The 144,179-nt window shown below is 35.1% G+C and overlaps 4 protein-coding genes, 2 long non-coding RNA genes and 1 other non-coding gene across 15 annotated transcripts in view; 3 read left to right on the top strand and 4 right to left on the bottom strand.

Annotated features, from left to right (window-relative positions):
- LOC146136292 (kinesin-like protein KIF13A) overlaps window positions 1-24,473 on the bottom strand; it is a 36,192-nt gene extending 11,719 nt beyond the window's left edge. The window contains exons 1-29 of the mRNA XM_083395940.1: window positions 24,224-24,473; window positions 20,440-20,530; window positions 20,079-20,091; window positions 19,716-19,869; window positions 18,739-18,919; window positions 17,391-17,616; window positions 16,535-16,647; window positions 16,308-16,419; window positions 16,138-16,226; window positions 15,065-15,188; window positions 14,776-14,886; window positions 12,851-12,985; window positions 12,425-12,564; window positions 11,827-12,020; window positions 11,611-11,682; window positions 11,268-11,410; window positions 9,589-9,767; window positions 8,655-8,817; window positions 8,238-8,402; window positions 5,238-5,390; window positions 4,694-5,055; window positions 4,479-4,616; window positions 3,967-4,263; window positions 3,350-3,482; window positions 2,794-2,921; window positions 1,814-1,932; window positions 1,220-1,346; window positions 1,053-1,108; window positions 648-766 (exon numbers count right to left, since the gene is read on the bottom strand). Coding sequence (XP_083252066.1) covers window positions 648-766; window positions 1,053-1,108; window positions 1,220-1,346; window positions 1,814-1,932; window positions 2,794-2,921; window positions 3,350-3,482; window positions 3,967-4,263; window positions 4,479-4,616; window positions 4,694-5,055; window positions 5,238-5,390; window positions 8,238-8,402; window positions 8,655-8,817; window positions 9,589-9,767; window positions 11,268-11,410; window positions 11,611-11,682; window positions 11,827-12,020; window positions 12,425-12,564; window positions 12,851-12,985; window positions 14,776-14,886; window positions 15,065-15,188; window positions 16,138-16,226; window positions 16,308-16,419; window positions 16,535-16,647; window positions 17,391-17,616; window positions 18,739-18,919; window positions 19,716-19,869; window positions 20,079-20,091; window positions 20,440-20,530; window positions 24,224-24,299 — 4,113 coding nt within the window. The 5' untranslated portion in view covers window positions 24,300-24,473. The remainder of the gene's footprint in view (window positions 1-647; window positions 767-1,052; window positions 1,109-1,219; window positions 1,347-1,813; window positions 1,933-2,793; window positions 2,922-3,349; window positions 3,483-3,966; window positions 4,264-4,478; window positions 4,617-4,693; window positions 5,056-5,237; window positions 5,391-8,237; window positions 8,403-8,654; window positions 8,818-9,588; window positions 9,768-11,267; window positions 11,411-11,610; window positions 11,683-11,826; window positions 12,021-12,424; window positions 12,565-12,850; window positions 12,986-14,775; window positions 14,887-15,064; window positions 15,189-16,137; window positions 16,227-16,307; window positions 16,420-16,534; window positions 16,648-17,390; window positions 17,617-18,738; window positions 18,920-19,715; window positions 19,870-20,078; window positions 20,092-20,439; window positions 20,531-24,223) is intronic.
- Window positions 24,474-43,317: 18,844 nt separating this feature from the next.
- LOC146136291 (uncharacterized) lies at window positions 43,318-44,134 on the top strand. The gene is made up of 2 exons (XR_014501592.1): window positions 43,318-43,468; window positions 43,681-44,134. It is a non-coding gene; the product is annotated as an uncharacterized LOC146136291 (long non-coding RNA).
- A 12,568-nt stretch (window positions 44,135-56,702) lies between these two features.
- Window positions 56,703-75,531, top strand: LOC146136289 (26S proteasome regulatory subunit 6A-B). The gene is made up of 12 exons (XM_083396029.1): window positions 56,703-56,843; window positions 57,706-57,786; window positions 58,089-58,214; window positions 64,302-64,409; window positions 65,073-65,135; window positions 65,624-65,761; window positions 66,940-67,083; window positions 67,169-67,317; window positions 72,151-72,247; window positions 74,849-74,994; window positions 75,109-75,190; window positions 75,252-75,531. Exons 1-12 carry the CDS (start codon window positions 56,772-56,774, stop codon window positions 75,360-75,362), a joined length of 1,317 nt encoding a protein of 438 aa, XP_083252155.1. The 5' UTR covers window positions 56,703-56,771; the 3' UTR covers window positions 75,363-75,531.
- Window positions 68,274-70,386, bottom strand: LOC146136290 (uncharacterized). Its single transcript, XR_014501585.1, has 3 exons — window positions 69,676-70,386; window positions 69,157-69,219; window positions 68,274-68,449 (listed from the first exon to the last, which is right to left on the bottom strand). It is a non-coding gene; the product is annotated as an uncharacterized LOC146136290 (long non-coding RNA).
- A 1,944-nt stretch (window positions 75,532-77,475) lies between the features above and the next one.
- On the bottom strand, window positions 77,476-77,550 carry Trnaa-ggc (transfer RNA alanine (anticodon GGC)). Its single transcript has one exon. It is a non-coding gene; the product is annotated as a tRNA-Ala (tRNA).
- A 4,837-nt stretch (window positions 77,551-82,387) lies between these two features.
- LOC146136287 (cleavage stimulation factor subunit 3-like) lies at window positions 82,388-99,162 on the top strand. Its single transcript, XM_083394949.1, has 19 exons — window positions 82,388-82,576; window positions 84,031-84,102; window positions 84,163-84,258; window positions 86,814-86,909; window positions 93,286-93,416; window positions 93,565-93,666; window positions 93,775-93,901; window positions 94,514-94,672; window positions 94,744-94,825; window positions 94,901-95,010; window positions 95,068-95,259; window positions 95,973-96,116; window positions 96,197-96,299; window positions 96,420-96,489; window positions 96,554-96,688; window positions 96,971-97,031; window positions 97,739-97,928; window positions 98,561-98,716; window positions 98,787-99,162. Exons 2-19 carry the CDS (start codon window positions 84,079-84,081, stop codon window positions 98,981-98,983), a joined length of 2,175 nt encoding a protein of 724 aa, XP_083251075.1. The 5' UTR covers window positions 82,388-82,576; window positions 84,031-84,078; the 3' UTR covers window positions 98,984-99,162.
- A 12,214-nt stretch (window positions 99,163-111,376) lies between these two features.
- LOC146136286 (sodium/potassium-transporting ATPase subunit beta-1-interacting protein 3-like) lies at window positions 111,377-124,066 on the bottom strand. Of its 9 annotated transcripts, none has more exons than XM_083395238.1 (8): window positions 123,819-124,066; window positions 120,857-120,966; window positions 119,459-119,596; window positions 119,318-119,398; window positions 116,408-116,584; window positions 115,894-115,951; window positions 112,464-112,554; window positions 111,377-112,271 (listed from the first exon to the last, which is right to left on the bottom strand). In XM_083395238.1, the coding sequence occupies exons 2-8, from the start codon at window positions 120,911-120,913 to the stop codon at window positions 112,226-112,228; spliced, it is 648 nt and encodes a 215-aa protein (XP_083251364.1). In that variant the 5' UTR covers window positions 120,914-120,966; window positions 123,819-124,066; the 3' UTR covers window positions 111,377-112,225. The 9 variants fall into 9 exon arrangements, with proteins under 9 accessions (XP_083251364.1, XP_083251366.1, XP_083251365.1 ...); XM_083395240.1 differs by lacking the exon at window positions 123,819-124,066 and adding an exon at window positions 122,719-123,811; XM_083395239.1 differs by lacking the exon at window positions 123,819-124,066 and adding an exon at window positions 121,426-122,708.
- Window positions 124,067-144,179: the final 20,113 nt, after the last annotated feature.

Here is a 144,179-nt window from a genome sequence, read left to right as displayed (position 1 = left end):
TTACCATTTCAGACACAATAAGCCGAAAAAAGTCAAGGGGCGACAAGCACCTTTGTTTTTTTTTAAATAAGCTACATGCGTTTCGTTTAACGCGAATACAAAAAAAATATGTAATATGAAATTTGATATTTACCAAACGTGTAGCGCCACGTGGTGCAACGTTTAGATTTATGCTAATTCACACAATATTTTCACATTATTTAGCCCTCTGACGAAGATGTTAGGCTACCGTAGCATTACTTTTGGTTACATGTTAGGCAACAATCATTTTAATAATAATCGCCGATAACACGAGGCTAGCAATTTTATACTGATTTGTTACAGAGTAATGTACAATGGAATGGTGAAGAAGAGACTACAGCATACTAGATTCTAACATAAGTAGATTTTGAACTTATCGAAATTATTGAATTGCTAATTTCTAAATATTACCGGTACAACGCCGGCAAACTTTTTACCGATAAAATAAAGCTAGTAAATACTCTTCTTAACCGGGACAACGTCGGGTACTTAACCTAGTAAAATATACAATACATACAATGATATTTAGCATCATGGATTAGGTAGGAAATCGATTTCATAGCGTTTGCGTGTTTGGAATTAGCAAGGTATTCTTTCAGCATTTTCTCTTAGATAAAAAATCTTACATCCAACTCCGAAGGTCGAACAAAGGGAAGTTGTACAAATGTCCCTGGCAATTCTTGGGGAAGTTCGCTATCCAAACCAGCTGGTGCTCGAATTACATCCTCGCATTCCACAGGTTCAGCTGTTCAGAACATATTATTGATTTATGTTTCTTACCAAGTATTCAATTCTATGAAATTATTTGTTATAAATTCAAACTATACAGGTATTGTTCCGACTGTACTGTACGTTGGCCAGAGTCAAATCTCTGAACTATTATGTGTGGTCAATAAAGCTGTAAGGATGACCACCATCTTCATATTTAAAGATATATTGCCGTGCATTAAACAAAAGCATTTTTTTAATCTGCAGGATATTTTTAATGGCTTCATTGGTCGGAAAATGGTGAACAACAAATTTCCACTTACAATTGATGTCTAAAAAGATGACGGGAACGTGCATCTCTAAAGATGGTGGAGGGACCCTAAAATGGAAAAATACTTTAAAACAAACAAAAAAATGCAACGAAAAACATATGCTAAAAAGTTAGGTAAAATGAAGTTATTTTTTGGCAAAAGTATTAAAAAAATATTACCAAGCTGCAGGAGCTCCAGGAACGCCACTGTTGGGTGTTGGGGCGAGAACGGCATTTCTCTCCTCAGTGACAGTGACCCACTGATCAAAAAGCTGGTTTTCCCGTTCCCGCTCTAGTTCGGTGCGGTCTTGATTTTTAAACATAAAAACAACTGGGTAATTAAGCTTAAAGAAGCCACTAATACAATGTTTCTAAACCTTTACAGTGCTCTCGTAACCTTTAAGCTTTCATGAAATTTTCTTGTATCCACTGTCTACAATAGCCGACGGAAGTAAATAAAATTGTATTAATAGGAAGTAAACTCAGTGTATCTCTAACTTACGTGCTGAATTCGTGTATTAAAGACAGTCTTGTAGGTTCAACAATGTTCACAACACACAAACTATCAGTCAATTTACTAATGGCTTTTTGTTGTTGAATTTCGTAAATTACGCAATCTTCACAAATATGCCTAAATAGCGCATAATTTCACACTGCATGTCGTACCCCCTGCTTTGGTGCTTCGTACCACTAACGGGTACACGTACCCCTGGTAAAGAACCCCTGCACTAACAATATAATTCTAGTGTCAACCTTAATATGGATGCGACGTACCTTCCTTGCTTGTTAGGGCTTTTATTTGCTTGTCAAGGTAATTTTTCCGTCTATCCAGCGCTCTGAGCCATTCGTCTCTTAGATGGGACAGGTCGTTATCTTGGTAGCTGTCCAAACCCCTGCCATAAAATGTCATGCAATGAACTTCGATTGTTAAGCTCTAATCGTAGAAAGTGTTCAGTTCTGACATATTTTCGTTTAGGCTTCATTGATGACAAATTTATTTCTGGCATTTAAGTTTCTCAAGCAAATGATAGCTTGAAAGCATCTTGTTCAGATTCTTAACATAAAAAAAAAACAATATGCGAATGGATGGTAAGGCTAGAAACTATGAAAAGTTACACGTCGTGCACCACAATCGAAGCGATCCTCGCAATGCAAGGACTGGAGTGTGTTTGGCATTAATCCCAACATTTAAAAACAACCTAATAACGATGTTTATTAAAGAATTAGCTTGAAAAAAACAGATATTTCACCAGCTGTGTATGGTTACTCCAAACCTGTCAACCGAAGTCTGCTTATGTTGAAAGAAGTTTTTTCGAAATTTTTCGTTGGACAAACTTCTAGCCAAAACAGGAACTTTCATGGCAAAAATGTAATACACATTATTATGTTAGATTTCAGGTTCTTGGTCAAAGCGATGTTTATTGTGGGGTTAGTTACGTGCGTAATGCTTATATAGCCTTCAGAGCCAAAAATAAGGATTTGAATGGATTCTTCAACACAACAGACGATGATTTGATCTAATTTCAGTTAAAATCATAATAAATTAAATCCAATGCCTTGGCTTAGAACTGTTACAAAAGAATAAGCGTCGCTTGAGGCCGGCCTAAAAATAATGGTAAAATAGATACCAACTTTAAATTAAAAAATAAAAATTATAAAAAATCAATGTAGAAAATCAGCTACCAACCAAAATTTTTTTTTTTTTTAATTACAATTTAAGATAAACTGAACACTTATAGTAAACAAACCTTTACCTGTCACGATTGGTTGTTCTACAGCAGATACTCCCCGCATATATTGACGCAATATCTTCGCAAATAAGAGGAAGCGTCCCGGAATGTTCTTCTGGTCTAACAGTCACTTGGATACGACGAGATTGTCCCTACGTAAAATATCGATATGATTTAGAATCATAGGCACCGAACGTAACATGCACACACATATGTGTGTGTTTACTGTTATCTAGCCCTTCTGAAGCTGTCTTTTGACCAAGATTACGGCTTACGTATCATTAGCACACCGAAAGCCATCGCAGACTCACCGAATCTGTCGATTAATCATGCAAGCAAGGCAGGCTAGAAAATCTAGAAGTGAGGTTCGAACTCACAACCGCCGGCCATACCGGGGCCGTCGCTCTACCAACTGAGGTAAAGCGGCTAAGAAGGAAGCGAGTCGAGAAACAACCATGCGCCAATGCTAACGTAAGCCTCAATCGTTGGTCAAAAAGCAGCCTCAGAAGGGCTTGATCACAATTGTTGAACATATATTTATGTGTATTTTTCTTGAAATATATTCATTTGTCATATTTACCTGTTTAATTTGAAACGTTCCCACACATGGAACTTCGGGCTTGTGCAAGATCTCGACATTCTCATAACTTCCACTGTCTCCTAATTCCTGCACAGTGACATCAACACGCAACCGTTTCACCACCTCGCTCCATCTAGGCAAATTTGTACACTTAAGTAAAACTTATAGTTAAAAACATGAGTAAAAACATGATCAGACGTTTTGTTAAAAAGGAAAATATATTTCGCCAAATGGCATCATCAGTTCCTTAATTCAATTGAACCGGAAACTGATGATGCCACTTGGCGAAATATATTTTCCTTTTAAACAAAACGCCTGATCCTGGATTTACTCATGTTTTTAACTATGAGTTTTACTTGTTAATATACGCATCAGCGGAGCAGTTATCGACTGGCTAAAACTTGCCGCCGATGGTTTTGGATTCTATAAAGATACACCCTAATGTTGTACACAGAAGGTAATGTATTGTTTTATTTAAAAGTGTTTTACCTCTACAAAGATAACACATTCTTATGTTGGAATAAACAGAATTAGGTAGGTTTCATAGAATGTAAAGAAAATATTTCTACAATCAACCTTTAACAGAAATATTCGCAAGTCCTAAAAAGTATTAGAACCTTTCTTTTAAGGACTTGCTCTTTTCCGAGAGCAAACTCGCTGCTCTTAGCCTACTTCCCCCGCTCCTTCTCTTCGATCTTATCCTCCCGTGTGTGCTAGGGGGAGGTGACGAAGAGGAAGCTGAAGAAGCGTAGGATTGAACAGAAGAACTGCGCGCTAAGTTGTTATGGTAACGATCCCGGTGACCCCACACTTCAATAGCGAGGGAAGTCCCGGATGTCAGACTGTCGACCAGCTCGTCCGTGACATCGAGGTCAAAGTTCGAGGAATGGTTAAACTTTATGTTCATGGAAGTTCTATAAAACCATAATTGGCAGAGCAAATAAGGAAAGCATATGCGAATCAATTTATCAATAATGTGGCCAGGCTTAGAATTTAGCAAGACGAAAAACTACATTAAAAAGTAATCTTAAACGCGAGAAAGTGACAATTTCCCTGTAACCAAGAAGTATAACACTATCACCGGAAAAAACTAATCAAAGTACAATAAATGCAGTTAAAGTTAACCCACCTCCGCTTGGGTGACACTTCGTCCGGGCTTAACACTGGAGGTACTAGGATCATATTAGGAGTGTTAAGAAATGTGTATTGACACTGAACAAAGTGGGATAGAGTAGAAGCCAATCCCTGTGCCTCAATAATCGTCACTCTAGATATTAAACAAATTGGTGATTATAAACGACAGTCAATGTCGATTTTTTTCTCAGAAAAGTATATTCAACCGACCTGCATTTTATTTTGGGCACCACTTTATGCTTTCTTTTTGGCTTTCTAATTTCTGGAACAGACATTGGAGTGGTTGCCATTGACGACGTGGAGAGGGAAGAATTCGAAGCATCCAAAATATTGGAGGATGAAGATGCCTTTACTTCTAAATGAGGATCGGTACTTAAACTAGACCCAACTCCACTACTTGAGCTTGACTCCGACACTCCTCCACTCAAGTCTGACGAAACATCCACGAAAGTATTCGACTCCTCATGGTCATCTTCCGAGGAGGATTCCTCCTCTGGTGGTTCTCCCAGCAGTAGATGTTCTGGTATACTTCCTTCCAGGCGTTCGACATTGACGTGCAATTTTCCTGCCACCTATGGGGGTAATTACTTTAATAAACAAGCATATCTACAAATGTGCTGTGGTAATATTTATTTTATTAAAATATTGCTGACCAAAGGCGGTTACCAACACCTTCTTTTATCAACCACCGCTTACTGTTAAAATATTTATAAAAGTAGTTAATAACAACGAAGATAACCGAGACAAGCCTAACCTGGCCTTGCTGATTGATGATCGGAACTCCGTAGTCGAGTTTGGCGTCTTGCAATAAACATTCCATAAAAACGTTGGAAACGCCGATTAATATCTGACTTCTCTCACTTTCGTTAAACGGGTCGTTCATCGTGCCCTCCGTGAATGATTGGTCCTAAAATTAAAAATGAAAAATGTAAATCCAACGCGTTAAAATCAAAACAACCTCCACGAACAAAACTCATCGTATTTTTTCTAAACAATGTAATGGAAAATTATTTGTTCTAAACAATGGAATAGAAAATTCATTTTTATCATGTTGGTATATATCAGGGGTGCACAACCTACGGCCGTGCACATGTACGAGAAACACACAAGTTTTGGCGGCCGTACGGTAATACAACCTTTTTGTCCACCTTATGCGGTAATAAGGATTTGAGTCTTAAAGTAAACGGGGCTCTTGTGATAGGAAAGGCAGACATGTGCCTCCAGTTGCCGGTTTCCCGGTTGGCTAAAATCAGTGTGGAGAAGTGATGCAAAAAGCTTTACGACCTAATGTACATGACAAAGAAGCTCTAGGCAAGCCTTGGTTTGGATAAGAAGGCAGCTTACAGACGAATAGCAAAGCTGTCTTATCTAGGTTTCCAAAATAAAACAGGTGTATAAAAAAACAACGGCAATAAACAGCTTTGTGATAAGAAACGGATAGATCTGTCGGGCCTGTGGATGAGAACTATTTTAAATTCCGATTTAAAAGAATAGGCTATAAAATGTAAAAAAACAACGTACCAAATTCAAAGAGCCCAATCACGAGACGGAGAAGTACCAACTGATTGGTTAAAACGACGTATTGTAATTGTTTTTAGTAAATTTAACAAAATGTATGAAATTTTGTTACACTTAGGTATGAGCAAATGTACGGATTTTAACATAATTTATTTTAATAAAAAATAAAACAATATATATATTAAAAAGGTTTAACTTACAGGCGGTTTTACAGATGTGCGATACTATGTTATAATATACCGCGATCTGATCTGATACCAAATTACGCCAATTACAGGGGCGGATCCATGAGGTTAATCCCCCCCAAACAGTGGCGTATCCAGGGGTGGGGGGGGGGGGGGTTATGGTGTCCGGACCCCCCTTTTTGTAAATGAGAATATGTTTTTGTTGGTTTTTGTCGAGGTTTAACTTAATGCCCGAAGCGGCAATGTTTTTAATGTCATTAGTTCACGCGTCTTAAGCTAATGCGAAACCAAAATCAAACGCAAAACGCCGTTTTTCGTTTTTGTTTGGTCGACAGTAAACGTAAGATCTTTTTTCTCTATTGTTATTCGTTCAGGTTGGTCTATTAACAACTATGTATTCGACAATTAAAAACGCTAAGTCAAGCCTTTTTTCTTTTTTTCGATAAAAACTTTTATTAGGCGCATTTAATGTTCCTCGCTGTTCGTATATCTGATGTTCGTGTAACAACGGCACTTTTTACCTGAAGTTTTATGTAAAGATAGTTACTGCAAAATTATTTCAAATAAGCATATTCTAAGACCACGTGTTTAGTGTTCAATTGACACAACTTTTTTACTCTAAACCGGACTTGTATTTTAGCTGACTTGACACACTGGCGCTGATGTTACGCTTATCGTGGCATAACTAATAACAACCGGGAAAAACGATTTTCGTTTAGTATTGCATGTGCTTGTAACTTAGCGCTATTAGTCCCGTACAAGGAACTTCATGATTCTACCAAAATCAATCACACCTATTTCACGGTCTTGGTTTGTTTTTTCGCCTGAAGTTAACGATTGCACACGAAGCGGCTTCGCAGCTGGAGCCTGGCAGGAGTGTCGACGACGCACGTGTTTGCTTTGCGTCTAAGGATCGCTTTTGCTAGACGTTCATTGGCTATTTCTATTTAGTTTTTTCCTATTGATGACGTCATTACAAATCACTATTATATGACGTCATAACCGTCGCTATTTTATGACGTCATGAGTTATTAACGTCAGATACAAAATAGGGGAATTAGTTAAAAATTTGAAAGCCCCCCTTTTTGGATTTCTGGATACGTCCATGCCCAAGCTATACTTAACTCAACTATCTATGTAAAGATTTTTTTTTCGATTTTGTAATATGTTTTTACCTATTTTAAGTGTTTTACTTTTTTTATGTGTGCATCCATAATAATCCCTACAAAATGCAAATTCAGCCAAAATATCTAGTTAACGCAATGTTTGCTATGCGTAAAAACATATAACGTCATCGCCATGCGGTCATTATATTACGAGTAACACCTATCCAAAGTCTAAAACAAGAAACACGATTACACGACGTATGGCTTTTACGACATGTTCGAACTTTTACGTGATTTCGGTGCAGCCATGTAGAATTGCAGTCAATATCGTTAATATTTTTTGTGCATAATGTCGAATCGTCTAAAAATCCTCCTGCCACCTTAAAACAACATTTCTTCGTGCGAATAACTTTACTTCAGTTGCAATTGTAAACCAGATTGGTGTTTTTAGTGCCGATCGGATTCCAGTTCGTGGCGTTTAATTTGTATGATCATAGGCAACGTGCTGTTCTCTTAGAATCTGGTTTGCAATTGCAACTGAAGTAAAAGTCATGCCTACTGACAGCCGTGAAAAAAATTAAAACTGCTAATCCGACTGTCAATGGATATAAGGTTCTGCGGCCTGGTATATATGCAGCATTGTTTACTTGGTTGGTACTAAAAACGTCACGCGTTTGCTTCAAATAGTATTGTTACTAAGGCTTGTATACTGTATTTTTAACGTGCCCAGTCTTAAAAAACAAAAAAAACTCATTTTAGTAAGAGTCAAATCCAAGCCCATGTTAATAAACGCGCGACCAAAGTTGCACTGACTGTTCGTGCATAGGCTTTAAAGAGTTAAGAATAGTAATTTGACAAGGTTGGTTGAAGAGATAAGCGACTTTCGACATTAGCATTGTAAAGCATTTTATAGGGATTTACAAAAACTAATTTACATTTACTCACAGTGACTTCGTCAACTTCTTCTGTTGATTCATCGTAGTTGGTCCTAGCATTGTAAAGCTCCCGCATGTCAACGATTCGATTTGCCAACTTTTCTACCGACCACACTTGACAGTCCTTGCCTTGTCGCACAACCTGTACTGCTGGCTCGCATAACAGGCTACCTTGCTGTGAATACAAGAAATGCTACAAATACATGAAACGTTCTTTGCTAATTAAAATATAGTCCCCAAAAGAGCTGATGTACAAATAAAACAATTATGTTTAAAACGATATGAAATTTAGGTTCCCCGGGACTATAGGGGTCCAACGCCTGTAAATATTTATCTGTTTAAGTTTTTTATTATACAATAATAAATATAGAAACAATTATGCTGATCGAGTCATTTTTGTTTAAGTAAAGTTTAGTTTTCACATTACCTTTCTGTTAGGTGTAAGGCTGTGTGTTGGAATTTGCAGAGTGACAGTGAAAACCGTTTCTCGTGTCATCTCAGTAGCCAGCGTGTTTGCTTCCCTGGTTAGCGACTGGGCCCGAACAAGTTCTTCCCGGAGACGAGATATACTAGCACGAAAAACCTGCTCCCTGAATGTTGCAACAAATAAAATGCCTGAGTTGTTTTAGGTGTTTGTTTGTCTGTTGCTACTTGATAATAAATTTCTTTAATAAAAAGATATAATTTCAGCTAATAAAAAAGAACAAAAAACGACCTAAAATGACTCGTCTAAAAACAATTGTGAAATTTAAATCTGTGTTTTTGACGCAACCCACAAAAAATGCCCGGCCGTCTCGCGACGTTGGCAGGAAAATCAATAGTAAGCGCAATGGGTGGATCCAGGATTCTGTTTCGAGGGTAAATAATAATATATAAAAAAGTTACTTTGTAAAATTACGTTATAACAAGTCGTTATAACACAGGTTAAATAAAGCACCCTGCTCTTTCCAAGCAAAACTCGACGCAAAAGCGCAAAGCGCGAACAAATCGCCGGTATCTGGTGTTAGTTGGCAAAACTTTTAAATTAGAATGAACGACACATTGGTAGCAACAATTGTTTTGTGCACTAATACATTTAGTGCACCAATACAAAAAAAACGTACCAATTACACGCCGATATTTTTATATCTTAACGTTTTTGCGGCCCCCCAGTAAATGTTTCAGCGATATAAATTTGTGGCCGCGTTCCATAGTTTAGGCACCTCTTGAGGTAGACAACCAGTTTTCGCCTTTTAGAAAATATAAGTAAACATATATAAAAAAAAAGGGGGGGGGAAACGAATTTAAACTCCCCTAATCTTAAAAATGGATAAAAAATATTGCTCACAAAAACGGAAACAACTAGACCAATTCAAAATGACCTCTCGCATTTCCAGTTTCGGTATCGTTGATGCGCGGCAGGTGACGAAGAGGCAGATAAATCGAGTTCCTTGTTGTCTCCTCCTATTGTGATTGTTCCATTGTTACTGGAACGATCGAGTGAATCAGCGCTTGCGCTCGGAGAAAGAGTAAGCAGCTGACGCCGAAGAGTACTAATTTCCTTCAAAATCGAAAAATTACAAGTGTTAACCTTTATCGCTAAATCTATTAACTTTTACTGCTAAAAACAGTATTTATATTTTTTTAATAAATTTTAAAAAATCCCTTTAAAAAAACAAAAAAAAAAACAATATATAAAGAAAATATTTTTTGGGGGGTTTCAGGGCACAAACTACGACACAAAATGTCCAGCAAAAAGGTAAATAATATGAAAACAGTTGGACGTTGGTTTTGCCAAACCATGTAAAACACGCTATAAGCTACAGAGTTGTGTTAGCAAAACCCTTTGAACAAGTATAGATATAAGATCTCACGACCTCTTGTATCTCTTGTATCTCTTTTTAGCCAAGCAGTCAAACACTAGAATTAGGATTACCAAAAACATAGAAAAACCTAAAATTATTTATGCAAAAGTGTAGCTGAAACGAGGGGAGCATGAGAATACAGAACACCATATCACTTGTGTCATGAATGATGGCACGAATTTTAATTTAGAGCTAGAGCGCCATCTACTAATCGGGCTTTTGTGCTGACAACATTTCCCCAAAGGGGCTTAACATACTAGAACAGGAGGTAAAGTTTGAAAAATGTGTGCATTCTACCTAGAAAACTATTTGAAGGACCAGCAAAAACTAATCACGGACCGGAGGTTAACAACCACTGGTCTTGGTCTGTACGATCTACTTTCTCGATTTTCCACTCCTGTTATAACTTGTATAATTAGTTAATATTTGAAGGCGAATTTATATGAGGTAACTGCTGTGGTGTTAGTCTTTTTTTTTGTTTGTCTTTCATTATTTTACCTTGTTTTCGTAAATGCATATACATTTAATAACTTTTTTAGTATATGCATTTAATTTTCCTAACCGAATGTATTTAATCTCCGCATTAACGCAAACAAATCACATAACGGCCAGTATTAGCATAGTACGCTGATTAGCGTGATTAAATCGAATTTCCGCCATAACAATACACGCTCTTACGCGCTGGCCTGTGTTCCGTGGCTGAGTGCAAATTACCCGATCAAAACACGGAAGTGGTATAAAACAGGAAAGTCACCTATATTCACATCGCTGTAAGGCAATAACATTGAGCAGGTCACAATAACTAACATGTTTATAAAATTGAAAATATCCATCAGTACAATAGTGTGAAAACCTCTCATAAAATACGTATTATTATATCTTTGTTATATATTAACAAAGGTTTTTTAAATAACTCAGCAACATCTTAATATTAACAATATGCATTTTTAAGCCGATTTATTTGGATCCAGAATACTAGGTAAAGAAATTAAACTAAGATATGTACAGGTAAACAAGGCGACTGTATGATCGTTAAAAATTCTCTTCCGTGACGATTTACATAATATAAGAAGCCATTGATGTATAAATAATATGAATATCAATTAAAACTGATACAAATATCACGATCAGATATCTATTTAATGCGACTGTAAAACATAGTAGCGATTTGTTCAACGATTTCTCTAACTATTTACCAGTTCGTATCTCTTCCGTTCTTGTTCATTAAGTCCCGAAACCAACGACGCGTCATCCTTCCTTCCACTGTTGGTTACATCACCTTCATTTTGAAGCAACTGGAACTCGCGTTCCAAACTCATGATTGTCTCTTGAATGGGAGCTGTGACATGATATTAGACTAGTCTTCTAGAATTAGCGAAAACTGACTTGTCCAGTTAACGAAAATAGAGAGATTCGGATAACATAATTTAAAAACGTAAGGTCATCAAATTGGTAAGTAAAGTTACCTAGTTATTTTTTAATTTCGGCATATATTTAATATTCATGGCCTAAAAATGTACCTAAAATAATTAAACTCACCTTCTACTTGGTTTAGGAGGACTTCCTGTTGGGCAAACTCGTAACTGATATGGGACTCGTTCAACGACAAATCTGGAAATTCGGCTAAGTTTCATTTTGTGAACAGGTATAAATTTATTTGACTGAAAAGCGTTTATTATTTCCTGTCTATATGCAGTAGGCATAATTTTTTAGGTTACCAAGGTCGCCTAGGCCCTAGGGTGCAAATTATCCTACCTGGCTTTTGTATTTTCGCACCATTGTCCTCACTCTCATTAAGCTCGGGCTCTTTTATAGGCGAAGATGTCTCCGGAGCTTTTTTGGTCAAACGCGGAATGTTGATTCGAAAGAAGTGGTTGTTTCCCCAAAGAATACGATCACCGTGATGAAGTCGTGTCGATAAAGAAATGATGCGACCGTTCACGCAAGTCCTACAAATTCAAACAAAATAATTCACCACGGCGCGCAATTGTTATATTTATAGCCAGCAAAGCCTTCGTCAAGTAGTCCATTTAAACCATTAGATAGTATGTTGTTTCTAACGGGGTCCTTCGCACATAAAGTGAGTTGTGGTTTGCAAAAAATAAACAGAAAATCGTTTTTTGTCTATGAACTGTTTTGAAGAACAGCGGTAAACATAGGCCGGAATCAATTTTAGTTGACTTCTGTGTTTCTTATGTTTGTGGCACAAAATGCTTGGATTTTATAGAAATGCTTCCTGATCTTAATCAAAATGGGGCTTAGATTCAACAACCGTTCGAATGAAATTGCAACAGTAACTTGGGATCAATATGCTGTATGCCCGGATGCTGAATGTTTTTTCTCTTTTTCTTACCTTGCGTTTTCAATAGGCTGCACTGTAACGACTGTTCCGTTATCATTTTCTTCCACCAAAATAGTCGCATGTTGATAAGCTATTCCAAGACCGCTAAGTTGAACATCGCTCTCCTCGCCTTGACCCACCAGCGTGTGATTCTGCAACAAATAAACGAACCGTGGAAACATCCCAATTAAATAAAAACTTGGATGTTAACCGACTATTGTAGAACGTGTCAAAAAGGGTGCTCTTAACCCATAGACGTAAAATTGTAAATAATACTGCCAAATAAAACGCTGTTGTTTGCAGAAAATTTCAGTTTTCATTAAACAATATTAAAATGATTCCTTGTGGTGCAATAGTCTTAGTAAGTACTTGTATGCATGTAACGGCATGTTGTAACTATCTGTTTCTAGTATTAGTATCTACACTTCATATGACCACCTTAAGATAATAAACAAGCAGCTCGTTAAGAGATGGATCAGCGTTGAGATTCACAAGAAAGCAGCGCGTCTTTTCGACTTTGATCCCAGATGTTTCTAGGGAAATTCCCATCTTTTCCAGTGTTTCTTGGCGTTTCTTTTAAAAAGAGCAAGAGTAAGGTTCGATTGTTTAAAATAAAATTGGAATACTGTTTACTGGTTACTACACTAATGTATGTCACTTTAGGAAAGTTTAATAGCATCGCTACTTGTCCAAAATTAAAGTTAAAATTTGATACAACTTTATTTCAAACTTTTTTAAAATAACAAAAACGATACAAACTTAAGTGTAGCTTATTGGTACTAAATAAACGTTTTTTTTTATTTAGTATTTGGAACTGATTTTGAATACTGGTTTTGTTAATTAAATAATTGACTTTATAAAGTTCGACACAAAATTATTTCCAGGCAGCGATAACCAATCTCTAAAGTTATCCGGCCCGTGATAGTTAGGCCATGTATTTGGGCCTTTGTGGTTTAGTTTAGACTACATAGAGCAGTGGTTCTCAAAGTATGGGTCGCGACCCATGCAAGGTCAAAAAATGGGTCGCTCTATGGTGATTCAATCCTGCGCAAACGAACTTTTTTCATTTCATTTGTCAAGTGTTTTCAATTTAATCATAACTTAGTTATTGCATGATAAGCTTTTCACGTGGCTTCAAATCTGTTACCTGGATTATTGCATCATAAGTGGTTTTATGAACGTTTTGATGGCATCCAGCTACATTATAGCCATAGCCAACTACAGTAGCTGCTAAGAAAGCTTTTAGTCACCACAACAAGCCACGCTGATATTATAAAGTAAAAAATTCAGTTTCACCAATCACACTAAATTAAACCAATCATTTGTTTGTAATCACTAAGCAATCATTGTTTCACGGAACTGTGTAGGCTACTATATCTGGTTATTGTGTCTTTTTTTATTTCATGCATATCAGAAAAAGTACGTTTTTTGATGTTTGAGACTTGGGTCGTGAGATGCTCATAAAACTCAGATTTGGGTCGCGCTCAAAAAAGTTTGAGAACCACTGACATAGAGTAACCGCCTGTCAGTAAAGATGGAAAGTTCGCCACCAAAAAACAAACTTACTAGGCATAGAAGTCAAGTGAACTCTTACGACACATATATGCAACAAAGCAGAGAAAAAAACCTTTTAATGGTCACTGCAGTTTAGTGTTTCTCAACACCGAGTACGTGATTCTCGGTGAGTCCGCGAGCACATTACCTTTGTATTATTTGTTCAATGACTATCTGAACAAACTACAAAGTACATGCCTTTCAGATTCCTGACTTTTGGACCTATCTGTAAACTTTGATTGGTTGAGAGGTACTAAAATAAGATATCAATATTTTGAGAATTTTGCCGCCTTTTTGCGTAATAGATTTTTACAATTTAGCGCAAAAAGTAATGTCACAAAACTAAACCGGGTGTTGGATTTACTAACTAAGGCAAGTCCGTCTTCAACTATAGAAGCGAACCATGAACTCGTGAAGTAGCCTACACTCTCGATTATTTTAAAGTAAACAAGCATCATGTTCGAAGTGTTTTTTATCGAACCCTTCAAAAAATAAGTTAATAAATTTGTATCTCTTTAGCGAGAACGAATCGATTGCTAAGTTGCTTTCTGAAGATGCCCTTTTTAATCATCCAAAGTAGGCGAGTTGCTCTATGCAAGAAAACATGTTGTTATAGATAAAGCAGGCATTGACGCATATAACGCTAACTAAAACTGCGAGTGTGTCCATAAATAAATTGGTTTTACATTTATGAAATACACGAAAAATAAACACGTATGCTAATAGCAAATTATTACGTGGGCTAAAAAGGCATACAACCACTGCTCTAATTGTTAAAGCATACAAAACATGGTTTTTAAGCCACCAACCTTGTGGACTTGTTCGGTCTTTCTCAATTTTTCTTCCCAAGTTAAAGAAATTTCCTGAATCAGCTTCTCGCTTTCGGCCAGTTTTTCTTTAAGGTCAGGTGCTCTCATGCTCTGCAATAATAATAAAATCAGTTGTACTTGTAAAAATACGTTGTAATGACTAAGCATACCCTACTTAAATACTCAACAATACGAAACAAATCTGTATACTCATTACGTATGTTTATATTTGTTTTAGTCCAGCCATCATTTGAAAATAACGGAATTAAAAAAAAGTGAAAAATCAAACCTCGGATTCCTTGAGCTGGGTTTGCAATTTCTCAACCTCTTCCCGCAATTCACGGATTATCTTCGCATTGGGATCCTCATTCACAACTGCCTTGTTAACAATCCGTTTTGCGCGGTCAGCGTAGCTTAATACAACATACAAATATACGTTAATTGAAGAAAAATTAGGCATTCTAGAACAGTAGGCTTCGATCTAAAATAATGAACTCAGATTATTATCGAATCCTAGTATCGCTTTTTTATTATTTATACAATTTCTATTTTGTGTGGGAATAGGTTTCAACATCTTACAAATACTCGACATAAACAGAAGTTTGGGGTTAAATACCTGTAATAAAAAGGTAGCTAAAAATACAATTAGATATACGTGCTTATTAAAAACATTAGTTAAATGCTAAAAAACTTTGCATTGTTTTTTAAACATTTCAACAATGATATGCATTTCATGACAAGCCATTATAAATGTGCTGAAGCTTTTAAAAGGGTTAGATACGATTAATGTACAACATTTTCTTAAACATGTAGGAAAACATCCCACAATTAACCGTGCGCAAATATACCGGTATTTTTGAACCTACAAAGTGTTTTTTTTTTATAATTCAACGATTAACTTTATTGTGTATTTTTTCTTTTAACGTTAAAATAATGTGCATCGTATTTTGCGGGGATACATGAAGTGCCCTGTGTAGCAAATGTAAACATAATATGTAATACAAATAATAAGTGAGATCAACTAAGATATTTATGAATTTGGATTATATGTGACTATATTTAAATTTCACTTAAAGGGTAACACAAACCCTGAGTAAAATCACTGTCAAAGATACTAGTGACACAGCGCGTTACTTCATGATCAGATAAACAAGAAAACTAAAAACAATTTCCCTTGAAAGCCACGTGACGTGTTTCACAATAAAGTAGTGTCGACAGAATCGAGCTGTCGGAATAACAAGGCTCGAGGCAAACTTGAGGTTGGTGACATGCTTCTTCATGACGCATATCAGAAAGAAAGCGACAATTGACGGCATAAGAAAGGTGTGTATAGTAAAGGCATGAACTTTACGAAATACCAACCGTAACGTGGAAAGCGTTTCTTCGTAGTTGTCGGCAGAAGGACTGAGCGTTGCCACCATCGCAGTACGACTGTTTCCCCCTAGATTATCCTAAAAATAACATTTTTTGTTTGAGATTTAATTGTAATAATTTTATCAATTAATAAAAATAACACTGTAGTTATTACTAACTTTTAGAATCCAAGTTAAAGTGGAATCACGATACGGCACAAATTTGTTCTTTGACTTTCCTGCAGATTGGTCGGCCAAAGCACTTATTACCAAACCAAGAGTGGTCAACGATCTGAGGAAAAACATATACCAATTTAGCTATACTGAAACAAATACAAAAGAACAATTTTAGAATTATTAATATAAACAATCAATATAATCACTAATATTAGTTGAAACATACTTACTTATTTATGTTACTTCCTTCTTTTAATCGTGCTCCTGTTGCTCCGGTTTTAGATGACCTTTCACTGCCAGCCAAATCAACAAGACTTAATTTACTCACTCGTTCACCAGATACCTACACAAAAACAACAACGTGTAAACCAGTCTTTAGCAAATTCGTCAATGCAAAAGTGTCAAAAATGAACAATTAAATTTTTATTATTGATCGCACAAAATACGCTGATGCTTTAGTGCTTATAAGCGGTACAGATGTTTCGGCATAGCGATAGGCTATTAACCAAACGTAACACTCGCGTACATACAAATCACGAAGTTATCTCTTTCCGTTAATATATTTTAAAATATGCCCTTTTTGCGATATAAGCAAGATAGTTGGAATTTAAACCCCACTTTTCTCGACTTAGGGTACCATTTTTCACTTAAAACATTTCTGGTTATAGGACATAAAAAATAATAAATAATAAATAAATTATTGCTGTGGAACATTAACATGTAACTCAAAAGTAATGTTATGTATAGTATAGAACTACGTCTAAGGTAAAGGAGGATATAATATCGATGCGTTAAAGAAACGATTATCATTCGCCAGACTGAATATTAAAAGGAATACGTTGCTATTATAATGTTGTTTGAAATGACATAACATTTTTTCTTTCAAACGACAAGCTTTATTGAAGTGTTTATTAGTACACATGCCCGTCACAACGAAAGTGTCACGAGAAACGCTTTATCTCGTGTTTATGGTCTTTGTTCTAACGAACAGAAACGGCACAAATTAACACTCTAAAAGTTCAACATATGTACAGATGTCACACGTGAGCAATTGGCAAACAAACATAACTTTTATGCAAAACCTACCCCAGATTGAACATCAGTCATAGTGTGAGTTACAATCAAGGTAAAAACAGCATGTGATCTTGATGACTCCGCGTTCATCTTGGTTGCAGCAACTGTGCGCGATTTACTACCTTCCGACATTAGTTCTTGGACATCCGTAGCTGATGATGCAATCAGCTGCTGTAAACCATCAACATAAGGTCCAAGTAACTTGTGCTCACGGACTTTGAGGTTTTGCTGGGAACCCCTGACAAAGCAAAATGTTTGACATACCATTGCATTGCATTATATGTTACGTTTTACTTACAATAATATTTGGCTTAAAAAATTTATTTCATTTCATTAGGTGGGTGACCACTTTAAAAAATAGTTCAGCACGTAATTATAGAAAACACATAAACGGTCAGAAAAAAAATATTGTGCATCAGATAAATGACTATGGTTTTCGTGAATCTAAACTATATTTATGAATAACATTGCATAACCTTAGTTACTCAATATCTGATTTATTAGATTTTTGGTTATTAAAATAGCACAGGGCTTGTAGCAGGTTCTAATGACAGGTCAAATTGGAATATATGATGTTGACAAAGGGCCACTTTAACTTACAAGAAACAAGTTTGGTGAAAATCTATTGTTTAGTGAAAATCCCTTTTTCCATTACAATTTATAACTACCAGAAATACAATTTCAAAGTGGCACCTACTCTTCAGAGAATATGTGCAACAAGCATGCTAAGTGTAAATAAACTGAGAAGTACGCCAGTTTTACGAAATTAAGATGCCATAAAATAGGTGCATGATCTGGCCTGTGGGTCATAGATTGCATGCCTTTGATTTCGCACACAATGTTTAAGACAAGGATGTCCAACCTGCGGCCCGCGGGCCACATTGCGGCCCGCCTAAAATTTTTGTGCGGCCCGCTAATCATTTCCACTACCAAGTAGTATTTTAAACGTTCAATATTAGCCTAATTAAAATGTACTAGTCAGCTTTTAGGGGCGCATTAATAGTATAATATGGGTAACAAAAATATATATACACCTCTAAAGACCCGTTATAAATCTAAAGGCCAATACTTAATCTTTTGAAGGTTCTGCGGCCCATTAAATTATTCCAGGTGTCAATGCGGCCCACTATAATAAAATGTTGGACATCCCTGGTTTAAGACATTACATATATATGTGTTGAAGAACAGGGTTTTCAGTTGTAAGTTAAAAATGCATAGGAAAGAGTCTAAACCCAGCAGTTTTGTGTTGGATAACAGGGATTCATTGCTTTTGGGGTATAAATTAACAAAGTAATATAGTTTACCGAAAAAACCTTCCTAATACCTCTAACATATATATTTATTTTTTGCTCCTTCTCACCCATTAGGGTCCAACAGGTCTCTAACTTTTTCGTTATAGATTTCCATAAATGAGACCTCAACTTTAAATGATTGGTTATCCTTGGTCTCCCTTTGAATGCGTTCAAACAAAGCAACACAGAGTCTCGGAATTACCCCTGGCTGTTCATGACTTCCCATCATGGAGTAGGATTTTCCAGAACCTTACAAAATAAAACGTAATTAAGTTTTAACAGAATTCAAGTTAGTTGGGTAAATAGATAATCAATGTATAAAGGACTTCGACTAAAAAAGTTTTTTACTTTGAAGTAAAACTTTAATTTTATTGCTGTAATTTCATTAACATTTGTTTATTGGTTTTGTGTAAAACTAACATGAAGATCATAGCAGATAAAATAACACTGACCAAAAATGATGGAATGCTGTCTGCGAATGCGCAACATATGTTGTTGTTTTTTACCAGTGATTTAACCTGCCTTTCTATTTAGGTAGGTTGACTTAGTTTTTGCATCCGGGCGACCATGATGGTTTATTGGACTTTTTTATGTGTAGGAACTTTTACCATGTTTGCTTCATTTTTGAGGTTGTATTAAGATTCATGTATTAATGTTTCTTTAGTCTTTGGCACTTATTATAATTTTCATTGCACAGTATCAAATAAAGAACATATATACAGTTATACACAGTGCACCAGCAAAGGTGCTTAGCTTCATTTCACAGCTGATGTCATTTGAACGCTGAATATACTGATTGTCCTTCTTTCAATCTGGCCTTTTCTCTGTCTGCCTTACTAAAAGTATTTTTCTTCCACTCTTATTGTAATAGAAGTCTCTCATTCGCTGCTCCCTTGTGGATGTGCACTGTCCTCCCTTATTTTCTATCACAGAACAGAACTGAAGCATCAACAGTAAACCACTTAAAATATATATTAGATAAAATTTTAGCCCAGAATTGTATGATTCATACACAATAATGATTCTTATTAAAAGAACTATCCACCTGTTTGTCCATATGCAAATATACATGCATTGTATCCAGAAAATGCATTGTCCAAAAGGTCATGACCAAGACTGGTAAAAACTTGTTCTTGGTCAGCAAATTTATCAGTTTCATTGGGATCCATTGACCAGAAGCAATGGTCGAAAGCAAATGTCTAAAAATAACGATGTTCTAAAATTAAAAAAAATATTAACTGGAATTATATCAATAGACACAAAGATAATGAAGACAAACAAAAATTACAATTGTTTTATTTTAGACATTATGAGGAGGAAATTAAGGAAAAACAGTATTTAAGGTAATTAACAACCCAAAGTAACCATCATTGTCCAAAGTGATTTAGTTAAGTTCCTTGAATCTCACCTTAGTTTGTTGCCTTTGATCCAAGTTGATATAAAACAAAATAAATAAAAATGTTAGTCATAAATATTATACATAAAGATTTATATCAGAATAAAGAATATAATGAGTTAAAAAAACAAACAAGTCAAGTCCAAATTATGATAAATCAATAGTACGGCGCTTGAAAGATGTGATAACAAATTTGTGACAATTGCGTGTCCGACATTACACTTTTTACGGGACTTAAAATGTTTCTGAAACCTGATGTGATGATTTATAAAAACTTCTGTTGCAATTTGTTTTATTTTATCACTATGTTTGGTGGCCTAATAAATATATATTCTAATAAACAATAATTAAAAAGAATAGAAAACATATATACTTGTCAGGCTGCTTGCCAGATGTGTTTGGTGGATAAAGTATTGTTTGATCTCCTTTCATAGAGACAACACATTTTGTGTTTAACTCCATTTCTAAATGAAAAATATAACTTACTATTTTACACGAGAATACTGCCAAACAGAAAACAGTTGAAAATAATAACTTTTAATTGAAAATAGTAATTAAAAATTAGCAAACAGTAATTCAGCAAAAAATTAAAAGTACAATGTGGGTGTGCAGAGTATTTTTAGATGCCCTGGATTCTGGCAGGGCATCAAAAAGCGTTGGAATTCAACCAAGCAAATTTCACTACTGAGAAAACTATAAAAAAGATAAGCCGCCAGTAGCACAGTTTAGGTTAATTAACACTGTGCGAAACTTTCCTAAATTGCAGCTTGGTAAAGTAGCATCTGCTAAAACAATCATTCACCCTAAAATTCAATAAAATGAAGCTTGTATATTTTTTTTAAAATAGCGTCAAGTCATAACCTGAACATGAAATAGACATTAATAGACAACATTGTCAACCCATTTTTTTCTAAATTTGAAACGCCATAAAACACATTTGAAAAGCTTTGTGCATACTGAAAAGCTTTGTGCTGAACTCCTGTAATCCTATAAAAAATGCTGCAGCATTTGTTAACTATTTAGTGTCTTAATATTCATGAAAACCAAATTTGGAAATCGTCAAAAAACCTTGAATTACCAACCCAAGACAATAACACTTACAACGATGCAGCAGCAAAGTTTTGCATCAAATTAGCATATATATATTACAATATATGACCCACTTTTTTTTTTTTGCATTTTGCAAGGATTGAGATTGCGTCTGTGACCTGCATGATGAAAAGGTTTGCCATCACTGGCTTAAACGATAAAAATGTAATGATCCCAAGCATGAACTTTCAACCCACATAAAAGTGACCCACATAAAAAAATTGTCTCTCTTGCACTCGATAATTCTATTAACATAAAAATACGACTCTTATAGTCATGTAATCTCCATGCTTGTTTTAAAACAGGAATTGGTTAAGCAGCACAATGGTGCTTCACGGAAGGTTTTACCACAAGAAATATGGAGGGGTTTTATTAACTGCATTCTTGCTAATGAGTTGACCTTATATATTTTTAGGCATCTAGTACAGGCTGCTTCAAACCCAAGGCCCACTGCCATTTGTGGCCTGCAACATCATTATCTGTGGTTCGAAGGATTGTTTAAGTTAGTGAAAAACTTGTTTTGTTGAGAAGGTGACAGTCTTTGTATCACTTCATATATATATATACAGAAAATTAAAAAATATACAGAAAAATCAGGCCAGATTTAGGGGGTGTGGGGCAGCAGACCATATCCCCTTAAAATTAATTTGTTCGCCAACTTAACTACTTTTTAACTTTGCCACCATACGATAACTTGGATAAAAAAAGTTTGTTCTGGTTTTGTCAAGAAGTGGTCACTGTTTAATAGATGGCATTTACAAAAAGAGAGATCCCACACATGTTTAACCCCTCAGAGAGAAAAAAACAGTATAGATATATCAAAAACATACATTAATTAGTAATTATGCTAATAACCTTGGAAAAGCTCACAGGTTATTAAACTAGTTAGTAGAGATGTTCAAAGGCTAATACCAAGATACCACTAGATTCTGTAATTGTAGGTTATAATTGTAGAATAAATAATTAGGAATATTGAATCCAAGGATAGTTTTATTCAGGCTGGCAGACTCTCGTCAAAGCAAAATTTTGTGTTTAAACTATTTAGGGGGATGCAAAAGTACAACCTGCAAGTAGAGTGCAAATGCATATGAAATAGACAAAAATATAGTTTAGGGCAGTGGTTCCCAACCGTGGGCCATGGTCCAGTAGTGGGCAACGAGACCATTTTCAGTGAGCCATGAGGTATTTGAAAGTTTTACATTTATACATGTTTTGTTTTACTAAAATAATCGCTAGCATATCTGAAACTATAGACACATAGCCATTTCCCGTATTTTTTGCCGTTTTTGAACTACGTAAATACAAAAAATTTTAGCATTGCAACTCTTAACCCAAATTTTGGTCATAGGACCATTAAGTGTGGGTCGCGAAAGCCTTAATATATTTTAATAGCGGCCTATATTTGTTAAGTTTTTTAATTGTTTCCATTAGTACACTGAATTATATATAAGAGAGCCGTCTTACTTTGAGCGCGACTAGAATAATCACACAAAATATATACATACAGAAAGACCCGCTAAATGTTGTGAGACCTCATTCGATCCAAGTGATGGGAAAGAGCGCTTGTAATCTCACACTATTTTGGCCATTACCAAAACACCAAACTGATCTGTTGAGCCGATATCTGGGTTTGCTTCCTAGTCTGTGTTTTTAAAAAACTCTCTTTTTTAACCTTTCACCCAATTTTCTGTAACCAAAGCATTGTGGGCATGTTGTTCTCTTAAAAACAAAATATGCAAACTTAAATCAGAGAAGTAGTTTTTTTGCTTAACGCGATATGTAATAAGCATTATTGTCTCTATTAAAGTAATAATTATTGCTAACATAAACTGCTTAACCAGGTTATGCAGTTTTTCAAAACCTAAACAATAAAAACAAGCTATTATAAGACGCTTTGAGCGAATATTTATGTGGTTAAATGCATTTCTATACAGCTGTGGGCCACAGACGTGATGTAAATGAAACTTGTACCTTTGCATAAATATTTTTTGTGTGGTCAAGCGTCATTCATCTTTTTAAATAAAAGTTTTTCTAACTAAAATCAGAATCTGGTTGCGCTTGGCGCACAGAGTTAAGCTGGACAAAGCAGGGTTGTTTAACGTTCTTGTGTTTAAAATGTTGTGTTTTGGTTTACTTGTACATTATGTCTTAACTTAAAATTTATATTGACCCCTGAAAAATTAGATCTGTGCCTTATAATGTTAAGCTTATAATGTTGAGTTTCGTAATAGGATTGTGAGACGTCAGGCATTTTTAGTGAGTGACGCCAAAAATCATTTATTACACACCTTGCTAGTAATTATTGCTCTAAGTCTAAGCTGAGTAGCGGACATGGGGTGAAAGGGTTATGGCGGGGAGTTTGTGGAGCTGCAACCCAGGAACAGATATTGTTTGCTAAATCATATTCCGAAAGAGACATCACAAGTAGTAAAACTCATCGCTTCTTTTCAGTTGTGTTACTTTCTCTTTTAAAATGAACAAAACGCATAACACAGATTAGTCTCAATAAATACAAACACAATAAGTTACTGTGTTTTTTTAGCAAAGCTATTTTATCAAAAACAACCCAAAGTATTTGGACCACAAGACCTCGGTACTAGTAATTTTGGGTTGCGCCAAGAAGCATTTGCAGACCTATGGGCTATAAAGCATACAAAAAGGTTTATGGTACATAGTGGACCATGAATGTTTTACAACAAAAAATGGTTCACAGAATAAAAAAGTCTGGGAAACACTGGTTTAAGGGTAGGAGCTTGGCCTGATACAGCCTGGTTCCACCCCTGACAAACATACTTGCCCTTAACTTGAAGCGACTATCAGGATTTCTTTTGTAAGAAACTTTAGGTCTTTAAAAACACTTAACAGTAATGTGAATAGAATTTAGTATAAAAGTTTTAGTAATAAAGCTTGCAGTTGAACAGGAATTTTAGTGGTTCAGTTTACCAAATATAAACAGAATTGGATTTTAATACCTGGTCTTCGCAATAATCGCATGTTAAGAATTCGTTATTGTACTCTGAACAACCCTACTAGTTAAAAAAATAACAGTATAAAGACAACAACGGTACCTCGTTTGTTAAATGGTCTCACTCGCACTGCAACCTTTACTTTGCTGGAGGCTGAAACACTTGCCATCTTTGTCATGATTGTATAAAACTGTAATTCGCTTCAGGTTTTATGACATAAAATATGTACAGTGCTTTGTCTTTATCCAGACTTCATTTAACAGGCAATCACTTATCAGGTCAGGTGATCAGGAACTTCATATCAGGTAACAGTAAATACATGTTTATTCAATAGTAAATTAATATTCTGCAAAAAAACAGCTAGTAAATATTAAAATCTTTATGTTGGAAATACCAGCATTTTAAAGCAATGTATACTTTAAAACAGCACTTGAATAGAAGTGAGTTAAATTAAGTAATTACTTAAATGAAAAAATTGTATTTTGTTAATATTATAAAATGTTTTCAACTTTGTATAAAGTGTGAACAACCAAAGAGTATTTTTAGAGACTGTATCTGCTCACCTAATAAGCTTGAACAACTGAAGAAGCAACTTATTTTTTTAGCTGATCTGCAGCACCTGTAAGATCTATATAAGACCTGCCATACAATACAGACAAGACTATTGTAAAATAGTTCAACACTAATGTTGAACATTAGCACAATAGTAAATATTCTAGAGACAGTTAGCAAAATAAGTAATGTGCGTTGTGGTAGGATTATAGACCAGCGCCCAATAATTCTCATTTTTAGGTCAAAAAATAAACGTCCTTGTGATTATTCATTGACTTAAACTACCTTTTTAGCCCGGGCATCCTGCCTGCTGCCTCGTTCTAAGTTTTTCGGCGCTCTTTCACTATTGTACGTAAAAAATAATAAAAATTTTTTTTTCTTTAAATGCCGCATAACACAACACATATTGTTTGGGTTAGGGTGCGGGTTAGCGTTTGGTTGAGGGTGGGTCAAGTTATTATTAATAATAAACATAATATTACTTGAACCACCCTCACCCAAACGCTAACCCGCACCCTAACCCAAACAATATGCGTTGTGGTATGCGGTATTATTATTATTTTTTTTTTGCATAACTTTTCACGTACAATAGTGATAGAGCGCCAGTTTTTCATATGTGTATATTCAAACTATACATACACCGTTTGGCAAAAAATAGCTCTAGAATAAAATACCCAATAACAACAAAAACCTGATTTGTGGTAGGTGAATCCATGTTGAACATTTAAACATTTTTTTTAATTTTCCACAAACGATTGCCTGAAGAATTCTTCTACAATTTTAGTCTGTCAGACAAAATACACCAACCGTGATAATTACATGCCTGATCGCACATAATTGTACGAAATGTGTCCCGTTTGACTCGTATGTCCCGTTTGAGCCGGTTTTTAGGACTTAGTCCCAGCGTCACTCACTTAAGTCCCCTTTTAGTCAGCCAACATGTAATTGTTGCATCACTATAGCGTACAATTGGTCTAGTGGTGGATTAAATGATTGCATTCCGCCATAAGACCGAAATTGAAACAACATCAACGCAGTGCCTATATATTGAAAATATATAGGCACTGATCAACGTAGGAGAAAAATACAGTTCAGATTAGGACCAAAATAGGACATACCTAATCGGAATAACTTCTAAATCGGAATAACACGTCAACCCGTAGGAATAAAACCTAAATGTGGCCTATACAACATTTTACGTACGTAACCTCAAACCTCACCCCTGACCCTTACCTAGGCTTGCCATACGTCCCGGTTTAGCCGGGACAGTCCTGGTATCCCGCCCGGTTAACCAGTTTGTCCCGGATTTTTCAATTTTAAATTTACAGAAAAATTTTACAAAAATGTGAGGTTGCTGGGGCTAGTTTATTTTTTTGTGTGTGGTGAGTAAAAAAAAATTAAATGGATATTATCCGGCCGGTGCTGGGAAATATCTTTTTGGGGAAGGTAAGCGACCGCCGTCGCAAACCGGTCACCGTTAAGCAATTTTTATTTTCAAGGATGTTTTTCACGTATGACACAGTTTGGTGCCGGTTGCTTGAATGTTACGCAAGTCTAAACAATTGCTGTTACAACTTTGCTTGTTACAACAAGTTTAACGTTTGTTAGTAATTCTGGATGGATAAATGTCGCGCTTTTCAGCATTACAAATCAAATTAAAATCATAACATACTGATTGCCTTAATAGAAACAAGTTTTAATGATTCCATATTAAAACATATTTCTAAAAACTTCTTGATGTCTGTTACCGCGCTTTTTGTTTGCAAAATTTAGGTAGAGTTGGCAAAATTTTGCATTTAATGCGGCGGTTTTAATAGTAACCAATTCTCAGTTTCAAAGAGATTTACTTATGCTGGGCGTAATATGGTAGGCTACAGGGATTACGTATCTGCTTAAAGTTTTGTGCTTGTGAGTGGTTCCCAAATTGCTTTTTTGTTATATTTTGTTGCATTGTTTAAAAAAAAAACTGCGAAAAGAAAGTAATTTAATCTAACAAGACGAAGAATTGAATTTGTTTCTTTAAAAATTGCTTTTTGGTTAGGCCTACCTACTTTGTTGCATTGTATAAAAACTTTATAGCAATTACCTGCGTGGAAGTAAAAATCAAATTAGGTATATTGCCCTAATTAAAATTAATTACTTTTAGGTTTAAGCACTTCTTGAAGTATGTTACCGCATAAATTTTAGGTAGAGTTCGCAAAACATCGCATTTAATGCGGTTTTAATCGTAACCAATTTTCAGTTTCAAACGAGATTTTACTTGTTTACTGAATATCACGCAATGCGAAAAATGGCTGCTACAACAAGGTTTTACTTCAGTGAGTGGTTCCTTATATGTCACTGGTTTTCGTTACGTAAAACATGTTTGACGTGCTTAGCCGTTGGGTTTTTAGCTGTTTCATTTTAAATAAGCTAGCAGAATTCAATCGGATGGCGTGTTTCAACAAAATGTAAAATTTTAGTTTGCGAAGACAATAATTAGATTTTTCACAGTCATGCAGATAAATGCGATACTCTATAACACGCCATCCGATTGAATTCTGCTTCCACACAGGCTAAAGAATGTGACTCCATTTGTGGGGAAGCATTTAGTTACCCATTTCCAGCACAATACGACCAACATATATGATGTCTAACAATTAACAATTAGAAAAATTGAACTGTTATATTTAGAAAAAATTAAAATGTTTACCACTTTGCACACTAGCACTCAAGCCAGGAACCGTCCCATTTTATTCACAATACAAAATATTTTTCGGTAACAATTTAAATTAGGTACTAGACAAACCACCCTGAAAAATAGGGCCCTAAAAATACCCCCTGACAAAATATAAAACAACCGCAACCCCGTTAAGTTTATTAGTTGTATTAAATTATTTTGTATTAGGTCTACATTAAGTTTATTTTCAGTTTTCAATATGCGTCCCGGATTTACGTTTCTGAAAAATGGCAAGCCTACCCTTACCCCATCACAACACTAATAATTTCTAACCCAACTGTTACGTTACCCGCAAATGATTGGTTTAGTTTGTAGCGAGTAATCGACTGAAAGGTCTGTAAATTGTTGTTATGCGTCTTTTTATTAAACCATTATGTATCGAATTTCGCAAATTATGTATAGTCTATATCTATGAAGTCTAAGCTTAAACGTCGATCGCACGATCTTTTGATAAATGTTAAAAGAGCTTAATTTTTGTGCTTGGAGCTCAATAGTTTGAAATCAACGCGTTAAACTTGTGAATCACGACTTAATTTTTTTGTGCACGAAATAATTTCGTGTTAAATTTCCGATTTCTTTTAAACATTTGGTACGTTTTGGGTTTTTGTCTGTTTTTCTCTCATCACGCAGCCGCGTTTACACACGAGTTTAAATACCTCGTATCAAAAAGCATAATTAATTATTCACACGCGAAACATTAGCTGTCAAATCACAACTTTAGGAACACCCCATTTCCTGCCTTTTGTTGAAAGCAATAGTGAATAAGCAGCAACTTCAAAGCGTATTTTCTTGTGATGCGTCGTTATTTTAAAACTTACATTGAACGAATTGTGCAAACCAGGGAGTCGAACCGTTTGACTTTTCCGGTTCAGGTTCGGTTCGGGTTCAAGGATTTTTTCGGAATCCGGTTCAGTTCCGGTTTCGGTTCGGAGGAATTTAAAAGTTCCGGTTCAGCTCCGGTTCAACCATCGTTATTTCAAAACCGGTTTATAAAGTTCCGGTTCAGATACTCAGATAGGTTCAGGTACTTTCAAATTATTCGGTTCAGTTCCGGTTCGGCTCCTTGAAATCCTATAAAAAACGGTTCAGGTTCGGTTACGGTTCGGAAAAAATTGACCCAAAACCGGTTCATAAAGTTCCGGTTCGGTTCCGGTTCGACTCCCTGGTGCAAACTAAAAAATGCAAATTTTTAAGGAAATGTTGCTCAATGTTAAAAATCAATAGAATTTAATTCCGAACAAATAACTGCCCCTCCTTTATTTTGTTTTCACAGTTTCACGTTTTTTTCATCATTTATGACGAAAGGACTGACGAGACAAGGAGACAACAATAAAACGCCTGTCGTTCGTTGACTTATCGACAGAAGAAAACATCTTGTTGTTGAACGTGTTGCTAAAGGCTACAACTCGTGACTCATTGCCTTGTTCATGTTCATTTCGCTCAAATCGTATGAAGCACTTTCTAACAAAAGTCAATTAAAAAAATAGCAGCCTTTCGGGTATATTGCGAAAAGCAGCCGCCGTGTTATATTCACGACGGCAATTCCTTTTGTGCTGGAGTGTCTGTAGCGTTATAAGTAATAATTAGTGGATAATTTGGAATTTATTGTATTGTGTGTTTATCAAATATGTTACGATTTATGATTTGTCACTTTTTCACGCCTTTTACCAAACACTCGCTGTCATTCTGAGAACAGAGCATTCGGCTGTTTCACACATGATAAATGTTATATCGTGACACATATTTCCGTAACAGATAAAAGTATTTCACCTGTGTGAACACGTTATTGTAAAAGTTCCCGGCTGCCAAAAAGGCTCCGGGTTATAAATCATTTCCGCTTTTTTGATTTTAAATCCTACGTTTAAATCAACAGCTAACCATCGCGCTCGCAATAAATAGATCAATATTTGCGCTCGAGTCGGTCAGCAACATCAAATTTCCTATCGAAAATTAATGCGAGAATCCCAAAACAATCAAACATCCCGAAAACCAGCATAAAACATCATTAAACTCAAAAGAAACAATTCTACTTTCGTTTTACTTGCCGGCAAAAAGTGTCCTCTTTTTGGGTGCTGAAAATATGGCAGCCCTACGCAACAGGCCTATGCATTTTTAAATGCAAAGGCAGTTTGTTTAGTTACGATTTAGTGGAGTCAGGTAGTACGGTGGTCATGTCCACTGTTGAAATATACAATAGTTTAGCTAATTCGTTGCCGATTTATTTCTTGTGCAGACAACACTAAGCCCGTTTATATGCACGTTTAAGTCGGATTCGAATCTGATTCGTTAATTCATTCTCTCTCGTTTTGGCGCTGGAATGAATTAAGTTCTCTCGTTTCCTAATCTGACAAAAGGAGTGGTTTTCAATCCGTTCTCCGCTTAATCTGTTCGTTTCGCTGACGGCCGGAATTGTTTGATGTTGAATGACCTGCTTTAACGCAGTAAACATCACGCCACTTTTGGGGCATTATGACGTAACACGAACGGCTAGTCGTAAACAAAACAAGTTAGCGCATAAGGAAAGAACATTACATACACTCGTTAGAATCAGATACTAATTTGTGACATAGGCGCTGGTCTAGAATCCACAACATATAACATTATTTGTGTTAGGATGCGGGTTTGGGTGGGTTTAAATAGTAATAGTTGGCCCACCCTCACCCAAATATTGCATTGTACTTTGCTTTAATAATTGTCTCAACGCTGTGGTAGGATTCTAGGCCAGCGCCAAATACAGTTTTCATTAATGTTTGGTACATTTTATCACCTTCTTTTGTCCACTTTGCCTTAATTGTATATAGCGTTGGACAGCACAAACAAGCTTAACTTTCCTGCACTTACATTCTGTGTGCCAGGTAAACTACTGAAGCACTATACAGACAGTCAAAAACGTACTTAATCGGCAAACCTAACTCAAGTAATCCTTGGGTTTTTTTCAATGTTAGGTTAATAAAAACGAACAAGCAGCAATAAATTGCTACCGCAAGGAGTAGCCTAAGCCGAAAAATTGGTTGTGCGTTAGAGGTTTACTGGAATATTACGTAATAATGCATATCAGTGCAGTTTGCACACTCAAGCTGGCTTGAATTTCGCGCCATGTAATTACGACGCTGGAACGGATTACTTTTCAAGCCGGCTTGAACCTTAATCTAATCTGCCTGAGAAAGGTGCATATAAACAGGCTTACTGTAAACCAAATTGGGTAAAAAAAAAAAAATTTGGTATCTTGGTGGGGCAACCCAAATTATTTTTAGGTTGTTTATACCCAAATTACGTTGGGTTAAATACTGTTTTACCCCACTAATTTGCCCAACAATTATTGGGTAAATGTCCAATTTACCTCATTATTACTGAAATTTTGTTGGGTTAAATTCTGTTTAACCCTACTGTTTTGTTGGGTAAATGCCAAAATTACCTAATTTATACTGCTTCCTAATTTGGGTACACTATACCCAATAAACATGCAAATTTTAAAACTTGTTTTTTCCACATTTATTACTCTCAAATATGCTGCAGAAAGAAAAACAGAAGGGTACAGTAAAAACTAATTACCAACAACACATCTAATACACTTTGTACAGTTTACAGGTTTACTTGCAAAAATTGTAAGGTGTTTTCCACATGTGGACAGCATTTCTAGTTTAGCACATAATACAACTCAAACAAAGTTTTTAGCTTTTAGCAATATCATTACCACTTAATAATAATACTTAGAAAACAAGGTAATATTTAGGGCGACAAAATTACTCCATATACAACAAAAATGAGTCGCTGACGATCATCAAATTCTGCTTTTGTATCTCCAATCGGCGTGTTTGCCACCAAAGGGAAGTTGGCAGATCGAAATTCTTTGCGTAATATCTTCGGAAGTAAACAAGATATCGTTTAGAAATTTTTACACATTACTCAAAGCAACCTAAGCTAGCCAGCAATTAGACTTTTTTTTTTTAAAAACATAAAAATATTAATATTTATGAATATTAATATCAGGGAGTCGAACCGGAACCGAACCGGAACTTTATGAACCGGTTTTGGGTCAATTTTGTCCGAACCGTAACCGAACCTGAACCGTTTTTTTCAAGATTTTAAGGAGCCGAACCGGAACTGAACCGAATATTTTGAAAGTACCTGAACCTTAACCGAACCCGAACCTGTAAACAAAAGCGGTTCGCTCCAGCATGACGTCACAATTTCTATTTTGCATAGTTAAGTTACGCCATGTAAGTTTTTAATAAATAAAACGTATATTTTTTAATTTTTAGATATTTCAATAATGAGTTGCTGTTTTTTTAATACGTCGCGTAACTAAGATTAAATGACTCACAATTCAAAGATTATTCTCTACATTTATCGACCCACATTTTGAGATTTAACGCGAATTATATTGTATCCGAACCAGAACGTTATGAACCGGTTTTGAAATAACGATGGTCGAACCGGAGCTGAACCGGAACTTTTAAATTGCTCAAAACCGAAACCGGAACTGAACCGGATTCCGAAAAAATCTTTGAACCCGAACCGAACCTGAACCGGAAAAGTCAAACGGTTCGACTCCCTGATTAATATTCAGTAATATTCGGCCCTTAAATTAAAATGTGCCCTAAGTGACTTATAGGGCAAAGAGTGTAATATTTAACTAGCAAATATTATTGGTGGTGTGCTGTTTGTGCGAGTAAAGCAAGCAATTAGCATTTGTAGTTACATTTCAAAAAGGTAGTTACATTTGAAATCAGTAGTTACCAGATGTCGCTGAATTCATTTAATAATTTTGCAAATTATATTATATTTGATTGCTCAGTATTGGAGTATGTTATTATAATGTTAAACTTCTCCACTTTGTTTATTTTTATAGAACTTGCTCATATTTACTAGTTAAACTATATGTAATAACAACACATATAACTGTGATTCAGCCATTCTGGTATTATGTTGGACATTGCTTAAAGACATATCAACAGTACACTGGGAAAATAAAACAGATAATCAGTCTATTCCTCAAAGATACAACAAACCTCTGGTAAGACTATTGTGACAATGAGATCATAGTGTAATGCAAACCATTGTAGAGTATTTATTTCACTTCAAAATTTTTAAACTGCTAGCTACCCAAAGTTTTCAGGCTGTGACCGCTTTTATTATATTAAACTTTTTTACCCACTAGGTTTAACAGTTTAAAGCATAACATTTCTCAATGTCTGTCTGCTTTGGCATGCATTTATTGAAGTAATGTGCGTTACATATTTTGCCATTAACATACCAAACAGAAAAAATAACAATTTTATAAATGTATCACTTTGTATAAAATTTAACTCCATGAGCAACCCCCAGTTTGGAAAGCCTTGGTCTAGTTATACAAAACTTCGGAGTAATTTTACCAATGTTTTATTTGTGACTTGCTGGCATATTTTAAGTATTTATTAATTTAAAATCTTTTTTTTTGATTTAGTATGTCACACTATTTTTCTATTATACAGGTTGGAAAACTGATTGGGAACCTCCACTTAAAAAGTTCTGGTCACAGAATGAGCAGATTATTAAGAGTAAAACACAATAAATTCCTTCAAATTTTCCACCCTTTTACCATTTGTTGTGCTGTAATAAGCCTATTTATTAATGTGAAACTCTATTCTCTTGTGGATAACATATGACACTGCTTTACACAAATTCCTACTGGCAATTGTTTTGAGCTTTTCAGTGATTTTGATTCTTAAGTCAGGGCGGTCCAAGGTTGCACAATATTTCTTACATATTCTTTACGGGCCACAAAGCAGGCTACATGCGTGCCAGGAGCGGATTAACGATTTTCGTTAGGTCGGAGCATGAAGTGTTCAAAGATGACGGCACAAAGCATTGTCAAAAAGTAACTGTTGAAAGATATATAAGCTGCTCAAACTTTCTGCTATCACCAAATTGTGCACAAATAAAATCGAGCGATAATAACCAGACTGGCAGATTGGTGCGCTCCAAACACGCAAAATTGCATATTTGTCAACATTTAATTTTGAAAAAGACTGCATTTATAATATAACTTGCATTGCAAAACAGCCATTTTAGAAAGTTTTATATAGGACGCACTGCGACTTTCAAACCTGTCTGAGACATACAAAAAATTAGGCTTTTTAGCCAGGTCATAGTAAACTAGTTTATTTAACGGTGTAATCGAAAAAATGTAACCCTAACCAAACCATTGCAGTATGCTCGCTGATTGTTAGTCACTTATATTTCTTTAAAATAAACCCTGTACGCATTACAATAATTCAACAGTGCTTCGCGGGCCACAAACAAAGATGTCGGGCCTGGGTTTTGGGCCACCCTGCCTTATCAATTTTTGTTAAAAGTGTCATTATTTTTTACTTCTTGGTACACCTTATATGCAAACTCAGGCAAGCAAAACAAAATAATGTTTATTTAAAATTTATTTGGTTAAACATGGTAAGAATCAATCAATTTAAACAATAAATAAAGTTCTTTATTGACACCAAATCCCAGAGGCCACTTCAGTATTGCATTCTTTTGTGTAGTACCTTATCAACAGCGTCTGTAAGAACACAATTTATCAACCAATATATTACAAATGTTTTTTATAATTTTATTAAATTATCTCTTTGCACTGATTTATTATATTTATATTTCAAAGTGTGTATTACAAAGTAAACGTTTTGTTTTATATGAATAAAATGTTTATAAATTTTTACTTTGTCGTCAAAAGAGTTGTTGAGTTATTACTTAATTGTGAATAAATTTCAGGAAATAAATTATAGACTCTAAAAGTTTAGTGGCTTAATTTAGAGTAAATAAAAAAATCCACACAAAACTAGGTAGCATATTGTACAGGTTTGATATCAGGACTGCGGAGTCGGTTTGTTTTGCTGGAGTCGGACTCGGGTCTCAAATATTCGAGTTAGACCATGTAAAACTACCCGAGTCCCGAGTCTGGCATGCGCAGTAAACTAATATGACTGCCAACTGAAAATTGTAAAGGTGGAATAGCATGTGGTGGAATACTTTCCAACCATGTATGTGTTATGAGTGAATGAAGTATACGACACCCCTATAAATGGATAGCTGAATATCCATGTTATTTTGGTTACGTAAATTGGCAGAATACAGGCTGTTTAGGCCGGGCGGACTCAGGACTCGACGAAATGCCACATTTAACCGGAGTCGGACTCGGGTTATTTTTAACCGACTCCGCAGCCCTGTTTGAAATAAATATTTTATGTCATTTTTTTTATATGTAAGTTTGCGAAAAGTATTTTTTACCTCGAGTGCTTCTCATCTTTTCTCCCTAATAGCTGATAGCAAAAGTTTGGAGCTAACTGCTGGAGGTTGTAGTTGAATGAATATCAAAGCCCATGTATAGAAGTAGGTGACATCTTGTAAACAGCTTAAATATATATATCTTTATTCAGTTTAAATTTGATTGGTTAACTGGTTGTAAAAGAATAAATGTTATTGTTACATTTAATTTCAACAGATTACAAAGCTGCATAATCTGGTGCTTTCCTTTTTTAAATGACCAATATTACACACTAATGTGTTCACCGAACCCTATCCACTAAACTGGTACCAAAATGTGTAATGTTAATATTCCACCAAAACTAAAGAATAATAAAGTATATTACAAGATCCCTACTTTAATTTTCTTTTAAGTGTTTTACTGTAATGCTAAATTAAACGAAACTGGGGCAATAAAAATAACTTTAAACAATATTGTAACATTTTGTTTATTGTACTATATAAGCGAACACAAAAAGTTGTACCAAAAGGCTTACTAGTAATAATAAAAAAATGTAAATTCCTCTCCGGCACCCCGGTTTGGAACCACTGGTCTACTCTACAGCAACGCGTTGTACGCTTTCGCATTCATTAACTGGACGACGTTGGCGCGCCAATGAGTGTGTTAATAGTACTTATAGTCAGCTGATATTGTATGCCCTACAGGCTTTTTTAAGTGTGTTTACATGAAACTCGGCAATGAAAGTTTGACACCTAATTCAAACATAACTTTTAACCTGTCAGAAATGTCGAACCTTAATACATATAAGCCGGTTGTTCCAAAATTTTAGCTCACCAACATGCAAGTCAAGCCCAGTTGTTTACGTTTTACTATTATGCATTAGAGCGGAACGCTGTCGAGGGCAAAGAGATTATAACCATGAGGACAAACTGTGACGTAGCCCATTGTTCTACTTTCAACAGCGTTCCGCTCTAGTGCATAATAGTAAAACGTAAACAACTGGGCTTGACTTGTATGTTGGTGAGCTAAAATTTTGGAGCAACCGGCTTATATATATTAAGGTTCGACATTTCTAACAGGTTAAAAGTTATGTTTGAATTAGGTGTCAAACTTTCATTGCCGAGTTTCGTGTAAAGTTGTAAACACACTCAAAAATGCCTGTAGGGCATACAATATCAGTTGACCATAAGTACTATATAATATGGTTAACACACTCTTTGGCGCGCCAACGTCGTCCAGTTAATGAATGCGGAAGCGTACAACGCGTTGCTGTAGAGTAGACCAGTGGTTCGAAAACCGGGGTGCCGGAGAGGAATTTACATTTTTTATTATTACTAGTAAGCCTTTTGGTACAACTTTTTGTGTTTGCTTATATAGTACAATAAACAAAATATTACAATATTGTTTAAAGTTATTTTTATTGCCCCAGTTTCGTTTATTTTAGCATTACAGTAAAAAACTTAAAGAAAATTAGAGTAGGGATCTTGTAATATATTCAATTATTCTTTATTTTTGGTGTTAAGGAATATTAACATTACACATTTTGGTACTGGATAGGGTTCGGTGAACACAAACTTAGTGTGTAATATTGTTCATTTGAAAAAGGAAAGCACCAGATTATGCAGCTTTGTAATCTGTTAAAAATTAAATGTAATAATAACCTTTATTCTTTTACTACCAGTTATCCAATCAAGTTTAAACTGAATAAAGATATATATATTTAAGCTGTTTACAAGATGTCACCTACTTCTATACATGGGCTTTGATATTCATTCAACTACATTCCCAGCAGTTAAGCTCCAAACTTTTGTTATCAGCTATTAGGGAGAAAAGAGATGAGAAGCACTCAAGGTAAAAAATACTTTTCGCAAACTTACATTGAAAATGACAAAAAATATCTATTTCAAACAGGGCTGCGGAGTCGGTTAAAAATAACCCGAGTCCGACTCCAGTTAAATGTGGCATTTCATTGAGTCCCGAGTCTGGCCCTGACTAAACAGCCTGTTTAACAATGGATATTCAGCTATACACTTATAGGGGTGTCATATAATTCATTCACTCATAATACAAGGTTGAAAAATATTCCACCACATGCTATATTCCACCTTTACAATTTTCAGTTGGCGATCATATTAGTTTACTGCGCATGTCAGACTTGGGAGTCGGGTAGTTTTACATGGTCTTACTCGAGTCCCGAGCCTGACTCCAGCAAAACAAACCGACTCCTCGAGGCAGACCCGCAGTCCTGATTTCAAACCTGTACAATATGCTACCTAGTTCTGTATGTTTTTTTTATTTACTCTAAATTAAGCCACTATACTTTTACAGTCTATAATTTATTTCCTGAAATTTATTCAGAATAAGTAATAACTCAACAACTCATTTATAAATATTTTAATCATATAAAACAAAACGTTTACTATGTAATACACACTTGGAAATATAAATATATTAAATCAGTGCAAAGAGAGATAATTTAATAAAATTATAAAAAACATTTGTAATATATTGATCGATAAATTGTGTTCTTACAGACGCTGTTGACCAGGTACTACACAAAAGAGTACAATACTGAAATGGCCTCTGGAATCTGGTGTCAATAAAGAACTTTATTCATTCCTTAAATTGGTTGATTCCTGCCATGTTTAACCAAATAAATTTTAAATAAACATTATTTTGTTTTGCTTGCCTGAGTTTGCATATTAGGTATACCAGGAAGTAGGAAAATAATGACACTTTTAACAAGAATTGATTACTTAAGACAGGGTGGTCCAAAACCCAGGCCCGACATCATTGTTTGTGGCCATTTGTTTGTTTGTGCAATGCAAGTTATATTTGTGTTCACTTATAAATGCAGTCTTTTTTGAAATTAAGGGTTGTCAAATATGCAATTTTGCGTGTTTGGAGCGCACCATTCTGCCAGTCTGATTATTATCGCTCGATTTTATTTGTGCACAATTTGGTGATAGCAGAAAGTTTGTGCAGTTTATATATCTTTCGAAAGTTACTTTTTGACAATGCTTTGTGCCGTCATCTGTAAACCCCTTCATGCTCCGACCTAACGAAAATCGTTTATCCGCTCCTGGCATGCATGTAGCCTGCTTTGTGGCCCGTAAAGAATATGTAAGAAATATTGTGCAACCTTGGACCACCCTGACTTAAGAAATCAAAATCAAAAGCCCAAAACAATTGCCAGTAGGAATTTGTGTAAAGCAGTGTCATATGTTATCCACAAGAGAATAAAGTTTCACATTAATTAATAGGCTTCTTGCAGTACAACAAATGGTAAAATGGTGGAAAATTTGAAGGAATTTATTGTGTTTTACTCTTTGAATAATCTGCTCATTCTGTGACCAGAACTTTTTAAGTGGAGATTCCCAATCAGTTTTCCAACCTGTATAATAGAAAAATAGTGTAACATACTAAAATAAAAAAGATTTTAAATAAATAAATACTTAAAATATGCCAGCAAGTCACAAACAAAACATTGGTAGAAGTACTCGGAAGTTTTGTATAACTAGACCAAGGCTTTCCAAACTGGGGGTTGCTCATGGAGTTAAATTTTATACAAAGTGCTAAATTTATAAAATTGTTATTTTTTTTGTTTGGTATGTTAATGGCAAATTATGTAATGCACATTACTTCAATAAATGCATGCCAAAGCAGACATCGAGAAATGTTATGTTTTAAAATGTTAAACCTAGTGGGTCAAAAAGTTTAATACAATAAAAGCAGTCACAGACTAGTTTGGGTAGCCCTAAACTAGATAGGCCTAAACTTTACCCATGGACAAATGGCAGTTTAAAGTTTTGTTTATAAGTAAAATAAATACTCTATAATGGTTTGCATTACACTATGATCTCATTGTCACAATAATCTTACCAGAGATTTGTTGTATCTTTGAGGAATAGACTGACTATTTTTTTTATTTTCCCAGTGTACTGTTGATATGTCTTTAAGCAATGTCCAACATAATCCCAGAATGGCTGAATCACAGTTATAGACGAATATGTGTTCTTATTATAGTTTAACTAATAAATACGAGCAAGTTCTATAAAAATAAACCAAGTGGAGAAGTTTAACATTATAATAACATACTCCAATACTGAGCAATCAAATATAATATAATTTGCAAAATTATTAACTGAATTCAGTGACATTTGGTAACTACTGATTTCAAATGTAACTACCTTTTTTAAATGTAACTACAAATGCTAATTGTTTGCTTCACTCGTACAAACAGCACACAACCAATAATATTTGCTAGTTAAATATTACACACAGCAAACTGAGGTGCAAAAACTTTTTGTTTGAACGATGTTTTCAAAGAATTTGGTATTAATTTTCAGTTTATGGTATCAATTTCTATGTGTCTTAATTTGTAACACTGGAACAAGTATATAGAAGACTATTTGGAGCAGCAGTACAGCATAAATTTATTTTGCGCACTGAACACTGGCATACTAAAGAAAAATTACTGTATGGAAAGTATTCTTTAGGATAAGGATATATTTGCGTAAAGAACGTTTCCTAAATGAGCAATGGCTGTTACCATTTACCAAGCACAGTGTAGTGGATTATTTGGAACTCTGTGACCCCGTCAACTCTGTCCATTCTATGAACAGCCTGCCGGCTGAATCGCTCATGCTGTCACTTTAATTTCCCGTCGCGTATTGTAATTTTGTTGGTCGTATGGCCGATTTCCTAAGTCGTGTTTTGTGTCGCGTTTTCTAACGAATTGGTAATTACTCACATCTGTCCGATGTAGGCTATATAAGAAATGTTGTAAATCGTTAATTTAGCAGTTCCACTGTTCACTTAGCTGGAGTCAGATCGCTACGTACCGTACACGGAGGTAATTTATTGTATGTATCGTAAGTACCTGTGTAAGTACTGTTTGTCGTTTGTTTAATTGCAATAAATATTCTATCATTGTGCTTAAAACCCACAACAGCAATTTTTTTTATTTAAATTAAATTGGTATACAACCAAATATTACTCCAACTTACTTTATGTAAGAAAAGCTGGAATTACCACCAAGGGGCAGACAAAATTTGCACTTCAAAAAATTGTTCGCAAGCTGCATAGCACTACTGCGCCCCACTGCTAAATTTGGGATCTTAAACAGTAGTATAGAAATAGATACATTTGTATTCCAATAGTAATGTAAGGCAGTGGTTCGCAAACTTTTTTTGCGACGCCCTCAAAAAAGAATTTTGATTTGCGGCACACTCATCAAATTTGGAATTCTACAAATTTTAACTAAAATTTGTACACTAAAGCCAATTCATTTATGGGTTTGGTTTACCAAAAGTTTATTTTTCTGTAACAGGCTCTGTAGTGTACAATGCAAAATACCTATATCATTTACATTAAGAAGCTAACAATTAACACCGCCATACAGTTAAGTTTAATGAGTTCGGCACCTTGAGATTAACAACAAACTAAGTGATATTAATTTAATTTATACGCCAATTCCTCACATAAATCTTAACGTAGAAAGTAACGCAAAAAACGGTCAACAAATACCGCATACCGCAACGGGTTACGGTGCGGGTTTGAGTTTGGGTTGGTAGAGCATTATTATTAATAATAAAATAATGATGTGCGTTGCGTTATGCGGCATTTGTAGACCGTTTTTTGCGTTACTTTCTACGTACCAAATGGAAAGAGCCGGGAAATCAACGACATAGCTCAATCACGTACATTTTAACAGTAACACGCCTTTCAAAAAAGTACAGTAGGGTCCTAAGAAAGTGTCACGCAACTTGTGATAACCTTGCCTGTCCTACCAAGTCAATTTTGTAAACAGAAAACGGGTTAAATTAGGACTAGGGGTCATTATACAACAAATTACGCCAAAAGCGTACATTTTTATAACAGGCTTAAATGGGAAAGATGATGTTTTTCTTATTGTGAATCAGACCATGACGGCTGTCGAAAGTAGAATGCATTGCTTAAAGGCAAAAGAAAAAAGGCAAAAGTGAGAGTTTGTCCTCATGGTTATAATCTCTTTGCATAGGGTGATGGCTACGAGTCTAGTCTTCAAAATGAGATATGACTCGACCGCCAATTATTCGGGGATAAGTTATTAATATTCCTTCAAAAATTCATAAACGTCGATAATTTCAAATCGGACAAAAAAGCAAAAGTCCCATAACTCGAGAAATAAAAAAGGTTTTCAGTCAAAATTTTTACACATTACTCAAAGCAACCTAACCTAACAATCAGACTTTAAAAAATATATATTAATTTTCATATTTACGAATATTAATATTCATATTTACGGCCATTAATATTCAGTCATATTCGGACTTGAAATTAAAATGTGACTTACATAGGGTGATAGCTACAAGTCTACTCTTTAAAATGAGATATGATTCGACTGCCAATTATTCGAGGATAAGTTAGTAATATTTCTTCAAAAATTCATAACCGTCGAAAGTTCCAAATTTTTTCAAAAAGTTTATAGGCTGCATCACTTAAGCAACCTGGCCGATCCTTCAATCAGGCTTTATCAAAACCTTGGCAAGTTGTTATCAGATTTAAGTTGGTTTTGCGCGGTCCGCCTTATAGCTGACATCACCGCGAATATAGCGATGACAAAAAAACTAAAAGTCGCTATGTCTTTGATTCTTTTCGATGGTGATAAGACAACCGGTCACTCGTTACTGTCACAATTTAATGCCACTTCTTTTAACTGTTTTCTTTTTACTTAAACCCTTTCGTGGAAGACGCCGACCACCGGTTACTCGTTACGTGCTGGTAATATGCGTAAAACAAGCTTGTTGGCTACTTCCGGCACTTGAGACAGGGATGCGATCATTTTATACACAATGTGTGAGGTAGAGTTAGAGTTTAGCAAAAGAGTCAGAATTAGTTGAAGAGCTGATGGAATTAGAGTTAAAATGATTCTTCTTTCTTTTGTACGTTTTTTACTCTCCAGTTTTCAACCAGCCAGCGTTTTGTTTCACAGTCCAGAATGATCTGACCGTTCATCCCGTTGGGAGGTTGATAGATAGGGCATTCCAAAATAATGTGATTAGCGGTCCGTTCCTCCGCGCCACACTCGCACGCCGCAGAAGAAGCAAGGCCCCATTTGTGCATGGATGACTTGAAGCGACCGAACCCAGATCGCAGTACCTGCACGAACTTGGCGCGCTGGAATAGGTTTGGGGCAATATCTCCGAAAGTTGTGACGATACAGAGTTGAAATTTTTACACAGTCCTTGTATTGGTTACATCTTTTCAGCAATCACACTTTTAGCGAAAAATATTGAAAAAAAATTAATATTCAAAAATATGAATATTAATATTCAGCGATATTAACCCTTAACTGTTGAGCCAACAAGTTCAAATTTTAACGGTATAAACTAGGAGTCACCACCTTCAAAATGAGACATAAATCATGTTTAAATTCATTCGGACTGGTTGTTTACTGTTTCTTTGAAAATTCATAACTGCCCAAATTCGAAAAAACGCCTTTCGTAATTAATGTTCGCATAAAGCAATTAAAAATGACGCTACAAAGTTGAAATTTTTACACAGTCCTTGTATTGGTTACATCTTTCCAGCAATCACACTTTTAGCGAAAAATATTGAAAAAAAATTAATATTCAAAAATATGAATATTAATATTCAGCGATATTAACCCTTAACTGTTGAGCCAACAAGTTCAAATTTTAACGGTATAAACTAGGAGTCACCACCTTCAAAATGAGACATAAATCATGTTTAAATTCATTCGGACTGGTTGTTTACTGTTTCTTTGAAAATTCATAACTGCCCAAATTCGAAAAAACGCCTTTCGTAATTAATGTTCGCATAAAGCAATTAAAAATGACGCTACAAAGTTGAAATTTTTACACAGTCCTTGTATTGGTTACATCTTTCCAGCAATCACACTTTTAGCGAAAAATATTGAAAAAAAATTAATATTCAAAAATATGAATATTAATATTCAGCGATATTAACCCTTAACTGTTGAGCCAACAAGTTCAAATTTTAACGATATAAACTAGGAGTCACCACCTTCAAAATGAGACATAAATCATGTTTAAATTCATTCGGACTGGGTGTTTAATGTTTCTTTGAAAATTCATAACTGCCCAAATTCGAAAAAACGCCTTTCGTAATTAATGTTCGCATAAAGCAATGGGATGGTTTCCACCACTAGGGGTCGCGCGGACCGACTCAGATGAAGTCGCATTTTTTTACAATGGCGATAGGTCTGAGACTGGCACTATTTGGTCGATAATTCAGTTATTAGGGCCGTTTGCGACATTTTGACCGGTTTAACTGGTAAGTTTATCCCTGTAGTCACTATCAGACCATTTTTTTTCAATTTTTATCGCAAAGAAGTATGTGAACATTGCTTTTTCCAGTCATCAAACTATCCTGGCAATAAATTGTTGTAATTTACGCCTTTCCCACTCCCCGAATCAAAGACTGAATTGTTATTTAAGTTAGTTTACGATTTTAGCTTGTTATCACACTCAGAAAATCTTTCACAAGAAATTTGTTTGGCAAGGTGGCTGTGGTATGTTCTGGGGTAAGCTTCTAGTTATTGGTCCAGAAAGTGCATTAAACTAGCATGCATTTACCAAGTGAAAGGGTTTACCATAATGAAGTTAGATATATTGGTCAATTTTTACTAATAATGTTGTTTATAATTTTCTGAAGTTAGTGAGAATTTTGTGTAAACTTCTAGAAAATACTTGTTTGGTAATATTAAACCTGCTATGCATTCTCTTCCTGGGTTAACAATTTATGGAACTAAAGAAACTGGTACTGGAATACAATTTAAGCAGATGCTGCTTTCCAAGTGATCTAACAGGTAAAAGTTTATTTTCTACCTCTAGTTCTCCCTGATTATATTAGTTTGTTATATGCAGTTTTTTTAAGTTATGGGATTCTTTAACGGTGTTTGATTTAGTTGAAATAAATAATAATCTATAATTCAAAAAATACACTTGTTTAGTTGCTATACTGTTTTATTTGTAGCAAATAATCATTATCTTATAAAAATTATTTATACCGTTTTTATAGGTTTGGAATCAAAACAGACAAATCTGGAAATATAATTTCTAGAAGGAAAGATTCAAACAAGCCTGCATTAAAAAACTCTTTTAATCATGTTCTTGGTGCCATATACTACGGTTCACACCTAACAAAAAGTCAACAGTTTTGCTTGTTTTATTAAACTTCATAATATGCATTTATTTTTTGTATGATACGAAGTGAAACAAAATTATACAGTTGTTTTAAACGCTGCGAATTAAATTGATGCTTTGCAAACCTGAAGTACACAAAAAACCACAAGTAAAAAACATTCTACTAAATTTCATATTAAAATCAGTACAATATTATTCTAGTGATTTGACTACTATTTGAAGAATGATGAGATTCATTGTAGTTGTGACTTGTTTGTAACATTGGAAACTGACAAACTTCTTTCATTGTCCTGGCGTTGTTCGACAAATATACGGTTTCTTTGTCAAGATGTAAGATTTCAGTTCTGTAGCTAAAATATTCTTCGGAATTCAGCAAGTGCCTGATTTTTCAGCCAAACGCACAAGCTTGCATGATAGTGTCTGCTCTAGGGCTCCAGGCTATATTTATTCAATTTTGGTAAAACCACACGGGGTCACTTGTAAGAAAGGTTATAATAAGATAACATTTACAAAATTACACCCATTTCAAAACAGTACAAATAGTTAGTTGTTTTAAAAGGATGTGGATCACTCGAATATTTTCCTAAGATGTGAGGTATCTTGTATGAAAAGGTGTTAAATTAATGTTGAGTACAAAAGAAATATCTGGTGAAAAATTTAAGTTAATTCACAAGCAATACAATGTCCTTTAGAATACTATACAGAAGATATATTTTCGAATTAAAAATGACTGTTAAAAAGTGTGAATGAACTTGCAAAATGCAAAGTTATAGGTTAAAAAACAGCAGTACCACAAAACACTACAATATTCCCTCATAAAAATGCTTATTTCAGCTTTGTTCGCAACTAGCTGGCCTTAAATATTCTAATTACATTTTATTTATAATTTAAAGTTGACGCAAATGCTTCCTGGTTTTAACCGAAACCCTATTTTAAGTACAAAATTAAAGTTGTAACAGTACATGTTTAACAACTTCTCGCTACCAGCATTTGACGAAATTGCGAATAAAAACTGATTATAGGTATTAATTAAAGTTAACTTTAAACGAATAATTAGCTTCATAATAGATTCTACAAAAACAAAGCGCGAAAACACGTAATTGAAAACCACGGATTACCATTGTAAAAGATAGGCGCTCGCAACTGTTCATCTGACTCACGCAACGCCTCTAGTGGTGGAAACCATCCCATTAAAAATGACGCTACAAAGTTGAAATTCTTACACAGTCCTTGTATTGGTTACATCTTTCCAGCAATCACACTTTTAGCGAAAAATATTGAAAAAAAATTAATATTCAAAAATATGAATATTAATATTCAGCGATATTAACCCTTAACTGTTGAGCCAACAAGTTCAAATTTTAACGATATAAACTAGGAGTCACCACCTTCAAAATGAGACATAAATCATGTTTAAATTCATTCGGACTGGGTGGCAGTTATGAATTTTCAAAGAAACAGTAAACACCCAGTCCGAATGAATTTAAACATGATTTATGTCTCATTTTGAAGGTGGTGACTCCTAGTTTATACCGTTAAAATTTGAACTTGTTGGCTCAACAGTTAAGGGTTAATATCGCTGAATATTAATATTCATATTTTTGAATATTAATTTTTTTTCAATATTTTTCGCTAAAAGTGTGATTGCTGGAAAGGTGTAACCAATACAAGGACTGTGTAAAAATTTCAACTCTGTATCGTCACAACTTTCGGAGATATTGCCCCAAACCTATTCCAGCGCGCCAAGTTCGTGCAGGTGATCGCAGTCTGTTCGGTGGAAAGTTACCGGCGGTCGCTGCAAATGCCAAGTCTGGATTTGTGCCAGTGTTCCAGCGATCAGAGTGGAAGCTGCAGTTATCTTTAGGGTTGTGCAGCAGACAGGCCACTGTGAGAGGCCCAGTTGACTAAGCATTCCCCATCTCAGTCACTTAGGGCACATTTTAATTGGGGGGGCGAATATTACTGAATTTTTATGTTTTTTTAAAAAAAAGTCTAATTGCTGGCTAATTTAGGTTGCTTTGAGTAATGTGTAAAAATTTATAATCGATATCTTGTTTACTTCCGGAGATATTACGCAAAGAATTTCGAGCTGCCAACTTCCCTTTGGTGTGTTTGCCTAAACATTAAAATATAACCAAGCAAATAAAAAAGGCATTCAAAAGTTACCACTTACTGCACTGCAAATAATCTTACACTAAACATGTTTGAAATACAAAAAAAGCACTCTCTCATAACAAACATGATACTTGCAGGACAGAAGTCAAACAAATAACATTCTTTGCTGAATTGCATTTTGTGTTTAATTGTAAGATTACACATAAATAGGACACCAATTATATAATAAAAAAAAACAACTACAATAAACAATTTTTCGGTAAATTAATTTTGTGTAATGCAGGGTTGGGCTTAAGCAGTCGGCCACTCGCCAATGCGAGTGCAAATCGCTGACGCCCACTCGCCCGACTATTAAATTTCACATGAAACACACAAAGAAGCTATTTTTTTAATTTTACAATATCATCATCTCCGATGCTAAATAATACATACAAATAGCAATTATACCAAAACATAAGCGTTACAAGATATCATACAACACCACGGTTTTATGAATATAATGTGTCTACAAAAATTAAAAAACAAATTTAAATGATCATTTTTCTGTTTTTAACTATAGTTTTACATGATTTTTTTATTGTGTTAAAAAGGAAGGTAGGCATCACAGCAGCCAAGTTGCTTAATTGCAATGTAGATTAGAGTCAAAAGCAACCCAAGAAGGCCAGCAACACCATATTCACCATTTAAACGTTTTTTGGGATCCCCAGTATAATAACCCCAAGCATAAGAAAACCGTGATGTTACATATACAGCACCACATATAGCTGAAAACCTTGGAAACATGATCCCATCTATTAGCATAACTGCCAAGAAAATTGGAATTGACTCCAGTGTGTTTTGATGAGCTCTTTGAACACAGTTGAACATATCATTGTCATTGCTATACATGGCTGGATAGTGAACTTTGTACTTCTTTCTTGCTTTTCCAACTTGAATTGCTAGGTAGGTATTGTTTATTATAGCATAAACTACACAAAGCAGTACGTATCCATAATCATTTGAAAGAAATGCTATTGGTGCCATTATAGTAATGTATTTAACCCGATCTTGAACCCTGTAAAAAGTTTTATAAAGCCTAAATTTTTGAGGTTAAATAAAAATATTGTAATTAAGTAATAGAAATGACCTTCCACCATACCACAATGTACACTTGACATTTTTTTTGCCTGTGCACTTAAATGAAAAAATTATGCAGGTGTTCAAAAAAACATGATTTAAAAATGTTTTAAAAAGTAAATTGCCAACATGCTTTTAGGTGGTAATAAATACCTAAACGTACAGTACCACCCTGCATTTAGCCCCAAAACTAAAAGCATTTAGGCTTGTTCGAATTAAAATGCAATCATCAGTATGGCAGAATGCTGGCATCTTGGTGATTATGCCTGCCAAAGAATCAGACAGAAAACCAAAATAAATTTGTGCAAAACAAATAACTTTTTTTTTCACAAAAAAAGTCTTGCTGTTTTAACACATATTCAAGCTAACATATTTTTTCAAGCTTGAATAGAGGAAGAAACACTCCGCACTACATTTGGCAAGAATTGATTTTATTGGGCCATTCTGAAAAAAGTAACTAGAGCGGGAAGCACATTGTTTAGTGAAGAAAAAGGCAGTGGTAGGCAGATAGATTGTTTTAAAAAGTACAATTGTTGTATGTTTGCAGTTTTACTTTGATTGGCAGCGCCTAATTACTCATAAAATTGACTTAAAAAAGCCATTACAAAAGTTGTAATTTGAGTGAAATAGACTAGTGTAAAATTCGCATAGGAGGATCCAGGAGGTATTTTGCGCCTTCAGCACAACTCTTAGGAAGCTATTTTCCTTTAATTACAGTCACTTGTGGTAAACAAAATTTGCTAAAGTTAGGGTAAAAAAAACAATGCCATCATCACTCCTCAACTAATTTTTTTATTAATTTATTTTTCAGGTAAAAATTACATTCTTACCCTAACCAATAAGCCATCAACCATCTTCTTTTTTTGCAAAGTAAGGTTATAACTGGTTTAAAGTAAAGTAACGTTATTAAATTTGTATCTTAAAAAGCCTTGCAAGACCATTATAAACTTTTTTGTAATTCATCTACAACCAAGTTTTTGACAATGGCTTTTATTCTGTGTTGTGTCATAACTAGGGCAAATATTTTTTGACCTGTAAAATTGAAATTTGACCTAAAAATGTATTTTTTGACAAAATTTTGACCTTTAGGGATTTAAACAACATATTGCTGTTTTATCTGTCTTAACGTCGTCACTACAAGTTTTTGATGTTTTACTGACAACCGGTAGAACACAAATCAGTTATTTTTTTGGGGTTTATGCAAAACTCATGCAAATGCTTAGTTGATATTTTTGTCATTTCAAAACAACAAACAACTATAAAAATACCAAAGAAAAACAACACGCTGCTTATTTTAGAAAAATGTTGATCTAAACATTTGAAATACCGGTAAAAATAATTGCAGAAAATTAACAAGGACCTATATCATCGAAATAGAAAACGGGATAATTGTAAATAACAAGCAGCAAAACAGATAGCAAATAGTGTTGAATACATTTGTTCAAATGTAACACACAACGATCTCAAGCAAAAACGAAGTTCGAGCTAAACCTAATGCGATAAACTAAGCCTGGATTGTTAATTCTGCTATAGCTCGCATATACCTATATTGCTCTAATGAAGATAAAATACTGTTTAATTGTCGTTTAATATTTTTTTTTTTGTAAACGATTTAAGTGCATTGTTAATCTAACGCATAAATTTTGACTTTTTTTGACAAGTCAAAAAATAATCGCCCTAGTCATAACATTGATCTATTAAACACAAAATACCTTACTTTGCTAGCCGTTTTTTTCTGTTGGATATATATTTTGTTGTTTGTTTCAGTATAAGAATGGGGTAATAAATAACAAAGTGTAGTATTTTAGACTTGTTCAATAACATAGGGAAGTTTTAAAGATTTTTTGTTATTATGAGAATGAAATAAAGGCAACTTATTCCTCTAAAAAAGGAGAGAAAGCATATAATTCCAGGTTGTCAGGGGACTGTCCCACAAATCCCCAAACTCATATTGTTGATGTAATTTATGGCTTCTTGGTGCTTGAAATACCATTGCTGACCAGTGCTCACTGTGGAAAGGCACAATTTTTTTAACCAGGGAGAAATTAGCTGCTAAAAAGTTTTTGAACTTGTGCAAATTCTGGGTACCATAATATAATCGTAAAAAATGTTGTTTTTTTAACTTAACTCCTCTTTACAATAAAGGTATTCATGAAGTGTGTGTTGTTGTGGCTAGGGATGTTAAAGTAGAATCCCAAGGTATTCTAGAATAATAGGTTTCGAATCCAGAATAGCGAATCCTAGTATATTTTTATTAAATTATTTAACCTCGATTTTGTTTGGGGAAGGGATTAAATTTAATCTACCCTACAGGGCCCCCAATCACAGCAATAAATCGCCCAAACAATTTTCTAACATGTGTACATTATAATAAAAAAAATCTCCCATATGTTTAACATTCTTAACAACTGTTATTTGAAGCAGTTGTGTAAACTGTAATATGTCAACTGTCCAAGTTGCTGCCAAAAAAACCTATTTTTGCCAATAGTGAGTACAATGCAACACTGCACACAGAAGTCTTTAGCAATTCGGTCCTGTTTTTTCAAGCATTGTTGGGTCTTAGGGCTTATTTTTTTACTAACGTGATCTGTAAAGCAGTCAAATAATGTACCGCAAAGAATACAAAGTTACTATTGACTTAACGAATTGTTGACAATTACACTGCGCATAACTGCATAACCTCACTGAATATTGGCCTAAAGTTGACCTTAAGTAACCCTATAGCGCATTTTGTGGACGGCCAGAACGTTTTACAACGTAATGTTACCTTTGCAACTTATTAGGGAAATTGCGCACTCCACACCAGACATTACACGTTGATCGCTCGCCCAATAACGCTTGATTGACACTTGATTATTAGACGAACGTTATCGCGAGACGCGTTAACTGGTCGCCCGAAAAAACGCTGACACTTCTACCGGGTTACATTTAAAGCAAGCTCTGTAAATTGGTTGCCGCAGCGACAGGCCAACTTAGCACACGCGTTTGTGCAATTAGACGCAACAATCGGCGGTAAAACATTAAATTATATCGGTTCCAATTACCCGAAATAAACGGCAGAATTGGATTCAATATTCTACTTTGAGCATCCCTAGTTGTGGCTTTGATAGAGTATCTCTGGTACATCAATTAAGGTCAAACCTGCTTCTATAAATTATTATAAATGGTCCTATGTACTGTTATTTTTTTCCCTGGCATTGTTTTTTTTGCGCTCTTATCAAGATAAAAAAGACGGAAAAAACCCAAAGAATTGGGGCACAAAATGCTTGTCACCAAAAGCCTGGCAAGATTCTGCCAGCCTGGCAATCACCCTTCAAAGAATCATTAACACAGCTAGTAGACCATGAATCACAGTTAAAGGAATTGGGGACTTCAGCAAATAGTATACTCAAATTAAATGGGTTATCATCACTTGAACATCAAGCAGCTAAGGAAATAAATTGACAATTAGTAAATAGTCATTTTAATTAACTCCGTAATACACTTATTTACCGAAGCTGCTAAGAAAACCTGCTAAAAACAAATAATTACTAACGCACGCAGGTATGAATTACTCGTTACAATAATTTCCTCACAATGCGGACCAAAAAATATGTTTTTTTGTAACATATTTGATAATAGGACTTTAGATTCTTGAATTTATAGTATACACACTAGGTCAGACCTGGGCAACATCCGGCCCGCGGCTTATTTTCAATGAAATACATAGGCTAAGCGGAAACCAGGGCAAGTCGACAGATCTTGTCAAGACCCCGCCAAATTCAATTTTTAGCCTGTTCTAAATGCTAAAACGGAAATTCTTTTTGCGCTTCGTGCGAATCTCTTATGTCTTTCTCGTGTGTATTATGCATCTCTACGAAAAAATAGCGTCCTCAGCTCAGTGGCACTCTCTCCAACGAAACTTTAACAAACTTAGTCTGATATTTAAAATATATATAAATATTAGGCTAAGTTTGTTAAACTTTGTAAAAAAAAAAAAAAAAACATATTGGTAAGTTTTTCGTACGAAATTTTCACGTATTTTAATCTTAAGTTTTGGGTCAACGCGCCCCACAACTTAATAAACGCTAATATATCAAGCAATATACATTTTTAGTCGGTGCTCAATGCTTCGCGTACCATCTAAATCTAAATTAAAGTTTGCATTTTAAACAAACATAGTCGCAAATTTTTTCGCGCTTCGCACGACGTTTCGTGACCTTCTTTAAATCCGACTTAAATTGCACATTTTCGCACAACTCCAAACGTAATAACACATTGGTTGATTATTTGTTTTAGACTGTAAGAGTATGACGTCATATTGTATGTATTTTAGATCCTATATTTGACCCGGCCCGCCACAATATTTTAGGTTTCTCATGCGGCCCGCGGCTAAAAATAATTGCCCACCCCAGCACTAGGTGAAACCCATCAAATCAGTAAGTGCCTTATTTGTTTCAAGTTATATTTTTGTGCTACCGTAGTGCAAATTTCAAAGTTCAGTACACAAGCGAGCCATAAAAGTAGCCTCTTCCTTAAGTTAATGCTAAAATTTATGCGATTATAATAACTTTTTTTCTAAATTTGCAGAATGGTAATTGTACTGCAATATTAAAAACCCAGTATTTGTTTCATGTCTCTTTTAGATGTAATCTCAGGTGTGTGTAGAGTGGCAAATCTTGAGGTGTGCAGATGATAACATTCATGTTTTTCACACACCTTTTTCAAAATTTAGGTGTGCAATTTACTAATTCTAGTGTGCACTCAAATTGCTTTTAAACAACCCCAGGTGAGCACCTGTCAATGTCAACCAGTCTGCATTTCATGCACAAGAGATTTCAGGTGTGCAGAGTAAAATTTTGTTGTAAGGTAAATTTCTAACAAATTTCAAAAATTGAAGCGTGCTATGTACTAATCCAGGCATGCACTCAAAATCTTTTGAAAAATACATGCCACAGAATGCAGACGTGCCTTGCACAATTGATCAACTTTTAACAGCTAAATGAATTTAACGGGGATTTTCATGATGAGCGGCTTAGAGTTTTTTGGGGTATGCGGGTTAGAGATCGAGTTGGGGTGGGTCAAGTATTATTATATTTATTATTTATTAATAATGCTTGATCCACCCAAACCCACACTCTAACCCAAATAATGTTCGTTGCAGTATTATTAGACCGTACCTTTTTATTTATTTTTTTTCCTTACTTTCTATACGTATCAAAACAAGAGAGACCTGGGCGAACTTGGCGCGCCGGAATTGGTTTATCTCCAAAGGTTGTGACGATACAAAGTTGAAATTTCTACATAATCCTTATATTGTTTACATCTTTCCAGCAATCACACTTTTAGCAAAAAATGTTAATATTCTTTTTGCTGAATATTAATATTCAGCTATATTAACACCTAATTCTCGAGCTTTCTCACTATTTTCTTTTACAATATTAACTACAAAGCATACACTTCAAAAAGAGCCATCGCTTGTAGTCAATATCAATCGGGCTATGCTTTTAATATTCAATCAAAAATTTCATAACTGCTGAAGTCCGACATATGGCCTTTCAATTTCAGATGCCCCAAATAGCATCTAACATTCCCGTTAGAGATCTAAAATTTACTCACACGACTTTTAGCTTCAGCAATGACTGGAGCAGTTTAAAAAACTGCAGCATCATGCTGAATGTATCCTGCACTGCAGGGTTGGCCAACTTTTTGTCATAAAGGGTCGGTTGACTTTGTGGGTGCGGACTACACAGTGAAATAAAATTTATCGCGAACGAACAAACAGAAATCACAACTTACAGGTACTTAGGCACAAACAATAATTTTGTCGTCGTAACATGCGCGATCAGAACTCCACGAGTAAAAAGTTTTTAAGACTGCTGGTTTAACGATTTACACTGTTTCTTATACAACCTACATTGGCCTGATGTTAGTAGTTCCTAAATCGTTAGAAAACGCGACACATAGACGAGGAAATCGGCCATTCGAACGAATTTACAACACGCGGCGGGAAGTCAAAAATAAAAAAATGGCACGCAAGCCCCCCTAAATTATTTAATTTGCTATTCAGCCAATTGTAAAAAAAATACCCAATTTAGAGGTGTGCAGATGATAACATTCATGTTTTTCACACACCTTTTTCAAATACAGTAAATTGCCATTGTTTACAGTAATTGCCATTGTTTATTCACAATATAAAACAATCGCTGCAATCACGACAACTAACAATTACTTCTAATACTATAACAATATATTGTAGTGGTGGCTAGCATTCACATAACTATAAAGCTTGGTGTGAAGAAACAAAAAGTCAGCTCACCGACGGACATTTAGATGCAGTAATGCGCACTGCTAACTAAACGTTTTCATTATTTGTAAAAAAACGCTTTTATTATTGGAAAAAATTATATTACTAAACTTTGGCACGGGATGAATTTATAGGATAAAAATTGGCATGCCGGCATGTTCGAGTTGGACACCCCTGGTCTACCGTGAACGCCGGATAGTTTTCGTTATTCGCTTAGGTCAGGGGTCGGCAACCTTTTGTATGCAGTATGTGGCATTTTATGAATAATGTTAAATATTAACAACTCGCATGCAAAACATTATTTTTTTTTCTGGATTTTTTGCACTGGCAACCAGGACTGCGAAGCCGGTGAAAATCAACCCGAGTTCGGCCTAATGTGCGATTTTGTCAAGTCCCTAATCTGCCGACTCTACAGCCTGTATTTCACCCATTTACATAACTAAAATAAAATGAATATTCGGCAATCCACTTATAGGGGTCATTATAAATACAACGAACTGTCACGAACACAATGCTGTGACCGCTATTTTCGTTATACTTCGATACCTAAGTGTTAACTATCAGTTTCGCTTTTAGCTTGGTTTCTTCGTCGAACAAAAACACACGTGCTTACTTTTAACGTTGATTGCCCTGATTTAACGCAGTAATCATAACTCTACTTTCGGGGCACGGCTAGTCGTGAACAACAGGTTTAACGCCCACAAAGAATTATGTAAAATACAACAGTTTGAGAAACTGGACGATATTTGGCTGTTTGTGATTAATTTTTTTATGACGTCTTGCAATCACCATTCTATGACGTCATACCGTCGCTGTTTAATGACGTCATTATTCATTAACGTCAGACAGAAAATAGGGGAATTCCCTAAGTTAAAAATGCCGGACCCCCCTTTTTGATTTTCTGGATATGCCCCTAATTGCCCCCCTCTGGAAAATTTTCTGCGGGCGCCCCTGGTCGCGTTCGATCTAAATATCTAATAACAAACTAATATTTGATTAGGTATTTTCACTCAATGTTTAGTCTAAGTCCCATAACTTTAGCGTTGGACGTAGGTAAGGGTAAGTAAGTCGGGGGCCGACAGCTGTCACAATCTGTTAAACGTTCCTTGTTAAACACCTGACTCTAAGAAGCAAACCGCTAAAATATCTGCCCTAAACTTAACTAGACAGAGTAACTTCACTCAGTTGATATTGCTCGTTGAGTATATTCACAAATCAGTATACCGGTAGCCTACACGATAATTTAACGGTGATTAAAGCCATTAGTATAAAGATGCACCAGTCGAATGACATTAAGCATACTCCCTGCAAATAGTCGCTCGCTTGAGTCTTGGTCACACATCAGTAGAGCCCGGCCACGTGTATTGTGATATCATACTGGGTTAAGCAGTGGAGTAATGCTTTATACGTCTACATTGCACCCCTACCGATAAACAAGCCAGGCGTAGAAAGGGCTGGTCATTGAGGAAAAGAGGTCTAATTTATTGACCGATATCTGGTCTTGATTTGGCGACGATGAATGTAATTTGAGCGCTCGGAGACGACATTATCCTTTTCCGCGACGCGTTCCATAGAAGTGGCAAATTCGGTGATGAAGGCGAAATGTCTTGCTTCTTAGGGATTATATCCGATCCGAGCAACGAGTACTTTTGTTAATTGTTTTATAAGGGGACAAATGCCAGTGGTTTTCATTTTTCATCTTCGCATTGTTGTAAAACTGCGCCACATCCGTGGTTTGAAGCGTCGACGAAAGTGGTGCGTCCAGCACCGGGTGGCACAGTGAAACAGCGTCCGATAATTTTGTCTCTGGAAGCTTGAAATGCTTGCTTCTGTTCTTCGGTCCAGTTTAGGGCCTGTTTAGTTTTTTCCATAGCATTGCGTAAAAGGGTGCCAGGGTTGCTGCCCACTTATGGAGAAACATTTAAAGTAACCCAGGATTCCTAGTTGTTACCTGAGTTACCTTTGGATTTTAGGTAAAGAAAACTACTTTCAAATGAGTGGAATTCTGTTATATTACCAGTAGTGCTTTTGTCAAATGCGCAAATGAATAATTTATTTTAAGCAGTGTTTTCTCATCGTTCCTACCAAAAAAGATTAACAAGCAGTCTTTCAATGATAAAAGTCCTGATACCTCTAACGAAAAAAATTAAAAAAAAATTTGCACATCCTCATTTAAAATAAACATTCAATTAACTTCAAGAAAATCAGTACATATTTAACTGTCCATAGGCATTGGCAAAGTTGCATGTAAAAGTTTGTAGTTTTAAATTGAGCATACCTTACTTGTGACTTTGAGCATAGCCTACTAGGGAAATTATCGCGATAATTTATGAATATTGATATTGTTTTTTGCCGGAAACCCCTTCTCCCCAACAAATTAATACCAAGCAAGACGGAAAAGTTATTTAGATAGAAAACGGCCAATGGGGCGAAATTTTACCTATCTTTATGTTGTTCTGTGATGCTTATATGTGTAATTTAGAGATTTAAAAATAATTTTCGGCGAGAAAACTGTTTTAAATCAATCTTACCTTTGTTCGAATTTTTATTACAATTAACGCATGAGCAATCCTAAAAAAAGTAATTTTGCCAGTAAACCAGTGATGATTAAAAGTACAGATTACTATTTTTATGTTTGGTATCTTTAATTTTTACCATATGGTGATTTTCAGCCAGGAATTCGTTGAAGAACATGTTTTAATTTGTTTTAACTTTCAAACCATTTATTGAGACTTATGGTAAACGGTATTAAAATAATATAAAAATTTGAAATAAATTATTTCGCCGATATGACAATTGTTTTTGAAAAACGATACGTAAGTATGTGTATTTTGGCGTTAAAATTATTTGCCGGAATATTTTTTTTGCTGACTAGCCTTTGGTAAAAGAAATAGCAGGGCACCAAACGGTACGCGATTCTGGTTTTAAAACTTTCAAAAGGAGTCAAATACATTTAGAAGATATGTTTTTGAGTTAAGGCGTATGCCGTATAGTACACGAAGAATCCTACCACATCATTGAAACAAATTATTACAGTAACCCACAATATTTTGGTTAGGGTGTCGGTTTGGGTGAAGGTGGTCAACTATTAATATTTAATTTGATTGATTAACCTACCCAAACACTAACCCAAATAATGTTCGTTGTGGTAGGATTCTAGACCAGCGCCTGAAAATAGATCGTTTGCCTTACTTAGATGTTCGAGGTTCGATACCCGGTTGGCGGGCAAATAGCCTCTTCCTATCCTAGTTATAAATCCAATGTATTCAAGTTTCTGTCAATTACAGTCTTGTCTGTTCCAATTTCTCCTGGGAATTTATTGCTGTTGTTAAAACTATGTTGTTGTTTTTCTTCCATTTAATTACAACTTTATTGAAAAAAGGGTAGTTAAGTATATACTTAGTTAATTATTTAATTAAAATTAGTGATAGAAAAAGTGCAAAAAGAGCATGGCTCCCCCAGCAATTGGTGAAAAACAAACAGAATCAATGGATGACCAAGCTATTTGGGAAAATGTTGAGGTTGGTATAAATGTTTAAAGTACATAAGTTTTCAGCATATGTTTGATTGCCAGTAGGGATTTTCTATGTAGAATATCATATCGATATAATTTAGTCGTTTTCCCGCAAAAGATTGTGTCTAATTTTACTTACGTGAGTGGCAAGTTTAGATTAGTGCATGTAGCTGTGGCTAACGAACTACTGTGCTTGCTTTAAATCAGGGGTTCCCAACCTTTTTCCAATCTCGTACCACTTGGACGTTCTGTACTGCCACCGCACCCCCTTTGGTAATTGTCCTGTGCCTTGCGCCCCCTTTTGATATTAAACAACAGTAATTAACAAAATTGGGTATTTTTTAAATACATATCAATTAGACAGCATGAAAATAGAAAAGTTAACTCTTTGTAGCTTGAAGCAAAACAATGGGTTTGTTTGGTTTGTACTGGCTAAACTTTAATTTGGAAGACACACAAAAGCTGCTCGTGCTTGATATATTGGTCATCATTAGGGATGTTCAAAGTAGAATCCCAAGGTATTCTAGAATAATAGGTTTCGAATCTAGAATAACGAATCCAGAATAGCGAATCCTGGTATATTTTTATTAAATTATCTAACCTTGGTTTTGTTTGTGGAAGGGATTCATCTTAATCTACCCCACATGGCCTACAATCACAGTAATAACACACAGGGCCTACAATCACAGTAAGTCTGGTCCATGGGCCGTAGTGTATTGAAGTGGTTCTCCTAGAGCATGATCTTTCTTTTAAAACATCGAGGACCATTGATATATAAATTTACAGATCGTAACAATCAATATTGAAATATTTACAGTTTAAATTAATTTGCTATTTGTTTTTATAAAACATTTATATTTGATTTTTAGGAAGAACTTGGTGAAGAAATTCTAAAAATGAGTACAAATGAAATATCAAGTAGAGCAAAGCTTTTGGACAACGAAATTAAGGTACAAGTAAAATAATCAATAGCATGATATGTTTATTATACCAATGAAATAAAAAGTAAATGAAAACATACAAAAGTTTGAGCAGTCAGAAACATCACCTTAAATCAAGCCATTTATTATTAATCTGTTAAAGTGAACATTTTAAAGTAGTTATGGTTCTTGCAAAACTTAGTTTTATTAACAATTTTGTTTCTCTTTATTCAAAACTTCATGCTTTTTACCACTGCACATGCTTTTTACCACTGCATTATTACCATGAAATAAACAAAAGTAAAAAAAAAAATTGTATCATATATATGTAGATAATGAAAAGTGAGACACTGCGAATTTCTCATGAGCTTCAATCTATGAAAGAAAAAATAAAAGAGAATGCTGAAAAAATTAAAGTCAATAAAACCCTTCCATACCTGGTGTCCAACGTTATTGAGGTATGAAATAACTTTTTTGTCTTATTTTTAAAAAAAGTTTTTTGTTTCTCGAGAAATATTGCATTTTCAACCTTTAATTTCACATGATTTTTTTAACTGGGATAACATTTAACTTATGCATAAACGTTACACTGCATGGAGCTACAAGTTCAGTAAATTAGTAATTTCACAGGGTTGGGATTTTAAATTTGTCAATGCAAGTACAATTCACTCCGACGCATTTGCCTGACTGGGTGTTTGAATCTTGCCAGCCTATTTTTTTTTTTTTTTTTTTCGTCACACTCCTAAAGTTAAATGCCATGTTTACCTTAGGAATGTATCAACCTTAAGGCGTTAAACAAGGCTATTAACGAGTAAATTAGTTAAGAACAAATTCTTTTGTGACATTAACATAAAACATAAGGGCTGGGAAAGGGGGTGCACACTGCACATGTCTGCTTTTCTTACTTAAATAATGTTACATAGATGAGCTGTTTGGGGGCGAACTTGTGTGCAAACATGCAGCTGAATCCAGAATAAAAAGCACGGATGAAAATCTTTGGTTAAATTGGGAGAAATTTCTATTTTATGTTGCTGCAAATAACAATATTTATTATCCAATTTAATAGAAATTGTTTGCTAGGGTTATGAGTCACAGTGCAACATGCCATAGTATGCATAGTGTATTTAAATGCTAAATAGATTTGCTTAAAGCAGAGACATAATCATAGAAAACACGCTGATTTGTCGTTTGAGAACTATTTATACACACTAAAATAGTAAGGCAGTTAAATTTTTGAAAAACAGTTTGGTTTGGTAAGACGGAAATTCGCAGACACTAGTGTGCCTTTATGTTGCAAGTATTATTTTGTTCCGGGTGACTGGTAGAGTAGTGTCATTTTTTCTGTAAGGCGCTTGGGTCCTGCAATAAAACGAAGAAATAGTGGCAATCTACTCTGTAGTAGTTCAAAGCCTTTAGTATTGTATTTTTTGAGTAATTTTATTTTGCGGCGCACCTGGCAACCTTCAATGGAGCACCAGTGTGCCAGGGCACATTGGTTAAGAGATTCATAGAGTTTAGGCATTGCTAAACCAATTTCAGTTTAAAATTAACACAGGGATTTAGTGACATAAAGTCATATTTTTATGTAAATGAATAATGGAAAAACAATTTTTTATGTGGGTGGCATTGGAAAGCTCATGCTTTGGATTACTTTATTATATTTACTTATAGCCTTGAGCGACCAAACGCTGTAACATATTTAGCATTTTACGTCACATGAAGCAGTGTGTTCTACAGCATTACATAGTTAAAATAATAGGTTGACAGTTTTGTGGATTTCAGGCTAAGTTAATGGCTGAAAGCATATTTTACCACAGAAGATCAACTTCAAATACAGAATTCCTATCATTTTAAACTTGGCCTACATTAATGCGAGTTCGTATTTCGTGAGTCCACCAAATCGTTTTGTATATATGTAGGTGCAAACAAACATTTTTGAATGCTCTTTTCCCACGCTGTTATTCAGGAAAAATTTCAACACTGTTATGAACCTACTGTCGGCATATATTGCACTATCTTCTTATGGTTTTCTCAGTAGTTGAATTTGCATCCCAATTGCGCGCATAGTTTGGTAAAATTGTAAAACGTTTTGACCCTCTGCCAGAAATACAGGGCATTTAAAAAGACTCTGCACACCCGCATATGGGGCTTATGAACAAACATACTGTATTTGCTTGCAGTCATTTATTTTGTTTTGTTTTGATGCTGCTGTTATTAGGACAGCAGCACCGACAAGGTAGGGAGCAACTTTGTGCTCGTGTAAAACCCCCGATTGTGCACCAGTTTTTTTCTAGTGATGTTTTAAAACCATTCAGATTATCTGCTTCTGCAGTTTCTTTATCTAGACTATTCCACTTCGAAATGAATTCATTCAAATAAAAAGAATTCACATTCGAATGAATTCATTCAAATTAAGGAACTGATAATGCCACTTGGCGAAATATATTTTCCTTTAAACAAAACGTCTGATCCTGTTTTTACTCAAGTTTTTAACTATGAGTTTTACTTGTTAATATACGTGTCAGCGGAGCAGTGATCGACTCGCTAAAACCTGCTGCCGATGGTTTTGGATTCTATAAAGATACACCCTATTGTATTCCACTCAGAAATAACTCTTTTTGGGTAAAGCAAAACTTTCTACAATTCGATTTTACTGAAGGCTTGAAGATTTTAAAAGAATGACCTCGTGTTTTGTTGCTTCTATTGTTGCTTCTAAGTATACAAAAATCTTCTTTATTTAAGCCTTCTTTTCCGTGCATACTTTTCCAAACTTCTATAAGGTCTGCCCGTAACCTTCTCATTTCCAAGCTTAACAGTCGGGCTTCATCCAATCTAGTGTTGTAAGGTTTATTTTTTATTTCTGTTATCATGTGTGTTGCTCTATGTTGGACCTTTTCTATTGAATTAATTTCATATTGCTTGTACGGTCTCCATGCTTGAGTAGCATATTCAAGTATTGGCCGGACTAAGGTCTTGTATAATGGTAGAATGTTAAATTTAGTTTTATATCCAAATGTTCTCAGCTTTTCCAACCGTTTTCGAGATGTGTGCTGAAAAATTTAAGTCATGAGAGACAAACTAATAGGTCGGTAGTTCTCCTTCAGATTCTTAGGCCCCATTTCGTGTATGGGGAGTTATATTAGCAGACCTCCAATCTTTGACTACTTCACCTGTTTCTATGCTATGATTTATAATGTTGAGTAAAGGAGTTGTTATGATGTCACTTAATTCCTTTAACATGTAAGGGTGTATACCATCCGCTCCAGGAGCTTTACTAACATTTAAAGATTTAAGTTCTAATCTTAACTTTTCTTCGCTAATTTTTAATCAAGATAGATTCACCGATTCCGACCCCTTAAAGGATAAATCAGAATTGGGGGGCTCCTCTGATCCACCATTTGTAAAAACAGATGAGAAGAATTTATTGAATATATCAGCCATGGACTGATCATCACTAGTTTCATATCCTTGATTGTTGAAGAGGGAGCCTATCAATTATTTTATGGTTAAGTTATTTAGAGCATACTTAATGAAATCCTTGGGGGCTTCTTGAATATTCATGGCTATTTTTTTCTCCAGGTTAAATTTATATTTTCTGATCATATTAGTTAGATTATTAGTCGCTCTTTTATAGTGATTATAATCAGGTTGACAATGGGTATGTCTATAAATTTTCCATTTCCGAAGCTTCTTGTTTCTTGCTCTTTCAATCTGTTTGTTCCACCATCTTGGTTTATTTGTAGGCTTCTTATTTCTAAGGGGAACAAACAACTCTGTAAGCTCATTCATCTTTTTGCAGAACAAATCCCACTTATCTTCGACAGTTGTGTTCTCAAAATCCCTTTTATAATTCCAGTTGTCTAGGAAAATTTTCATTTGAGGAAACTTAGCAACTATATAGTTTCTAAATTTATTATTTGAAACACTTTTCACAGTGCAAACAGGTATTTGGAAGGATATCATATTGCGATCACTATTACTAAATGTGTTGTGAACTTGAATATTCTAAATAATATTTTCCTCCTTAGAAAAAACAAGATCTAAAATGCTGTCTCCCCTTGTGGGCGACTTTACATGTTGAAATAGGTAATTATCCAACACCATATCCAAAAAGTAATTATCCAACACCATATTTCTAAAATTAAAATCTCCACATACAATAACATTTTTATATTTGTCACATTTCTCACTAATGTTCATCAAGTAGTAACCATTGTGATTTGTTGGACTTCTGTAGCACAAACCAACTACAAGTTCAAACTTACCCAGGAAGTGCTATAACGTACCCAGGAAGTGCTATAACAGTATCTTCTATATCAGTATGTAGCCATGATTCAGAAACAAGTATAATGCTGATATCATTTGCACACCCTAGAACTTCAAGATCCCCAATTTTTTTAACGATACTGTGTGCATTAAATAATAAACAAGATGTAAAACAATCTTTACTTTCTGAGATTAGTCGATTCAAATATGGTGGTAAAGTACTAGATTCGGCAGATGGCTGATTTATTCTACCAGCTGTAGTTTGCCCTTTTTTATGATCACTCTTTCACCGTTTTCTCTCCGAGCTTTTAGTGGCTGCCTTAGATTATAATCTTTTTCCTGCTACATTTTAGTTAAATCAGGAGATATAAAGACTTCACTGTAACGAGAACTTTTATGTAGCTGCTTTGACTTCTGCAATACTTCATATTTATCAGCTTTGCTTGAAAGCTTAACAACCATTATTGGTTTTGTGTGTGACTGGATTCTTTATTTTGAAATACAGAAACTGCTTCTATGTTATAATTTTTTATACCCAGACCATCTTCAAAAAGACTCTTTACTTGTTGAACTTGGTCAGCCCCATTATTTTCTGGATGCATACCTCGTATTATTAATTTTTTTTCCTTAGCTGCTTGATGTGCAATTTCTTGGACTTCTGATTTGACAAGTGATGATAAATCATCCAATTTGTGTATAGTATTTGATGAAGCCTTAAGATCCTTTAACTGTGATTCATGCTCTACTAGTGTGTTTGAATTACTGCTAACTTTCTCTAACTTATTACATTTTAATTCCAGCTCATCTTGTTTTGTTTTCAGTGTTTGAATTAGTTTTAAAACATCCACCGCTTTATCATTGCAAAGATTACAGAACCAATGTAAGGCATTATTTGACTTAGACAAGACATTATACTCATCCTCAGACAGACCCAGACAACATGTTAGATGATACCACAAGTTGCAGTATTCACATTTTAGAGCAGAATCCTTGCCATCAACGACTTTGTGACATTTGCCACATTTTTCCTTTGATAACCGCTTTCTTAACATAACGCAGATAATTGATTTTTAATTCTTAATATACACTCCTTACACCTTATTCAAATAGAATTCAATTTACCTAGTACTGCAGCCCATAACTTCGGTGCTCTTGGCAGTAATTGATTCCCTCAGATATACAATATACAGGTGTTTTGCCTTGGCTTGTTGCGAGAAGTGTGATAAACAACCAAGAATTTACCTCGCTGGACATGGAAGTTTAGGAAGCTTAGCTGACGAGGAAACAGCCAACAAAAATATTTTATTTAATCCATTGCTCTTTTAAGGCTTGCTTCAAATATTTTTTTAAAAGGAATCACTTGTTGTATTATGTGTATTCAAGATCCCCTCTTTTGACACAGCCTGTAAACACATTTTTGGTTTCTCATTCGGCCCGCTGTCAAAAAATAATTGCCCACCCCTTCTCTACATAGTGTTGAGTGCTTGAAATGTTCTCAGACTTTCTTTGTATTTAACAATTAAGATCTCAAAAAATAGGATTGCTTTCTACCAAAAATAGAAAAACATATGTTCAATGATCAGTTGAAGTGTGTCCTTGAAGCCGTATTTTACAAATCTGTAGACATGGTGGGGGAGTTATGGGCAAAAAACCTTCTGCCATGCATATTTTAGGTAGACATTTAAATGTTATATTTATTAGGGTGTTTAATTTTGATCTTTACATGGTCCATTATTTTTCGCCCATATGATCTCCCAAACCCTGAATTTCAACTTTAACAAAATTATTTTTATTGGCCTTAAACAAACCAATTCGAACTTAATTAAAAAAAAAAAAATTAACTCTTTGATGTGTCTGGGATAAAGGCATTCTCTTAACAATTTTGCGTAACATTGTGCCACTCACATGTTAAGTTTCTTTCAATGCGAAAATTGTGGTGGACTGGCAGCTAACTCTGATAAATATATATACATATATATGGTGGCGTATACACGGCAGGGGGTTTGGGAGGTCTTTTTTTGGTATATATGTGCTATGGTAGGAGTGTTGACAATGCTTGTGTTCGCTTTGTGTCTACTCTAGCGGTTCTCTTTCGCTGGACTTTAATTGGCTGTTTCTAATTTATTTTTTCCTATTTAATGTTGCATCACTATCACTATTTTATGATCTCATTAGTCATAAACGGCAGACAAAAAATGGAGAAATTCCCACCTCCTTTCAGATGTCAAGATTCGCCCCTGATATTTATATATATTTAGCACAAAATCTATTCATTGCAGTTACTAGACATAGACCCAGATGAACAGGCTGAAGAAGATGGAAGCAATATTGATCTTGATTCACAACGGAAGGGAAAATGTGCTGTGATTAAAACATCAACAAGACAGGTTTGATCATGGTGTCTAAATGTATAAAACGATTGTCACTATTATCTCTGAAAAACTAATGTATGATGCTGTTAAAATAAAAATGTGTACTAATTGTGCCAAAAATGCTAACTTTACTATTTCTCACTACAGTGTTGATATTGAATTATAATATGAACTTGCCAATCGGCCAAGTGTTTACCAATTAGCACTCGCCTGGACAAAATTACCCTGGCTTTTAAATGTTGCATGTCTACAAATTAGTGTCCTAATAATTGTTTTCACAAATTCTAATAACCTGCCACATAGTTCTTGTATAGCTTGCCTCAATTGCTTACCAGACTTATAAACATGTAGGAGTTTTTACCATGTCCATTGTGCTTGGTTAACTCATATTTGTAGTGGTGCAAGCGTGTGTCACTAGCGTTTTCTGCAAAAATTGACATAAGCCTTTGGCCTTTTTACCAAATTGAGTCCAGTATGTTTCATAACAACAATCCAGGTTTGCTTAAGACACTCTTCAGTGGGACAAGTTGGTGTCAATCAGTACTTACCCTGAGCAAATTGCACTCACATTGGCAAGCAGGTGAATGCAAAATATCAACACTTCAAGTATAATCAGCACCAACATATAATTTAGTTTATCAAATTTAATACAATGGAAAATATTTGATATATTTACAGACTTATTTTCTTCCTATTATGGGCTTAGTTGAACCAGAAGATTTGACACCGGGTGATTTAGTGGTGAGAGTTTTTATTCACTTTGTTATGAATGATTTTCATTTAATTATAAACTAATTATTCATAATAATTTCATTGACAAACTAGAAAAGGTGAAAACAAAATTGTTTAATGCCCTCAAATGGGGTTAAAATATTGCTAGCTTACAAAAGGCCTAATATTTAAGTAGGTTTAAGTATAAACATCAATTAAAATCTATAAATTTATTTCCTTATGCGATTTTAGGTCAGCTTTAAAAGGTCTGTACTGCTGTGAATATGAATTTGTGTATAGTGCAGCAGTGCGTATTATTATTTTTTCTGTTATTCATATTTTATATTCAGTATTTAATTTTACACATAATTGCTTTTTTACCAACAAGGAAACAAAGTTAGACTAATCTTACAATTAATTGCATGAAATGTTTAAGATGTGAACTTTTCTAACCGTCAATGGTGTAAACAAAATTCTAAATTTAACGTTTTAGAATCATATTAGTTTGTTATGTGCAGGGTGTCAACAAAGACTCTTATCTAATTCTTGAAAAGCTACCTACAGAGTTTGATTCGCGAGTAAAGGCTATGGAGGTAGATGAAAGGCCAACGGAACAATATTCAGATATTGGTGGTCTTGATAAACAAATACAAGAGGTGATATGTTGTAAAGTTGTTAAAATGTTAATCAACTGATTGTCACCACTGCTATGCTGTACACAATATATATTTTTCACCCCAAAAAAAGTAACTAACCAATCGGCTTTTAAGGCTATATGCAAAGCTTATTTGCATTGTTATCGTTATAGTTATGTCTTTTTTTGTTGTTGTTTGAAGGTATTGTAAATATATTATGTACATAATTTATATTAGCGGAACATGGGTGTGCAGAGCGTTTCTAGACGCCCTTATTTTTTGGGAAGGCATCGCAACGCCCTGGAATTTGACAAGGTTAAACTCGCAATTAGTGCCCTGCACACTATTCACCTCAGAAAATTATGTGTTCGCACCTGCAGAAATATATACCACAAAATACGACACACCAATGTGAATCATTCGTCCTGTAACCTTGTTAACAAGCTGAGCACGAGGCTATTCTGCAAGTTTTTATGGGAATGCCTCAAAAAGTTTGCAGTCGTTTTGCTAGCCAGGTTTGTTCACTGATAGACAACGTTATGTTATTGCTTTATTATGAGCAGAGTAGATCACCACTATATGTTGCCCTTATTATTTCAAAGCACGCTTTTGGTCACTACGAGATTACTAGAGACACAACAAAATGATATTAATAATATCGAAAAGCGCTAAATCAACTTCCCAAGTAATTTGACGTTTTAATGGTGATTAAGATTACTGTTAAGTAAGCATTTTGTACAAAATTAAAAAAACGTTCTGGAGTTTTTTAGGTTCGGCGCCTGATACGTATGTGTATATGTACTGTTGCTTAATTCTTTGTTTAAGGTCAAAAGTATTAACGGACTATTTATCCCAAATTGCTATTAGTATTAAACAACTTTTTTATATATTATTCAAGTTGATTGGGTTTAAATAGTTGCCCGACATAATAACAGCAGCTAGGATCCTTTCATTGCATTGCCATGGAACAAGTCTGAGACTTGAAAACGGATATTACCATTCAGGTCCTTAAATGCATGAAAGTCGTTTTAAATAAAATTTAATGTCAATTCGTTTGTTTTACACTTCAAATCGCACCACACGCGGATTTAAAAGACCCTTACTTGTATTAAAATATTTATTAGGCCAACCGATAACCAAAGGCACCTGTGTACTTTTAATTTAGTTTTCAATACATTTTTTGCAACTTTAATTTTTAGTTGATTGAAGCTGTTGTTCTGCCAATGACACACAAAGACCGGTTTGAAGCTATTGGTATTCAACCTCCAAAAGGCGTTCTGATGTATGGGCCACCAGGCACAGGAAAAACACTCCTGGCAAGAGCTTGTGCTGCTCAAACGAAGGTATATATACATACAAGTTGTTGATTTTATTGCATTTTTGAACAAATTTCGAACTGATTTCGCCTTATTGTGCAATGCTTTGTAGTCTACATTCCTCAAGCTTGCTGGCCCCCAACTAGTGCAAATGTTTATTGGTGATGGAGCAAAGTTAGTGCGTGATGCCTTCTCTCTTGCCAAGGAACGAAAACCAGCTATCATTTTTATTGATGAGTTAGATGCAATCGGAACGAAAAGGTTAGTGGATTTTTGTGTCTAGATTATAGAAGAAATATGAACAAACATATTGCACACGCCCGTATTTGAATTAGGTATCGGAATATCTAATAATATCAGAGCTAATACCTGATACTTTATGTTTTATACAATGATGTAATTTGGTATCGGATAGGATTGTGATACTGTTGCCTATATAGCGGTGGTGTTCAAATGGCGGATCTCGATCCGTTTCCGGATCTTCTAATGTAGTCTTGAAAAAAAACTTTCTACAGTATTTTTTATGTGAATACCAATTGACAGTGTTGTTGAATTTTGTAAAAAATCAAGCATAGAACGAGACTTACAAATGGTAATCTTTGTGAGCGTTCTAGGAAATCGACAGAAAAAGCGACAGAAAGCCCCAATCGATGCTATTGTAAGACCTAAAGTTTAAAACAGGGGTCGGCAATCTACGGCCCGCGGGCCAGATGCGCCCTGCCAGTGTAATTCATTCGTCCCACCGCCTCTTTGACAAACTAGATACACTGTAAATTGAAATCCAAGCCTAGGGGTGGAAATTGTTAAGCTTTGGGGTGGTCCACTCGAACATGGAAAATTCCATTCCACCATGGTAATAAGCAACCCCATGGATGGGAATTCCAGGCATGGAATTTTCCATCCTATATGCTTTGAAACTTTAGGGATGGGTTTGGCTACCCTCCTTTTTGGATAGTAATACGCATGGAATTATCCATCCTACAAATTTTTCTATCTTTGTCAATCGGTTTCGGCCGTCATTCCTACTTGATATTACCACGCATATAATACCGATGTGATGTTTATTGAAAGAAAAATTTTAAAGAGTAAAGTACGAAAAACTTACAACAATTTCAGGTAACAATAAATAGCTAGTTATCAAAGGTGAATAGTAAACGGCAAACGGAATGTCACGGAACATACGACAAAAAAATAAATAGAGACATGTTATTATATACTTCCAAAAATTATATGTTTTTTATAGTCATATCTTTGTTTTTTCTAAATGCTAAGTAAATTAATTAACTCCGGCAAAGGAAACTGATACACAACAACAAGTAAGCATTATACAAGGATAGCATTATAACCTTGGTTGTGCAATGTGCAGTGTCATCACTGGTATCAGTGGTGTACTCTGAAAAACATTCACAATTTATTAAAATCGTTAACAAAGGGAATCTTAGTCTTCTAATTTACATTAATATACAGGTGGTTGTTATTAAACAGCTAAAAAACTTAATTTGAAAATGCACCAACAGGCCAAACTTTACAGTTTTGTTCATGGATATTAATCTTGTATGGTTACAAAATACTTAACACAGCCTTGAAACTACTAAACAAAAATTAGAACTCGTGATTACTATTTAATGCCAGTGGTCCCAAAAGTGCCAGTGGTTGTATTGCATATCTATATACCAGGATAATTTGCAGTAGTTTAAGATGTTTAAAAAACTGTGACTGCACTTCTCTTTTGAAACAGTTAATAAGGTAAAAATGAAAATTACATGCCTTTAAATTGTTTTACAATGGTTCCAATTAGGTTACAAGTTTTACGATCTCTAGTATAGCATATTGGGAAGTTTGACCTGCATTGCAAACTTATCTGAAACTTAAATTAGCAAATGCACAAAAACGTTAGCCATTGCCTACAGTTTTTTTATATTTATAGAGCCGTGCAAATTAAATTCATTACAAGTACAACAGCATATTTTAAAGCTGCTTTTCCTTGTGCAATTACCAAAGTTTTTGATCGGGTATAAGCATTTTAAAATAATTTTATAAGATAAATTTGGTTATAGTTAAACAAATTGACACAGAATACATAAAGGTTTAAAAACATACACTGGTGATAGAAGGCTTTTTTGGAGGTCAAAGTTGCAGAGGCAAAACTGATGCTTGATGAAACTAAAAAAACAAAAACATTACACTCTTAAATTGTGATTAAAAGTAATAGAGTTATTTCCAACCTTTTAGTTCTTGCAACCCCCTTTTCATTATTTGTTTAAAACTTTAGTAACTACTATTAATTAGTAGTGAAACAAAGTGCCATACAAGAAAGCTAAATTTTAATTATTTAAGCAGAAAAAGGCATGTTTTCTCAATATTTACTAAATGGGTAACTTTTAAAGCTGCAAAAATTCCAACATAAGGTTAAAGATGAACCTAAAGATGTGAAACTACTTAAATATCCATGCGTCTTAAAATAATGAGGTTAAACATTCTTATTAACAAACAACTTGATGGTAAGAATTAGGTTTTTGTTGTTATAAAGCAAAACAGTAGAGTCCAAAATCTAAAATAATAAATAAAAATCATGTACTTTGTATAGTATGCTATTTAACCAACTTAATTAAGATTTACCTGCAAATTTTGAGCAGCCATCCTAATTAAAAAATCTTTCACATCCAAGCTTCAAACCCAACAGGTCCGTTCGCATTTATTGGTATTTTTCTCCGATATCTTCAGTGTTTTTCAGATTTCCAGGTGTGCAATTAGGATTTTATATGCTCATACTGTATAAATATTTTAGATGTGCCCTAAGACTTGCCCGCAGATGTAATAACCTTGTTTCCTAGGTTAGATACAAATTTAGTGCACGCTAAAAGTAATTTTATTCAATAAATTTTTTTTTTATTCTTAGATAAACCTATAAATATAACTACAAATACAGCTTATAGCTCACTATCCTAAACACATATTTGATAGCAAGCCTAAATATTTTATCTTTCCTCGAGAAACTCCAGCGCTAAGCTGCCTGACTTACTTTTAGCTTCTGATGCTAAACGTTCAAGCTTGATTGTGATGTCATCCGCATATTGGCCAATCGGGCGTCTGGAGTTTAAAAATATGCGCGCCGTTCGAAAATAGCGCAATATAATAAATTGCAATGACAGCGGGTAATGGTCGTCGCGAAGTTGAAGCAGCGGGGAGCCATTATTGCGTTTCGCATAAAAGCGCATGAGTAGCAAAGTATGAGAATTACTTTTCAATGCGTTTTAGTTGATGTTCAACCTTTACCAATAAAACATCTTTAAATATTTCACATCTTTATTCCCGGATATATAAATATACTTCTTTATTTTTGATAAATAAGTAGCCTAAATAAGAAAACTTAAGAAAAAAATAAATAAGAAACTTTAAGAACAATTTATATTATATAAATATATGCTATTTTTGGATAATAATTTTTCGGCTACGAAAATTGAAACATGTTAATTTCCACCCTTAGTGTTTTAAATTTGGTGCATCATGAAAATGATGGAAATAACCATCCTCTGCACAGCTCGATTGGCTTGAACAAAACACGCTTCTACAAATTTTCACCCTTGGAGTTTGTAATTTCCACCCCAAAATCGCACTCCAATTTACAGTATACGAGTCTATTTCAAATACTTTTTGACTATTTAACTACGTAAGTGCGAACAATTTTCGCGCTTGGCGTAAATGTTCTTTGTACGTCCGGTTTGTTTACGTTTTGATGTTGTCTTTTGAACTAGATCAGCGCTCCGTTACCGTTGTGTCGTGGAAGACTGCCAAGTATGTCGCGGACAAACAGAAAATGTATTGAAAAAAAATGGTCATATATTGTTTAGCATTTTTTTATTTGTTATTTTCGGCAATGTAATAAAAACTTGCAAGAAATGCCGCTATACCAAAAAAAAACGCCTGACTTAGAAAGGTTAACAAACACTGAACTAGATTAACTATTAAAGTTATCGCGTTTCTTCAAAGTAGTTTTATTACACTTTTCATTAGTAGCATGGATAACGACGTGTGTGAATTTTAAACAAAACAAACGCCTTTTTTCGCGCTTTGCGTCAACACTTTACTGCCTCCTTAAATGTAATTAAACACGTTTCAAAGTGTGAAAAACGATCCGAGGCCCGGCTGATTCACAGTTGTTCTAACATTTTTTAACACAATTCTCAGTTAACATTTTGTGCGGCCCACAGATACCTTTCTGAGTTGGTATAGGCCCGCAACTAAAAAAAGGTCTTGCTGCTGTAGCACACTTCACTTTTTACTTTTACAAAGCTATTAATATTTTGTAGGGTACATTTACATAAATAAAGCACCATAACAATTAAAGCGTGTCCAATATGTTTACTATTCGTTTTTGGTGGATCATCATGTTGTCAGGTTTGGCTGTGGTGGCTCATGGCAGAAATCATTTGAACACCCCTGCTATATAGTATTCGTATAAAATAGGGATGCCCGATAATGTCAGATAGGGGCCGATACCCGATGCCAAGTGTCAAAATATTGGTACTCGTCCAATACTAGGGTAGTATCAGTGCCAATCCGATACAAAATTATAATAGGAACTCCATGCTTGATTTGTGATTCAACGCAGCAATTTTACCTTAAAATGTAAATTAAAAAAAAATTGTAGGTTAGCGATTGGAGGTAACTAAAATTGTTTTATCCTAAAGCAAATTATGGCCTAATAACCTGGAAATAAAAACATTGAACGGTTCTACTTCGTCTATTTTGATTATTTGAGCATAGCAATGACGTCATTTAGTATCAAATCGAATTACAAGCCTCTTCTCCAAAATATCTTCTATCGGAATCAGAATAAAATATAAAGTATCGGAGTCGGAGTGGTACATTCCTATTTAGGATTACCATAAACAAAATTATTTTTTTGTTATTTGTTATTACATTACGAGATTCTGAACACATTTATTTGGAATAAGATCAACTCCAACACATTGATTTTGTTTTAGTGTTTTTTGCTAAAAACGGTAATGTAGCCTATATTACAATTCGCAGTTACATTATGATGCCCCAGAAGTTATAATTAACCAAGCTGTTGACTTCTGTGATTTAAAGGTTTGACAGTGAAAAAGCTGGGGACCGTGAGGTGCAGCGTACGATGTTGGAGCTTCTTAACCAGCTCGATGGATTTGAACCAAACAACGATATTAAAGTAAGAAACCTGGCGAAACAATGTAAAAACAAAATGTCATAATCGTCATTTTGAATAAATTATTCAATAACTAAAATTAAACGGACAAAACTTAGTACGAAAATCAGTTTGTTTGGATGTTATACGATTAATATATTTCACTCCTACGAGCATCATCAGCATCTAAAAACAAACCAAAATATAAAACAAGAAGTACGCAATTAGTAAGTCAAAACTAAATCAACTGTTCTCGGCACGTATGAAACTACGCAAGCCACAACTGCTGTACAACTAAATTAAGAGTTGAAGTAAGTTCCAAACAGGAGAGTTACAGGATTATTTTGGAAGGAAATTAAAAGTTTTGGAGAGATCCAAGATGTAATTTATTTTCAATAGCGTGTAATATGTTGACAATTATAAAATATATGCGATAGCTTCAGGGGCATTTCGACAGAAATTACCTTGGTCGAAGTCAATTTTTTGTTTTTTTCAAAAGAGTGTAATGCTTCTTTTTCAAATTGTTGTATTTGGAGAAAGACTTTAAGTCCCTCTCCCAACTTTATGCATACTGTTTTTTTTTTATTGTATAAACTATAGAGCAGGGTAGGGCAAATGTATTTAATGGAAGAGCCATTTGCAGAAAATGCAAGTACCAAAGAGCCTCAAAATTATTTCAATACTAAAACGGTACAAAAGCTAAGTTCAGCAATAATAACGGAATTATAATACAATAAAACGGTAAAAATTACCACAACAATAAAAATGGTAATAACAAAATAACACGCACAATATTTATCAATATCAGTCATTCGTTTGATTTGATAAACTGTAAAACTTTAGCAATGAAATTGCGTTGACATGCTGTTAACTAATTCTTCGGATTCTATGTCTAGTGTTACGTCTAATGCCAGCCTAAATAAATAAAAAGAAAAACGACTCGACTAGAAAAGCCACAAAAACATGGCGTCGAGTCGCATGTGGCTCGCGAGCCACAGTTTGCCCACCTCTGCTATAGAGCCTTTGGTGTGTCACACATTTGAAATTATTTCGTACATTCGTTAACTATACATACTTTAATTTTCGAGATTTCATCAGTATAATTCCCATTCCAATTCGGTTTACAGGGTTGCAATCATTTTAATGAAGGATTTAAAATATTTGGTTAAAGTTGTATTTTATTACCAATTGGTCCTGCTTAAGGTATTCTCCCTCAGAATCGGGTAAGTCTGAGTAATTGAGTATTCCCCCATAAATGAGAGGCTTAAAGTAAAATGTTTGGCATTTAAATCTGACGCTCTTTGATACACACTGTAAGTTTTTGTTTTGCGTTTTAGTTGAATGGACCATTTAGATTATCTTTCTGCGGTCTGATATTATTTTTCGAGTTAGATTTAGATTTAGGTACTTGCTTATTTTGTATGATGTTTTAGAGTTTTAGACGATTCTTGAGCCAAATATTGTAAGCTTTTCGACGAGAATTCGACCTCTTGTGTAAGACCTTTCTTTCTTTAAAAGTTGTAAGATATTGAGAAATCTTGCCGCCAAAGGAATTTTCATTTCGTGAACTTCGCCCAATAACTTCCTTAAAAACAGAGACGGTGAAGTGAACAGCCATTGATAAAGCAGCAATTAGAGGCAGTTGGTTTGGTGTAATCTTAATTATTAAAATTAGTCATTGTTAACATGAAGTACGTCTAGCAATTGTTTACCATCAGTAGCAATCTTGCTTGCTCTGAAAGTAAGCTACAAGTTGTTTCGCTGAAACACCTGCTCCAAACAAAAACGTTTTTTTTTTTTCAAATAAAATCCAAATTATATCATTGACAAGCAGTTTGAAAATGAATAATTGTGCTCTTTAAAGGTATTAAAAGCACAACATAGGGATATTTGCTATGAATATAGGTTATCACCGGTTATTATGCCATTTTGCTACGCTTGCGCCAACATCATATAAGATGAGGAGGTATCAACATCTAATGAATGGGGCTACTGCGGCATTTGTAGTCATCTGGCAAAATGCAAACAATGTTTCTTCATACAAATACATTACTGTAAACAACCCAGACAAACTTTAACTTTACAATATAGTTTAAACTGCAAAAATGTCAAAAAAAATCCAAAAATCCGTTCTCCACCCATCGCGGCTTATCTGTGTTATCAGCTCATTTTTACTAATTGCATCTTAATTTAGTTGCAGTAGTTGTTGCTTGCGTAGTGCACCACGTGCCTCAGAACAGTTGGTTTGAGATTTTACTTACTAATTACGCACTTGCTTTATATTTTGTTTTGTGTTTGAATATGGACGGTGCTCATAGGAGTGAAATATTTATCGTATTACATCCAAACAAACTGATTATCGGTTTACTAAGTTCTGTACTTAGTTTGATATTTATCATTGATTGTTTAACGTTTCATTTTCAAAAATATTTAATCGCGCAGTCCTTGCTTCTAGTAACCCACACTTTGACTTACTAGTTCGCGCAACAAACGGTCCGTAAATAATACTTATTTGGCATCTTACTTTTTAATTTCGCGCAATCAGACTTTGCACAGGTATGCACTTTAAACTAAAAATATAATAACCCAAAATACGATTGTAGTACGCTACTGTTTTGTTGTCAGGTTATAGCGGCGACCAACCGAGTTGATATTCTTGATCCTGCACTCTTGCGTTCTGGTCGTCTAGACAGAAAAATTGAGTTCCCAGTTCCAAATGAAGAAGCAAGGGCCCGAATTTTACAAATCCACTCACGAAAAATGAATGTCAGGTTGGTTGGTTTGTTTCGTTGTTGGTAATATTGTGTTTTTCTCTTTTGCATAACTTTTCCATTTTCATAAAAATGTGGTCCACTGTGTCATTATTTGAAGTGCTTATTTTTTAGCTCTGACGTTAATTTTGAGGAACTTGCCCGATGTACTGATGACTTTAACGGTGCCCAATTGAAGGCAGTATGCGTTGAAGCTGTAAGTTTTTTTTTTATTTTATCAAGCGCCATGAAATAACATTCCTAGAAAATTGTTATAGGGAATGATTGCACTACGGCGCGAAGCCATTGAATTGATGCATGAAGATTATATGGAAGGAATTCTAGAGGTTCAAGCGAAAAAGAAAGCCAATCTTCAATATTATGCTTAACATTTTCCCTCTGCTTTGAGACCCATTTCTGTGTTGTCTCAAGTGAAAATAATGCCAAGGGCATCGAATCGTTAAGTGTATTGCACAAAATAAAATTCATTTTTTTGCGTAAAATATTAATTTCGCTGTAAATGTAAAAAAAAGTGAAAAGGACACAATAAAGGTACAGACAAGGTAGCAAACTGTTGAATATAATCGGTCTTGTTCAAGTTTTGACATGTCGAAAGTATCTCTGGATTTTCTAGACTAAACGAGAACGTAGACCAATATAAAAATAAAAAAATGCAACTGTTCTATTTAATTTTATTATAAAAAACAGACCAAAATTTGCCCATTAATTGATAGGTTAACTACGATCGCATTTACGAAGTTGATGTTTATGCCTAACAGCTTAAGGGAGAAATTGACAGTTATTTAAAAGTGTTGCGACGTGAGACGCTCGACTTATCTTCGGCTCTCTCTCTCTTGCGACGTACGAGTAGGCCTACGACCGACTGTTAAAACAAGCCAAATATTGTTAAGAGACGATATAGCCTCTAGCTAAAAAGATTTCTTTGATTTGGGCAAAACATAGTATAAAATCGAAGAAAATTATTTCTGTATGGGTTCACCATGCACAGGTTTGTAATGTAGCTTAAATATCGATAAAAATATCAAGTAGAAGAAAATCATCTTGTTATTCTTCCTTAAGATGATGTCGATTTTCTCGACCTACTTGGCCTTCGGCTATTATTCATATTTAAACTACACTATTATTTTAGGTGCCGTGTGTAAAAAAAAGTTCTATTTAATTAGATTTTGTAATTCGTTCATTAGCCTACATTTCTAGGTCCAATAGCCCCATAGATGTCTCTTTTAAGGTAGGCCCACACATATTTTTTTAATGTAGCCTAATAGGCTATTATGTGCAGAAAGAAACAAATGAGGACAGCCATCTCTTATAATAAATAGAAAAGTTTGCCAGGCGGTCGCAAGCATGTGGTTTTAAAGAGGCAGATAAGGCAACGTCGCTTACACTGCTTCATTTTAAGCAAGAAGTTGGACGATAGGGTAAATTGAAAGAAAGGCATGTGCTCCCAAACACAAAAAATTAGTCTCTTTTTATGAAAGATAGTCGCGCATTTCAAGCGAGCGTTGTCGCAAATCGCTCACAGGTAAGCAATTTTTTTTTCAAAGTTTTTTTACGTATGATACAGTTTGGTGCCGGGATTATGTACTAGCTTGAATATCACGCAAGTCTAAACGAATGCTGTTACAACTTCGTTTTTTTTATGTTTGTTAGTAACTCTAAAACGATAAAAGTTAAGGGTTTTCACCATTATAGAAACAACAGACAACATTGCACTTTTATTTTATGTTAAATTTTCACAATATTTTTTAAACCATCGGCTTCAACAAACTTTTAAACCACACCAGTCGATTAGATACCGCTTCCACACAGGTCGTATCCTAAGTGCTACTCTTATTGTGGGGAAGCTCCTATTAGTTGAACCCTTCCAGCTAGGCCCACATTTAGCGGCAATCAGTCGGGGGACAATCATCGTCATTTCTGTGTGTTTCAATGCAAGCTAACATGTTCTCCAATTAAAAAAAAACACGTCATATGTTATGAAATTTATATATAAACGAGGAAGTTTGTGTGTCAGTGAGTCTGTGTGCTTGCTTCTGGTGCGCTGCAGTGGGTTGCTTGCTTTGGGACTTGGAATAAGTTGTCGCGCTTTAAGGAGCGGCGGCGTCAAATTGCGCATTCGCCTCCAAAGTGCGCGGGTGCGACTCCTCGCAAAACCTCTTGACGTTTAAGGGTAAAACGTTATAAAACATTTATAGAGCAATAACCTGCGTCACCTTTAAAATCAAATCAAATAGGCTACATTCCCTTGGTAAAAATAAAATTACGAGTGGCAAAGTGAAGACTTTATGTTTAATGACTTCTTGCAAAACAATGAAAGACACACAAACATGTGTGTTTAACAACATCTGTGATCTAGCCCCTCGGAAGCTGCTTTATGACCAACGATTACGGCTTCAGTATCAATAGTACACCGAAAAGCCATCGCAGACTCGCCGAATCTGTCGATATATGATGCAAGCAGAGCAAGCCAAAAAATCAACTGGCCTGCAGTGAGGTTCGAACTCACGACCTCCGGTCAAGCCGGGACCGTCGCTCTACCAACTGAGCCATGCAGGCTCAGAGAGGAGCGAGTCGAGACACAACCATGCGCCAATACTTGCACATTTTGTTAGTACAGATTCGGCGAGTCTGCGATGGCTTTTCGGTGTATTATTGATACGGAAGCCGTAATCGTTGGTCATAAAGCAGCTTCCGAGGGGCTAGATCACAGGTGTTATTAAACACATATGTTTGTGTGTATTTCATTGATTGATACGGACTGATGATCCCCCAGTGTGAAGTTGTTTGTACTAACAAAATGTGCAAGTATTGGCGCATGGTTGTTTCTCGACTCGCTCTTCTCTGAGCCTGCATAGCTCAGTTGGTAGAGCGGTACGGTCCCGGCTTGACCGGAGGGCGTTAGTTCGAACTTCACTGCAGGCCAGTTGTTTTTCTGGCTTGCTCTGCTTGCATCATAGATCGACAGATTCGGCGAGTCTGCGATGGCTTTTCGGTGTACAATTCTTGCAAAACATTTGCAAAATATTGCGTTTGTTGCAGCGTTTTCCTTAACATTCTTTCATTAGGCATCAACACACCTACCCAGACAACGTACAGCAACCTAACAGAGGACAAAGTGTTGTTATGTAGGCCAAAACCAAATGTTTTTACAGTCTGTTTAGCTACCGTACGCAAAATTTTAACTGAGTTGCTATGCCAATTTATTTTCGCATTATTTACGCATCTGACGAAGATCTTACGCTATCGGTACAATTTTTTGTTACCGTTGACTGTCACATCGCCGTTCAAACTACATCAGTCCTTACCAGTTAAAATTATACCGTTAAATACTCTATTTAACCTGGGCAACGCTGGATATTTTATTTAGTTAACTATGAACCAAGCAGCTCACTTTGAATGGATTTCAGAAGGGTTCTTGCATTTAAAGGCTTAAATTACAAGTCGCCGCATTATTGGCATTGCTACAACATTCCCCTTCTCCAGAAATAATAAACACGTTTAAATATTCACAATTTTTTATAAAATTTGCATCCCGGTTATCACACCTGTCAATAAGTTAAATTAAAAAGTTAACATGCTTTAATATGTAAGCGCTGCTCATAGGGCAATAGGCAGATCTAAACTCAAAAAATTATTAGCTTACAGCAAATGATGTTCGATAATTGTTGATTTTCTTCTGAATGACACCTTGTTTTAAAACTTGAAATGGTCACAGAAAAATCAAAGATCCACATGCGGATCGCGAGAGTTCTCGCAAACACCATTAAAATGATAATGAATGACTAAAAAATCACCAAAAACTAATAACGCCGAAACTATAACATGTGTGGTATCCAGTCCAGGGACCTGACTGCGTTCCGTTGTTTGTGGCCGCCATAGATTAGCGCAACAAATGTTTTTTGGAGAAATCGCACGCCCAAATCGGCTATTTTTTATTGTAAGTTCATTAACCTGTCAATATTTTACGTCAAATGACGTCACTGGCGTCCAGTTTAGAGCAAGCATTCCACGCAAAATATCTTTGGCGGGAAGGCACTGGAATGCAATCAGGTCGATCCCTTTTTGAAGTGAACCATTTGCTTACTTTGGGTTCTCTTATTATACTTGCAAGGTTTGAAACACAAAAATTCTAATGCGAGAGGTTGCTGGCGGCGAAGCGGGCTCAAAAAAGTGTGCACATTGTGCACCAAATGTGCGTCAGCGAAAAGTGCACATCGCGTTAATGTGCAATTTATGTGCACTGAAGGTGCAATGTGCACGGAATATGCATTTAAACTTGCAGGTGGCCTAGAATCCTACCACAACTAACATTATTTGGGTTATATTTTGGGTGCGGGTTAGCGTTTGGGTAGGTTAAGCAATATTAATAATTAATAAATATAATAATACTCCAAACATTGTGCGTTGCTTTAACATTTGTTTCAACCCTGTAATCTAAGGTGTACTACAAGGAGGTATATACTTATTTTGCAAACTAATTCTATAGCTGTTTACCGAACTTCCTGGACCGGCTGATTTTTACATATATGACAAATGGGTCGGTTACCGTACTTCTAAGTTTGGTAGCCGGCTGCCGGGCAAATGGCCTTTTTAAAATATACTACTGTGCTCTAAGGCAGTGGTTCCCAACCTGACTACATTCCACAATTTGTGGCCGCCAACATTTTTTTCGGCTGAAATCTTTCGCCAAACTAGGATGATATATACGCCAAAAGCGACAATTTTTTCATTTTTTATTGGTAAATTTACTAGGCCGGCAATATTCCATGCCAAATGACGTCACTGGCATGATTTTGAGCAAGCTTTCCACGCCAAAATCTCTGGCGGAAAGGCAGTGTAATGCAATCACTGTTCCCAACGCATGGGTCGCGACCCAAAGTTGGGTCCTCTAACATTTCTTGGACGAAAAAATACCAATAAAAAAAGTTTAAAACATGAAGAGATCTGAAAACTGGAAATTTAAATATAAGTCACGAAGCGTTTTATGTGACATCGGAAAAGCTTTGTAGCATGTTCGCAGTGCAATAACATTTAACAGTTTTCCTTTTAATTATTGTTATTATAACATTATTATTGTTATTGCTGAGTGACCTATATTTCAATTAATTATTAAGCTTATGAAAAATGCCAAACGATCATACAATAAAGCTGTTAGTTGAAGCCGACATGCGGCTATATCCCAAATACTCATTGACAGCAAGCACAGCTATCTCATTAGTGATTTAATCAATATATTATTTTCGGAAAAAGTTACTGCTTTTGTAGTGCAGTTTGTTTGTAACGCAATCTTGTATGGCTTTTAAAATATTACGACAATTTGCTTGGGTCGCAAGATTTTACTGAACTAAATTTTTCTTATAAAATGGGTCGCCTTAAAAACGTGTTAGAAACCACTGCTCTAAGGTGCATATTTTGCGCAAGTGCACCTTTGAATGTGAATAGTTAAGTACACATATTGTTATTTTCACATTATGTGCACCGAATATCGCAATTGCACATTTTGTTTATGAGTCCTGTTGCCCGCAGCCCCTGAGCTGCGTGCTCTAGTCACGTGTTGGTAATCATTTATTGTGTTGTACGTTAGTTTTAATAATGTAAATTACGCGACTACTCGCCTATAAATGCTCATGCCCTTCTTGTCTGAGGAAGTCGTGGTTCTTGAACTCTTTGACTTGCTGCACACTAAGAAAAATAGAAAAGAAACCCGGTAAACTTTCTACAAAACAATAATACTACAATTTGGCAATCACCCTGAGTAAAAAAAGGCAGGGGAATAAATGTAAATACCATTAGATTATGTCACCAAATTCATCTGTGCCAGAAAGTCTCAAATCGTTGCTTCTTGCTTACATACCTATTTGCAATATTTTGAGAATCACTAGTAGAGCGACCACCATCATGTGTTTATTTAAGTAAAAAACACAGTGGTTTGTTTTTTCCATATTTTGCTACCCATAACTAAAGTCAAGTTTTATAGACCAGTTTCCCAACATTTCAGTAGCCTATTATTCATAAAATAGATACATTGGTAGTAGTGCAGTAGAAATACTTCACACTCAAAGTTTCTAGGAATCTGGTAAACAGGCCCAACCTTGCAACCTGACCCAAGCACGATAGGGGCACATCTGCTAAACATAAAGTGCAAATGCACATTCCATGCATATAAAGTGTATATTTGGTTCACATTTCAGCGATGTGCACATTTGATGCACAATGTGTTTTTTGGAATCACTTAGCGGCCCCACATTACTTGCATATTGTTTTTGGTACACACATCTAGAATTTTTAAGGGCTTTTGTTAACAGTTGAACTCCTGTTAAATTTTCAACTGAATTTGGTGCGAAGCATATAAAGAAATGTGTTTATTTAGTTTAATCCATAAAAAATTTAATATAGCAGTTGATATTATCATTCCTTTAATAAACAATAAGTTTCAAACTTATCTATATATTAGGGTGCTGTGATAAGTTTTTCAGTATTCTTTATTTTTGTTACAATTAACACAAAAGTGTTCTACTTTTCTAAAGAGAGTTGCAGAGCTGCCTTTTGTCAACCCGCATACCTTGACCAACAAGTTCTCTTGCTGCGTGTGCAATCTGTGAAAGTAAAACAGATAATGGTCTTAATTTGTTGTCATGCAGCATTACAAATAATGCTAGACAACAACCACATAACGTATAATAATTCTAATTCAAGGGCCACAAACTTTCCCAACCTTTAATTAGAGATATTTTTTGCGTTTTGAGTATTTATTACCTTGGTAACTTTTGCGGGAATAAGCCTTTTTGTGGGAAAGAAGCCTAGTTAGATTTTAATCTAACACGAATTTTTAATAAGATTTAATTCTGTTAAAACAAAGTTGAATTTAAGTTTTAAGATCTAAATATACAAATTCAATTTTTTGGGAAACTGTATAGTTACATCTGTGTTTTGAATGGGGTTAGGAATCAGAAGTTTTAAAGCATAACTAATTTTAAGAAAAAAAATTTATAGTAAAAATAAACCTTTACAAAACAGAGACATGGCTCTTAACAACTGAACACTTTTTGTAACTGTTCTTCTGGGATAATCATAAATCGCTAGTCCAATCTAGGATTTTCATGAAAGTCAGAAAAATCTTGTCTTCAGTAATATATTAACTGGCACTGTATACCTTATACGACAGAGATAACCAAATAGAAAGAAAAAACTTAACAATCAAACCGTGTTTAGCATTTATCTAATGAAAGTTTTTAGCATTTTTAAATGATCTTTTTTAAAGTTAACTTACTTCAAATAAACAGTGATTCCAGCTAAGTACCCTGTGTTGTTTTGGAAGTCAATGTCTTAAAATCCCTGTTTGATAATTGTCTTACATTGTGATGTTTCCATTTTCTTATTGTGTTACAGGGTTTTATTCATAATATTGAAAAACTAGAGATATATTAATCTGAAAGCTTTGTTTATTTTACTGTTTAAATTAAACGCCAATTAAACATGGCTTTTAAGATTGGAAATTGGCAATAAGAAGACATTAAACTACACTACAACAATCTTGCCCACCAGCAATCAGCAATATTTATCATTTCTTGCATTGGAATAGGTATACAATCAAACAGTATGGCAGAAAGCTGGCGACTTGGCGACTATGTCGGCCGAAGAATCCGGCAGAAAACCGAAGGAATTGTCAAAAAAAAAAATCTAAATTTAATAATTTTTTTTTTTTGAATGATCGATTTTCCAATTAAATAATTTTTTGTGGCATTCTGAAAAAAAGTACGAATCACATTGTTTAGCAGGGAAAGTACTTCAGCATACTCCATATGTATTTCTTTGTTTCACAAAAAATTTTGCGCCTTTGCGCAACTTTTTCCTAATTCATTTACTTCTTAATAATCTTGTTTATCGCCTAAACATGGCAAGGTTGATACATTTCTTTGACGAACACATCATTTAAGTTTAGGGACAAAACCAAAAACCCGAAGACTTCAGGCCAAAAATGCTTGTCACCAGAAGGCTGGCAAGATTGGAACATGCCAAATTGGTTTGCTGCTTGATAAAAATACTTTTTATACCCCTAGTATTTAACAGAGAGTTCATAATAAGAATAAGGGATTAATGAGTTCATGAATTAGAAATGTCTAGTAATATTGGATCATATCTCATACCTGATGCAGTAGTAGCGATTGTATAAACCTAGGGTGCTATCAATGCTGTTTTAATACCAACTAATATTGGAATTTTAGCCATGATTCGCAATCCAATGCAGCGACCTTGAATAGTAAACTTATTAAAATAGTAGTTTAACAACAGACTGGCAAAATCTTAACAACCTTTTGATGCCAAGCATTTTTGGCGTAAGTTCTTTATTTTTTTCACAGCCCAAAAATTTTATGTTTGTGACATATAAGATTTTGCATGTAGGTTGTTAAAATAGACAAAAATATAGTTCAGAGGAACATGGACTTGAGCCCCTGTCAAATGCTATACTTTGTCTATTTAACTGGAATTACAACTAGAGCAATTGTTTTTTTAATAATTTAAATAGGAGTACTGAAGTGCTTCCAGTATAAAAAAACTGTTACATCAGATAAAATAAATTTGCAAACACGCAACAAAATTAATTCGCACCAATTCTAGTATAGATTTTTCACATTCATGCTTTAAAAAAATATGAGATTGGCTATGTGTGAAAAAAAGTTTAAATTAATCATTATAAAATTAAAAACAAATATATATGTATTTTTTTAAACCAACTTCTTTGGTTTTTCTGGCTAATTCTTCAGCTTGACATAGTAGCCATGTTGCTAGCATTCAACCATACTGTTGAACAACTGGAGGAAACTGCCTAATGCAAAATTTGGTCTAATATTCAGGTCACAATACTTTTTGTCAAAATTATTAAGTATCTGTATTAAAATTGAATGTTAAGTATTGGACATCCCTAGCCCCAAGAAGTTTATTATTTTCAAAAAAAAACTATTATTATCCTTCAAGTTGTTGTGGAAAGCTGCATTTTTTGTTGACAATTCTGATTGTTTTGTTATTTTTTTAAAGATATTCTGATTCACCTGAAGGTAAACCAACACTCAAGACATTTATAATATGAGCTCCGACCAGTCAAAGGAGGTATGATGCTTGCTTCAAATTATTTTTTATTCATACAAAAACACCGTCTTTCTATTGAAGGAATTTGTTCCAGAGAGGATCCGAAAAGTTGAAAAGCGTTTAGAAGATAACCCATTTGACATTGATTCTTGGAATACACTTATAAGAGATGCTCAGGTTAAGAAATTGATTAAATTTATTGTTTAAATTGAAGGCTCGTTAAGGGAGACATGGCAATAAGGAGATGTTGAACTAAGACATTATCGTCAACTGGCAATTTTAGCAATATTTATAATTTCCTACCAGTTGAATTGGAATAGGTAGTGATATGCTAAATTTGTTTTCCCCATGGCGTAATAATTCATGTATTTCATCCAAACCAATATTTTGCCGATTACTGTTAAAATCTGTTTATTTCTGCACTGTTTATTTGTAATTAGTGCTACTTTCAACATTGCTACTAAGTTTTTTTTTTTTTTTCCTGGGCAGCCCTACTTGATGACCAGGCGCGTAGCGTGACCGTTTCAAGGGGGGTGTCCCGAATTTTCAACTTAGGGTATTCCCCTATTTTCCGTCTGACGTTCATGAATAATGGTGTCATAAAACAGTGACGGGTGTGACGTCATAAAATAGTGATTGTAATGACGTCATAAAACATTCTAATCAGAAACAATTAACGTCCAGCAAATGCGAACACGTGCGTCGTCGGCATTCCCGCCAGGCGAAAAACTAAACCAGGACCGCAAAATATGTGTGACTGATTTTGGAAGAATGATAAACTATCAGCAGTGCAGTTTACTAAGTTCCATGTACGGGACTAGCGTTAAATTGCAGGCACGCCTTTCGCCACCTGCAATAGTAAACAAAGATCGTTTTTCCCGGTATTATTATGCCACAATTAGCGCAACATCTGCGCCGAGCTGTGTGCCAAGTTAAATACAAGCCGCGGTTGAGGAAAAATAAGTTGTGTCAACTGCACATTAATCACGTGGTCTGAGAATATGCTTATAGAGAATAATTTTGCATTAACTATCATAACTTGAAAAAGACAACTTTGAAATGCGCACGACAGTCATCATTATACCACCTTTTAAGAATCTGCTTCAGTTTAAGAAAAATCCGTTGTTAACCAATATCGAATATTAGAGCAGACAGCAAACAGAGAGGAACACTAGCTGCGCCTAACTTCGACATTTTAGCGAGAAAAAAGAAAGACGATTTGTCTTAGCATTGTTAATTGTCAAATTCACACTTTATAGTATAATCAGCCAACCTCGACAAATAACGAAAGAGAAAAAATATGCTGCGTATTAGGGTCGACTAAAAAAAGAAAAAAAAAAAGTGTTATATTTTGGTTACACATTAGCTTGAGACGCGTAACCCAATTGCATTAAAATCATTGCCACTTCGGACAGTTTGGTAAACCCTGACCAAAACAATATAATGTCACTACAAAAAGGGGGGGGGGGGTCACAAATCCCAGCCCCACTGGATACGTCACTGTGTCACATGATGAGTAACCCAAATCACGTAGGGATCTGGGGTGTGTGTTATGAACACCCCTAGCGTGTACTGGGAGCCCGGAAAATTTCATGTTTTGTATATTCTAGACGCTAATAACTCGGGGAACATTAGGAGCTTACGGCTGTTTTTTTAAAGTCTCTATTTGACGTTAGAAAAATTGCAACACCTCGTATTCAAGTTCGATTGTCTTGTTGTCAATGATTTCAATTGCGTGTGAAACGCTATGGAATTGCGGTGTTAGAATAGCCTCTGTGGCGTATCAATCACAAACTGTTGCACTTCGTTGTCAGCAAATTAACGATCCTTATCAACAAATTTGGTGATATTTGTAGTTAAATTTCACCGACGGTATGAAGCGTGGCTTCAAAATCGCCCTTTTTTGAACTTGTATTATTGTTTAGCGGGAAGCTATAGTTCATCTACGTTTTAATCATTTTAAAAAGGCGACGGTCAAGCGCTCCTTTTTGAGATTGCCGATAAAAACATTCAATAGAGCGACTTGCGATAAAGACGTTTGCTGTGTAGCGTACATGCCTGATTTTTACGTTGTTGAGAATGTTTGTTTCAACAATAAAATATGTTTTCGTTATCAGGCGAAGAGGCGTGTTGGAGATTACTTATGTAGGTAACAGGCGAACAGCTAAATGAAACAACGATAATGAGCGGTGATTAGGCGGTGGTGGCGATAAGCACCGACGTGTTTTCAACGCCAGGTTCAATGTTGCCGAGGTAACATTGCAGCAATCACGGTTTTAGTTTTGTGATAATTATTTACTGAGATTTCAAAGGGGGGTGTCGAGACTCCTAAATACCCCCCCACGCTATGCCCCTGCTGATGGCTATAAGGTCCTTTAATGGTCTTGTTATTCTTTGCGCTTTTTTTCGAATGTTTGCAAAGTTGCACAAAAAAATGAATCTTGAATCTCATTTAAACAATAGATATTTAAGGATCACTTTTTTATATTTTCATTAGCTTTAAAAAATTGAAATAAACCAATTGTTATTGCTATTGTTTAGCTACTCATACGATTTTACAGTAAGTCAATTTTCTACTGTTTTGTTATAAGCACACACTAACTTTTTCTTAGTTGGATATTAACAGCTTAATCAATTACTGTCATCCAATGAAGTTTGTTTTGACCTTGATCGCCTTTCATAATTATTTTTATTACTGTAGCATATAACTTTTTTATACTTTGTTTAAACAGTTGCAACCTATTACTAAAGCAAGAAAAACATATGAACGCCTAGTGACACAATTTTCTACAACTGGAAGATACTGGAAAATATACATTGAACATGAGGTTTGGATTTTTTGGCATCTTTATTTGATATTTGTATCTAACACTTTAAAAACATGGTTGTATGATCTCAGCTAACCCAGCATCATGATTGGCCAACAAACTCAATAGAAAACTTCACAACTGAAAACATGAGAACATTGTTATTTTGGCGTTATTTTATTGTGATTTTTTATATCTTAGATTTAATAATTTAATAATGAAGATTCTTTACTATGCTATGTTAAATACCAACTGTGATTTTTTTACTACTGTGTAGCATTGTGCAGTATCTAAAATATTTGTCATGCAAACAAGGTTTGCATTAAAAATACCTACCTAGATGGCTTACTTGTTTCTTATTTAGAGATTTTCTGATAGAAATAAAAACAGATTCAGCATTGAAAGTAAAAAAAGGTTGTATTTCATCTCCTTCTTGAATATTGGTTGTTAATATATAAATATTTATATACACATGAGGTTTAGAGCACTTACATCAAGCAAATATAACAGAAAAAAAAAGTTAACAGAACTCTTAAGCGACTAAATCTTTTAGTATACCTAAACAGCATTTTAGAGAGTAACAAGTCACACAAATGTGTTTGCTATTTGAAGTCTCCTAATTACAATTTTATTTCATATAAAAATTAAAGTCTAATGCTTTGCAAGATGTCCATTTTTTTAATTTTCTACAGTAACTTTGTATGAAATGACTACTTTTTTTCAGAAATAATTTATTAGCTTACACAATTTATATACCAATTACCTCTGTAATATAAAAGAATAAAAATGATGTCTTAAGTACCAGGAATACAAACAAATGAAGACTGCACACATATCTTTGTTTACCTTAACATAATAAATCACTTAAAAAAACGATTTTCAGGCCTAAAAGTTACACACATTTTATTTTTAACCTGTAAATTAGTTTAGTTAGGGTTGATTAAACTGCAATCAGATTGTGGCAGGTTAGCTAATACTTTATTAGAGCTATAACTGCCAGTCTTATATCATCCATTCTTGGCAAATGCATATTTGTAAGTTTTTTTATTAATTTCTAGTAGCCTAAACCAGTGGTTCTCAACCTTTTTAGCTTATGGCCGGTAAAATTTCAAAACAAATTTTGCGGATCGGTGGAACTTTAAAAATCAAATTCAACCCAAAATGTAATTAGGACAAAAGTATGCAACTTAAAAGCAAAGAATGGAAATTTCAATTTTAAGAGCAATTTACTGTCTTTGCGATATCATACGTGTTATACATAGTTCAACTGTAGTTTTTCACATAAAACTGGTCTTAAAGTTTCGAGTTTTAGCCTATTTTTAAAGAGATGGGCACAACACAGCATTGTGACGTACGATAAAGTCCAAAGTAGACCATTAACTCTATGTTACGTCACAATGCTGCAAATTGCGGAACTGGCGAAGTTTTAAATTTGATGGACAAGCCTTAACATCTTGCATTTTGCAATGATAATAAAATTGTAATATATTTGGCGGACCGGCAGAAAAGTTGACACGGACCGGCGGTTGAGAACCACTGGCCTAAACCATTTAAACTTGCATTCATAAGAACAATAATGTCTCCACTTTAGGGACAATATCCTTGTTTTTAGTAGATTAGATTTAACAAAGTTAACCAGATCTACATTAACAGGTTAACTGCCAAGATAACATCTTTGCACATAAAACATAAAAAGTTTCCATTGAGGCTACTTTACTGTGATGTTAGTATCTGATTCAGGGTGCAACCCAATACCATTTTCAGAGACCTTTAAAAAACGGCTGAGGATTGTCTGATATATCGGTTGATACATACATTGGTGTCCTAAAACTTGAAGAGCTCCCTGTGATTTAAAACAGGACTTGATTTTTCTGTTTTTTGGAAATTTTAAATGAACTTTAATAAACTGTATCATTAAAAATTAAATTGTGTTTAATTATTTAGCCTTTGTTTATTTTAAATATTGTGCAGAGGCATTCCACTATTGCTTTTAATGCAAGACTTTAACGATTGAGTTGACAGAACAAAACACAACAAACTATGCGAGTTAATTTTATTTTTGTTTCAACTAGTAAATCCAAATTTTAGGTTTGACTGACTGTTAACTATTGCACTAAAAAGAGGATTATACATAACTATATAACATACTATAACTTCATTACTACAATATTAAAATTATAATGTATATATACAAGCTTTTTGCTATAAACAAGTTTAACTATTGGTCTCAAGAACCTTAGTAAAACAGTATTTGCTTAAGTTTGCAGTCATAGCTCAAATGATTTAATGTGTGATCCAGTATGAAGCTGTTTCACATTCATTACCATGGTATAGATCAAATACATAGTTGGTGTTTTATTGAAATATTCTGCAAATGAGAATTAGCTTTTTCTGAAATGGTATATCTTTTTACTTTTTTTAATGTACTTTCCAAGCATCTGTTAAGATTTGTCATTGTTCTTTTATTGTTGTCGAATTTGGAACTTAGATTGCAGCTCTGTTCATTTTTAATTTAAAATACAGCCTAAGCCAGGAGAGCACTGCACACTTTTTAGTTGTTTGCACATACTTCAGTCAAGTAGCCCATAAGAGTTTATATTATTATTACACCCCAAGAGATTTAACCATTACTTCATATGTTTTCTAACAGATTTTTTATTACCTCACACAGTTAAATTTTTGTTGACTGCAGCTACAGCAATTGTTAAGTCATATCTTTCGTTATGCGACTTTGTGCTGATTTTTAATAAAACGGTGACCTGCAAGATGTCTGTCTTCAGCAAGCTTGTGATACCTGATACCTTTAAAGTTTGTAAACTTTATTTGCATGCCTGTTGTAATTGCTTCTTGATAATTAAAACTTTTACGTTACAACAAATTGACACTAAGTTTGTTTTTCGTCAATTATTGGTCCATTCTAAAAACTGTTACACTTTCTTGTTTTGAGCTAACAACAGGTCTGTTTGAATTAACAAAGAAAGCACAGCCCAAAATACTAGATGTATATAATTTTGATCATTTACATGCTTCCAATTGTTGACTGTCAACCAAACATTCGCAGGAACTGCTTCACAAGTAGCGTTAATTATTAAGAAAGTCTTATTTTTTTTACATTTTCACCCCTGTCGATATGTGTAGTGTATATATTTATATTGTATACCTCAAAGTGGTTAGTCTTGTCACCATAACTTGGTTGAAACCACTATTTCTGGGCTTCAGTCCTGCAGATGGTCCCTGGAAAAAATCAAATATAAAGTCTAAAAATAGTAGTTGTCACCCTCTAAGTTTACAACACACTTTGTATTATAATCTAATAGAACCCAACAAACAGATTCTGATTTAACATGATAAAACACATTCATCAAGGATGAACCTGAAATTAAAAAGAGCAAAATCCTGCTACGGCTTTTCAATATTTATATTTAAAAAAAAAAGAAAGTACAATTCAAGTTGAAGCAGACTGTTCAAGCAGTGCTGTGCAACCGATTAGCTGCAGCACATATGTGCCGTGGTGTAACTGAAGTTTTAACTTGAATTTGAATATGATTAAACACAAAAAATGTACACCACACATATTATAAAGTACACAAGATGCCTTCAGAAAGGCTTACCTCAATCAGTTATAACCTTGCTAAAAATATCTAGTTGATAGGAAGCATTTTTTAGTATATATTACTGATTTGTAATTTGACAGAAGATGTCGCCGTGTAGAATATTTCACAAGAAATAAGCAATATAAACTAAAAGTTTAGCACTATAGAAGTTGCAAAAGAAACCGTTAGTCTAACATTTGTTTTTATGTGGCTTTTGCTGCAGTGAACCAGTCCTGTTTATGACAAACTGTAACTTTGGCTTGTTGTGCATACTTAAATCCGGACATTTTGGCCAAATTTTGATAATGTATTTTTTACAAATTTTAAATTGCGATTTTTATTGACTCTGTTTTATGCATTATACACTTTAATTGGGGGGTCACACAAGTTACCGAAAACTTACAAGGGGGCGCAGGAACAAAAAGGTTGGAAACCACTGCTATAGACCATTCAGTTTTGTTATTTGGCAAACAAATATGTCATTTGGAAAAGCAGTGCACTAAAGAGACGCTCATTTGGGAATTTCAATTTATTTTTCCGTTGTTTAGACTTTGTCTACAGAATGCATTTATCGGTGGATGAAAACATTCCACCACACACAACACCATGCAAAGTTGAAAAAAAGACAAAATAAATGCACAGATAAACGCTATAAGAATTTGTCATGTCATTTCCGTTGTGTGTCAAACGTCCAACGTGTTGTTCACCAATATACACCATAGTGCAATCGCCACCGGAAATACTGTTAGCCACTATTTTTTTACTGTTAATGTCAATCGGTTCTAAAAATGGCGCAACATGGTAATCAGCTTATGCAATTCCAAAGTCATGAAACATGCAACACAGCACGTCAGCCAAACTGGGTATGTGCAGTTTCCCATTTTGTCGGGTTATCTTACTTATGTCCGCTCGCTTTTGTCTAAGTAGTGATGGTGGATCTCCATCGAGACTTAAAGATTCGTAAACTAGTCGGATTTCTTCCTTAAAGATCAGAGGTCAACCATCGCCTGGTCGAAGAATGCTGTCACAACCCCGCTTTTACTTATATGGGTTCATAAAAGAAAAAAATGAGTCCTAATGAGCCCAATAAATATGAAACTTATAAGAACTTGGTGATGTTTTTGGCGAAACTCATGCACAAAAATCATCTTCAAGCGTGAAAATCTAGTAAAAGCACTTGCACAATGGCATAAAGTAATTCATTTAGCATAATTTGGAGTTTTGAGTCTACAAGCCTATGATCGCATTATTTTACATTAAGTAATAAATAAACTTTTAAATAAGCTATAACTTTCTAATTCTGAAAATATTGTAATTCGCATTAGGCCTGGATGTTATGTTTGAATTTAAAAGACATGAATTATATACACCTGTGCAAAAAAAAGTTTGTTAATTAAAGAGTCAAAAAAAGTTTTGCATTTACGAGTTTAAACAGGCTTCCCTAATCAATATTTCCTTATACCTTTTGTCAGTTGTATACTCCAACTTTAATCCGGCGTAAACTTGTATAAATATAGTATACCGGGTCAAGGAGCACTGCATTAGTGTAGTGGTCAGTTAATGAAACTAGTCTAAATTGTACAAATGGCAATGATTTTTAGTAAGGAGAAACTAACTTTAATTAAAAACACAAAAATTTTTGCTGATTTTGGATAAGGTTGATCTGGATTAGAAGGTTGCAAGAAATCTAAAAAAGAACTGTTGTCCTTTGTGGATAAAAGCACACTATATGTTTGTGTTATAGCAGATTGTGTCAGATTTCTTCTTGAATCACCCAATAAAATGAGAGTGATAAAGAGACATTTAACTTTGGTATAAAATTTAAGTTTCTATTGAATAAGAGCAGCTGTACGATTAATCTAGAAATATATAAATAGCAATTAAAAACAACATATTAAGCAATATAATTGGTACACAGTGCTATTTGGTCAATAAATCAGTAAGGGTTGTTGGATTAATAATTATCTTTCTCCTTAAAAAGTCTAAGAAAAATCTAACAATCTTACCAAAAAGTTCGTACCTATCATGAGTCATGACAGATAAGAGTTAATCAAATGTTTCAACTCTATCTTAGAGTTATGTAAATGTTTCTTAAAACGAAATGAAGATGATCAACAAAGGCCTAATAAAGATGAGCAACAAACAAATAAATCAGTTTCCTAATAAGGATTTAATAAGGAGTTTTTACAAAAATAGTCTCATGGAATTTCTAGTTAATATTGGACATGAAGCAATAAGACCTTGCTGTCCCTATAAAGTAATCCCTCTCCAATGAGGAATTACTCAATTTATTGACACTAGGTGTTTAAAAAAAAAACATGACTGTCAAGTTTTAAGTAGAAAAAATATCTTACCGCAGCATACTTATATTATATGTTTCAATGGAACCATATGGCTACATATTTAGATTCTTTGCATACCACATTACCACTATGGCAGTACTGATTTGTTATTCAGCCGTTGTTGTCTACATATTCAAACTATGTCTCTTCTACCACTGATCCTATTAAAAGACAAGCAGTTAATGTTATTCAGGTTTGGCTGTAAGTGATATCTACAGGTTGATTTGATTGTTATGTAAATCACTTTTATCAGAGAAGTACTAGAGTAGTTAAATCTTATCGGAAGCCCTGTTCTATAAGTTAACACTTAGTTAAGATTTCCTCTTTTAGGTTTGATACTATTTTTTTTTAGTTTTAAACAGTTTACTAAATTGAAAACCTATACTATTTTGAGTGAATTTTCTGGTAGGTTAAAAATAACAACAAACCAATTAAACAAAAAAATGCGAAAATATGTTTTAGATGAAATCACGAAATTATGAAAAAGTGGAAAAACTGTTTCAGCGATGTCTTATGAGGGTATTGAATATTGATTTATGGAAATGCTATTTGACATATGTCAGAGAAACTAAGAGTGGCTTGTCTTCTTTCAGGTGTGTTCCAAGTGTATTTGTGCAAAGACAATGATTATTTTGTTTGTTTATATATCCCTAATAAATATACCTTTTTTAAATTCTTATTCAACACATATACATTGTTAGTTTTAATAATTAATCAAAAGTTGTCTTCATTGGATTTTAGGGAAAAAATGGCACAGGCATACGACTTTGCATTGGAGAAAATTGGGATGGACATTATGTCTTTTCAAATTTGGTCAGACTATGTGTCTTTTTTAAAATCTGTGTAAGTAAATATAAATTTAAGCATGTTATATACTAAATTCACACAATCAATAGTACTATTTTTATCTTTGTTTGTAAAGATTTACCTTTAATTATCATTTTTAAACAGAGAGGCTGTTGGTTCTTACGCTGAAAACCAAAGGATTACCGCAGTTCGAAGAATATATCAGCGTGGTTGTGTTAACCCAATGTTAAATATTGAGCAACTATGGAGAGAATATTCCCAATATGAACAAGTAAATTCAGTAATATTAATTAAAAATAAACTTTTAAATGGTTTGTGGCAGGGCTGCTCAGTCAGACTCGGGACTCGAGGAGTTGGTTTGTTTTGCTGGAGTCGGACTCGGGACTCGAGTAAGACCAGGTAAAACTACCTGAGTCTGACATGCGCATGTGCAGTACCCCATTTTTAAACTAATATGGCCTCTTGGGTTTATTTTTTTGGCCGGAGTCGGACTCAGGGTATTTTTAACCGACTCCGCCAAATACACACTAATATCTAGGGGAGTTAGTAATGTACTTAGGGGTGGGGTTTGGGGCTGGGTAAAAGGTTATCTAGGCCTGATTCTGATCATTTATTCTTATTCTGACAGATTTAGGACTTATTCTGATTTACAGTGTTGTTACGACTATTAGGTAGTAGTCCTATTTTGGTCTTGTTTTGAACTGTGTTTTATTACAACATTGCTGATGTTCTAATTTTGGTCAATTAGTCAAAGGCTCGAGTATATTTGTATGTCAATATAACTATGAGTTTAACTCTGTTGTTGCGAAGTAAACATAAAATTTGTTGTGTCATGCTGATTTTTTCTACTCAACAAAATGTTGTGAGCCCTCAAATATTTTAGGGAATAAACCCAGTTATAGCGAAAAAAATGATAGATGACAAATCACGAGAGTATGTCAATGCCCGACGTGTTACAAAAGAACTTGAAGCCATGACCAGGAGTTTGCAAAGGCATAATCCTGCTCTGCCCCCCAATGGAAGCACAGAAGAAATAAGACAGGTATGAATTTGTATAAACTTTTTTTTTCACAAAAAAATGTGCATGATGCTCAAGTTATGCAAATTTAACAGGTTGCACTATGGAAAAAATATATTGATTGGGAAAAGACTAATCCAACTAGAACGGACGACGCAACTTACATTTCAAAGCGAGGTTCACCAAATGTTTCATAATGTCAAACTGTAGATGAAATAATTAATAGAAACAAAACATTATATTATTTTACAGTGATGTTTGCATATGAACAATGTCTACTCTGCTTGGGACACCATGCTGATGTTTGGTATGAGGCTTCCCAGTATTTGTCCAGTACAAGCAAGTTAATGCAAGAAAAGGGGGTAAGTAAAATTAATTTAATTTGTTTGTTAAAGTTATTGTGTCTTAATTAATTTCAGGACACCAATGCTGGCAAAATACTGTCAGATGAATCTTCTTCATTATATGAAAGAGCAATTTCGTTTGTAATGAAAGAAAATGTCCTCATTCACTTTGCCTATGCAGATTTTGAAGAAAGTAGAATGAAATATGATAAAGTTCATACAATATACCAGCGATTGTTAGACATAAAAGGTATCGACCAAACCTTGGTAAGTTATAAATTTTTGCTTGTGATCTATTTAGTCTAAGTAGAATTTGAACAAATAAAAAATGGGAATGTCAAGCAAAAATCAGTAAATTAGGTTCGTAACGGAGCCTGTATTATAATGTCAAATTTGTAATTAAATACTGCTTCTACTAAGAATAAGGTTTTTATGGGTTTTGTTTTTGAGTTTGGCTTTGCGTTAAATGTATTTAGGCTAGGCGACTTAAAAATGGTTACTAGCCTGGGTTAGTTAGCATTAAACGTTTTTAATAAATTAAGTAATTTTAATGGTGAAAATAACGGCCCAAATAGACGTTAACAACGACATGCTTTATTTTCAAACGTTTCAGCAAATTCTAATGCCATCATCAGTGAATTTGCCGAAACGTTTGAAAATAAAGCATGTCGCTTTTAACGTCTATTTGGGCCGTTATTTTCACCATTAAACTTATGAACAGATCCGTATATGGTGTTCCTAAGTAATTTTAGGTCAAGGGTTTAGTAATTTTTAATTTATGTTGATATTAATTCTACTGACCAAACTCTATTCTACTATATATATTTGGTGGCTATTACATAAGAAAGCTATAAAATGTATTTTGATAAGCTTCTGAGTTAAATGAGAGTGAGACGATGCAGAAGCAATGTAGAAAGCATTGTGTTATGGAAAATGTTGATTTCACGACATTTTTTTGCAAAAATCACATTGCATTTTAGACATACATCCAATACATGAAGTTCACGAGGAGAGCTGAAGGCATAAAGGCAGCAAGGTCTGTTTTTAAAAAAGCTCGAGAGGATAATACTGTTAAATACCATATTTTTGTTGCTGCTGCACTAATGGAGTACTACTGTACAAAGGTGTGTGTTGAAAATATATGTATTTACTGATTTAGTTTTGTATGTAGTACCAACTTTTTCAAAGCCTATTTTTATTTAAGGACAAACAAATTGCATTTAAAATTTTTGAGCTTGGTTTGAAACGGTTTGGTCATGAACCCGATTATCTCCTAGCCTATATTGATTACATGTCCCATTTAAATGGTAAGTATTGAACATCAAATTAAGATGTATACATGTATGTGTCTTGAAGTAATGAGTGTTTTCTTCACATAATTAGAGAATAGGTCAATGTTAATATGCTGTGTTACCTCTTATATTTAGAGGATAACAACACTAGGGTGCTTTTTGAACGGGTCCTTACATCAGGAAGTTTGCCACCTGATAAATCTGGGTAAGTGTATGTTAATGAATGTTGATGTAATCCACATTAACAATATTTAATATTGTACCTGTAGAACAATATGGAACAAATACTTGGAATTTGAAAACAATGTTGGTGACCTCTCTTCCTTACTTAAAGTAGAAAACCGAAGGCTTGAAGCTTTCAAAACTGACTTTGAAGGCAAGACAACTTGTTTGTTGGTGGACAGGTAAAAAGCAAATAGTTAGCACATATTTCTTTTTTTAGGTTATTTTCATTTTGCTAAGTTATCTTCGTGAATTAAATCAACAATAATTATAATGCATTATTAACCACAACAAATGTTAAAGGTCACAGTGTTATGATGTGCACCACAGTACCACAGTGGTTGCCATCAGTTTTGCACTTTTTTTTTTGTACCATGAGTGACACATCCATACATAAAATAGTCGAGGTCCTTTCAACCCTGCCTGTGTTATCTACCCAACCTACTTTTGCTGAAAAAATACAGGTACCGTTTTCTTGATCTTTTTCCTTGTTCAACGGACCAGCTTCGGGGATTAGGATATAAGGTACTTATTCGTGAATATATTGATAATGATAATCGACTGTACGAAAATTCGCACAAACAACAGTGTGATCAGCCTTAAAATAAGCCTTTTTTCTGTCTTTAACATATTACAATATTTTATAAATATTTTCACTTGGGTGTACACAACTTTACTTGTTTAATTGCAAAAATAATTATTTTTTTTATTGTGATGTGGTAGAGGTAGAAAAATATAACGGAAATTCTAACAGTAAATACCTTTTTTGCCGAAATATTCCAGTAAACCAAGTTGCATGTTTTATTCTTAAGTTTTTTGCCAAATATTTTAAGTGATAAAAATGGAACTCTATTTCATTTTATTGGAATACCCTATTTCTTTTAGATGGCATATGCCGGGTATTTTGTTTATGTCTAAATGAAATAATGGCGTCAGTAACTTGACTGGTATATTGTTAACTATACTTTGTTAAAAGTGGCTTTCTTGCTTTAGTTAAATCTTTGTTTTTTGGCTGTCGCAGTTTTAGTTTATATGCCATATTTATTGCATTTTTTCAATTTAATCGCGTGGATAGATTTTGTCGCTGTGTTACTAAAGGGAATTCCTAATTTCTTTCCTAGGACTTGGAATTTGTGCAAATTACATGACTATACTGTTTCGACACTGATATTCGGTTTGTCACGGTTCAAACAACTGCGTCTTTTCAAAACGATTTTATTACTTCCAAACAGCAAGATGTTTGGGGTCAAAATCGATTAGCCACTGCGAGTTCGATGCTCACAACTGTCTCAGCTGCTTCGGGCGCAGTCGATTCCAGTGCTTCCTCAGGAGCTGCGGAAATAACCGAGATCAAAAAACGAGCTGGGTTTTACCTTCCGGACTTCGCCCAGATGCTGCCGTATAAACCGAAACTGCGACCATGTAAGTTTGTACGTTTTTGACTCAGTCAGCGACCTTGAAATATTCCAACGTCAATAGTGTTCGGCTCCATAAACTATTATAATGCCCACTTATTCCTTTTTGTGTGACGTCTTAAATAGCATCCATTTAATTAGAATCGAGACCCAGTGTATGTTGTGTATTGACAAGTCTCTTTACCTCTTCGAGTTATAAAAAATCCACCAATCGTTCCCAGAGAGCACGCGTCTACAAACAATGACTTACTAATAGCATGATGGAGCTATGATTTCGCCATGCGAGACTACAACTACGGTTGAACGTAACCTTGGTGTCAGGATCAAAACTGCCATGTTCACCCAGCGGCCAAGGCTTCAGATGCCTGTGAGGGGCATTGGGTTGGCCTTGGTTGAAATATTTATTGGTCAACTAATTTGGGCATTTTTTTATTCGCCCGTAGCTTGCTTTATTTTGCCCAAATACGGTCAGGTTAGAGCGCTGACCGCTGGTATCAGAATAACTTTTTCCTCCGGTACTGCCTTTTTGCTTTGTGTTACCTCTCTGTTTAACGTTAAAACAAACGTCCGCGGTCCGTACCTCTTTGACATGGACTAAGTTTTACCTTGTTTGAATAGTTTAATATTATTATTCCTTAGATCCAGGATCACATGTGGTACCGGGTGGGGAATTTCCCTTACCTGGACCAGCAGTGACACTCCTTAAGTTGATGCCTCCGCCACATTGCTTTAGAGGCCCATTTGTGAAACTGGATGATCTTATGGATCAATTCGCTGATTGTAAATTACCTACTGGTAAGAAATGTTTCGTTCTACTCTATTTATTTTTTCGAGTAGTGTTTATTTTTATTACATTTGTTGATAGAACAAGATTGGCTAAAGCAAATCAACACTACAGGCCAGGGTCACACTTTTAGCGTAAGCGGCAAGGCGCAAGCTGCAGGTGTGAAGAGGGTGTTATCGAGGGGCGAATCGGACGATGAAGGTGGGTTGACGTCAAAGACGGCCATACCTCCTGTTAACGATATTTACCGGGCTCGTCAGCAAAAGAGAGTGCGATGAAGAATCGACGTTACTCAACATGAAACGATTTGCAAAAGCTGAACCAACCTGCTTGGAACTTGGCAGTCCCAAACTTTGATAAATTTAGCACCTTCTACAATGTACAATTTGCTTCTCTTTTCTAAAAAATGAAAGTCAAAGTGTTTATAGTTTTATAGATGCATTTGTGCAGCACAATAAACAAACAACACATTAATTGATGTAATAAAAAAGTGTCGTTTTACTTTGGAGATTACCTTAAATGTGTAATTGTAAGAAGATTTATATATTCCAAATAGGTTTGAAAGGAATGGATTGTAGATGTCAATAACGTTTAGAGCTTGAAAACTCGGCCCTAACTTGTTATTTTCTTAATTTACGAATCACTCCCGCGTTGTTTACATTTTTAATAAAGGGAAAGTTTTGCCGGTTTTTATATTAATGAGGGAGCAAGAGACCATGACCTCCCAAATAAAAATTTTGCCTATGTAAATTAGGTGAATAAAAGTTGTGTATGTATATACCTTTATTTTAGCTAAGGTTATGCGAACACTCATTCCATAATTCCCTTTCCGTCAAGTTAACTAGTTCGTGATTTGCTTTACGAGACTTTATTATTGGATTGTAGGGTACCTCTACAACTTAAAGTTTACCTAAGTAGACACACTGCGTTGAAGGGCTGCGGAGTCGGTTAAAAATAACCCGAGTCCGACTCTGGCCAAAAAATAAGTCCGGCCCTGACTCTACAGCCTGAATTTCGCCAATTTACGTAACTAAAATAACGTGGATATTCAGCAATCCACTTATAGGGGTGTTATATAATTAATTATCTCACAATACATGGTTGGGAAATATTTCACCATATGCGGATCCACCTTTACAATTTTCAGTTAGCGGCCATATCAGTTTTAATTTGGTACTGCGCATGCGCATGTCGGACTCTGGTAGTTTTACGCGGTCTTACCCGAGTCCGACTCCAGAAAAACAAACCGAGTCTTAAGTTCGACTTGGAATCCGCAGCCCTACTGCGTTGTTGTTGTTCTTCTTTGCACTTGGCACGAACTTTTTACATATGGTGTCTGTGCCATCATACAGCTTTGGTCAATTGCCCTTGCATCTTGTTAACACACAATTGTGAAAAATGCCAATATATTGATAAACATGTACATATTTTTTGTGTGCTACATGCTTCACGTCTTTTTGTCGCCTAACAAAACGAATTAATTTAAAACTAAATAAACGTCAACGTTGTGTAAAAAGTTCACATGAACGTTATTTTTACGTAAAACTGTCGACTCCATACGACGTAGGTCGTAGATGCTGTGTCGTCTTATTATTTGTTCTTATTAATCGAAAATAAGTTTTACAACCAACTTTATTACGTGACCCAAACGCAGTTCTGTAACCATAAAACATTGACCGCCTTAAGTAACACTAAGATGTTATTTCCATTCCGTTAACACGCCTCTGCTAAAAGATTCTATGACCAGGCGATGTGTACAAAATCCGTTGGCATGAAGCCAAACGAGGCTTGACATACCTGAACTGAACGCAACTGGACAATGGCTCAACTCACCCAACTAAAATAATGTAACGGACAGAAGTTATTATGCTGGACTGTTACTACTCTACTATGGACTCTTCAACATCGGTGTTGAAAATGAATAAAGAGTTATTCGAAACGTTCAAAATGATACCTACTTCTGTATGGGCTTTGATATTCTTATTACGTCTGACTACAACCTCCAACCATTATGCTCCAAAATACTGACGTTAAAATGGCAAAATAAAGAGCTACTATAATAAAAAAAAACGTAAGGTACAAGGATTATTTAATAGTGGGTGTTATAATATGCTGAATATTTGGTTAAATAAAATAGGAGCTACCATCAATATTCAGCATATTATAACACCCACTATTAAATAATCCTTGTACCTTACGTTTTTTTTTATTATAGTAGCTCTTTATTTTGCCATTTTAACGTCAGTATTGGTTTACAGCTCTACTGAACTGTATTCTAATTCTGTTATTGGCTTTTTAAACTTTTGAATAGTTTTATTTTATTTTATTTACATATAATTTTGGTGTTTCGTTGTGTTTGTAGTATATTAGCAGAACTGACGATGCTTTTTGCGTAACTATAGTATTCTGCTTTTGTTGAATAAAGTTGTTTTTGGATCTCTTTTACAACCTTTGTGGTTTTGCTTGCATAAAAATTACGTTGTTAGTTGGCTCTCGGCTGCCTTAATTAGAGCTTAGTGTGTCGCAAAACGCATTTTCTACTTTACTGTAGGTTTGTTTTCTGTCAGCAGATTTAGTCTATACATCAAAGTAATACTAAATAAAAAACGGTTTAATAGTTGCTGGAAAGGAATTTACAGTGTGACTTTCGTCGAAAAAACGTTTGTGTCCGAAAATCCGGCAGATTCGATTTTGCACAACCCAGGGAGGGGCGAAAATGTGTTTTGGGGATGTTAATATAACGATAGTACAGTAAAACTATGTTTTGGCTACTATAAATCTCAAGTAAAGATGAAGTTACTTTTCTGCTAAATATTTTTTACATAAGTGCCAGGATTCCATGCGATGCATAGTGTTGGGTCGTAGTGGCATTGAACTAAAAAAGGCAGGTCCGTAACTCGTTTAAAAGTGAAAACTGATTATTGTTGAAACCGCTGAAATATACGCAATATTTTGAGAACTCTGACTAACTTTTCCGTGGTTATAACATCGGCCTACTGTAAGCTTTAAAGGTATTAACTACTTTGACCATTGAGCGCTACATTTGGCAAAGCCCGGTACACATACTACAAAGTAAAATCTTCATAACAAAAACACGCTAATACAAATCAAAATTGATTTTTTAATGGAGTATATAACATAAACCCACAGAAATGTTTGGCAATCCACAGAATGTTTGGGCTGCGTCGTGTAAAATAAGAGCTTCACACTAAATTTCGGATACCATGCAGCCTATGTCAAAAAGTGGCACACTAAGTTATAGTGAGAAAGGTGTGTTTAAAATACGGGCGTTGTAATGAATTAAGTTAACATACCCGGTGTTGTAATGACTAACCAGTGGTCGGACATTCTATCGGGAACTATGTTTACATTTGTACCGTTTTCGACGAGAGTTCCGCCAATTAAAAAAATTTAAACGCATTGATGCCGCTGGTAGTTTTTGAATTCTTGAGAACTTTTTAACGGTTGGAAATTTGTGGCGAAAAATGTCAGTAAGTTTGTAATATGTCATGTATTGCAAAAGACTTTCTTTTACTTTTCGGTTACGATGTTTTTCACTTCCGTTTTAGGTCTCTAGGACATTATCGAGAACAAGATTAAAGTCACCTCCCATGATGATTATCAGGGCAGTACGGTGAATAAATCGGCGAAAAATTCTGGATAGTCCTTATTGGGCGCGTAAACAATAACAATTGTACTGTTTAGTATTACGCATTTTGAGGCATGTGCTGTAGTCACTTCGCGCCCTGCGGTTCAATTACGTAATTCGCATTTTTGTGCTGATTGCTAATTGATTACAGTGCTATTGTGCTGCTATGTTAATTGTTTTCTGTGCTGCTTAAACCGTGGTTGATTGCGTTTCATTTCTTTTACTTCATAGCTCTCATCAAGAATACATCAATTACTATTGGGGTTGCATTTATTGTAATTTTAACCATTAAGTATCAACCTTCTTGGTCTACCCGTGCGCCCAAAACGCTTCCCCTTCCCATTCCATACCCCACAACTTTTCATGCTTGGCACTACTGTGGGTTTCCTGCAAAAAGGCAACGTAACACTTTTACGACGTAAAAAATTAAAAAATGATTTTCTTTTCATCGCAACGTTGAAACCTCGAACGTTGAGTGAAACAATATTTGAGGACATAAAAATAGTATTTTAACACGTTCAACACCATATCAATGTCCCACTCGTACTCCATGCCACAATCACATCTAAAAGCTTTAATGGGACCCATAAGACAGGAATGCTTTTTTTCCCGAAACTGCAGTTGACTATCTTATACTTGCAATGGGTATTACTACACGCTTTTACACATCGTTACCTGAGGTAGCGGGCTAACAGTAAAACAATTACAGAGAAGAGAGTAGGCTACCTCTGGCACTTATGCACTCAAGCACATCTTCATTTGTCTTGAATTCTGGCTGGAGCTCCTCGCAGCACGGCATACGTCTCAACGTCCCTTGGCAGGAAGGACATTGGTTTATTTACCCTTTTCAACCAGCAATAACTAGTCAGTGCAGCACTTCATTGCTACGGCATATTTGTTGGAAAAACTCCAACAAACGAAAGTTTTCGACTGAGCCGAATCAAAGCTTCAGCTTGGCAGCCAGGGCATGTCAGCAAGATTCTGGTCGCACATAGCCGCATAGATTTACTATTTGGAATCTCGTCCAGGCTTCGTTGCAGCCTTTTTCTTGACCAGTTGTTGGTAAACTTCGGTGCGCTTGATTTAATGTTGGCGTGGGATTCAGAATTAAGGTCCGGCGAGTTCTTATCGTTTAGAAAGCGGCGCTTGGGACAGTTTGCTTTGTTTTCCTTTTTTTTTTTTTTTTCGTCGCAATACTTACAATCAGGGCTGCGGAGTCGGAGTCGGGACTCGAGGAGCTCCGACTAGTCGGTTTGTTTTGTTGGAGTCGGACTCGGGACTTGAGTAAGACCACGTAAATCTACCAGAGTCCGACATGCGCAGTACTAAATTTTAAAACTACTTATATGGCTACCAATTGAAAATTGCAAAGATGGAATAGCATGTGGTGGAATATTATCCAACCATGTAGGCCTATTGTGAGTATATAAATATATGACACTCCTATAAGTCGATTGCTGAATAACATTTGACCGGCCGGACACGGGTTAATATTTTTGACCAGAATCGGACTCGGGGTATATTTAACCGACTCCGCAGCCTTGCTTACAATGAACACTTGCCCATGAAAGGTCACGTATCATTCGCAGTCCGCCATCCTGATATAACTTGGTAAAGGTTTTTCTTCGACGTCTGTTGAATTCATAGTCAAGATTCTCATTCCGGTTAGTAACCCAACCTGGTCCTAATTCCTGTGTGTCACCTTTACAACCTTTCCATGTTTTGCAGATATTTCCTCTGCTATAAGTTTACTGGGGAAAGATATGGACCCAGCCAACTACGATGTTAATCTTGTTATTTTCATATATTTTAACAAACTTCACTGATTCTGCTGCGCAGAGCTTCGTGTAAAGTTCCAAAACATTTCGTCAATTGGTGCAAGTTATATGTCGACGTTTTGGCCTCGCAGATCTGCAATCCCAACTACTTTCTTCAGCGAATGATGATTTAGATACTTTTTATAAGATTCAGAATTTCGTCTCTTTTGGATTGATTAACCGTCCTCATACTTGAGGAATTTTGGCCTCTTAAAGATGTATCAGGGTTGCCAGATGGCAAAAATAAAAATAAAATCCAAACTTACCTCAGAAAAAAGCCATATCTACTAAAAACTCTAACAAGTCTATGTTTTTCTGTAAATTAATAATAAAATGCAATAATAGTCATACTTGTACATTGAATTTCTCTTTTTGAGGCAATTTTTCTCAATTTTTTTGTAAAATTTTCTTAGAATTTTTTTCTCTTTTTGTAAATTTTTTTTGGCAATTTTTCTCTGTTTGTGGTTTTTTCAAAAGAAAATCCAAAGAGGTTCAAAAAAAGCCTAAATTTTTAAATTTGGCTTTAAAACATCCTAACTGGTGAAGTAGGCGGGTTTAATTGCAAGTCTCATTAAACTAATTTGCCTCGACCAATCAACCACACTATTACTTCAAGGTATTTGCTGTAGTCTGATTACAAATCCACACAGTTTTTGTTGGCTGGTATTGAGCTGGCCAGCCAGAATTGCCGGCAAGCAACACAACCGCTTACTGTATTAACTAGACAAGACTGGATATATATTGATATAACGCGCTGCTTATAACAAGGTGAAAATTTGCATGAAAAATTGCGACATTTTACTTCTTACTTCTCAAAAAGGTGCTGATGTTTTTACCTGGCGATTACTCATTGTGAAACGTGCCGAGAGGCATTTCACAGGCGACGAAAAGCGGAAATAATAAGTCATAATATACATTTATCATATGTGAAAGAGCCTGACTCCCGGGTCTCAAGCGGCAGCAGAAACAGAGGATGCTTTTAGTAAAAGGCGAGGAAGAATGACAGAATCATAAATCATAACATAATCATAACATATTTGATAAATGCACAGATTCTATAAAAGTTTAAAATATTCAATTAACCTCTAAATTGACCCCTGTCGCTACACTGGCAACCCATTTTTTTCTTTTTTTAGATAGCATTTTTTGGATTTTTTTTTCGATTTTTTTTTTTTCATTTTTTTCTTTTAGATGGATAGCACTTAATAAGAAACGACAGATACGTTCATAGACTGGCCCATTTAACTCGAAAAGCAGCAAGATTCTTATTGCCTAGCCAATATGGTATTCTGATTTTTTCACTGTTTTAACCATGTTCTTGAACGTTATTAAATAAGGCAAAGTTTTGACGTATTTACATCGATACATCACAAAGCGAGCACAAATCAATAAACAGTTTAGTAAATCATTATCATTTACAGTACCAAACAGAACAGTTACTGGAATGGTTTATAGCAGCGTTTCTCAACCGGTGCGCCGTGGAAGGTTGCCAGGTGCGCCGCGAGAAAATGAGAGAAAAAATGCTACAAAAATTTTGTATTATTTTTAGAATTTGCGACTGATAGTGGATTCCAGCAATAAGACCAAAATTAGGAATAGCATCAATTAACGTCGGAATATAACACAGTTCGGAATAAGATCGAAAGAGCACCAATAGCTAACAAACACAAACCCCTATCGGCCCAAATCCCTAAAAAATAGGAGAGGGAAAGTTAAATTAGGCTATTTGGAGATGATTTTTCAATCAAAAATGACCATTCAGATTTATCTTTTTTATAAAGAACTATGTCTGTAAATAAACTCTAGTCACTATTTTCTGTGAATAAACACTGAGCAATAGGACTGGATTCGTAACCCTTATTGAAGTCTCAATGGTTGACGTTGGTTCTTCGCTAACAAAGAAAGAGGAACTATTGCAACATAGGGCTTCCGCCATAAGACCGCGATTAAAACAACATCAACTTCGGCATAAAAATCAGTTCTGAATAAGACTAAAATAGAACTATAATACCTAATACTCGTAATAACGTTTAAATCAAAATAAGACCTAAATTCGTCTGAATAAGGCCTAAATTGCAAGAATAAGGCCTTTACAACCTTTTACTTAACCCCAAACCCCACCCATAACTTCAACACTAACTCCCCTAATAATTTGAACCATGAACTAAATTCTAATTCTACCCATAACTCGCGCCTAATCCCAAACAGAGGCAAACAATCCAGTGCCAAGACAGCGGCGCCCTAACGGCGCCTTTTAAACTAAGGCACCCAAACGTCGACACCAAAACGGCCGATGCCAAGAAGATGTCCCTTAACCGTCCCATCCCATGTTTTTATAGAGTTTTGGGCGTTATTTTGTCCATTTAGGTCTTATTCCGTTAAATTTTGGATTTATTCCGAGTTAGATTTTGTTGCTTAGGGGGCTTATTTTGTGTTTCCATCAAACTCTAACTAACATACCGTGTGTTTTCATAATTTACAACACGAAAGGCCTATAATTTTTTTCTTTTTTCTTTAGGCTTGTCTTATTGAGCACATCGAATTTAATAGCAGGGCTGTGGAGTCACAGTCAAATTTGGGACTCGACGTACCGTAGTCAATTTGTTTTGCTGAAGTCGGACTGCCTGAGTCCCGTCCGACGTGCGAAGTACCAATTTTAAAACTGTTAATGCCGCCAACTGCAAATTGAAAAGGCGGAATAGCATATCGTGGATATTTTCGAGCAATGTATTGTTGGTGGATGAGATATATGACACACCTATGAGGGGATTGCTGAAAATCCACCTTAAATTAGTTACGTAAATGGGTGAAATAAAGGCTGTAGGGTGGCAGCCGGACTAAGAATTTGACGAAATCGCTCATTTGGCCGGAGTCGGAACCCGATTCCGCAGGCTTCTTTATAGATAATAAAATTAGGAACCTGACGTAATAAAACCTGCCAGCAAAAAACAAAATATCCAAACAAAGTTTGCAGTCGACTCGATCGTCAGGTGCGCCGCTAGGTTTTGAAAGGTTTACAAGTGCGCCCTGGGGTAAAAAAGGTTGAGAAACACTGGTTTATAGGGATATAAAAAGTTTTGATGAAATCCAAGCAGTGACTTCTTCACAAAACTTTGCAACATGTTGCAATAGAAAAACACATGAGAAATTGTTTCAACATTTAAATTGCAAAAAACACACCGATTGGTTTTACTTATATCAAAACAGAATAGCGCATCATTAAGCCCGTTTATATGCACGTTTAAGCCGGATTCGAATCTGTTTCGTTAATTCATTCTCTCTCGTTTTGGTGCTGGAATGAATTAAGTTCTCTCGTTTCTTAATCGAGTTTCTTAAAAAAGTGGTTTTCAATCCGGCCGAAATCGTTTAATGTAGAATGACCTGCTTTAACGCAGTAAACATCACGCCACTTTTGGGGCATTATGACGTAACACAAACGGCTAGTAGTGAACAAAACAACAGGTTTAGCGCATAAGGAAAGAATATTACATACACTCGTTAGATACTAATTTGTGACAGAGGGGCTGGTCTAGAATCCACAAAGGATGCGGGTTTGGGTAGGTTTAAATAGTAATACTTGGCCCACCCTCACCCAAATATTGTACATTGCTTTAATAATTGTCTCAACGCAGTGGTAGGATTTTATGCCAGCGCCAAATACAGTTTTCATTAGTCATGTTTGGTACATCTAATCACCTTCTTTTGTCCACTCTGCCTTGTATATAGCGTTGACCAGCACACATAAGCTTAACTTTCCTGCACTTATATTCTGTGTGCCAGGTAAACTAAAGCACTGTCAGTCAAAAACATAATTCGGCAAACCAAACTCAAGTAATTCTTGTTTTTTTTTCAAATTTAGGTTTATAAAAACGAACAAGCAGCAATAGATTGCTACCGCAAGGAGTAGCCTAAGCCAAAAAATAGGTTGTGCGTCAGAGGTTTACTGGAATATTACGTAATAATGCATATCAGTGCAGCTTGTACACTCAAGCTGGCTTGAATTTCGCGCCATGTAATTACGACGCTGGAACGGATTACTTTTCAATCCGGATTGAACCTTAATCTAATCTGCCCGCGAAAGGTGCATATAAACAGGCTTATTGGTGACAATCGCACGAAGATTAAGGTTAATTTGAAAGGATCGCAGTTTAGTTTCAATTGTGGCTTTACAAGTGTTTTTATATAACTTGTCCCAAGGAGTTGTGTTGGATACGAGATTTAAATTCCGTTCCCACTTGCGTTGTTCTTACGGACGATCAGCATAGTGTATGTTTTTATCTCACTGTATAAAGTTTTTGAAGAGTTATGTACCGGTACCTGAAATATCTGCTTTAAGGTGGTGACTAGTTTAGTACCGGGTGGCGAGCCTGCCGTGGAGTGGTCCCACTCGAGTGGGAGAGCAGCGATCATTTTAATAAAGGTTTTAAAATCAATATTGTTGGGTGGAATTTGTACTTAACTGCCAGTTGGTCATAGGTCATATAGTGTCCCGAGTCGTTGAGTAGATCATTGTGGTCTATAACTCCCGCATTGATAAGTGGCTTTAAATAAAACGTTTCTGTCTTAAGTCGGACGGTTTTGTTTACCCATAGGGGACGGACCTTAGGGGTTTGCAATTGTGTTATGGTCATATACTTCCTACAGTCTGATATTGCCATTTCTAGTAGTGCGTTAAAGTATTAGATTAGAACATTGCCTCGATGCGGCAGATAAGTCTCCTCGTAGCCAGCATTCGAGTTCTTTTTCAAGCCTTTTCCACGGTGCATTATACTCGTCGTCAAAAAGTTTTGACATCCATTTAATATTTAGCGACATGATATATGCGCCAACGTCCAACATATTTGCTCCGCCGTGTTCATAGTAATAGCGCATATTTTCGTTCGCTTAGTTCTCTTCCATCTAGATCCCCATATAAACTGAAATAATTTCATTTTAAGTTTACTCATCCATGATTCGGGCAAGTTGACCGGAAGAACACTAATTTTGTAAATAAGTGTGGGAATCACTAAGCTTTTCAGGATGCAAATTCGTCCCAGAAGAGTTAGCCCCCGAGATGACCAAATATTTAAAACTGCACTAATTTAATTTATAACTTCATCAAAGTTAATCGTAAACAGTTCCTTTGGGTTTTTAGTGGAATTTTTATACCTAAGTAGGCCTACTTAAATGAGTGTTCTGGCCACTCGAGGCCTTTGTTCGCGTACGGTTTTGAAGCAAGCGGGTTGATTATGAGAATCATTAAAGTCTTTGCCCGATGAATCTTCCCTACTTCTTCAATGGGGATATCTGAGTCTGATTACAAGTCCACACATTTTTGTTGGCTGGTGTTAAGCAAGCCGGCCTGAAAGCCAGCAAGAAACAACCGTCCTGTTTATTGACTATAGACATGACTGGTGTATATCCATATAACGCTCTCGCATATACAAGTTGAGTATTTGCATGAAAAAAAGGCGACACGGAAATAAAATATTGTCCTAATATGGTAACATTTTACAGCAGCCTACTTCTCAAAAGGTGCGGATGTTTGACCTGGCGATTACTCATATCGTTCGTTCACATGAAATCTTGGATGACGGAAGCAGTTCAAAGCAAGGGAACTAGGTTGGCTTTTTAGCTCATTGGATGTGATATTATCACTAAACGGCGCATGCAAAAATGGCATACAGCGCCAAAGCGCGTCACAGCAACACATCAGAAAATACGCAATACAATAAATTCCAAATTATCCACTAATTATTTCTGATGACGCTACAGTTTATTGTCGAAGAACGATTGGCTCCTACATGGAATGCAAGCGATTTTTGCATATTAATTTTACATCCGGACATGTCTCCAAATTTATCTAACACAACAAATATTCGTTCGAAATCAGTTTGTTCGCCTCTTAAAAAGACTAACGTATCATCAGCGAGTAGAGATACTTTAAATTCGTCGTCATTCAGTTTTAGTACAGCGAAAGCCATTGCAGACTCCCCGAATCTGTTGATCTATGATGCAAGCAGGGCAGGCCAGAAAAACTTTATTTAACATATTGCCGTCCATTCGAAACTCCGGTTGTATTTTCTCACAACATGGCATAACTGTTCTTCAATCCGGTTCCAATAGCTTCATTTGGGAGTGGAATTGGCATCCAACCAATTACCACATTAATCGCATCGGATTCGTAAACACGAACATTTCGAATATATGACACCACATTCAGTAGTCTTCTATGAAGGTGAAGCACATTTTCCCTTGATGTACACGTCACGTTTACTAGAGTCCCTTTCATTTCCGCAATTCCTATTACTCTTTTCAGAGGAAAATCAACTATCATTAGATTCCATAAGTCTTTTCTTTTAAGCGGATTAACTTCTCTTAAGCTTAAACAGTTAGTCCTTCTCAGTGCACTTTCCCTGCCGCTTGTGCTTGACTAACTTTTTCACTCATTTTGCTCCGTGCTCTAGGAGCGCCAGTGTCGAATGACTAACTGGAAACCAGGGCTGCGGAGTCGGTTAAAAATAACCCGAGTCCGACCAAAAAAATAAACCTGAGTTCCGAATCCGACTCCGGTCAAATACGCGATTTTGTCGAGTCCCGAGTCCGGCCCGGACTCTACAGCCTGTGTTTCACCCATTTACGTAACTAAAATAACGTGGATATTCAGCAATCTACCTATAGGGGTATAATTTATTCACTCACAATACATGGTTGGAAAATATTCCACCTTTACAATTTCCATTTGGCGTATCGGTTTTAAAATTTGGTATTGCGCATGCGCATGTCGGACTCGGGTAGTTTTAGAAGGTCTTACTCAAGTCCCGAGTCCGACTCCAGCAAAAACAAACCGACTCCTCAGCCCTGCTGGAAACCCTGATGGAACTTAAAATTATGAATTCATAACGGCGCCGCAAGTATTAATAATAAGTTTTTGAATAGCGCCGTTAACAAAAAAAATTGGGAACCGCTTAATTAGACTGTGGCCTCTTGATCACAAATACATATTTTGTTTAAACAGAAAGACTACCTTTTTAGATTTAAGGACAATAGCACTTTTTTTAAGCGAAAGGATGTATTTTCTAACGAACATTAAAACAAACTTACCAACTGGCGTTACGCAACTATCACGATGCTTATTGCGAAAAAAACTAGCTTTATTTCGTTACTTCGTCACCAAAAGGGGTGGAAAGAATTGTATGTTTGATTACAAATTGTCACTCTTCTCGCAACGAAAAATTCAAATTTGTTTAATAGTGTTCAGGGCAACAGCCCTGAAAATTTAGAAAACGATAGACAAACTGTCAAATTAGAACGTGTCGTTTTTATAACGTGCAGCAAAAAAGGAGTTTACGATAACACATTTACACAATGATAACACACTTTTAAAAGAAAATGTCATTCTTTAACGGCTGAAATATAATAAAAAATGAAAGGTAGGTAATAAGTGGCGAAAAGAATATGAGAACAACTAAAAGGATAAAAAAACAGCTAATCAAAACAACGCCTAACATTTGATAAGAAATGGCAAATGATTCTTGCATCTTTGCATAACACACAATTCAAATCAAGGCGAGTTGTCACAACTAAACTAGATACTGCATTTCTTTTAATGGCACAATGGACAGATTTTTTTAATTCCTGATGGAAAATATTTTCTTGCGATTCCATCAGTATAAACTGCGAGACAGCCATTTTCTTAACAATTTTAGTAATTTCAATCAGTTCGTTATTGCTAAAAAAAACGTATTTCTATTGTGCAATACATGTAAACTATATAAACAAAAACGTAAACATGGCATACAAAGCCGATACAAAGTGACTACCCTATTTGGCGAAAAGTATGTTGATGTTTGATTTTGGATGTCCAGGCTTCTAGTTAACACAGTGCAAAAAGTATGGAGGGTAACAATATCATCTCGATTCAAGACTCGACACAGGAAGTGGTCTTTATTCAAAAGTTATCCGTTGGTATCGTCTCTTATTTGTCTAGCAACAAGTTTAAAATTATGACAACTGGTAAATATCAGGCTATTGGGACACCACATTCAATTTCCTACAGGTCAACTTGAATAAAGTTAAAACAACATAAGGGTAATTTGACGTTGAAGATTCAAGTTCGGCCTAAATAAAGATTCACGTTAGGCATAAAAAGAAGTATGCATTTGGTCCGATTATAACTTTCAAACACAGTGGTAAGACAAACTATCATTTAGATTTAGACAATGTAGGATATTTGTTGATTTGATTTATTAATATCTTATTACCTTAATATAATGCTGATTTTGTATATTTAAATTTATAAACCAGTCTCACCCAACCAATGGTTGCCTGTGTGGATAGTATCTGGAATCAGTTCTGTGCTTCTGCATGCTTGAGGCACCAAGAGTAATATCTTGAAAATCAACTATAAAATGTATTTATTTTATAATTTTTAAATCTTTATATATATAACAAAAAAGAGAAGATTTGTGAGATGTGTGTGTGTTCGTGTGTGGCAACATGTTCGCCCGGTCGGTCGCTGGCAGAGCAACGTCGTCGTCGACTAATAAAAGGACCGACTAATAAATCCCCGGGCGCGCGCACGACAAATCGTAAACCTCTTAACGTAACCGCGCAAAACCTTTTTTCAAGCGTAATTACCTGCGTTGACATAAAAAATCCAATTAGGCATATTGCTCTAATATAAAATAAATTTTATTAATATAAAATAATAATTCAACTTAAAAAATGTTTGACGTGCTTAGCCGTTGGCTATTTAGTCCTTGCAGCGGTTTTAATAGTAACCAATTATCAGTTTTAAGCGAGATTTTACTTACGTTTGAAGAACTATGGTACCGGGATTACGTAAAAAGCACATCACATCCATCACATGTTATAATTCATGTTAACGAACGTGTGCAATTTTAACAGTAAGCAATTTATACTTTTCAACGGGTTACGGGTTTGTCTGACGTTGGACGCAGCTTAATTTAGCGTTTAGAGCCAGGGTTTGACAATTTTCACTTTTTTTAAACATACTTTGAATAAACCCAGGCAACCTACACGGATGTCGTACAACAAACCTTCCCAAGACTATTGTGACAGTGATCGAGGCCAAGCCCAATGGCTTCTTACAATGTGTTTATCCACGCAATACTTGACAGAGTTCGCAAAATACTGCGTTTTTTGCAGCAGTTTAACAGTAAGCATTAGCACCGGGATTACGTATTTGTAGCACCGGGATTACGTTATTTGCTTAAATATCACGCTATCAAGCAGGTCTAAACAATTGCTGCTACAACCTAGAGTTTGACGTCTGAGAGTTATTCCCAATTGGCAAATGTTACGGGGTTTCGTTACTTAAAAGATGTGTGCCATGCTTACCCAAGTGACGTGTGATACAGTCGATTATTTAGTCATAACATTTAAAAAACATCACGCAGCATTGTACTTTGTTTGCATTAAATCTAAAGGGCGCGCGTGCGACTTCTCGCAAAACCTCTTGACGTGTAAGGGTAAAGCGTTTCCAAACATTTTTAGGGCAATAACCTGCGTGACTACATTGCTTTGGTAAAAATAAAATTTCATGTGACAAATTTTCTACTTTTATGTTGAATAGCTTTTTGCAGTCTTTCATGAGGTATTAAGACACTTACACAGACAACGTACAGCAACCTATACGTTAATTTTACACTGTTTTAACCAAATGCAAAAATTAATGGCAATTTACAAAGACCAAGAATTAGATCTTTAGAGCCATGCAGATAAGCCACATAATTAAACACGCCATTCCATTAATGCCGCTTTCACACAGGCTGTGGGGTGTTACTCTGATTGTGGGGAAGCATTAGGTTAACCTTTTTTTAGACACACGTAATGATATGATTTGAAACAAATCACAAAATCACATGATTTGAAATTTCTATGCATTATTTATGCCGCTTAAGAAGTTCTTACGCTATATCCGCAACATTACTTTTTGGGTATATTTTGATTACCATCTTCCATATTCATGATATATAACATAAGGCCAGCAGTTTAACATGTAACAACGTAACGTGCAATAGTGATAATGAGCCAACAGTATGTTGGATTATTTCATTTTGTTTCACCAGACAAAATTCAGGTAGACTTCGTATATTATGGTGATTGTTGTGGTGTGGTGTAATTACCTTTTAACCAGTTAAAATAATAAAACTGTTGACAGTTTAGGCAAGAGGCATATTTCGAGAGTGTGGCTTTTAGTTAAGAAAAAATTACAGACATTCAGAACACCCAAAAAAATTCTATTTTTGCTTAGTCCGCAGTGGTCCGCAAGTGGATTAACTACTCTCTTAAGTCAGGGGTTTATAAACTTTCTGGGCTGAGTACCCATATTTTAACGGCTTAAATGTTGTGATGGGCCGGGCAAAAATAGGATTTGAAATACATGCAATATGACGTCATTATCTGACATAATAAACATACAAGCCAACGAACTTGTTAGTATGTTAGGAGTTGTGCGTTCATGTGCAACATAAGTCGAATTTAAAAGAACAAATTTATAGGTTATTTGTTTTAAAATGTTACCTTTAATTTAGACATACAGGGGGCGTCATTTTAAAATTTTGAGAGCTGAAGTTGTGAAAATTTATTCTGTTTTAGCTTGAAAGAATATTTTATTGCTCAAATGAAAAAGTTCTACTAAAGAGTTTAGTGTGGAAAATGTAACCTGAATTTTCCTGTGCGAAAGCAACTTTAAAAAAAACACTGCTACGCAGCGGGAACTAAAGCTGGAGCTATTCAATCTGTGTTAAATGAAGGAGCATAAGCCAATACTGTGGTTCTCACCAGCCCTGGGTGAAACATCAGCATTTTTTAACTAACACAGATTCTCTAAAAAGTGGTCGAACTACATTACTGTTGTGCGCAATTTAAAGTATCCATTTTTATGTATTGTCAGACACCGAAAAATATTCTCTATAAGCATATTTTAAAACCACTTGTTTAGTGTGCTATTGACACACTTTATTTTCCCTCAATCAGCTTGGATTTTAGCTGACTTGGCACACAGCTCTGCGCAGATGTTGTGATAATCATGGCAAAAAAAGAAAAGAAAAATATCTTTGTTTAGTATTGCAGGTGGCGACAGACTTGCTTGTAATTGCGTAGTCCTGTACATGGATCTACCAAATTCAATCACATATATTTCGCAATCGTGTTTTCGTTTTTCTCCTGAAGTTAACGATTGCATACTAAAAGCGGTTTCGCAGCTGGCAGCTGGCGCCTGGCAGGAGTGTTGACGACGCACGTGTTCGCTTTGCGTCTCAAGGTTCGCTTTTGCTGGACGTTAATTCGCTGTTTCTGATGATTTTTTTAATTCTTATGACGTCATTACAATCGCTATTTTATAACGTCATTAACGTCAGACGGAACAACGGGGAATTCCCTAAGTTGAAAATTCGGGAACCCCTCCTTTTTGGATTTCTGGATACGCCCTGTATGAGTGGAATAATACCTCAAAGTGTGTTATATATCATACAAGAAGAATGAGATATCTAATAAAAACCGCTGCCATGGCGATTAAAGTAATTTGCTTAAAACCCATAGGTTTAATAACTTGCGATGAACATACCTAGCCGTACCCACAACTTATTTGAATTGTATTTAGCTTAATATAATCCGGAAAAGTTGAACAATTAGAAACAAAGCATTTTAAAATTTCTTGTTAAAATAAAACTTGTTTATCAGAAATATATGTTATTCAATTATCAAAATGACTTACAACTATCGTCCTCTCTTAAAATTCCAACAACATAGCATGAAAGACTGAATCCAAACACCTGTAATATAAGCCATTGATAGTCAATACAAAAGAGCCTGCTACAAAATAACATTAATTTAACATCATTTTTCTATATATAACACCTATTTTGGTTTAAATCCGTGCTTCCCAACCTTTTGAAGTTGGCGATCCACTTTTAATGCAAGTTTTATTGTGCGACTCACAATGAGATATGACCAAACGAATAAAAAACAAATTAATGAGCAAAAGAACAATGTATACGCATGCAATTTATATTTAATGTGAAACTTAGCTTGCGTATTGGATATTATCAGATCAAGTCGAGGCTTGATTGGAGACAAGCTTGCACGCAACGTAGCAGTAAAAGTGTCCGAATGCAATAATTTCCCGATCTGATAGAAAACTAACATTTAGAAAAGCATCACGACCCACCCGAAATAAGGTCGCAACCCACTGGTTGGGAAGCACTGGTTTAAATGTTAACAACTCTTACTGCTAGAAGCAGCTGTATAGTTGATTGTCCTACTTCAAAGTAGCTAAAATTAATGGCACAAAAAAGTGGCAATGCTGCTGTTGTATTTCTTGTAAACTCATCAGCAGTGACACATCTCACTTTAAACCATGAGTACATATTACTTAAACCCAAATTCATGGCAATCAGATGTTCTTTCTGCAAAATATCAATAAAGATTTATTTCCGTGTTGGGGGGTAGGTTGTTGTTTTTACAAGGGGACAATGTTAGTATTTTTTTTAACTTAAGAGGCCACCAGACGCACAAAAGAATGGGGGGATTCTGTAAAAAATTTTTTTTAAAAGTACCAAACTTTAGTACTAACCTACTATATAAAGCACACCTGCTATATATATTTTTTTATTGTTTTTTATAGTTATTTGTTTTTTATATTTTTTTATTGTTTGTTTTATTTTTTATTTTTTTTATTTTTTTTTATTTTTTATTGTTTTCCCATGCATGCAAAAACTAGTTTAAATTTTGATATAACTTAAATCTCACGCCTGGTTTTGAGGTGTAAATAGCCAGTTTTATGTAAAAATTATTACTGGGGTGTAGTACAATTTAAAGTCCATAACTTGGCTAGGTCTGAACTTTTCTGGCCATGACTTGATCTGGGATTTGGCCTAATATTTGTTAAAAAATAAATCTGTTATGAACGTTATTGTGATGCATCGTTAATAGTTTGTACCCGTGTATACAAAAAATGATTTAAATTTAGACATAACTTGATTCCCAGGCCTGGCTTTAAAGTGTTAATAAGGCAATTTTGAGTAAAATTTAATACTAGGTGAAAGAAATTTTTACAGTAGAATATTGCATGCTAAGGATTTGGGTCACTAAGTATTGGAATCCAAATTTCCTTTTAAATATATAGGTAGAGACCTCCCAAATTTCATTGAAACCCAAAGTCTTTATTTTCCAATAAAGCATTGTTTCTCAAACATTATTACCCACTGACCTTAACTTTAAGTACCCATAGCATTTTTAAGACTAACCCCAACCATTAAAAGTTTTTCTAAGATTTAGCATTCAATTTAATATGTAAAAGTCTACTTGCACTCGGTCTCAATTCAATAAGGGCATCTTTGAGGACATGTTCGTCAAAAAAACGGTTCAAGTTAATGGGAAAGGATTTCAGATCCATACATTACTCTTCAAGGAACTCAAATTAAAATAACCCTCAAAAGGGGTCTGTAGAGCAGTGGTTTTAAAGCTTTTCTCCATTGTATATTTTTAACAACTTTATCAATATCTTTATGCATACCCCTAAAAAATGATAGATAACATCACAATTTTAAGTAATGTTGTGACCCTTAAAACAAATAACTTTAAAAACTACTTTGCAGGGTTGGCCTTCGCTAATGCGAGTACAAATCGCTCCTGGCGAGTGCTGATTGACACCCACTCGCCCGATTGGCGAGTGGCTTTGGCGAGAAATTTAATTAGTTGGTGTAGGACAACTTGTGTTAAGCACCACTACTAAGCGAAATATAACTTAGCGCCAGTTATTTCCATAAACAGTAACACGCAAATACCTTCAACACTACACAAATAATAAGGTTAATCGAAGCTCGTAATAAAGACTCTTTGTTTCGTTAAAAAACAATCGTTTGCCGGCAAACAATCAAAGACGTCATTGCTGCAGTGGCCAATAGGTATAAGGTTTATCGTTTAACTTGAACATTGTTAATTTTTAAATGTTTAACCCAGTCGTTGACGCCTTTGGAAAAGTTTATTGGACTTGCGATGTACCCAGGATAATAATTCTACTTTTTTTGTGTTTATTCAAACAATAAATTTGAATGAAAATGTTTTACAATAATATTTGTAAGTAATGTTTTTTTTATGTTTTGAGGGAGCGAAACCTCCACTGATCACTACGATGTTTGAAAATATCGCCTACTTGTGTAACTACAAACTGTGGTGTTAGGCGAAATGTGGCGTTTCGTTTGTGGTGTTAAACAACCTGCGCTCAAACGTCCTTCAAGCGCAGAAAAACCAGAATACGAAAAAAAGAGAGCGCAAGGATTTTTAGAAAAATGGAAAACAGGCCGGCCGTGGCTACTAAATTGTCAGTGTTATTTTTTTACTAAAGATTGTAAAAAATATTTCGCGTTAACTGCTTTATGGGTCATTAATTTGTTCATCCGTGCATGGAAATAAACAACCAGACTTTCATAAAAACTAATGTTTGCGCAAAACTAATATAATAAAGAAACCATTGCTTGTTGATTTGCTGGTTAAACAATAAAAGATTTTGCAATTTTTTATCTAGGAGTACGAGTCTGCAAACAGTGTATATACCTTAGCTTTGATCCAGTAAATACTTAGGTAGTGTTCCTACTAAGCGCATTTTTTTGTGTATTTGCACAGAATTTTGGCTATTTTTATTGAACTTTTTTCAGGGAAGTGAAAAAAAAAATTTATTGAGCTACAAATGGACAAAAACATGCCCAAATGAGTTTTACTTTCAAGCTACATGGAGACAAAATTGCCCAAACTAGTTTTGTTAGAGCCATTTATGTACAAAAAATGGCCCCAATTAGTTTTATCCGAGCTACGGACGGACAAAAAAGTGCCCAAATTAGTTTGATTCAAACTATGTTAAGACAAAAAAAGCCAAAATGAGTTTTATTAGAGATATGTAGGACAAAAAATGGCCCAAATTAGTTGTTTTTGAGCAACATGCAGATAAAAAAGTGTTCAAATAAATTTTATCTGAGCTATGTGCGAAAAAAATGTGCCCAAATAACTGTGTTTTAATCATTAAGTCAAAAAGGAATTAAGCTGCATGCATAACAGAAATAATAGATTAAATCGAATTCAATATATTGTGTTTTGGTAATTCAACTTTTTAGTAATTAAAGTTTTAAAAGTAAATATCTTACCAGTTCTAAAGCACCAACTCCAAAGTACAGAAAGACAACAAAAATGTTCCAACCCAACCAAAAAAGTGCCCAGGCAGAATACTAAATGTATTTGTAAATTTATAGTAATTTTTAAATATCTAATTTGACAGAGTTGCTTACCACAGCAACTAGCCTTGGTTTCCTTCTACAAGCACCAACAAGCCCCAAAATAACACCTAACATTTGGCAAAAATTAACCACAATTGCTGTCCATTGTAGACCAAGAAAATCAAATGTTTGACGAACAGCAATTGTTACCTGCAAGAATAAATATGTATACATTATCAATTTGCCTTACAGATAGACCGATATTTGGCTTCTACCGATATATCGGTACCGGTAAATGTAGGCTGATACTTTGGCCGATATTTTGTACGAAAATATGATAATTTTTCTTGTACAACAAGTAACTTACCCATTTTTTAAACAAAAAGAAACTAAAAAGTTACTTGTTTTTTTAATTCAAATTTTAAACATTTCCCTGGTATATAAAAAAATCGGTATCGGGTACCGGTTGACAAAATTGTAAAAAATCGGGTATCAGTCAAAAAGTGATATCGGGGTGGGGGTGGGTTTCAGACCACAAAAATCTATCCCCTGAATAGTCCACCATTGTATGTTTATAGAAGGGGTCTACAAATAGTGGGCCGCATCCTAAAGTGAGGAGGACAAGGACTACCCCATAAACACTCTTTATTCATAAACTTTATGGAAATCTTTATGTGGTCTATGCATATAGTTTTAGGGTGAATCCACCCCTGTCGCATTGGTGCAAGAATTTGACCAGATGTTTGGGCTTTGGACGTATTTTGGGTTTGGGAATTTTTTTAACATCATGATTTAAAAATTTATCGCCCTTAAACAAAATCTTGTATCCACCTCTTTGCTATATTTAGTTTGTTTTTTCTATTAGGTGTCGCAAGTATTTTTTGTGGGTTGCCCAATATATTACACACATAGCCAGAAAGATGTCCGACAATATCATATTAGAGCGCTACCAATCCTAAGTGGTAGTATCGATACTTGTCCAATACTAGGGTGGTATTGGAGGCTTGGAGCCGATCCTGAACCATATTATCGCGCAATTTTTTACCCAAAATATCAAGTATCGTAATCAGAATAAAATATCAAGTATCGGACATCCCTAATAGTTAGTAATAACACCAGTAAGGTCAGTACCGGATAATGGTGTGGTTGATAGGGTTGAAACCCACTGAAAAAAAGAATAATTTTCTAATTCAATTTTTGTCATCAGATTGTAACATTGACAAATCGGCATTTACTATCGGGTAAAAAAACACCAAAAATCTCGTGCAAGACCCAAAAAATTTTTCTACAAAATAAACAAACACAGAGCACAGATTTAATTTTAAAAATTTATGAGTTTCTGCTTTTTGTATACAAATTGAAAAACTTGCCAAAACACAGAGTTTTAACAAAGCTATTCAATTCACAAGAATTTGGAAATTGTAATTTTTACAAAACTAAAAACCTCACAAAAACATGAACACAACCTACCAACTGAAGAATGCAAATTCCAATCAACCAACAGACTCCAGAGCACTGGCAAGTCATTTTCTTATCAATTTTTTAGTTTGTAATACATCTGTTTTTACCGCGGAATATATCTGCAACAAAAGGTTTTTAATTTTCATCATTTATTAGGACAGAGTTTTTAAACTGTGTGTGCAACGCTTGGGGCATTGCATCATTTAAATTTTCATAAGCATTTAAAAAAAAATTATATTTAATTTTCCAATTGTAACTCACAATACTCTTTAGTATCTAAAGTTTAAGAGTGATTAAAAAAATTTACAGATATTGAAATTGTGCTACAACTCATTTTCACAAAATTGAACCAAATGAATATGATTCTCTGGCACACACAAAAAATAATAAATAAGTGAAAATCCTTGAGCTTGAGGTGTGCAAGAAAAAACATTTGAGAACCAATAAGCAGGATTAGGGTTTTTTACATTTTTTTAAAGTGTTCTTTTAAAAACACTTTTGTTCAAGGACCACATTAAGTATAAAAAATTAAAATAACATCTTAACTTAAAGACATAAGACAAATATACTTCAGAAACCTGATGTTTTCAGTCAAACTTTGTCTCCAAAATGAATCTAAAATGGAGTTTTAAAACATCCAATGAGAAGTTGCCAATAAGGTATTTTTAATTAAGCTGTTTTGTTTATAAAAAATTAAAAATAATTTTTCAAATTATGCACAAAGATTCAATAGGCAATCATGGACTTATATTCCATATTTTTCTGCTGGGGTCCATAGACCGCAAATTAAGAACCCCTGTAGATGTATGAAAAACTGTTTTCCTGGAAGCTGTTAATGATCGTCAGCTTTGTATAAAAGATATTTACCACAAAATACCAAACTAAACTTAATGATTTAAAAAAAAATTGATGTTTATAGCCATTTGTTTGGGCCTGTTATTTAATATTGCATTGATCCAATCAACAAAACACACAGTAAAGGTTTTTTTTTTAGAAAATGCGGACTTTTGTACAAGTGAACAAATTACAATCCATAGTCAAAAGCAATTAAACAGCTTTTAAACTGCTCAAGCAATAAGTTATACTTTATAGCTATATTCAAGTCTTTCATCTTTGTGTTTTACTATATTACTAAATTGGAAGGAAACTTAAAACACTTAAAATGCTTGTACCATCAAAAATCTGTAAGCAAATTCTTAGGTTTTGAAACGGGAAATTGGTTTGTGTGCACACCTGAATGAGTCTATTGCACACCTAATTTTCAGAAATAGGGTTGACCTTAGGGGTGCATAAACCTTGATTACACAGCGGCACCTTCGAAAATTTGGTGCTTCATGACCCAGTCTATATTTCATGGCACTTTTCAGTAAGATCTTGAATGTTCAGCATCAAACTTGGAGGTGTAAAATCATGTTTCATGGCACACCTGGTGTTTACAAATCTAATCACAATTTAACTTTTTTTTTCAAAATTATGGTGTGTAATTTACTAATTCAGATGTACACACCAATTTGCTTTAAAAAAGTATTAGATGTGCAACCTATCACGCAATGTAGACTGGTAATATACCATATTACCAGGGCTTTCCAAACTGGGAATCATGACCGAGGCAAGGAAACGCTGTATACTTTTCCTGGCATTTCATATGCAATTGTCAACACAAACACAAAAAGAAATTTTGAACTGTTGTACAATGAAAATTACAACAAGAGCCTGTCTGCCTTGAGTGGCAGGTGCACACCAAAGATTTCTGGAAAATAAATTTGTGTGCACACTTAAATTAGTAACTCGCACACATAAATTCCAAACATCAGATGAGCAAAAAAACCTTTATTCCACACTTAAACACCTCAAAATTGGACGCTGCATACCTCGGCTTGAAGTGCCATGCTATGCAATGCAGACTGGTAAAATGTTAGTCTTATTGTGGGAAATTATTTAGTTAACCTAACATGATATAGGGTTTCTATTACCAAACAAGAAGACAATGTAACAGTAAAAGAAAAATGTTATTCTACTTTTAAACAATATTTCACAGTATTTAGCACAATGATACGCTACTAGTAATATAACTTTTGGCGTGGTAAATTGTCACAGTCATTTTTTAAATCAACTGTTATATAGCAAGAGGCTTGAGCCGGCCACAGACTAATATATAATAGTTCCTAGGAGACGGCCATTGCATGTCAATTCACAATCAAGAAATTCAATCTCTCCAATTTTCCTTAAATTTTACACATCTGTTTACTATTCTATATGATGAAAAACTGCAGAAACACAATAGTTACGATGTATTTAGTTTGGGGGGATTTGTCTAGGGGGGAGTGATTTTTTTAATTTTTGGCCCTGTTTAAGGCCTTATTGGGGCGTTCCTTCAGTTATGTACGTGTAGCAGCTTGCGCTGCCCCATATTGTCACCGAGTTGAAACTCCGGTCATTCAATTGAAACAGCCTGGTGGACTGTGTCGTCGACTGGCCAGCCTGCTGTGTGTATTTATTAATTTGACAGCATATTGCTGATCGTGTTTCCGAAATTTCCTGTTTTTTGCTGCGTCGCCGAACCGCATTGTCACGATATTTAATTACCGCCAGCTGGAATGCTGTATATAAGGGATTTCATTTTATACCCAAAAACAGCAGTCTTGCATACTGTTCACTTAGCTGGAGTCAGATCGCGTACGTTACGAAGGTAGTTATTGTACGTATATCGTAAGTACTGTTTGTCGTTTGTTTATTTGCAATAAACATTATTTAATTGTGGCTGCGCCCCACATACGTACAAATTAACCAAAAAATAACTGTCAAAAAATACTGCATACCACAACACACATTATTTGGGTTAGGGTGCGGGTTAGCGTGTTGGTGGGTCAAGTGTTATTATTAATGATAAATATAATAACACTTGACCCACCCTTACCCAAACGCTAAACGGCATTTGAAAAAAGATTTTTTTTTATTAATTTTCACGTACATTTTATTAATTTTCACGTAAAGTAAAAGAGCACCAAGTACTGCAGTAGTATCTTGGCCCTATCAACCACTTGTACTTGGAGTTTTACGACCTGTGGAATACATATCAAAGTTTTCAGCATATCAAAAAGTTGAACTATTATAAAATTGACCAAGAAAATCAAGACAAGTGTTTATATTAAAAAGTTTGAAGCTGGTCTAAAATCCTATCACATTTTCGAATTATTATTAAATAATGAATATAATAATACTTGACCCACCCTCACCCAAACACTAACCCGCACCCTAACCCAAATATTGTGCAATGATTTAACAATTGTGGTAGGATTCTAGACCAGCGTCATTCTAACATATTCATGGCTTTTCATTTGAACTTTAACAACTCGTTTCGTTACTGTTAAAATAAATGTGGTAGGATTCTGCCATAAATTTTGACTTTTCTTGCCAAGTGAAAAACAGTAATCGCACTAACTGACTAACTATCTCGAAAGAAGCGCATTTCCAAAGATTTAATCTGCTTTTTACTTTGGGTCATAAAAATAATTCAAAGGCAAATATGTGCAAAGTCTATAGAAATCACAAGTTGTGCAACTAAGATTAATGCGGGCTTAAATCACTGATCTCTATGAAACCTGGATAGCGCAACTAGTGGCACGCGTGAGCGGTTTTTGAAGCAATGGGATGGTTTCCACCACTAGGGGTCGCGCGGACCGACTCAGATGAAGTCGCATTTTTTTACAATGGCGATAGGTCTGAGACTGGCACTATTTGGTCGATAATTCCACCCGATCCGTTGGAAATCAGTGCATTTCTAAGTAAAAAGGTCTACGACAATCAGGGCATCCAATGGCAGAAAAGTCTAGACTTTTAGACCTTGAGGTCCTGGCAATGCACTGATTTGAACCTTTAGGTAAACTCCCGGCGAAGATAAATTAAAAATATTCATTAAAAGTTCAGAAAAGATAACAAAAAATGTGAGATAGGATTAATAACACTTGACCCACCTAAACCCTAACGCTAACCCGAATCCTAACCCAAATAATGTGCGTTATTTTAATAATTCTTTAAATGCTGGGGAAAAAAGCCCAAACTCGGATGGTTTCTCGTCCATTGTATTTAAGATTATTACGTCATAAATTGAGGTATTTGGGCCTGAAGCGTTATAAGTATTAAATTATCGCACATTATTTGGGTTAGGGCGCTGGTTAGCGTTTGGGTTTGATTGGGTCAAGTATTGTTAAACTTAATCTTCTTATGCACATTTGTTAATGCAAATTAGTGCATTGTCCAAGACCTCAAAGTCTAAAAGTCGGACTTTTTGATCCTTTGAATGCACTGATTGTCGTAGACCTTTTTGCTTAGAACTGCACTGATTTCTGACGGATCGGGTGATAATTCAGTTATTAGGGCCGTTGGCGACATTTTGACCGGTTTAACTGGTAAAGTTTTTTCAATTTTTATCGCAAAGAAGTATGTAAACATTGCTTTTTCCAGTCATCAAACTATCCTGGCAATAAATTGGGCGCTCTTTCACTATTGTACGTAAAAAGTTATGCAAAAAAAAAAATAACAATACCGCATACCACAACGCATATTGTTTGGGTAAGGGTGGGTTAAGTAATATTATGCTTATTATTAATAATAACTTGACCGACCCTCAACCAAACGCTAACCCTAACCCAAACAATATGTGTTGTGGTATGCGGCATTTAAAGACTTTTTTTTTTATTAATTTTTACGTACAATAGTGAAAGAGCGCCATTGCTGTAATTTACGCCTTACCCACTCCCCGAATCAAAGACTGGATTGTTATTTAAGTTAGTTTACGATTTTAGCTTGTTGTCACACTCAGAAAATCTTTCACGAGAAATTTGGTTGGCAAGGTGGTTGTGGTATGTTTTGGGGTAAGCTTCTAGTTATTGGTCCAGAAAGTGCATTAAACTAACATGCATTTACCAAGTGAAAGGGTTTACCATAATGAAGTTAGATATATTGGTCAATTTTTACTAATAATGTTGTTTATAATTTTCTGAAGTTAGTGAGAATTTTGTGTAAACTTCTAGAAAATACTTGTTTGGTAATATTAAACCTGCTATGCATTCTCTTCCTGGGTTAACAATTTATGGAACTAAAGAAACTGGTACTGGAATACAATTTAAGCAGATGCTGCTTTCCAAGTGATCTAACAGGTAAAAGTTAATTTTCTACCTCTAGTTCTCCCTGATTATATTAGTTTGTTATATGCAGTTTTTTTAAGTTATGGGATTCTTTAACGGTGTTTGATTTAGTTGAAATAAATAATAATCTATAATTCAAAAAATACACTTGTTTAGTTACTATACTGTTTTATTTGTAGCAAATAATCATTATCTTATAAAAATTATTTGTACCGTTTTTATAGGTTTGGAATCAAAACAGACAAATCTAGAAATATAATTTCTACAAGGGAAGATTAAAAAAAGCCTGCATTAAAAAACTCTTTTAATCATGTTCTTGGTGTCATATACTACGGTTCACACCTAACAAAAAGTCAACAGTTTTGCTTTTTTTATTAAACTTAATAATATGCATTTATTTTTTGTATGATACGAAGTGAAACAAAATTATACAGTTGTTTTAAACGCTGCAAATTAAATTGATGCTTTGCAAACCTGAACTACGCAAAAAAACACAAGTAAAAAACATTCTACTAAATTTCATATTAAAATCAGTATAATATTATTCTAGTGATTTGACTACTATTTGAAGAATGATAAGATTCATTGTAGTTGTGACTTGTTTGTAACATTGGAAACTGACAAACTTCTTTCATTGTCCTGGCAATGTTCGACAAATATATGGTTTCTTTGTCAAGATGTAAGATTTCAGTTCTGTAGCTAAAATATTCTTTGGAATTCAGCAAGTGCCTGATTTTTCAGCCAAATACACAAGCTTGCATGATAGTGTCTGCTCTAGGGCTCCAGGCTATATTTATTCAACTTTTGTAAAACCACATGGGGTCACTTGTAAGAAAGGCTATAATAAGATAACATTTACAAAATTACACCCATTTCAAAACAGTACAAATAGTTAATTGTTTTAAAAGGATGTGGATCACTCAAATATTTTCCTAAGATGTGAGGTATCTTGTATGAAAAGATGTTAAATTAATGTTGAGTACAAAAGAAATATCTGGTGAAAATTTTAAGTTAATTCACAAGCAATACAATGTTGTTTAGAATACTATACAGAAGATATATTTTCGAATTAAAAATGACTGTTAAAAAGTGTGAACAAACTTGCAAAATGCAAAGTTATAGGTTAAAAAACAGCAGTACCACAAAAAAACTACAATATTCCCTCATAAAAATGCTTATTTCAGCTTTGTTCGCAACTAGCTGGCCTTTTTTTTTTTTTTTTTTTTTATTAATAAAATAGATAGCGAAAAAACGAACAAGAAAAACAAATCAAAATAGTGAAGCTCTCAAGCAGCTAACGACCATTTACTTTTGTGTTTTGTAATACTTCCTCTTTTTGAAGCCGAATATCGCTCGGAAGTTTGCACAGAAGATAGCAACAGTAAAAAGCGTAACATAGTCGGGACAGTGTCGGCATATTTACATTGATAAATAACATATCGCGCGCATAAAAGGACACAATTCACAAATGTTTTGCACGCTTCGTTTTTGTGCACTCCAAAGAGTTTCCAGAAAATATTTATTTTGCCTGTAAGGCATTGCCAGTTTCCAATTCAAGTAGAATGTGACATTTACTGAAGATGATACAAGCTCTTTTTGAAACGTCTTAATCAAGATGATGTCGATCTACTCGACCTTTTTCGCTTCGCAATTATTTATCAAGTTCGACTTTAATCTGAAAGGTTGCTATCTTGGTCATGGTTAAAAATAATATTTATGATCTTTATACTTATATACAAATAAAAGGTCACTTATTTAAAAAGTAGTACTTAACCACGCACTCACGTTTTCCCAGTATAGACACGAAACAGGACACAAATAAAACAAGTGGTACAGGGTTTCCGTGGCCTTTTTGCAAAAAGTACATTGGTTAGATTCGGTTTTACCAAACGAATAAAGGGAGTCATTTGTAACAATTGCGCCCAAGTTAAACTTTATCCGAAAGCTTCTCAGTTTGTTTTCGATTGTTGAATAGTAGAGGTTGCGGTAAATTTTCTCCCATGGCAGACGTGCCCTCCCGCAATTTAAGGTCCAGTGCCATTTGAATTGAGCTTTTGGAGGAAAGAGAATTGTTGTTTGTATTTTTTCGTAAACCGATTTGGTGGAGTTATACTGCTGGATAAATAATTTTAATGTTGGGGTTCTATACGAATGGGACGTTGTTGCGCTACCCGAATCCCATTCTCCTGGGAGACTCGATATTAATTTTATGAATTGGACAAAATCTGTGTTGTTAGGTGTAAAGTTAAATTTATTTACTAATGTGTCATATTGTAGATACTCGCCGTTTCTATTCAATAAATCCTGGTGAAAAATTATATTGGAATCTATAAGTGATGGCATAAAAAAAATTTGAGCGGAATTTTACTTTTTTGTTTAGCCAAAGCGGACGGCTGTTTGACTTTGGATCTATAATTTCCAAGAGTTGTTTGCACGCCGTTATTGCGCAACGTAACGTTCGCATAGGAAGTATGCGCCTTGTGATTGCATTGTTTGTTCCTATGTTCCCATTAAGAAGCGCTTCTAATCTGTTACCTTGGATAAAGGGGCCTTCGATTTGTATCCAATCAGCTTCCGCGTTTTCGTCAAGTAGTTTAGAGATCCATTTCGTATGTAAGGCTAACAAGTAATTATCTATATTGATCATTCCTGCCCCCCCATTTGCAATACTCGCACTTAAAGTCTCTCTTTTCACCCTCTCCCATTTGGACCCCCATAAGAATGTAAAGAGGATTCGTTTAACTTTTGAGATAAAGCATTTGGGTATATTAACCGGGACAACACTCATTTTAAAGGTTAAGATTGGAATCATGAGGGTCTTGATAACTGTTATTTTTCCGAGAAGAGAGAGACCCCTCGCGGACCAAATATTTGATACTATTTTAATTTTTTTCAGAAGTGGTGTGAAATTTTTTTCAATTAGCTCGGCGTCGTTACTCGAGCTAGTGGGAATTTCAACGCCTAAGTATTTGATAGTACCTGATGGCCATAGAAGTCCACTTTGTTCCATGGGTTTGTGACAGTTTTCACGATTTGTTCCGATAAAAAAGGCGTTTGATTTGGACATGTTGACCTTGCAGCCTGACATTTCGCCGATTGTAAAAGATAGGCGCTCACAACTGTTCATCTGACTCACGCAACGCCTCTAGTGGTGGAAACCATCCCATTAGAAGGCTTTTACGCCATCTTGAAAGGTTCCTAAAGTGCGTAAATTTTGCATTACGGCTTATGGGAGAGGTATCTTAAAATTGTCTTTATGGCAATAGTTGGTGATTATTTTACCGAATTAGTGATCTATTAGTATGCTTGGTACTATACAGATTACTAATAAAGCAGAATAACTTGATTTTAGCTCCTGCTGATAGAAATATACTTCGTTTTTACTGGCACCAGAAATTATTATTTTTTATTGCAACAAGGCAACGTCAAGTTAGGTAAAATCAACTTATATCATATACAAATCTTTGGAATGGCCTTTTTGATCAGTCTAGTTAATGTATTTATTATGTACATTTAACTATGCTGGTTGGTAACGCTGTTCTGACAACAGCATTTCTTAGCATTTATTTTCGTATAATAGTAACAGCAGCAGGTAGTGGTAAGGTTTAATTGAAGCTATATGCGTAAGTAGAATCAGGTATTAAATTTAATTGCTTTTAATATCTCATGGATGTCCTGAATTAGTTGCTGTGTTTTGTATGGTGTTTGTCTGTGTCATCCACTAACAAACATTGGCCACCAGATTTCCAATCCATCACATCACTAACTGGTGTTCAAATGGCAAAATGTAGGATATTATCACATTCCACTGCATTTTTTTGTTTATTGACGTATTCGTGCATAAATAACTTATCCATAATACAAAATCTCTGCAAATAATTACTATTTTCCACACAGCAGCAACTCTGTTGTATTACAAATAGAAAAACAACCATAACTAAGGAAAACAAAGTCAAATGACACTTGGAAAAATAAAAGGTAAATTGGTAAAAAGTTTATATGTTGCATTTTCTATAAAGTACCCTTATTGAATGTTGAAAATAAATAAAGATTTATTAATAATGTTAACAAAACACTATCTATGTTTAATGAGTAATTCATTATATGTCAAACTACAACCTTTGGTGCTTTCAAGTTTATATTAGTTTTAGTCAGTTGTTGGGTGACAATATTGATTCAAAAAATGTAAAAAAATCTTACAAATTCTCATGTTTTTTGGTAAAATTTATGATTTTTCTTAGTTCATTACACATTACGTATTCCATGAGACAAAACAGAATGTATGTATTATTTTGTTGCTTGCATCGATTCTTGCTCTTTAAATCATTCCGATAAGAATATACCACTTCGCTGTTGTTCCATGTTTGTTTTTTTGCAGGTTTATTTTTAGTTTTCACAGTAGTAAAGTCTTCAGGAAATATTTACAGGTTAACACACATCTATATTATTAAATCTAAGTAATCTGAGATACTCAAATCAGCAACAACAATTATGTTGTTAGTTTAATATCAAACTAGTTACATACAAAAAATAAACTTGCACTGTTATTCATCAATATTACAATTTGTCATAAATTCACGCATTGTTAAAATTCTGATATTTATTTAAAAATAACCATACTCATGCAGTTGAAGTGGAATTACTTGCAGGCTTTACTTGGATAGTTTTGTTGTAAATGGTTTAGTGATGAGTTCCATTTTAAAAAATCTAGGTGTGTTCCTGCAATAAAAATTAATTGACTAAACCTATATATACAGTCACAGTGCGGACTAAACCGGTGCTGGTCTAGAATCCTACCACAACGAAACATTATTTGGGTAAGGGTTAGCGTTTGGGTTAGGGTGGGTCAAGTTTTACTATTAAATAAAGAATATAACAATACTTGACCCACCCACACCCAAACTCGCACACTAACTCAAATTTTGTGTGTTGATTCTATAACTGTAGTAGGATTCTAGACCAGCGCCCTAAACCGGATTTGGCTTCAGTCTTTCATCAGTAATAAACTAAACCATAAAAAGCCACCAAAATCTGCAGCCAGGTACCTCCCAAAAAGAAAAAATGACAGAAAGGGGCCAATTCATAGTCACCTTGCACCGCAACTCCTGTTTAAATAAACTTGTGGTCCTACATTTTGCCATTTGAACACCAGTTAGTGATGGATGGGCATCTGGTGGCCAATGTTTGTTAGTGGATGACACAGACAAACACCATATAAAACACAGCAACTAATTCAGTACATCCATGAGATATTAAAAGCAATTAAATAAAATACCTGATTCTACTTATGCATATAGCTTCAATTAAACCTTACTACTATACCTGCTGATGTTACTATTATACGAAAATTAATGCTAAAAAATGTTGTTGTCAGAACAGCGTTACCAACCAGCATAGTTAAATGTACATAATAAATACATTAACTATGACTGATCAAAAAGGCGATTCCAAAGATTTGTATATCATATAAGTTGATTTTACCTAACTTGACGTTGCCTTGTTGCAATAAAAAAAATATTTTCTAGTGCCAGTAAAAACGAAGTATATTTCTATCAGCAGGAGCTAAAATCAAGTTATTCTGCTTTATTAGTAATCTGTATAGTACCAAGCATACCAATACATCACTAATCCCTTAAAATTCGGTAAAATAATCACCAAATATTGCCATAAAGACAATTCTAAGATACCTCTCCCATAAGCCGTAATGCAAAATTTACGCACTTTTGAAACCTTACAAGATGGCGTAGAAGCCTTCTAATTGGCTTCAATTTTCAACCACTAGTTGCGCTATCCAGGTTTCATAGAGATCAGTGGCTTAAATGTTTCTCAAATTGTTTTAGTTTACGTAGGAGCAAAATCTGGGAGTTGGACCGTTTGACTTTTTCGGGTCAAGGATTTGTTTGGATTCCGGTTTAGTTCTACCATCGTTATTTCAAAACTGGTTCATAAAGGTCTGGTTCGGATTATGTCTAAAAATGCGGGTCTATAAATGTAGAGAATAATTTTTAGTCATTTAACCTAAGTTATGTGACGTATTAAAAACCAACAACTCATTATTAAATTATCTAGCAATGAAAAAAATCAACGTTTATTTAATCAATATTCATAATTTATTTATTAAGTTTCGAACATGGCATAACTTGACTCTGTAAAATAAAGGTTGCGACGTTATGCTGGAGTGAACCGCTTTTGTTTACAGCAGGGGTCGGCAACCTTTTTCTAGTCGCGGGCCAAAACCAAACTTAGAAAGGTCTCTGCGGGCCGCACAAAATGATAACTAAGAATTGTGTTATTAAAATGTTATAACAACTGTCAATCAGGCGAGCCTCGGATATTTTTTGCACTTAAAACGTGTGTGGGGCGCAGCCACAATGAAATAATATTTATTGCAAATAAACCAACGACAAACAGTACTTACAGGTAATTACGATATACGTACGATACTTAACCTCCGTGTAACGTACGCGATCTGGACTCCACAATTGATCAGTAGTGACTGCTAAATTAACGATTTACGACATTTCTTATATACCGTAGTCTACATCGGACAGATGTTAGTAGTTACTAATACCTTAGAAACATGACACATAACACGACTTAGGAAATCGGCCATTCGACGAACCAATTTATACAACACGCGACGGGAAATTAAAGTGACAGCATGAGCGATTCAGCCGGCAAGCTGTTCACAGAATGGACAGAGTTTACGGGGTCACAGTTCCAAAGTTCAAAACCTCTACATTTCACTCTCCCTGCCGGACAAGAGGTTTGGAGAAAAAGACAAGAGGTCTGGAGAAACTTCATCTTCGTGGTGTTCCTTCTGAATGTCAAACATTGTTCATTGGATAATAGCTGTCCTCCTTGTCGGCCGGCTCCTTGTAGCACAAGTCAGGAGCGGTGGCGGACCGTCAAGCCATATGGCTGTTGTTTGGCGATGAAAAGCTCGCTTCGTACAAAGCGCGTTGGTGGTCAAAGAGCTGAAACTGAACTGCTCCTTAGTGTTTCAGAATTCCTCCGTTGTCGAGCTGGTTCGTTGTAGCTGAACGATCTGTGTAAAAATACTTACACCGGCGATAACAACATGCGAATACAAAAAATGTAGCCTACAATGCAGAAACAGAGCCGTCAAAATCGTAACTTAATGTCCAAAGGCAAAACCGTCAGTCAAATGCCTAGAATCTATCGTTCTAGAATACCGAAATCAAGAAAGTAAAAGGTGCTAATCTCTGAAACTCGAAAACAAAATTAACGCCTTGTCCATTTTAAAAGTAATCCCTAAATGACAGACCTTTTAACCTTGGCGTAAAGGTTATACTAAAAAGTTGCACTATGCAAGCCTATAACTCAAATGGACATGTGACGGGTATCTCAGCCGTCTGTAAGGTAAAAAAGGCATCACGTGGCCTTGAAATTATCGGGATCTCTGCCCGGAATATAAACAAATTGGTCAGGTTATTCTAGGTGAGATATCTCTGATCAATCACCGTAAACCTTATAGGACCAGACGGCACGTTAGCCGCTAAAGGAAATGGCACTTTAGAAGGCGCAACTTCTGTTGAGTGTGAGAGATAAATATATCTGTTTATTTGGCTTGAGAGAAGAATATTCTCTAACGTAAAGTTTCACCTTCAACTTAACAAAAAGAAACATAATTTTGCAAATGACTGAACAGCTATGCCGTAAATTTAGTTTATCTCAAACGCGGTTTTAAATCTGCATTGTACAAACGATATGGCAACATTGAAACGTGCTCATAAATTCAGCAACAACATACTTACAATGGCGGCGGCTTGGAGAGAAAGAGAGGCGTTGTACGTAAAAATATCAACAAGGCATGTATCAATAACTGACAATGCATAGCGCGCACAAAAGTTACGAATAAACAATAGCTACCATCCTACGGAATGAACCTATTGGTATAAAACAATTTGGTTGGTGTAAGGCCCATCCCTGCGTTAACAAAAACTAAAGATATAAGCGCTAAAAATTACCCAAAAAAGTTAACTAAACGTCTATCAAAAAAACTAGCCAAAGGCTGAGAATAAGGGGAAAGGAAGGTTAGGATAGTCAGAAGTTAGGATAGTAAGAGGCCGTAGATAGATAAGGTAAAGTTATGAAAGCTTACTAGGTTATCATCAGGTGTAAACGTAATAAGAAGGCGTGGCTTGTATCGCAACAGATACCAAAGGTTTCCTTGCAAGCAGTTAAGTCGGGCGGACGATGCCAGTCATCGGGATACTTAGAATCATCAATCGATCGACAAGAATTCCTGTCTAAGAAGATTATGTAAAGAGAAAGGTGAAAAAGATAGGTTAAAAGTTTAAAAGTACCTTTCGAATAGAGTTTGACGTAGAGTGGCATAATGTCATAGATGTTTCGAACGTAGTAGATGCAATAAACTCGCGTGGTTCACGAGGCGTTTCTGCAGTTGAAAGTTCGCTGTTGGACGTAACTGATTCAGGCTGAAAATATTTTACTGGGAACATTTAAAGGTTTTGCCGTGTTGTAAAACGACGATGGAGCGGCTTCGAAAGTCAAATGCGGTAAGTCGTTGTCCATCTGCGGCTCAGCTGAAGAAGAAGCTGCAGGTTGAGAAACAGAATCTGTATTCTAGGTCGGCAGTGCAGTCGGTGAAACGAATGAGGCCGATGGCAAAGTACCATCATTTTCTGCTAACTTGTCTTTAGAGAAAGAAAAATTAAGTTTAGGAAAAGAGCCTAATTGCGGTCGCGTAAGCTTAGTGAGAGAAAAGTTTGATTTAATAGACGAGTCGAAGTTTTATCGCTGCAAGCTTTAAGTTTGCTTGAAACCTTTGAAAAGAAAGTAGATAAGTTATTCTTCGACATAATGATTTAAAAGGAATAACACACGGAAAAAATAAGACTAAATGGGCACAAAAGCGTAGGTTCAAAATAGATGTAATTCAAAACAATAAGTTAATATTAATTATTTTAGAATATTAGTTAGTCAAAAGGTATTATGTGTGTTCAACGTCACTAGGGCGTCACCAAATTGTGGGGCGCAGCCACAATGAAATAATATTTATTGCAAATAAACCAACGACAAACAGTACTTACAGGTAATTACGATATACGTACGCGATCTGGACTCCATAATTGAACAGTAGGGTCTGCTAAATTAACGATTTACGACATTTCTTATATAGCCTACATCGAACAGATGTTAGTAGTTACTAATTCCTTAGAAACATGACACATAACACGACTTAGGAAATCGGCCATTCGACGAACCAATTTATACAACACGCGACGGGAAATTAAAGTGACAGCATGAGCGATTCAGCCGGCAAGCTGTTCACAGAATGGACAGAGTTTACGGAGTCACAGTTCCAAAGTCTAAAACCTCTACACGTTTTTAATTACATTTACAGAGGCAGTAAAGTGTTGACGCAAAGCGCGAAAGAAAATCGTTTGTTTGGTTTAAAATTCGAGTTCACACGTCGTCATATCCCATAGTACTAATGAAAAGTGCAATAAAACAACTTTGAGGGAACGCGATAACATTTAAAGTTATTCTAGCTCAGTGCAAAGAGATTATCTCTTTGCTCAGTGTTTGTTAACCGTTTTAAGTCGAGGCGCACCTGGCGAGCGAAGCGAGCGTAATTTTTTGGGTATAGGCCTACCGGTATTTCTTTTAAATTTTTTGCAAGTTTTTATTACATTGCCGAAAATAAAAAAATGTTAAAAAATATATGTCCAATATTTTTTAATACGTTTACCGTTTTTGCGCTACGCACTTTGGCAGCCTTCCACGGCGCAACGGTAAAGAATCGCTGATCTAGGCAGCATCAAAACTTTAACAAACCGGGCGTATAATGATCATTCGCGCGAAGCGCGAAAATTTTTGCAATTACGTATAGTTAAGTAGTCAAAAAGTATGTAAAATAGACTCGTAGATTTGTCAAAGATGCCGCGGGCCGGATGATTTGCGGGCCGAAAGGTTGCCGACCCCTGGTTTACAGGTTCGGCTCTTTAAATTCTTACAAAAAACGGTTCAGATTGGGTTATGGTTCAGAAAAATTGACCCAAAACAGGTTCATAAAGTTCCGGTTCGACTCCCTGAGTGAAATAAAAAATCGTCGTTTTTAGCGTTAGTGGGCAAATACGGCATATCGCAACGCACATTTTTTGGGTTAGTTAGGGTGTCATTTTGCCAAATAACTTGGGATTAAATTAGGTGTTTATTTATTAAAATTTATCACAAGTATATTGCGTTTCTGTTATTTTTTTAGTTAAATTATTGCTTATAATCAGACGAGTTTACCAATTTTAATAGTTTAACAGTGTAGCCTACTTACATTTATATGTCAATGACATGACTTGAAATCAGGGAGGCGAACCGGAACCGAACCGGAACATAATGAACCGGTTTTGGGTCATTTTTTTGCAAACCGTAACCGAACCTGAACCGTTTTTTGTAAGATTTTAAGGAGCTGAACCGAATAATTTGAAAGAACATGAACCAATTAACCGAACCCGAATCTGTAAAAAAAAGCGATTTACTCCAGCATGACGTCACAACTTGTATTTTACAGAGTCAAGTTGTGCCATGTTCGAAATTTTATGAAAAAATAAAAGTATTGATTAATTAAAACGTTGAATTTCTATTTGTTAGATATTTTATTAATTAGTTGCTTTTTTTAGTACTACCGTCAAGGGGGGCTACTTTGAACACTTTTTGAAGTTATTTTTCTGTATTTTTTTTACTTTTATGCTAATTATCTGAAATTTGGTCAAAACTGGGGCTGTGTATAGATGTTTCAAATGGTAGTTTTTTCTTGTTTAAAATATTAAATTTTGGGGGATTTCCCGACAAATTTCTATGTGTTCAAAGTTAGGTAGAGGGTAGATACTTAAACGTCCATAGTAGGATTCCAAATCCAAGCGTTTTCAGAACGCTTCCTATTGGCTGAAATTTTATGACGTAATAGATTCTTATTAAGCGCAAATGTACTGAAGTACTTGACGAAAAATAAAAAGTTGTTAAACACGCAAAACCATAAGACGTTACTTAAAACATCGTTTATTGTCGTGCCGGTAAATGGGAGAAAATTAATTGGCTTATGGGTAAATACTTTGACACCGTTTTGAATTTTACGCCGTAAAAGAAGCGCAAAATAACCACACCACTGTTTGTTAAAAAACAAGCGTTAGCAGTAGTTGTCTCAAAAATTAGTTAAAGTGTGTTTAAAGTTGACCAATAATATCCCTAGCCAAAACGAGTTGTGTGTGAATGCAGGTGTGCAAAGCCAAAACAGGCCCTTACAAATAAGGCGCTCTTTTACTATTGTATGTAAAAATTAATAAAATTTTTTTTTTAAATGCCGCATACCACAACACATATTGTTTGGGTTATGGTGCGGGTTAGCGTTTGGTTGAGGGTGGGTCAAGTTATTGTTAATAATAAACATAATATTACCTGACCCACCCTCACCCAAACGCTAACCCGCACCCTAACCCAAACAATATGTGTTGTGGTATGCGGTATTATTATTATTTTTTTTTGCATAACTTTTCACGTACAATAGTGAAAGAGCGCCCAAAAAAATTGCGTACAGTCTGCTTAACTGACCGTACGCAACTATGCTGGGTATACGTACTAAACTTAATAACTTCGTTTTGTTTATTATTTATTAAAATATAAATATTTTTTGTCATGTGCGTTTGAACAACCAACTTAATTGGCAATTTTTTTTTGGCTGCCTTTTACTCATTTCTAGCTGCCATTTTAGTAACAATAGCCTGCAGTTTCCTGATTGCAAATATCATACAACTTGAATAAATAGGATTGAAAACTTAAGCCTTTACTGCAAAAGTAACGATGATCAAACCTACAATTGTGTGACAAACTTTGTATTATTTACCAGGCGGCGTGCCACTTTCCTTTAGGTTAGAATTAGTTAATTATGAACTCTAATCTGTTGTGGTGGTCTAAGTAGGCTAAATGAAGCACACAACTTAAATGAGTTGGAACTATATTAGTGTAAAAAGTCAGTTTTACCCACCATTAGTGATTGTTAAACACACCTTAGGATTAGCTATATAAGACTGATTGACTTGATTGTATTTTAAGTTGGCACTTTGGTGCCATATCTAAAACAATTTTTGTTTCATTTTCTGATTTTCATTAAGATCTTAATTAGCAATTTTTGAGTATGATTAAAGTTTCTTTTTTTTTTGTTTCTTTTTGTTTCATGTGTGTAATAAGGTGTGGCTCTTTGTAGTTAACCAAGTAACAAAATGTGCTTCAACATGTAGGCATAAATTAAAAGAGCCTCATTAAAAATCCCACCACAATGCATATTATTTTGGTTAGGGACTGGTTTAAGTTTTGGGTTGGGTTGGTTAAACCATAGAGCACTTAGTGCTCTATGGTTAAACATTATTAATAAATATAATAATACTTGACCCACGTAAGGCCAAACGCTAACACGAATAATGTTAGCAATATAAGCCCCCGGACGAAAATGTGGTACGACAGCATTGCAGCGGCTCGACGTGTCCTATTAACAGAGTTAAAAATATGTTCAAAATACCCGTTTGGTATTTTTCTTCTATAAGAAAACTAATTATCTAGTAGGCCGTTCAGCTGATCGTCTGTTACGTCTTAAAATTTCATCTGTGACGTCATAAAATTTCAGCCAATAGGAAGCGTTCTGGAAACGCTTGGATTTAGAATCCTACTATGGACGTTTAAGTATCTACCTAGGTAGAGGGTATTCTAACTTTGAACACTACATATTACAAGCACTTTAGGGCTTAATTGACAAGCTCTGTTCAAAGTTAACACTTCACATAGCATTATTAGTAGAAAAAACTTGGGTATTTAAAACAGGTTTAGTGAAATAATTGCCAAAAGGGGTACTTTTAAGTAAGAAGGGCCTCAATTTCTAAAAATCAAATCTCTTTTTTCTGAAATCGGCCCCATCGCCGTTGACAATGTTTGACTCGAATAGGCTGTATAGTTTCGTGATCCAAGTGATGTTTTACAGTTCTTATCAATAATCTAGTCCATAAAATATGATGAATTAATGAATGTATTTTTATGCTGAAAAAAATTTGCATGGTCAACGAAAGTACCACTAAGGTATGACGATTCTAAAGTAGGACATTATTTATCAATGATAGTTTAATGCAACAACAACACGTATAGGCTACTTTGAACAGCACTAAAAACGTATTGATGTCGCCAGAAAAGTAGGTGGGGCTACTTTGAACACTGTTCAAAGTTAGACACACCAAAATAAAAAGATGAACCACTTTAGTAATTTTCAGATAATGAACGGTATTCTCAACATAAACACAGTTTTGAATTATCTTTCGTGTGCTAATACAATTCTTAGCATTTCACTGAAAAAAATAGATCAAAACCTCTTTTACTTTCCGAGATCCAACTAGAAGTTTCCAGACTACTTGTACTGTAGAAGCCACTTTGTCATATTGTGTTTACACAGATAATTTTTGTTTTTAATCGATGTGTCGTAACGGAAAATTTTCAGTAAAAATCTATGGCCTAAATTCTTTGTAACCATATTCTAATGTTTACGTTACTCCTTGCAGCCAATGTGCAAACGATAAGCGGAAAGTTTTCGGTAAAATTCCGTTACGTAGATTTCTTGCAACCACATAATATTTGCAGCGAATTTGCAAAATTCAAATTGTTGACACCAATTTTTATGCGTCAAGGTATTTACATCCGTTTTTTGTATATGTTTCAAAACACCGCGGTCTGAACATTAGTCGGTTTCCCCGGTTGTGTGATTTTCAAACTGTTGACATTTTAACTGGAGGCAGAGGCTGTTTCGCAATCGCATTTTGACGTAAAATTTGTATGTTTCGCGTCAGAAATAAGTGTGAAAAAGGTTTAGACCACGCCTTGTTATCACGTGATATTTTGTTAAGTATTATAAGAATTAATGACGTAAATCTTTCTTTATCGCAGAAATTTTCTTAACTGATTCTCGTCTATAAATAGCGTGTTCAATCAATATAAACAAAAAAAGAGAGATAGAGGCTTTTATAGCTTCTACTCAGACAGCAAAATTGACTGTTCATGTATCTGAACTAAAGGAAAGAATTGGACCTGTCTGGCCTTACGAAGACAGGCCATCTCAAATCTTGTAGGAGTGTGGTCGATTCATCTTGGCAATTATATAAATGAAGACTCATTTAATCCTGACCCACACCCCCACAAAATTGGCGCGACCCGAGTGAGTAACGAAGCTCAAGAAAAGTTGAATCTAAATCCGAACAAACCACCTGCAAACTACTTTCCCAAGAAGACTGAAGAAACGAAGCTCAAAGAAAAAATATGTGCCTTAATCTGTATGGACCACCTACAAACGGCCGCCTAAAAACTGTCATGTTTGGAACTTGCAAGAAGCCAGCTTTAGAAGAAATTAATCTCATCGAAAGATACGTGAAGAGACGCTCCATAGCGTCAGCAAAGCATTTGCTTGGAATTCGAAACACGAAATACAAACAAGCGTTGCCGATAACGACATCACCGCTAGGAATTATGGAAACCGCAATTGCACATGGATTTCACAATAACTGATTCTGCCTAGTTTATCAGGTGAAAAATCTATTATCTTTTAAAATAAAAACAAAATTATATCTATAATAAGTAAAAATATCGACTGAAAGGTCTGTAAATTGTTTTAATGCGACTTTTTATTAAACCATTATGTATCGCATTTCGCAAATTATGTATAGTCTATATCTATGAAGTCTAAGCTTAAACATCGATCGCACGATCTTTTGATAAATGTTAAAAGAGCTTAATTTTTGTGCTTGGAGCTCAACAGTTTGAAATCAACGCGTTAAACTTGTGAATCACGACTTAATTTTGTTGTGCACGAAATAATTTCGTGTTAAATTTCCGAATTCTTTTAAACATTTGGTACGTTTTGGGTTTTTGTCTGTTTTTCTCTCATCACGCAGCCGCGTTTACACACGAGTTTAAACATCTCGTATCAAGCATAATGATTTATCCACACGCGAAACATTAGCTTTCAAATCACAACTTTAGGAACACCCCATTTCCTGCCTTTTGTTGAAAGCAATAGTGAATAAGCAGCAACTTCAAAGCGTATTTTCTTGTGATGCGTCGTTATTTTAAAACTAACATTGAACGAATTGTGCAAACTAAAAAAATGCAAATTTTAAAGGAAATGTTGCTCAATGTTAAAAATCAATAGAATTTAATTTTGTATTGAATTGCAAAAGATGTGTAACGTGAGTAAATATATATTCCAGTAATTAATTGTCTCAAACTTTAAGTGTAACCTGTCGCGCCTATATATATATATATAAGTATAGAAAATATGTGTGTCTATAACCAAAAAATAAATAACTTGAATACTGAGTGTTGCTATAGATAATTTCGAACACACATCTGCCGAAAAATATTTCGCATTTTTCAGAATACAAAAGCACGTTGGACAGCGAAAGGTCACAGCACAGCGCAGCGCACAATGAATGGCTTTCCGGTGACGTCAAAATTACAACGCACCAAACAGGGAGTTTCCCCTGCTGCCGCACAGATCGCCTGAAAAGCTCAATCCACAGCAATGCAATGGTGTGTCAAGCACACAACAATTTCGAGCAACTCAGCGAACGCTGACATCAAAGTCCTCGGTTGCTAATTCAGGCACCAAAGAGAAAACTTTCTCGAGGAATCAGGAATCTGACTAAAACAATTGCGCAAATGCGTTATGTGATCGAACAATTTTCGCGTCCACGTGTCCACACACATTTCACAAACAAATAACCAGCTTTTAATATGCAAGCTGTTCCAAAATCTAGCGTGGGAATATTTGTAGAAGCTACTTTGTCATATTGTGTTTACACAGATAATTTTTGTTTTTAATCGATGTGTCGTAACGGAAAATTTTCAGTAAAAATCTATGGCCTAAATTCTTTGTAACCATATTCTAATGTTTACGTTACTCCTTGCAGCCAATGTGCAAACGATAAGCGGAAAGTTTTCGGTAAAATTCCGTTACGTAGATTTCTTGCAACCACATAATATTTGCAGCGAATTTGCAAAATTCAAATTGTTGACACCAATTTTTATGCGTCAAGGTATTTACATCCGTTTTTTGTATATGTTTCAAAACACCGCGGTCTGAACATTAGTCGGTTTCCCCGGTTGTGTGATTTTCAAACTGTTGACATTTTAACTGGAGGCAGAGGCTGTTTCGCAATCGCATTTTGACGTAAAATTTGTATGTTTCGCGTCAGAAATAAGTGTGAAAAAGGTTTAGACCACGCCTTGTTATCACGTGATATTTTGTTAAGTATTATAAGAATTAATGACGTAAATCTTTCTTTATCGCAGAAATTTTCTTAACTGATTCTCGTCTATAAATAGCGTGTTCAATCAATATAAACAAAAAAAGAGAGATAGAGGCTTTTATAGCTTCTACTCAGACAGCAAAATTGACTGTTCATGTATCTGAACTAAAGGAAAGAATTGGACCTGTCTGGCCTTACGAAGACAGGCCATCTCAAATCTTGTAGGAGTGTGGTCGATTCATCTTGGCAATTATATAAATGAAGACTCATTAATCCGGACACATCCCCACAGTACCAAATGTTGATAAAAGTCACGTGGTGCAGTTTCAGTATCAAAGCAGTCCTTACTGTCAACATAGAAATCTTGTTTTAAAACATTCGGAAAGGGCGGGTATTGAAGTCTATTTCATGAAATTTTCAGGGAAAACCGATTTATATTGTGTATTTTACAGACCTTAATGTATGGTGCAATGGATTTTTTAAATTAGTGTTCAAAGTTAGAGTGCTGTTCAAAGTAGCCCCTCATGACGGTACCCCGGTACACGTAACTTACGATTTAAAGATTATTCTCTACATTTATTGACCCACATACTTAGATTTAACGCAACTTATATTGCGGTCATGTTCAAATGGCGGATCGAGATCCGGTTCCGGATCTTTTCAGCGTTTTGTGTGGATATTCTAATGTAGTCTTGAAAAAATTAACTTTCTACAGTGTTTTCATGTGAATACCAATTGTCAGTGTTGATGAAGTTTGTAAAAAAATCAAGCATAGAACTAAACTCCCAATTCGATGCTATTGTAAGACCTAAAGTCTAAAACAAGGGTCGGCAACCTACGTCCCGCGGGCCGGATGCGCCCTGCCAATGTAATTCATTCGGTCCGCCGCCTCTTTGACAAACTGGATACGAGTCCATTTGAAATACTTTTTGACTATTTAGCCTAACTACGTAAGTGCGAAAAATGTTCCCGCTTCGCGCAAATCATCTTTCTACGCCCGGCTTTTTTACGTTTTAATGCGGTCTTTTGAACTAGATCAGCGCTTCGTTACCGTTAACGGAAAACGTATTCAATAATAGTGGACATATAGTTTTTAACATTTTTTATTTTTGGCAACTTAATAAAAACTTGCAAGAAATTTAAAATATAGGCCGGTATACCTAAAAAAAATCGCGCTCGCTTCGCTCGCCACGTGCGCCCCCACTTAAAAAGCTCAACAAACACTAAACAAGATTAACTATTAAAGTTATCGCGTTTTTTCAAAGTAGTTTTGCGCTGTGCACCAACACTTTACTGCCTTCTTAAATGTAATTAAATACGTGTTAAAGTGAAAAAACACAATTTTTCTCAGTTAACATTTTGTGCGGCCACAAAGACCTTTCTGAATTTGGTGTTGACCCGCGACTAGAAAAAGGTTTCCGACCCTGGTCTAAACCAACCTATCATGTTTCTCACTGAAATCTTGGTGCTGTATACTATAGCACACTCACCCGATCCGTTAGAAATCAATGCATTTCTAAGCAAAAAGGTCTACGACAATCAGGGCATCCAATGGCAGAAAAGTCAAGACTTTTAGACCTTGAGGTCCTGGCAATGCACTGATTTGGACCTTTAGGTAAACTCCCGGCGAAGATAAATTAAATATATTCATTAAAAGTTCAGAAAAGATAACAAAAAATATGAGATAGGATTAATAACACTTGACCCACCTAAACCCTAACGCTAACCCGAATCCTAACCCAAATAATGTGCGTAATTTTAATAATTCTTTAAATGCTGGGGAAAAAAGCCCAAACTCGGATGGTTTCTCGTCCATTGTATTTAAGATTATTACGTCACAAATTGAGGTATTGGGGCCTGAAGCGT

The sequence above is a fragment of the Ascidiella aspersa genome, chromosome 8, assembly GCF_963924565.1.
Source record: "Ascidiella aspersa chromosome 8, kaAscAspe10.2, whole genome shotgun sequence".
In the NCBI taxonomy this organism is placed as follows: Eukaryota; Metazoa; Chordata; class Ascidiacea; order Phlebobranchia; family Ascidiidae; genus Ascidiella; species Ascidiella aspersa.
This window is presented reverse-complemented; position numbering and strand designations above follow the sequence as displayed.

Excerpts from the sequence above, each read along its gene's own strand:
- LOC146136287 (XM_083394949.1), top strand. The coding sequence starts at position 84,079 with ATGAGCTCCGACCAGTCAAAGGAG. Across the intron at positions 96,490-96,553 it reads TTGCCACCTGATAAATCTGG|AACAATATGGAACAAATACT; the intron begins GTAAGTGTATGT and ends TTGTACCTGTAG. Across the intron at positions 97,032-97,738 it reads TTCGGGGATTAGGATATAAG|CAAGATGTTTGGGGTCAAAA; the intron begins GTACTTATTCGT and ends ACTTCCAAACAG.
- LOC146136289 (XM_083396029.1), top strand. The coding sequence starts at position 56,772 with ATGGCTCCCCCAGCAATTGGTGAAAAACAAACAGAATCAATGGATGAC. Across the intron at positions 57,787-58,088 it reads TTTTGGACAACGAAATTAAG|ATAATGAAAAGTGAGACACT; the intron begins GTACAAGTAAAA and ends ATATATATGTAG. Across the intron at positions 64,410-65,072 it reads TTAAAACATCAACAAGACAG|ACTTATTTTCTTCCTATTAT; the intron begins GTTTGATCATGG and ends ATATATTTACAG.
- LOC146136286 (XM_083395238.1), bottom strand. The coding sequence starts at position 120,913 with ATGACTTGCCAGTGCTCTGGAGTCTGTTGGTTGATTGGAATTTGCATT. Across the intron at positions 115,952-116,407 it reads CTATACAGCTGCTTCTAGCA|GTGTTTGGATTCAGTCTTTC; the intron begins GTAAGAGTTGTT and ends CTTATATTACAG. Across the intron at positions 112,555-115,893 it reads TTTAAGAGAGGACGATAGTT|TTGATTTTCAAGATATTACT; the intron begins GTAAGTCATTTT and ends TACATTTTATAG.